This window comes from Mauremys mutica, chromosome 16 (assembly GCF_020497125.1).
Source record: "Mauremys mutica isolate MM-2020 ecotype Southern chromosome 16, ASM2049712v1, whole genome shotgun sequence".
Lineage (NCBI taxonomy): Eukaryota > Metazoa > Chordata > Testudines > Geoemydidae > Mauremys > Mauremys mutica.
Window position 1 is genome coordinate 7709421 of NC_059087.1, and position 105128 is coordinate 7814548.

Genomic DNA, 105128 nt, shown 5'->3' on the forward strand with positions numbered 1-105128 from the left:
TGTACCTCTGTTTTCCTTGGCAGTAATCTAATTCCCTCATATGTTACCCACTCAAGAATCTGATTATGACCTAGTCAAACAAAAGAGCAATGATATTATTGCTTAAATGACATGAGAACAATTTAATTGCCTTTTATTGTGTTTTGAAGAAAAAATCAGGTGCTCTATGAGTGTGTTTTTAAGGCTATTCAATCAGGCTAACCTTTCTTGAAATCACTTCCTACAAACCAAGATTCAAAATAATGTCTTACATCAATCTACTTTTAGAAGGGCTGTATTGCATCAGTATTGAAGTTTATACATAACATGTCTCTGTAATACCCATACATATTAAGATTTTATCTTTAAAATGTTACTTGCCTTTTAAGGTCTTGATGCTTTTGGAAGAACGCAGAGTGGTGCACAGTGCTTCTAGTGCTTATTTTCCATTAGTCTACCTATAAATGTAATGCACAACATCTGTCTTTAATATTTCATATCAACTTGTCTATTAAAGTAAAAGAAAATGTTTCTATTTTAGTAACTTATGCTTGAAATTAAAGTGATTTACACTGAAATTCTACTCTGATTTAGAATATCTGCCTAATTCACTCGACAGCGTTGATGACTTTTAGGACTGTTGAAATGAAAATCTTAGTGGCACAAAATAGGACATACTAATTTTCTTTAAATGGACACTTTCAAATAATATATTTATAGTATAACCTCAGAGTTACAAACACCTCGGAAATGGAAGTTGTAACTCTGAAATGTTCATAACTCTAAACAAAATGTTATGGTTGTTCTTTCAAAAGTTTACAACTGAACATTGACTTAAAAACATCTTTGAAACTTTACTATGCAGAAGAAAAAATCATATCTTAATTTAAATGAAACAAGCACAGAGTTTCCTTACCGTGTCACATCTTTTTTATTAACTTTCCCTTTATTTTTTTAGTAATTTACGCTTAACACGGTACTGTGCTGTATAGTATTTGCTTTTTTTTTTTTAGTCTCTGCTGACTGATTGCATACTTCTGGTTCTAAATAAGGTATATGGCTTACAGCTCAATTTGTAACTCTGGTGTTCATAACTCTGAGGTTCTACTATATTAATGTACCTCAGTAATGTATTGAGCCATGCAGGGTCCTTAAGAACCAAAGGCCCTTGTCCCAATTTTAGGCAACTCAAGAGGAGTTACTCTTCACCCACGAAAGCTCATGCTCCAATATGTCTGTTAGTCTATAAGGTGCCACAGGACTCTTTGCTGCTTTTACAGATCCAGACTAACACGGCTACCCCTCTGATACAGGTCATTACAGTTTCAGAACTCTTTTCCTATCAGGAATTGGTTGGGGCAACTCTGCCAATCCCAATACCCCAAAGTGACAGTTTTGAATAGCTCCAGATCTATGAGCAGAAGGAAAACAGCTTGCAGCAGATGGGTGAACAGGTTAAGATACAGGGAAAAAAAGTGTTATTTCATACTGCAACCAAATAACCTAAATGGGGAAAATGTCAAAGGAAAAATGCATCTTCCATCTGCTCAAGGCACAGACCTTATTTTTAGTTTGAGGCATTTTCTAGTGTAGTGAGGTTGCCTTGAAACCTTTCACATGTAAGACTTTAAACAATGTTGAGTTTATCATGTCACCAACTGCAGTAGCCAATAGTTACCGAATATAAACTTGGGTGTCTACTTTCTCCAAGTCAATTCCTCACTAATATCTTTAAACATAATAGTCCCTGCCTGTTGGCTTGATTTTTCATGGGGAGGGAGACAGAACATTTTGTGTTCGCTTATCTTTTACAGTGATGAAACAGGAGGAGCGCCACAATGCGAAACCAAATCTACTGCTATTAATAAAACATCGCTTCCCAACCACAGAGAAGTAACTTGTTTATTTACCTAAGCTAGAGAGATGCCTCTCTCTGACCTTTCCACAACCTCTGTGCCTCAACTAGAAGCAGATTTCTCAGACCTGGGTACCTTTTTGGATAAACTAAATTTCAAAGAAAAAATAACAGATCTAAGACTGTGTCTTGAGGAATGTGGATCAGGGCCGGCTCCAGGCACCAGCTTATCAAGCAGGTGCTTGGGGCAGCCACTCCGGAGCGGGGCGGCACTTTCAGGTATTCGGCGGCAATTCGGCGGAGGGTCCCTCACTCCCGCTTGGAGCGAAGGACCTCCCGCTGAATTACCGCAGATCACGATCGTTTGTTTTTTTTTGGCTGCGTGGGGTGGCAAAACCCCTGGAGCCAGCCCTGTGTGGAATGTCACACAGAACATCAATATTCAGAAGAAAACCAGCCACTAAGAGAGTCCATGATCAGCTTTCATCACGTGAAGTTGTTACTGTGCCCTGCACAGGGATTACTTAACCTCCCAGGGCCGATTTGCACTCCTTACTGCAGGACAGTGACGCATTCAACTGACCACAGCCATACGGGGGCTTACTAACTGTCAATATAGATTCTTCTTGCAGAATCAAACGGTGATGAAGGCTTTACTGTGTGTGGAATAAAGGGGAAGATTGGATAAGGAGGATTTCCTTGCCTCTGGTGGTATTCATTCCCATTTATGGATACTCCTAAAGCATTCCTGCTGGAGTAAGGAGAGAGAGACATGATTTTTATCCCTGGCTCATAAAGAGATTGTTTGATTTGGGACAACACTCCAAAACAAAATATGTTCAAATGATTTCTCCAAAGGAGGTGATCACCAAGCCCCATTAAAAGGTATCATTCTCATTAACACCTGCAGTTCATTGAGTCTGAACTCAGGCCAGTCTATACTAAAGAAAAGTTCCAGTTATTTAACTAGATCTTAAACCAGTGCAAACCATAATGTAGATGTAAATTAAAATTTGTTAAACCATCATTTAAATTGGTTTGGCTTAATTTTGTAATTTGCCAATGCCCATTAAATTGATTTAAGTAAAGATTAAACTATTTAAATTCAACAACATTAGAGATTTGCATGTGTTTAACTAGATAGATTTAGAATTTATTTAGTTAAACTTGTGCAACTTCTCTAGTATAGACAAAGCCTAAATCAATGGGAGTTGCACCCACCTAAGCCATGCCTGAATCTGACCCCATGGTTTTCTCAGATCCCTGGATCTTAACTTTCATGGATACAAATTCAGCTCTGTTGCAACAACAGTGACCTCAGTGGGAGTGGGAACAAGGATGGATTTTGTTCAGTATTTTCAGAAAATCAGATTTAATTCTCTCCTTTAGAATTAAACTAGGTAAATCCCAAATTCACCTTAATCAATATCAATCACTTATTTACAGTTAAACATGATTTTCATGCATTATCTGTAGGGCTCTACCAAATTCATGGTCCATTTTGGTCAATTTCACAGTCATCAGATTTGAAAAATAATAATTTTCATTCGTTCAGCTATTTCAATCTGAAATTTCATGGTGTTGTAATTGTAGGGGTCCTGATCCAAAAAGGAGTTGTAGGGGGGTGTCACAGGGTTATTGTGGGACGGGTTGTGGTACTGCTACCCTTACTTCTGCGCTGCTGCTGGCGGCACTACCTTCAGAACTGGGCAGCTGGCTGGGATACCTGCTCTGAAGGTAGAGCCACCGGCAGCAGCAGTGCAGAAGTAAGGATGGCATGGTATGGTATTGCCACCCTTACTTCTGCACTGCTGCTAGCAGGGTGCTGCCTTCAGAGTTGGGCGCCCGGCCAACAGCCACCACTCTCCAGCCTCCCAGCTCTGCAGGCAGCACAGAAGTAAGGGTGGCAATACTGCAACCATTCTAAAATAACCTTGCAGCCCCCCGGCAACTCCCTTTTGGGTCAGGACCCCCAATTTAAGAAATGCTGGTCTCCCCTGTGAAATCTGTATAGTATAGGGTAAAAGCACACAAAAGACCAGATGTCATGGGGGGAGACAAGATTTCATGGTCCGTGACATGTTTTTCATGGCCGTTAATTTGGTAGGGCCCTCATTATCTGTATCCTTGGCAGCACCCAATACTACTTGGAAGAAACTTTGCCCTTACTTGGCCCATGGAGTTCTACAGCCAACAAGCAGGATAGATGCAAAAAACTTTTCCCCATCTCCAATATCTCCAGACTTCTTCATGAAACAGCAGGACAGAAGATGCTTTCAAGCTGGAACTAAACATATAGATCCACTCATTCCACTAATAAGTCTAATGCAAAATTCTATTCCTCTTGAGGGGATATCAATGCTGGGACCTCTTAATTTTAAAACCACTGATTTAACTTTACAATGTTGAATCTCCAAACCTCCTCTTGCATTATTTGGCACCTGACTTTTCTTGTTTTAAAAAAGTTGATATAATTTTTTAAAAATACTTTGTACTTTTCACCTGAGAATCAAAAAATAATTTAGAAATATCAGAGTAGTCTCAGGGTCACTGTGAGGTGTTTTTATCCTTGTTGTACAGATGGGGAAACTGAGGCCCAGGGAAGGGAAGTAACTTGCCCAAAGGACACAATGTGAAACAACAGCTGAGCTAGCAATAACAGGCAGGGGTCCTGATTCTCAGTCCACTGCTCTAATCATTAGACACAATACTTACTCTCCAGAAATAAAATCCCCCAAATACTGCCCTTAACTACACAGTTGCTTGCAGGGATAAAAGAAAATGTCATCCATTATTCTAGAAACTACTTTATGCTTTTGTAGGCACAGGATTAGCAATGACACATCCCCAAATCCTATTTAACGGCTTTGGGCATGGGCACCTTGTCTGCATTTCCCTGATACTCAAGTCTGTTCCCATCTGACTGATGCTGTCAGTGACTTTACAATACTTTTTGTGTCACCAGAATTGTTGCTGATACTCAATCAAATTTACCATACTAGCCTCTAAAACTGCACTCGCTGCTCTGCATGCTCAGGTGTTTGCATCTACAACTACATGAGAAAACTGGGAAATTTGGGCTTGTTTGTTTGCACAAAACATATTGGTACAATTTTAGAAGTTGGGTGGAGGCTGACTGAAAATTTGGAACATGGAGCAAATCTTTCTTTCCATGGACAAATTCCAAAGGGCACTAAAAATCGCCACAGTGATTTGGGATGGAAAGGGGGTGGGGAGTGGATCTATAATGATATGGCTCCAACAACAAAATTCCTAAATGGCAGATGGGAGGCCCAGTGGCTGCGGAGTCTACTGTGGTCCAGAGGTTGTTATAATGGCCACAATGTGGCTACACTGCTGCTCCTTGAGATTTGTCAAAAGGAGTATCCCTGCTCTGAGTCTTTTCATTCAGGTTGTATGTCAGAACTAGGTTTTGGTCCACAATGATGAATGTGATCTCACACACTGGATTTTCCATTGTAAAACTGGTTCTTTAGAGGGAGATGCCCAAACTGGGAAGCATGTGGGAAGCTCCAGCATAAGGATGAGGGTGACAATTCCACTCCTTCATCACAATGGAACTTTCTACTATGAGGATAAAGCTCATCTGTGAAGGAGACAGAGCTTTCTCCGGGGCCAGGATCATGGAACAAACTCCCACAGAAACTAAGGACCATCACATATCTCACCACCTTTTGCTCCAACTGCAAGGCATACTTCTTCGACCTGCCTTCACTAACATAAACATATAGTAGCATGTACACACACACACACACACACACACACATCCCACGCCCCAATCCTACCAAAACAAAACATTACACTAAGTCTCACCCTCAGGAATGGATGAATAAAAGAATGAACCACACATGCCAGATGTTAGCCATATCACTTAATGCACTACTGGAAGGACTGAGGGTAGAATAGAATAGAATGTGGATTTTTCTGGTTAGGATTTTGTGATCTCAAAAAACCGCAGACTTGCTGCTCAGAGACTTTCTGGTGGTCTCTTGGTTGCCTCCAGTCCCAAGCATGTGTTCATCTGGTATTGTGCCCACTCACAAGTTGTTCAGAACATTGGACTAGCTGGCAAGCGCCAGACAGAGATGATGCTTTTAGACAGAATAAGAACACTTATGACGTAAACAGGCTCTAAATTGAGAGGGGGTGGATTAAGGATAAATAGGGCACAGATCCAGCAAAATGTCAACATTCCCCTATGTCTGCTACCTGCACAAAGTTCTCCAGTCAGCCCCTTCCCTTCCTCCTACTTCTGAGCTCGTGATCTTCCTTCCAGTGTACCCCAGCTCACAAAGGGTTATGACTGACTTTCTGATTGGGTTCTTTGGTTTAGCTGAAAATAATTACATGATTTTCTTTTTAAGAAGGTTGTAACTTTTTAACTCCACCTGGATTGAAACCTAAGCGTTTTATTTTTGGTCACAACAAAATGGGACAAACTCCTGGTACAACTCCAATGAAGTGAGTAGAGCTACTTCCTGGCAGAATTTGGCCCAACATGCCTAAAGCATCCTTGGGGATTGTTCAGCTCTAAATATTAGGCAACTGTAAGCATTTGCAGTTGCCAAGTGTTGTGATGTTTGGCACTGGCACGTGGAGCATCCCAATGGATTTTTGAAATGAGCCAGGTCTCTTCTTAATAGATATTATAGTTGTTTTCTTGGCTATTGCCAGGGCTATGAACTTCTGGATTAACTCTGAAAAGCCTGGGAACAAGCCATGTTTTCAGTGTTGTCAAAATGTCTTGCTCAAGTCAGAGGAAAATTAATCTAGTGTCCTCAGTTTAGAGTCTACAGATAGGAGGAGGAAAGCATACAGTTCTTAAAACAAATAATTTGTTAGCTAAGGATTTCCTGGATTTTTCTGCTTTATTTATACTATGTTCTGGCCTTTAAAAAACCCATTGTTTAAGTTCCAATATTATTTATGGAAGCCAGGCCGTTGCTGTTTCCAGATCTTACCATAAAAAATCAGGTCACAATTTCAATACCTGGTTTAAAGTTCTGTCTCAAATTAATCAGCTAAAAAGGAAAAACATGCTATGGGTATTTAACCCTCTCATACCAAATTCTGAGCTATGGACCAGATCCTTGACCCCAAGTCTGATAGCACAAAGGAGACAGAAATTTGTCCTAGCGGGAAAACTGAAGATTCCCCCAATACAGGGGAATCTTTGGCTGGTGTAGAGCTAATTATGTTTTCTTACCACCCACTACCCCAAACTGCATGGAGGACTAGAGGGGATGGGACACAATGGTTAGTGCTCCAGCTGATCCTCAGCTGCCATAGCAGGTCCATATGAGACCACTGCAGCCAGCATAATTTAGAATTGCCTTTAGGTGGCTCTAAGCTATCTGGAGGAAAACTTCAGCCTCCAGCCAGACCGTCATCAAGAGAGCAAAAAGCTGGGTTAGACTTTCCTTCCTTCCATTGTCCTAAGCTAATTCTTAGCTCTGGTGAGGATTGAACCTTTTATTTTAAGTATAGTGTAATATTATCACTGTGCAATTAAAGCAGAAAGGTCCTGATTCACCACTGCCTCACATCTTGGGCAGTCATTTACATCTGCACAATTGGGTGTAAAATGCTACTATTCAGATTTCATAGTGAGTTACATGAAGATGCAATCAGGATCCAGAGTCCAGAGAAAGGTCCAGAATCAGGTCCAGAGAAAGTAACTCACTGCTCCTATCTCTCTATACAGCTTCACTAGCATGAGACCCAAAACATGAAACGCTTCCTGCATGGCGATCCTCTATGAATCCCATCTAAGCTGTGCAGAATTTAAAGTGTGTTTTCTTAGGCTCTGTGAAAGGTCACTAAATAGCCAAAATGCATATTCCTCTTTGGACTATGTTGTAGTAATTGAGTCTTTGAATCTGGAGAGGCGGTCAGTTTATTAACTCATAATAGACTCCTGGGTCCTCAAAGGATCTCTGTTGTGATCACTTAGATATAACCAAATAAAGCGTAACCCTTGTAGACATACAGGTCCTGATTCTCCACAGCCCTGCACCTTGTGTTGCCTTTCACTACAGCACAGAGTGAGTGCAGAATGGTAACATTTTACACCCACTTTGCACAAGTCTGACCATGCAAAGTGCAAGGCAGTGCAGAATCAGGCTTACAATGTTTATGTAACTGCTTTCTCATCTACCACTATTTGTCAGTTATGATGTTAACAGCTGCACAGTATAAATATATAGATCCTTAACTGGGAGAGGGGGAAGGGAGCAGTAACAATAAATAGCATATTTAAAGCTGTGCTCAGTTGCTCCTTTCAATGCAGTCCCTCATCCTGCTGCATGTATAGCTCGCTGGAGGCAAATGTGGTCAATACACCCTTTCAGCGTGGCTTTTCAAGTTCTTTTATAGTTATTGCAGCAAACGGGATGCCTTCTGATGCTCCCCAGTCAATAAAAACTTGACACCCGCCTCAAGAGAAACCAAATGATTGACCCAGCCTCAGTACATATAGTGTGGACCTTTGAGAACTTCCACTCTCTGGGCTGGACCTACCAGAATCATGCTATCAGAACAGAATGGTAACAATTTACATCCACTTTGGACTGGAGTAAACTACTACACAAGGTGCAGTGCAATGGATACTCTGCCCCCTGGACTCTATTCCTGGCTCCCACTGACTCGATGTAGGACCATGGATAAGTCACTTAACTTCTGTGTCCTATCTGTAACAGAGAGATAATACTTACTAGAGATTAGTCGGAACTGGAACACTAGACCCCACGCCCTGGTGAACCAAACACAGAATTGGATTGGAATTGAACTGAGACACTAGATTTAACCACACCCACTAAACTCCAGGGTCATTTGAATTCTAAGCCAAATTTTGCTACTTGGATCCATCTCTATTCTTTATCTACCCCCATAAGCTTGTGAAGCTTAATTAATGTTTGTAGAGTCCCTTGATATTCACCGATGAGAGGTACTATAGATGTGCAAAGTGTTACTATTTTAACAAACCCATGTTTCCCCAGATTGAACCTTATACACTGATGATCTTTTATAAACACTTACTTCAATATGGAAAAGTAATATTATTAAGGTTGCAAAGTCAGGCACTCAGAAGTTAGAAAATGCCAGAACTGAGGCTGGGATCCTTTGGAAAAAAAACAGTATGTGATCATGTACATAAAGATTGTATCATAATACAGATGCACAGGGGAGCCAAATTAAGGTTGCATAGGCAACCTTAATTCTGGTGTTTCCTAACTTTTTACTGCGTGACTTTGCAACCTTCATAATGTACTTCCTGCATCTTTCTTTGTGTGTAATATAGATATAGTGCCACATTCATCCCTGATATAACTCCAGTGAAATCAATAGATTTATACCAGGTATAAATTTGGTCCATAATATCTAGTTTCTCCTCATGTCACTATAGCTGGTTCCTCTATCTTATTACCTATGACTAACATTTTCATAATCAGCCACTGATTTTGGGGTGCATCAATTTTGGATAATGACATTAAAACAATCTGGGCACCCAAAACTCCAGCCGATCTCACTGGGAGCTGTACGTTCTCAACACCTCTGAAATCAGGCCCAAGATGTCTGAAGTTGGGCACCCAAAAATTGAAGCATCCAAAATTAGAGGCCACTTTATAACATGCTAGCATCAACAGAGACAATTCCATTCTATGACCTTTTATACTTTATTAGGCCACATATTTCTGAAAAAAATGTTCCTCAACATTTTGATTGGGTTGTTCTTTTTCAGTGTATTTTTGCCCCATAAATGCAACTTTCTGGGTTTTTTATCTGTTTTAATGTTAGAACCTACAACACTAATATAGCTGTACTTTAGGTCTACTTGGTTTCTTGATCATCCAAAGGTTGGGAGAAGGAGTCGACCACAGCTAAATGGAGTCTGGATGCATCAAGAAACTTCAAACTTGCCCGACTCTATTTTTTCAAGCACCACCTCACAAGTCCCTGAGATGGACTTATCTGACTATCCTCAGATAACGGGAGACATGCACTCACTCCTAGCTGCACATGGGGCCTGTATCTAGATGCTCTAATGGTTCTTTCTTCATCTGCCACAAAACGGGGAGCTCTAGATTTACGGTTGATGGAAGAAACATATTTTATTATTACTTTTCTTTTTCATTACTCATAATGGGCATTTTTTCAGAGGGACTGTAATGCAGGACATTTTCAAAAGGACTGTAATGCAGAGCCAAGTCTTTTCTTGTAAACAAAGAGGTAGATCAAGCAGTGTTCTTTTAGCAGGAACACAGCCAGTTTGTTCCAGTACAACAGAACATAGACAGAGTCTACAGAGGAGAGAAAGAGGGTAATCCCATGAATTTAAAGATGGTCTTAACATAGAAAAAGAAGACGGGGAAGGCTGAGACCCACTAATTCACCTTCTCCTTGCGGATCACATGGGTATGAGATATATCCATCTGATCCTGAACAGATTATCTTGATTTAGTTCTCCACAGGAAGGAGGGAAAATCCAAATTCCCTGCCAATATATCCAGGGGCAAAATTCCTTCCTGTCAACAACCATCATACACTGAGGAAAGTACATGTGTGATTTCCATTGTATTCTTATTTTGAGTTACAAGTGTGGTTATAATCTGAACTTTCTGTTCCTGTTTCTTTAATATAAAAGTTCTGCATTAATAACGATACTTTTCCCTGCATGACATCCATGGATCAAAAAGAGCTTTGCAAACAAAGAATAAACATCACTATGCCCCTGTGAAGTAAATATTGTCCCAGTTTAGCTCCAGGAGAAACTGAGGCACAGAGCAACTGATTTGTCAAAGTCACAAATATCTGTGGCAAAGCTGAGAAGAAAACACAGATCTCTTGACTCTGTCTTGTGTATTAACCACTAAAGCCTGATCCCTCTTTCTAGTACGACATGAATGTATTCTCCTTTGAAAAATATATAAAAGAGCATACAGCACACTAAACATAACTTACATCCATTTTAGAGAACTAATCTAACATCACCACAGATCAATCAAGTCACAGAAAACACATTTTCAAGATGTCAAGAGAACGTTTAACCTTTTGGCACTAGATGCTGGGATTTCCCAATGCTTTAATTCTAGGACAAAACATATTAGTACTTAGTATCAGGAAATCCTGACTGCCAGTGTTGAGAGGTTAATGAGATAATTGTTTACATTAGCTGTTTATTACTCCAGTATCACTTCCTCACAATATTAATGGGTTATTTAATCCAGGAAGGTCAGTGAATGACTCTTTAATACTTTCCAATACTTTTGCAACAAGTCTTGTTATTTTTTAAAATGAGTTTTATCAGTAAAGAACTGGTTCTACACCTATAGGCTTCCACTGACCCTCATCCTGAAAACTTCATATGTCACTGTAAATTCCTGGAGATATCCCCCACTGGTTCCTGACCACAACAACTAAGTAGAGACTGTCCCAGAGAGCTAATTCACAATTTGCACTGAGCCTAATGTATGCTGGGCCAGGACTTTGGGAGTTTAGTTATTGCTGTGTGAATACCCATGCAGTATACATACGAGCAATAAATATCGTATTTATGTATGTCACTATTAAATCTCAGTACCTTAATGAAAGGAGTGCCCAGAAACCTGAGACATAACATCCACCAACTTGAGAGTGAGATTCAGTTACATCAGTTCACAGGGGTTTGCGTTAAGAGCCTATTCAATATTGATCCACTACATCACTTGCAACATAAGAACATAAGAACGGCCGTACTGTGTCAGACCAATGGTCCATCTATCCCAGCATCCTGTCTACCGACAGTGGCCAATGCCAGATGCCCCAGAGGGAGTGAACCTAACAGGTAATGATCAAGTGATCTCTCTCCTGCCATCCATCCCCACTCTCTGACAAACAGAGGCTAGGGACACCATTCCTTACCCATCCTGGCTAACAGCCATTAATGGACTTAATCTCCATGAATTTAACCAGTTCTCTTTTAAATGCTGTTATAGTCCTAGCCTTCACAACCTCCTCAGGCAAGGAGTTCCACAAGTTGACTGTGCACTGTGTGAAGAACTTCCTTTTATTTGTTTTAAACCTGCTGCCCATTAATTTCATTTCGTGGCCCCTAGTTCTTGTATTATGGGAATAAGTAAATACCTTTTCCGTATCTATTTTCTCCACATCACTCATGATTTTATATACCTCTATCATATCCCCCCTTAGTCTCCTCTTTTCCAAGATGAAAAGTCCTAGCCTCTTTAATCTCTCCTCATATTTGACCCGTTCCAAACCCCTAATAATTTGAGTTGCCTTTCTCTGAACCATTTCTAGTGCCAGTATATCTTTTTTGAGAGGAGGAGATCACATCTGTACGCAGTATTCAAGATGTGGGCATACCATCGATTTATATAAGGGCAATAATATATCCTCTGTCTTATTCTCTATCCCCTTTTTAATGATTCCTAACATCCTGTTTGCTTTTTTGACCGCCTCTGCACACTGCGTGGACGTCTTCAGAGAACTATCCATAATGACTCCAAGATTTTTTTCCTGATTTGTTGTAGCTAAATTAGCCCCCATCATATTGTATGTATAGTTGGGGTTATTTTTTCCAATGTACATTACTTTACATTTATCCACATTAAATTTCATTTGCCATTTTGTTGCCCAATCACTTAGTTTTGTGAGATCTTTTTAAGTTTTTCACAATCTGCTTTGGTCCTAACTATCTTGAGCAGTTTAGTATCATCTGCAAACTTTGCCATCTCGCTTTTTACCCCTTTCTCCAGATCATTTATGAATAAGTTGAATAGGATTGGTCTTAGGACAGACCCTTGGGGAACACCAATGGTATGATAGGAAGAATTAAACCTAAACTGCATGTAAAAGTTGGATAAAAACATGCAGGGTATAGTGTAAACTGACATAGCCCCCAATCCTGCAAGCTGCTCTCCCTTACAGCCATGCAGAGCTCCACTGAACTCAATGCGGCTTTGTATGCCTACAAGGATCCACTTGCACAAAAGCCACTTGCATGACTGGGGCCATAGGCAGAACAGGCATGTATAACTGGCACAGCACTGGAAATCCTGGTATAGGCCCAGGATTTAATTTAGTGGGTAGTGGAATGTACAAACATGGTGCAGAGATAAGACTGTGGAATTAGGTTTCTGGCAACTAGCAGCTGAGAGCTGATTGAATACAACAGATTGAGCTTTCACAACTGGACAGACGGGCAACAGATATTTAAATGGAATATTAACAGTTTTGCTCCTAATTATTTCCAAACCTTCTAGCTCATGCACACTCAGCATGAAGTGTATTTTGGCCCCAGTTAATTATTTTCTATTTTTATATGATCCCAGCTAAGAGAAAACTAAATGGTTTGTTGGGAGTTTCAGACTATTTTAAATTATCTTCATTGTTTTTTTAACACTCAGTTTTCTTCAAACTGCCACTATTTAAACAATAAATAAACTTCCCATACAAATGTTTACTTTTCCCCATCTCATGTAGAATTTAACCTCAAAAATTAAAGTGGACTGAGGTCCACAATGGGTAATATTCAGTCCTGGACCAGTGACAGCTGCAAAGCCCAATATCTCATGACATTGTAAAGCTAAAAATGGAAACTTTATGCCATCTGAAATGGGAGATTCCTATCTTCCCAATGAGACAGCATTTGTTTCTATCCCTGCAAGGTCCTAAGGTATCAGAGACTTTACATCTATTACACTTTTATTATAGAAAAGCTTTTTTAGAAGTTTATAAACATTTATTATTTATAGATTTTCTTTATCACTGAAACTCATGTAGCTGGACTCATAAGAAAAACACCTGGTCTGTAGCTGGAGGGATTAAAAAATTATCAATTAAAAATTTAAATCTCTCTAAAACATCTATTTTTTCTATAAAATGTGTAGTATGTACTTATTACATTATGTATGGTATAGATTGTATTGGTATATATATGTGATGACTTGCAAAAAACATTTGTAGATTCACCATGAATGAACAATGGAACCACCCCAGAATGATGCAGTTAAAATCTTTTTACCACACCTGTATTCCTTTATATAACAAGATTTGGCCCTGTGACATTTCCTCTGTATAAAGCACTGGAGTCGGATTCAGTAATTCTGGATTTTATTATAGTGTGTGCCACCAGTGGTCCCAATCCAACAAAACACAAGCAAAGTTAAGCACATGCTTAAGTACTTTGCTGGATCATGGCCAATTACATCAGTGTAATTTCAGTCAGAATCAATGGAAATTGCACTGGTGTGGCTGAGAGGATAATTTGGGCCTTAAATTCTCTGTGCCTTGTTTTCCCTGACTGTAAAATGGAGACAATATTACTTATTTGCTCTGAGTGTACCTGTGAAAATAATTGCTTTTAAAGAACTTTGAGACACTTGGATAAAACATGCCATATGACTGCAAAGTGTAATTATTGCTCACCATGAATTCAGTGAGGAAAAAAATCAGAGAAAATAAAAAATGTTTCAGATATGTAAAAATAATCCTGACTCATGATTTGCTGAAAATCGTCATGATAAGATGATAGATTTCTATAATTTATCTTCTCAGAAGTTAATAGTAGAGAGATCTACAGCAAGGCCAACTAATCCGATTGCATATGCAATGAGTATATCCTGACTGGCTGCAGTTATTAGTCATCTCCCAAAAGGTGAATAATAAGGTCTATTTTTTTCCCTTAATCTCTAAGTATATCTCCCCTTCAAAATGTTATCTTAAGCAGAATAAATGTTCTACTTTTGAAATTCATGACTATAATGGAAAAATTTGCAGATTTTTCTGATGAAAACATCCTGATCATTTACCAAAATGCAGCTACAGGTCCCCTATTTAATTTAGTATTTAACAAAGTAGTTATTGTCCTTCAAACAATTTTGACCTAGGTTGCGTAGCACCCTTGTACCAGAGCTCAGCATAGTTCATGCAGATGGACAACATCATGACAGTCAACCAATTATTCTGTTTGTAGATAGCATGATGTTTGTAAAGCATCTAGCACAATGGAGTCCTGATCCATGGCTAGGGCTCCTGGGTGCTATAACAACAACAATAATAGTAATGTTGAGATTCAAGTTGGAACTAGCCACACCGATGTGAGATATTAGTATATTCTTAACATACAGAGAAAGACCAGCCTCCTGCAGCAGAAGATCCGTGATTGAATCTGCTCCGGGTGTACAGTAATTCCCAGAAAGCCGAGTTCCCTGAAGATGCAGTGGTGATGCACAGGCCAAGATCCATAAAGTGTAACCTCCAAAAGATGTTGTGTGCCATGGCCCTCATTAAAAATGACATTTCCAGGAACTGTGAAGTTCTGGGTTCTAGAACCTAAAACCTGGGCCAAGTCACTTAAAGGTGACCTGGAAAGGAAAAAATAATTGGATTCATATCCTTTTTTGCTTCTTTATGATGTATAAAGAGGGTTGGGAAGTTGGTTTTGTTGCTGTATTTTAAAAGATCTATTTTTCTGCTTGTCTTTTATATTAGCAATTCCAGTTTTGTCCACTCTGGAAGAATCTATGGCAACTGGAGAACTAGTGAAATGATGATGTTGCAAGAGCAAAGAGTCAAAATAAAGCAATTTGGAGAGGAAGGAATTCTGAGTCAGACTTTTAAAAACTCTTTGTTTCTTGTTTGTTTTTGTTAATACCTACTTAACTTCAATGACAAGTGTACTGCAGAAAGAAGTCTTTACTATTTTTCACTCAACTTCTATTAATATGTGAGAGCACACAATAAACAAGCACCAAGACAACCAAGAGGTCCTCCAGCAAAACAGGTGGAAGATCAGACTTGACTTTCCTGATATTTCAAAGGAAAAAAACAAGCTTAATATTTTTAATATCCTTTGGAGGTTATATTTCAGTCTAAATTGTCTTCTCAGTTACTTTGGTGCAATTTCCACTTAAGTCAATAGAAGTGATACCAAGGTAATTGAGGGGTTTATCAGCCTTTTATGTCCTCTTCACAGGAGGCAGCAATAATATAACCTTCCTTTGAGATATCCCCAGGACCAAGGGATGCTAGAACCAAGAAACATAATCATCAAGATGGACCCTGCAGCAACCTAATTTTTATATTTATCACAACAGAACTCAATATCTGCTTGTTATTCCTTTGTTATCAAGAAAGGAAGAAAATCCTCTGAAGAGAGGATGGAATTTAAACGAGAATGTTAAATAATTATAATAATTGAACTGACTCTTTCTTCATTCAAAATAGCAGAAAATTAAACTACCAGCACTGCCTTTGCACAGCACTCGTATCCAAAGGAAGAGCTGCAGGCCAGTTATTTGGATGGCTCAGAAGGAATGAAAATAGACAGAAACAGTAACAAAACGTGATTTGAAATAAATCACTCAGAAGCAAACAAAGGAAAGACTAACTGAAGAAGGCCATGCTTTTGGGTGACAATCACAACTCCCTAGGAAAAGAATTATAGACATTTTGCAGCTAAGTGATCCCATCAAAGAGTCTGCATTTCTAGGAAGTATATTGCTACCTAGCATCTGTATAGTGAATAGTAAACACCTGTATGTGGTGTCTTTTAAGATACCAGTCACTCTCATAAAACCAAATTATTGGAAATGGAAATGGAGCACAACTTGAGTAAATGGGCTTTGCTCTGCATAAAAATGTAACAATGCTCAGGGATGGAAACTTCCCCCTCTCCCCTAACCAGGGTGTCTGTGCCAGGCAGAAGTTGTTACTATGTAAGTAGTACAGGATATGAGTGGACTGAGGAATGAATCTCACTGTAATCTTCATCTCCATGGTGAGTCATACAGAATAGCTGTGCAAGGGGCATTCAGGTTTTAAGCTACGTTGGGGGCCTATCGAACCAAGTAGCATATCTCAGGATTTGGCTCAGCATCTGATGGAGACCAGCAGTGAGTATGACATTGAGAAAACATTTCTGGTGGAAGATGAGTATTCCTCACAGTTTCTGAGAGAACTTCTTTAAGGAAACATAAATGATTGCTACACCTTGGGCTGTGCGTGGTTTGATGAGACTATTAACTGAACCTGCTTGTTTCTAGATGGATAAAGCTAAGCAATGGGTGTCATTCAACACAAAATAATGGGAGCGTTCTGTACTGTAAGTATGAAGTGGCTCGTACTCGCATCACATACTCCAGCTCTTGTGAACAGGTGCTGTATGACAAGTCTTTATCATCCATAATGAAGATAATTTCATTCTTTCTTTCGTTTTTTTCCCTATTAACATAATATGAAAACCCTGTAGTGTGTAAAATAGTCAATTTCACATTTGGGAATAGGATATGAACTCAACATACTGCCCTAAGGCTTGTGCCTGAAGGAAAGTCAGCTTTGCAGATAGATGACTGAACATGAAGAAGTGAAGTCAGAAATGTGAGGAACTTGTTGTCATGGCTAAATGTGAAAATAGATGGGAGTTATTAGGTTGATACAAATAGCATTAGGAGGTAGATGTAGAAGTAAAATGATACCAAATCAGAATGGTGATGATTTACACTCACTTTTCACAGGTGTAAATAACATGAGCACTGCGCTAGTCCAGTGCTGCCTCTAGACTCCCCAAGTGGAAAGCAGGATAAGCCCACAGCAACAGCCAGTGCAGCTGAGTCAGCCTGCTGCACCCATTCAATGGGTGGGACTTCCAAGATGCCCTTGAGAAATCCTGTCTGTTCTAGCTGACATGGCCAAAATTCCTCTTTGGATACAAATGCTCCTTCTTCACTCCCTGTGTGGCCAAATGAAGCTACAATCTGGCCCTAATTTTGCACCTCGTCTCAACAGGTGAAGAGTTAAGAGTCCTAAGCCTTCCTGGTGAGGTGGAACATACATGTAGCAAGAGCTGTCTTTTGGCAGTTGTTTTGCAAGAGAGACAGAATAGCTTTTCCTGGGAAGACAGGCTGTCTGAATATATCAGTAGCTTACACCCAGGTTCACTTTCCATTTCAGCCAGAAATGTGAAACAGATCTCTGAACTTCCAGTCAGGATAAACCAGGACAATATTTCCTAAGGCCTCTTGCTTTGTGTTTCCACATACAGGAAAACAAGACCTATTTTCTCTGCAATGAAGCAAATTCTACTCCTTCCTGCATTTTGCAATCCCATTGAAGTCAGTGATGTTGCACAGATGTAACCGGGAGCAGAATTGTGCATTGTCAGTTTACTCACATGCTTCTTCCACTACACATAATAGAATGAGATCGCTGAATATCTCCATCTGCTCCAGCTTTTAATTTAATCACTCTGTACTATCTCTCCATATTTATCTGTCTGGCTGCCTATCAACATAATGTCTGTGAAGGCTGTGGTGGATATACTCATATTTAATCAGTGCCTTTCATTAATAAAGACTGCTAACACTTGAAGAAGGAGCCATAATAATCTAGAAGGAGTCTGCATCTGCCATGCATTTGAACATGTTATTTTGCCCATTTTCAATGTAATTCATTATTTAGCTTGCTCACTTTTTCTAAAAGCTGTACAGTTACAGTACAAATGTGCTCTGAAAATTTCCCATCTGAATTTTGTACGGATATCAGAGATATACAAAGATACACATGATACATCCAGAACGAGTGTCTAGGGAAATCACAGAACACCTCATTTCCATTACACTGTTGTACATTAATTATTTAGAAAATCTTTAACTCTGTTGATTATGTTTTAAATGTATCTAGGGTCAGGATTAACCTGTGAAATATATGTTCTCTTGGCCTTGTCCGCATTTAGACTAAAAGCATTCTAACAACCACTTGGTAGATTGGTGGTTGCTAGAACATGTATTTTTAGCATAGTTTGCCTTACAATTGTGGACACGAATTTTTTTTTTAAACCATACAGTGAATGTATTATAAAACCATGCTTTAGAGTATTTAGGGTGAATGGAGCACAGGATGAAAAGGGTGAATGGTGAAAGCACAGGATGAAAAGCCAAGAGACCCAGTTTCTGTTTCCAGTTCTGCCATAGACTGTGTGACCTTGGAGATGTCACTTCAACTCTCTGTACCTCAGTTTCCCTTCTGTAAAATGGGGATGATAATAATACTAATCACCTTCACAGGGGTGTTGTGTACCTTAATTAATTAAGGTTTGTAAAGTGCTTTGAGATTCTTGAGTAATGCAAAGTATTTATTATTTATATTATCATATTATAGCAATCTTACTAGCATGGGTCTAATTAAAAAAAAAGATTGTCTATAGTAGGAAAACCATACTAGAATACTTCTAGTAACAAGAATGTTATTCGCATGGTTTCAACCCCAGTGTGGAGAAAGCCATAAAGTCCTCAGACTAAGTGATCGTTGGTGGTGAAAATGGATGTCTTTTCAATAATGTTTTCCGACCCAGGAGTTACAAGTGGCTCCAGGTAAAGATAAATTCAAGAGTTTTAAAAGTGCCTCCAAAGAGGGTTAGGTATGACCCAACAGTGTGTTTTCCTCAAAAGAACTGAAAAAAGCAGGAGTAAAATAGTCTTTTGCAAACATAGATTCCTGAAATAGAAAGGGTACCGAAGGTCAGAATTCCAGTTAGCACCTAACTTCCATTGACGTAGATGGGAACTATGCACAAGCAAAAGAAAAAAACATGTCCCATAGTCTGGAAGCTCTGACCTCTGATAGATTCATGTTAAGAATTTTGTACTTATGAGGACCAAAAACTTCTGCTGGTCACTTATAAGATGAAAGCCCCTGCAACCACCGCTTATTATGAAGCACCTATATAGATTATAGTGGAAGGTAGAAAAAAGGTCAGAAACTGGAAACACAGAAGATCAATGTAGCAGTTTTTCCACTGAAGAAAGATGCCCTTAGGCTTGGCCTGGGAAGTTATATTATTAGAGGTGCATAGCAGCCCAACAGTTCCGTATTATTTTCTGACCTGAATCAAAGTAGTTTGGAGACAGGTGCAATACCCCCAGGAAAGACAGAGGAGAGTGACAGAAATGAAGTAATTGTGTCCATTAATCTTACTACAGAAATGTTCCCTTTTGAGAGCAAAAATCATGTGTTTCATTACAGCGTCAATAATTCTAGCAAGGATCTTTGATGGATCCAACTGTTAGAATTTAATTATCAAACCAAAAAGAACATTTGTGCCGTGATCGCTGACTAATTTTATCTTATTTCAGGGGACGGTGGATGGAATAAAGCAGGATTTTTATCTTTTGCATAATTTTTTATTAAAATATTTTTAAAATAGTGTAGAAGGTTTAATTAATAAATTCTGTTGCTAATAAGAGAGACTGTTTGATGACACAGGAGGATTTTGTCTACATGTGAAAACCCAAGAGTGTCACTTTATTATGGATTTCATGATGCTAGTAAATAAATATGTATGAGTTTGGAGAAAATACTCCACAAAGTCCATATAAAATTATTCCAACTAGTGCCATAGTACAATATAAAATAATAACAAATAATAATAATAATAATTAATAATAAATAATATGCCATTAGTTCCCAATGAATGACTGAAAATTATGCAATCTCCAGTGCATAGAAAGGCTTTTAGATCCTGCATTTTGCTGTTTGCCTATACTAAGGGTACCTGCAAGTCCTTCTTTTGACCTGGAAAGCTCACAAGCAGTTTGTGTTTCCCATTTGATTTTCCCTATGAGGCCATTCTTTGTGGAGTGGGTTTGCTTGTTGTGTAGTGCCATAAGACTATGACTGGAACCTGTGACTGGGTAGAGAGTTGCTTGAAAAATCTTTTTAAGAGTAAGCTATTTTAGGTGGTTCCTTATACCCAATGATCTGCCCTTGAAAGACTCAAATCTCTCTTACTGCACAAAGTCTGTTTGCTGGAAGCTGGGAATGGGCAACAGGGGATGGATCACTTGGTGATTTCCTGTTATGTTCATTCCCTATGGGACAACTGGCATTGGCCACTGTTGGAAGACAGGATACTCGGCTTGATGGAGCTTTGGTCTGACTCAGTATGGCTGTTCTTACGTCTTTATGTCTGAGTAAACAGGCTGTATGCTCAACTGCTCCACATGGGGTGATGGGACAGAAACTTGCCATCCCAGAGCCACTCTCTAACTGCTACAGCCACACAGGGACTACTGTAATCACCCCTATGAAGAAGCAGTTTGGCTGATTGATCTGTGAAGTCTCTCTTGGCTTGTCGTAACTCCCTCTCCATGCTATCATTGATACAGCCACACAGAGCATAGCCCAGAGTACACAGCCCCTGTATGTTCTCTCCAACCTACTCTCCTTCACTTACAGTGGAATTGCACTGGTTTTGCTGCCTTTTAAGTCCTCCACACCATGTCCCAGTCTTGCAGTTGCTCATTTCTAGGATTTGCCCTTACACTTCTACGAATGGTACTAACTCATCTTAATGGAATGACTGTGCAAAGAACAAGATTTGCCCTATCTGTTTAAGAGATTCTGCTGTACTGGTAAGGAATTCTGTACCATGTAATATAATAGCATTTCTACTAATAACATTGGTACAAAGAACAACAAATCCTCCAGAATAATATACTCTAAAGTTTTAATAATATAACAACAAACTGAAGTGGTTTGTGTACCTGTCTCTGTCCCCACTGGAAATGAGAACTGTTCAGCTGAATATTACAGGCCCTACTGATAGCAGCTAAAATAGTGTATTTTAGCTTAAGTGGTAGTAGCCTGTGTTTCTGGAGTATGATGATCTAAGTTTTATTCCCCTTGTTTCCATGAAGTTCTATGGGGCTATGGTATGCAGCACGGTGACAAGTACGACATTCTAAGTGGCCATGAAGTTGTTACAAAAATAATACTTTGCAGTTCTATAATGTCTTCCATCCAAGATCTCAAATCACTTTATAAACATGAATGAAGCCTCATACATCCCTATCCGGTAGGTAAGTATCACTTTCCCCGTTTTACAGATTGTGAAACTAAGGCACAGAGGTGCTAAGGGGGAGCTTTTCAAAGGCACAAATAAGAGTTAGATGCCTATCTAACGAGAGTTACGCACTTAACTGCCATTTGTGCCCTTGATAATCTTCTCAGAAGTGATTTACCCCAATTCACATGGAAAGTCCTTGGCAGAGCCAAGAACAGAACTCAGATCTCCTAAGCCTTTCTTGGTCCTCCTAGGCTTTTATCAAAAGACCATCCTACCCCTCGTGGGCCAGTTTCTAGAACTATTGCACATTTTAAAGATAGCAATCAAGCTGATTTCCCTTTAAGAGAAATGACATGACCACAAAGTAGGGCAAAATTCTCCTCTCAGATGTGTGCAGATCTCCCTTTGACATCAGTGTTAGAATAGACAAGAAGATTTTTCCAAAGAGGAACGCTGAGGTGGCTGTGGCAGCTATTCCAATTGAGTCTTCAGTGACAAGCCACAAAAATAAATTAAGAAACCTATTGAGCCCGATTCTGATCTCTTACTCACAGTTTCACTGATATTGGAATCTGGCCAACTGTCTCTCTTCTACTTACACTGTCAAGGAGGGAGACAGCTGTTCAGTGCAGGAACAATGATCCAGTTCTAGAAATCTCCTGACTGCAACTCTATCCTTTGTATTCACAGTCTTTGGGCCTCTGTGGTAGTGAAATTCTACCAGCTGCTGATCCAAGAATACACACTGCCTACTAATAAAAATTATAAAGAAAGAAATCAACTAACTTAATTCAAATTCAAAATCACATTTAATCACTGATAATTTTTCTACTGGGTTTATATAACTGTTTCATCTTAATATTTTAAGCATTTTGCTCTTTAAGCTATAAGCTACTTAAAGGGGGAGAAAAAAAATCCTTGACATATTACCATGAAATCAAAGAGCAAGCTAACTGGAAAAAAATAGTTACTATATTTAAACTGCATTATCCTATCAGAGAACTGCAGTTCTCAAACCATTCCACTTTGGTATAGCATTTTTGTGGCATTTTAATATGTTTTGCAGAGACTGTAACTGTACAACATTTTTAATAACAGTAATTTAAGAGGAAAAAAGTAGTACAGTAGGGGTCAATGCCCTTGTTTTTCACTCACTTGACTTTGAATCTAACTCAATAAACGAGTGAGATGAGTTTGGTGGCCTCTACTGAGACTCTAGTGGGCAATTAGCCAGCCTGCAAAAATATCACATAACTGGCATCGTTTAACACAGTGGTAAAACATTGTCCATGTCTGCTTAGGAGAGGCCCAGCCTAAAATAGAAAGGGTATTGCAGGTCAGGTCAGGATTCAGGTGCATTGCTGAGCTCACTAGGGATTTGTGTAGTACCCTCCTGCTCTATGCTTAGCTCCAGCCAAAGCTATTAGTCTCTTTATTTGACATTTGAGCACCATAATGCACAGTGGTTTTATGTATGGAAAGGACAATCCTTAATATAACCAGCAACATCACTGCAACTCTGCCTTGCAGTAGTGTGGATGAATGTTACTGCATTTCGAGGGCCAGATCATGCAGTCCTCACTCAGGCCAAATTCCCATTTACTTCAATTAGTAAAGACTGCAGGAGTAGTTTTTGTGTTGCTGCCCTATCCCTAGGCTTCTTCTCCTAATATATTACAGTAAAAAAGATAGCGGGCAAAGTTCACGCATAGTGTACTTCTATTAAATCAATGGAGTTTCACCAAGGGTTAGGTTAGCCCATTTAGTTGTGTTTCTTTCTAAGTTATCACTCTGAATACACACTTTAACTTCACTTTTTGTACGTGGTGAAATAAATCAATTTCCCTGGAAAAATTTATCTGCTTGAAGTCTTCACGTCTGCACTGCTGAAGGAGCGCTTAGGTGCCTCTCCACCAACTTGGACTAAGATCACCTTCTACCATGTGAGGGGGGATACATTTCTTGGGAAGCTTCATGAGGTTCCAAAGTATGATCCTTTCAGAAGCTGCACCTCAAATGTGCAGCTATCCCAGGCTCTCCATGAATCTTGGGGAATCTGCACAGACATCCCCTCCATACTATTCTCTGGAGCCCCCGGTGCTATTTGTTCCCTTGCCACATGTGTACCTTGCCCATCCACCACACATGTGAAGGGGAAGGTAGAAGGTGACTAGATTGGAATTTGGTCATTAAAGCTGCAGTGAACCATATTCAGTTCAGTAGCTTTAGAGAAAGAGGATGACACACAGAGCCACCATCAACCCATTCATGCCCCCCAAAACTCACAGAGCCCCTACAGTCCACAGTTTGAACCATGGAACTTCCATTAGATCAAAGGAAGAAAGAATGAAGTGATGCCACTTGGGCTTTAGTCTCAGTTTTACATACATCTGTTTCCGAAAGGTGCAAAAGAAATTGGGGTGGGGGGAACAAGTCTTGCAGTCATGTTGAATGGGGGATATCAACAGGACAGGTTAGGGTGAGCAAATTATACTTTACATTAGTGAGTCCTATAGGACTCAGCATCACCTAGCAGGGCTAACACCTGTTAATAGGTATGGTCCTCAGGAGCCCACTGCTATCCTGTTACACTGCCCTTGCCATGTTTCAGGTTAATTAAAAGACGCTCACATGAGCTTTTTGGAGAAACAAACACACAAAAGGTAGTCTTATAACTACTTGTAGAGATATTTAACAGGGAGGAATCATTATGAAGTATGATCTGATTTTATTTTTAATATTTTTTTATTGGGGACATAGTTACTGATGTTACCTTTTATTGATCTTTGAAAGGGAGGTAAGAAAATTAAGTGCAATCTTTTCAGAGACTTTGAAGTGTTTCTGATGTGTGAAGGTGAGTGTGTATATCTAGTGTGTTGAGTGTACCTGTGATTCATATATATATGAATGATAGGTACACTCAAGACACCAGATATATAAAATACTATATATATATAGTACTTATGGTCTGCGCCATGTGTCAGATTGATATATGTTGACATGCTGTGTTGGTTTGAGGTGTATTGTATTGGCAAATCGGTCAGTGTGTTGTGTGTGTCCCAGTTTGGGATGTGTTTGGTGTATGTCAGTATGAGTTGTATATATCATTAATTGTTTGTATCATTCAGTATCGTGTACGCACATTTAATTGGGAGCATATGTTGTGGTGTGTTTGGGGTCTATGTTGAAATACAGGTGCATTGGCCTGTATCACGTATGTGCATGTGTGTGTCAATTGATATTGAATGGTGGAGTTTGTATCAGTTAGGTCTGTGTCATATGTGTGTGTGTGTGTGCGTGTGTGTGTACTGGCGTGGGGTGCTGGTGCTGTGTGCTTTTTTTGGGTGTGCTGATAAGTGTCAAGTGTATGTGTATATTGTGTGTTATGTATTTGTCTTGGCTGGTGTCATGTGTGCATAAAAAAATTGAGGGAAGTAAAAAAGAACTGAATACAAGACAAAAAGTAAATTGTCAAGTTGACACATTCTATATCTCCCTAACACCTAGTTTGTCCTCTGTCTGGACACTGTCTATTTACATTGAAAGCTTTTTAGGGGTCAACTACACTTCTGCAAACAATGTGGCACATTTCAGCATAGATGTAATGTCTAGAGGAAATAAGGGAGACATATCCCTTGCAACTTTTTATTCTCATGTTGACTTCCCCCTCAATGTGGCTGGAGGACTGAGGTATTTTCACTGCAGGTCCCACACAACCTTTCTTATGTGATTGCACCTCTGCACTTTGGGTACTTCAGAATTAATAAATAATAATGTATTAGTGATGGTGCACATATTGTCTATATTGGTGTTGAGTATGTGTGTACAATGTATGGTGTCAACTCGTGTGTGGAGCAGTTTTATGTATACATGTATGAGTCAATATATATATACATGTTATATTGTTTGGTGCTGAGTACTTGTAAGGTGTGTACATTGTGTGTGGTTGTGTGTTGTTCGGCATGTAAATTCACACTGTCAATATTGTGTGTCAGTCAGGGTATGTCTATACTGCAATCACAAGTTGTAATTGTAGCTTGTGTAGACATACCAGAGCCAGCTTTAACTAGCTAGCTTGGATACCAGAGCAATGAACATGTGGCAGTGCAGTTTAGCCACCTGAATAATTACCCAGGGTTCTGTGCAAGCTTGTCCAGATCGCGCTGAAGCCTGTGCGGCCGCAACTTCACTGCTCTGATACCTAAACTAGCTAGATTAAAGCTAGCTCATGTATGTCTACACAAGCTGCAATCACGCCCCGTGATTGCATTGTAGACATACCCCCAGCATCAGCTGGAGCTGGTGTGCGTCAGTCAATGTCATGTATTATATAGTACTTGAAGTTTGAGAATTATTATGTGGTCACTGTTGCCAGTCAGAGGTTGGTTGGTGGGTGTTTGTCATTGATACTGTGCATGATAGTTGGGGACATGTGTGTCAGTTTCTAGGTCAGTCGTTGTTATGTGTGTACATGTGAACCAAAGCTGTACGGGGGTATGCATTAGTGTTGGGATGGGAATCGAGGCTCTGTAAGGGGTGTTGAGTGGGTCTGTGGGGACCTATAATGGCCGGGGAGGATCAAGCTGGTGATGGGCTGGGGGCAGCGAGACACTTTTACATCACACCTCCCTCTTTGCTCCACTGGTCCCCTTTCTCTCACCTGTGTTGCCTTCCACGCAAGCTGGGGATCCTGTCAGGATGGGGGCAGCCCCCCCCAACGTGCTGGGGGGGGGGTCGGCAGCCAGAACAGGGGAAAGCCCCTCCACCGGGACGGGAGCCTGACAGAACAGGGGGCAGCTGCCTGCTCTGTGCTGGGGGGACCCTGTCAGGACGCAGGGGGCTGTCAACACAGGGGCCTGTCAAGACAAGGGGCCGCCCCGTGATGTGGGGCTGTCAGGACAAGCCCCCCCGCCGCGTCGGGCTCCGGGTCCTATCTGGGCATTAGGACAGGACAGCCTTCCACCCGCCCCGACCGTAATGAGGTTCACGCAAGGGCAGGGAGCTGCCTGAGGGTCACGCCGGGGCAGGCCGCCAGCCCACTGGCGGCTGCTCCCGCCTCCCAGGGCAGTGGCCAAATTACGTTTCTCCACCCAGGCCTCTCTCCTCCGCCCGCCCGCATACTTCTACCAGCGGCGTGGGATACGGCGCTCCGCAGAGTCGCGGTGCGGGCGGGCCCCTTTGCTTGTGGCGTTTCGGATCCGGGTTCGTGCGGGCGGGGCTGCTCCCTCCTCCCCGCTCCCTGCTCCCGGCCAATGAGCGGCGTCCACATGCTGCGGCCGCGAGAGGGGCAGCGGCGAGCTGGCTCCGATAAATTCTATTAGAGCAGCCGCCGCTGGCTCAGCTCGCGCTGGGGAGGGAACGGAGTAGGAGAAAAGCAGAGCACCGGCTAGCCGGAGACAGCGGCCTAGGCTACACCGCCCGCTGGAGAGCGCCGGGAGCGGATCCCACCCCGCCGGGCGATCCACACCCTCCCCTAGAGGGACGAGGGGGCAGTTAACGACCCCCAGGGCAGCTACGCCCCCTAGAGGAGACAGGGCATTTCAGACCCCTCAGAGGAGAGCGGGGGTGATAAATTACCTTATTACCCCTCGTAGCGGCGAAAGGGACAATTACTCTCCGTCTGAGGAGAAAAGGGGACAGCTCAAGTCCTTCCCCGCGCGCCCCACAGTGCCGGTGGGGGCGGTTGTTACCCTAGCACCCCCCGCAGTACCTCTCGGCATTTGGCCTGACGCCTGAGAGAAGGGGGGCGGCTTTGTCTCGTGGCCCCCAAACGGCTGCCGGAGAAGGGGGTGCAGCCTAGCGCAGGGCGAGGAAGGGGGCGGGTGTGTTCCCTCGGGGGCGTGCGGGGTGGGAGGGGGTGGGGGCGAGTCCCCCGCCGGTACGGAGCGAAGCGGGGTGCAGGCGCTGTGACCGGAGAGGCGCGCTCCTCGGATCCCTGTGGTTGTCTAGGTCTATGCTGATAATCACCCGGGGGCGGTTGGGGACCCATAGGGGGAGAGAGAGAGGCACCGAGCGGGCTGAGTGGAGGGTTTGCTGCGGCTGTTCCTGCTGCTGCTGAGAAGAAGGAAGCGGAGGAGAGACACCATTTGCCGGCCCGGCCATGGAGAACGCTCACACCAAGACGGTGGAGGAAGTTTTGGCTTATTTCGGCGTGAACGAGAGCACTGGGCTCAGCCTGGAGCAAGTCAAGAAGCTCAAGGAGAGATGGGGCGCCAACGGTAGGTGAAGCAACCCCCACGCCAGCCGCTGCCGGGGGGATGCTGCTGCTGCTGCGTGCTGGGATCCTCTCTCTCCCTCTCATCCTCCTTAGGGCCCTGGTGCAAGGCCTAACCTATGTGTGCAAAGCCGGCATCTGACTCAGGACCCGGAATAGGAGCGAGGGAGAGAGAAGATGGCTGACTTGAACTCCACCTCGTGGGTTTCTTTTATACCCTAAGCGCTCAGGGCTGCTTCAGCATGGAGGGTGCCACCTCCGTTTCCTTTCACCTTGGTGGGAAATAAGCTTCGATCATTAAATAAAGCACATGCTTTTTTTAATGTGCCCTTTTTATTATTTACTTGACCTTCATTTTCTTCGTTATTCCCAACCGTCCCACCCAAACGTCGTTCTTTGACTTTTGATAAAAGGTGGTTTTTTTTGTTTTGTTTTAAAAAATTGTTCAGAAACAGCGCGGCAGAGCTTTCTTTTTAGAGCTTTCTTTTGTGCCAATTGTATTGCAGAACAGGCTTACAGAGAGAAATAATAGCAGGTGGGGAGACAACAATTCCTAAATAGAAAGATGAGATTGTGAAGTATTTGGATATACGTCTTATATTTTGGTAAAGTGAATGTGGAGTGAAATCAGTGTTCTGCTGAAGCTTGAAAAACGTTTGAAGCCTGTGATCCTTTGTATGCAGCAGCACCAGAAGTAACATAGCAGGCATGAGTGATGACTTGGCTGAATTGTAACCTTACTAGATTGCTGCTAAAATGTATTTGACATAAATTGCGGAATTAGCGAGGCCCATTCCAGTTCTTCTTGATGGAGGGAGGCACTTGAATTACATTACTCAGCATTGCCTTAAAATCTGAATTTCATATATACATAAAATTGGGTAAAATTTAGTTTTGTAGCATTTTAGCTAGCTCTGAAATAATCTTTAATGATGGATGCTTTATAGTGGCTACTGTAGTTATCTAACAGTCTTTTCTCTTTGACATGCTCCTTGGGAAAACCTATGTTTCCTGCAGAATTACCAGCTGAAGAAGGTAAGCAAGCCTGTACAATCTTCTAATGTTTCTTATCCATATTTTGCATCTTTCTGTGTATATTTAAGATGCAATATGTCTGCCTTTTATATCTTGCAGGAAAATCCTTACTTGAGCTTGTGATTGAACAATTTGAAGACTTATTAGTTAGAATTTTGTTGTTGGCAGCTTGTATATCTTTTGTAAGTATAAAATGTTTGTTTTTTCAGACTTTTCACCCATTGAACAAATGAGGCGTGTGTGTGTATTGATTGAGGGACAGGGTTATTCCTTATGTTATTTTCTTGCGTACACTAGTTCTTTTTATGATGTGGAAAAATAAATTGCATGCTGAGTCTTAAATTGGTTATCTTGCTAAGGTTAACTTTTGCGTGTTTTATACATTAATTTTCCGTATTCACTTCATGTATATAATTCTCTTCTTTCTTGAATACAATTAAACTAGACATACACAGACCTGTGAAAAGCATACATATAATCCATCATATTTTTTGTATACCTACTTGAGATGGGATTTCCCAACCCTTCTTCTTTTTGTTGTTGGTTTTTAAAACCAACCTCAATTACGAGTTTAATGGGTCGTTCTTTTTGCTTTTGAGTAAATCCTTTATCAAGCTAAATGGATGATCATTGGAAGAGGTTTTTGGATAGAATGCAAACTGTAAATAGAATTTGCATGGGGAATATTTCAGTTGCCTTCCCTCCCTGATAATAGCAAGGTGACAGTTGTTGCTTTTGACAGTGACAAGAATGATGACGACAATGATGGCACCATTGTTGACCAAATTTGGTAACTGACCTTTGGATAGTCTTTTTGTAAAGTGGACCCCTCGTCTTGCATACAGGATTGAAAGGACAATAAACACTAAATGACCCCGGGTTTTGTTTTGTTTTTAATGTATGTTTAATTGGATAGTTTCTTTATGCAGTATGTATGGGGTATATGGTTGCTAAGGAACTGGAGAAATGAATTGAAGGCTAAGTACAGGAGGAAGGTGATGGGTCTGCATATGTTTTTTTTTTTTTGACAAGTTGGAGAACAGAAGGATTGGTTTCTATTTATTTAAAAAAAAAAAAGGCGCAAAACTTTAGAGATTGTTAGTGAAGTCTACTAAATAGACTTTTACTTCCATCTAAGGAATTGTAGTATAACTCTGTGACCAGAAAAACAGGTGTTAGTCTTTTATAAGCTAAAAGAATAAAAAAGTGGATTTTGTGCTGATTTCTAGTGTTCTATCCCTCTGCCAAAGTTCAGCTAATCATGAATATAGACTGAAGTAAATGATCAGTCTTAAAGACTATTTAAAATAAAAGAGGATGGTTATCCCCTGTTGTGCCTAATGCAGTGTACTGCGTTGTTGATTCTGGGCCAGTGACTGCTTCTGCTATCACAAAACTGACACACAGTTTCAAAGAAGAGGGCCTCAGTTTTGGTATGTGTGTATATAATTGCCAGCTGGCCAAGAATTGGCATTGAGCTTGCCTATGGAGACAGACACATTCTAGTCACTTTGATATTTCCATGGAGAAAACATGGCTGGCAGTAGCAATTTTGAGAAATTGGTTAACATCTAGTTTTTCAACGGGGGATAGAGTTTTGTAAAAGGTCTGAAAGTTGCATCCTTCATGAGGGTAGAGGAGGAAAGAATGATAGTAATAAAGGGTGGAATTTTGTAGTGCATGAGTTACTACTTCTAGAAATTTACATGCCACTTCATTTCCAACCAAATGGGTGAAGGTAAAGATCAAATTCAGCAAATAAGAAATTATCTAGTGAGCTCACTCCATGTTCAACAGTGTGCTAAACTGACACAGGTCAAATAATGTACATGGCCAAATGTACTTTGCTAGTATGCTTACTGAACTTATTAAACAATTAGACTAGCCTCCATTTTCCAGTTTGCTGAAATTATTCTGCTAAATTAGGCAGTCAGTGTAATACAGGGTAAAATACTGGGATATCTGGGTTCTCTCCTCAGTTCTACCACTGACCTGCTCGGACCTTGGGCAAGTCACTTCAGTTTTCTATGCCTCAAGTTTCCTCAGCCTTAAAAACGGGGATAATACTTATCCTCCTTATTGGAAAACATGTTAAGCCCCTGGCCTGAAAATCAATAGCTAAAATAGAAATGCTGCTAATAATTTTTTTTGGAGTTACTCTATGAGCAGTTCACTCTTGTTTTTGTTTGCTTTTGGGTTTTGTATTAGGATCAAAGATAACTTGTAATTTCTTCTGTTTTTTTTCACTTGTGGCTTGACATTTACTCTTTATAAAGGCTATATTAGACTTTCATTGAGTTCTGGTAGCTTTCACGCAACTGTGCTAAGCTCGTACAAATTTAGAAATACATTTGTTTCTATAAAATATTCAAGGTGATCGACATAATTTAAACTCCAGTATTAGTTCTGAAAGCACTCATTTTCAAGTATATAGCAACTGTGAAGCTTGTGGCCCATAACTGCCACCCAGGGAAATTTAAATGTTACGGGGAAAGCTAAATTGTGTATACAGTTGAGGTGAAATGAACCTTTAGCATTGGATTGCTGTATCATGAGGATGATTTAGCACAATTTATAATGTGTAATCATTGATAACTGGATGGGCGAAGTCTTGAAAAGTTAATGAGGCTTTGTAATAATACGACAACCACTCCACAATAATATGTGAAAATCACCAGATGTTTTTTAGGTTACAAGGAGTGCACACAGAGCATATTAACTGATTTTTAGTTTTTAAAATGAGGTGCATCAGGGTTGCTTTGGTCTTAAGTTAATGTGAAGGGCTTTGATTTTTGGGATGTAATATAATTTTGGGTGGGGGGTTCTTAGCAATTTTTGAGCTATACATATCTCCAAAAATTGGATTTTTGGGAGGCTTTCTCTTTGCATATACAGTACTGGGATGAGTAATCTGTTTGTGATTTTTTTCCATATTGCTCCTTAACATAATACTGTATCAAACACCACTACTTTAAAACGCACTTAGGAACTTCTAATGCGCACAAGGAAAGTCTACATGAACCAATTAATATGCAACACATTCATGTGCTTTAGAAATCACACCTTCGTAGTCTGCATTTCTGCTCCATGTAAGCAAGCCCTTAGATACAAGGAACCATTTCTGGTGTTTTTCCAATGTTTATTGGGTAAACACAAATTTGTTTCTTGTGTTGGGGATGCTTTAGCAGCGTCTTTCAGTTAAAACTGAAAATCCGAAGCGCTGGTTATGTATAGTTGAGTCTTGGCAGCACTATGGGGTTTCTTTTGAAGCTAATGGACTTCAGCAGGAGTAAGATCAGAACCAAATTGCACAAACTTTGATTGTGTGTTCTCAGTGACCCTAAAATATTTTCTGTAATCTTGTTGATCTGGGAGACTGTTACGACTATAATGCTTGGATAACATAAGGCCTTGTATAGCAGTAGCAATAAGTAAAGTGAAGGTTGCATAATATCTGCTGTTCTAATCCTTGTTTTCAGTTTGTAACTTTCTGAAACTTTCACCTCAGCTGAAATTTTATGGACCTGGTCTTTGTCCAAAAATTAAATGTTCAGAAAGTTTTTGTAACAAAATACTTCTAATGCCTTTGAGTAAATGTGTGGGAGAAGAGGAGAATATACTTTGCAAAGACAGTTGTTGTGTGTGTTTGTTGTTTAGTTTTAAATCTGAAGATTCTTGTTTGAATTGCATTAGTGCTGAATCACCTTAGAGATTGAGTGTTGGAATTGGGCATGGAAATAGTCCTGATTGTGAAGTGCGTTTGAGTGTTCTGGTGAAAATGGGTTTTGGGTTGGGAGTTGTCTTTGAAAATCACACTATGCCTTCAAGGAGGCCTGGCAGGACACGTGTGCATAGCTAAATTATTTGTGCAGTGTAAACCTTAATGATGGCAGCGCTCCAGAGAGGCCTTTGTTCATTCACTGCTCATCTTGTAAGGTTAAAAACTGCACAACTCCTAAAGTTACCTGGTGGACCTTGCCTGGTAGTTCTTTGGAGTGTGCATTATATATGTGCATGCATACATTTCATTTTAAAACTCTTTATGTTAAGGTTGCATGTGTAAGCACTCAAGTAAGGAATTGAAAGTTAAGCTTGCACATGACACCTTGCCTCTGCATCTTTAGGCAGGTGCATTACATACCTTTTCTTAAATACCATACAGTAACATTAGTGGTTCTCAAATTGTAGTTTGTACATTGACTGGTAGTATGTAGGCTACAGTCAGGTAGTACACAGGCTGCTGTATAGTACTGACATCATAACCCATTATATCTGAACTGATTTAAATTACTAAGATAGTATGCCAAGTACTTATTGAGTTGTATATGTGGTATGCTAGATCTCAAAGCCAGAGAATTGCTGTTCTGCAGCCTTAGATGCACATACTTTTGTAACATTTCATTCTTGTATTCGTAGATCATTTTCATTGTCCATATTCCTCCAGTATATCTCTAATGACTTAAAATACATGTCTTGTAGAGAAGAAAATTTTAATTTATACACCTGATCCTATAAAGGAATCTTTAGGCATGGACCCTTCCCAGAATGTTTTATCAGAATCTGTAGGACTTCACAGGGATCCACGTGGGTAGCACCAGTGCTTTAGTTAGTTCTGTCATGGTTGCAATTCAGAGGATGAGCTAGTTAGCAAGAATTTACAGCCAAGTTATTTTCTTGTGTATTTAATCTATAATATTTTGTACAAGACTGGTTTACTGTGTAATGTCATCTAAATGACTCTAATAGACTGACATACACAGATAAGTACGCAGTGCTTTTCAGTGTGCTAAATGTGTATCTAATATTGTAGAAAAATGTTTGATAAATAGTAGATCTCTTGGCGTGTTATAATGCATGTATACATACAAGAGAGCAGAGTTAATGTAATCTACACAACCCCAACTTTAGCACTTCCTGAGTTTTGTACTTCACCATTCAACCTTAATGTTTTCCTAATGAATTGTGATAGTTTTTCATATCAGACACAGTGTAGTCTAGGGAAAGTATTTATAACTGGTTGCCTAAATTAGAGGATCATGAAACCAGCCTTATTTACTAATACTACTACTAGCCCCTTTATACCAAATCAGAATTACAGGTGGGTGCTCTGGAAACTTGCTAGGTACAAGGTTAGATTAAAATTGTTTATTGTTGTGAATGTAGCCCAATAAAGATGTTCCTTATACATACCAATCAGGCCCATGTATAGACTGATCTTTCAGTCTTCAAGCATGCAAAACTGCACCATTGAAGTAAATAAGAATTTTCTGTGCAAGGACTTCAGGGTTGTCCTAAGACATCCTGAGAACAAGCTAACAGTTAGATCTGGAATAGTAATGAGTACATGTTGCATAAGATAGGGATAGTGTTGTTATATTACATTGGCATGCTGTCAGCAAAATTCAGATTACGCAGTGTCACCTAAGATATCATCTGATGGGGAAAGATCACAGAGATTTAAGTAATTTATGTAGCTTTTTAAAATGTTCCCTTGTAGCAGGGTGCTATAGCTAGGTAAGAACTTAAATTGCCAGATGCTTCTGTTTTTGTTTCTGCTACCATTAAGTATATAGCAAAGCAATTGTATATTCAGAAACATGAGGCAGCACATATTAGAGGTAGTTGCAGTCTGTTAACTCAGTAAAACTTTTCAATTTCCCTTTTATAATCATCACTGAGTTTTATTTTTCAGTAACAATTAGCAAGGAGAGTTTCCATCTCATGAGTGATGGAACTAAATTTGGGAGAAATGAAAGAATCTTAATCTCTGGTTGGTAATTCCTTTGTGCATAGAATAATTTCTTGTTGAGACTATTAAAAAGGGATATTTTATTTGTTTGATTTTAAATTAAACATGTCCTATCAGTAAAATACACATTTGAATCAAAATATGCATTTTTAAGAGTCTAAACTGTACTCTACCATTATCCTTTTTGTATTTCTCTAATCAGGCACTGTTGGTTTGTCCAAACTGTAGTAAATGTTAAAAATCTAAATGGCCTGAGAGAACAAGCTTTTTATTTCAGGAACATTGCACAGGTAAAAGGAACCCACTTAAAAGGTCAAATCAATTAATTGGTAGGATAACATTTGATTTTAATATTTTGCCTCTAAGCTGCCATTCTCAAGTAAAAAACTTGCCTCTTGGCCACTGATAACAGAATCCAGTTTGTCTAATGGATCAATAGGTATAATCTCCTGAGCAATGGATTTCATCCCAGAACTTCCACTCTTTGTATACTATATTCTATTTTTGTTGTCTTCAGAATACTGTTCCTTCCATCTTTCCTAATATGATTGTCTCAAATGACTAGTCTATGTGCTCTGGTATAAAAATTATTGAAACAGCGAGGCTTTTTTAGGAGTATAAATACTTGCACAGCATTATTAATTTAATTCTGGTTTTTCTGTTTTCATGACCATTCAGTTTAGTGCTGGCTGGCTTACTGGAGCATCCTCTGCTTCTCTTAGTCACCCTGAGCCACAAGCACTCTTTGCTCATCATGGCATGTGTAATTTTTAGTCTGTGTATATTTCTACTTTAAAAAGTCCCATGGCCCCATCCTTGTTAAACTTTGCTTAAGAGACTTCTGCAGTTCAAACCAATTAAATATGGCTTGAGCAATCAAATGAAACGTTGAATCAAAGTTGCCCTCTAGATTTGTTCTCACCTTTCAGGTGTCAGGGCAGTTTGTGTATTAGATATTTCCCTTAGGACTTCCTTTCCACTTAAACAAAAAAAATGCAAAAGCACGTTTTGCTTTTCTTTGCTTTTTAGCCTCTTAGGTATACAGAATTTTTTTAAATTTAATTTTATCAAAAGTATTGTCTCAAAACAATGCCATGGTGGTTGATCTTAATCATGTTTATTGTTATGCATGTTACAATGATTTGATTACCAGATTTTTAGCAGTAAGGGTCATTATATCACTGGACCCTTCTGTCATTTGTTTGTTTGCTTGCTTGTTTAGTATATTGTAAGATCCTGAGCTTTGCTGATGGAACTGTTTGCCACTATAGCAAGGCATTTGTACAGTGCCTAGCACAAAGATGTCCTGGTTCGTAACTAGGACCCTTAGGCAATAAAATAAAACAAGTAATAAATAATGATAGATTCTGTTATTTGCCAGACTTTGGTTTCTGTTGTTCCTCTCTTTTAGTAAAGCAAAAAAGATGTTGGTAATGTTTAAAAAACTAATACGTTATTAATCTTTTCATCCCTGATCACTTGCTAGTGCGTATTAAATCTAGGCTACTATACAGTTGTTTCATCACATGTACATAAAGTTACTTTGACACTCTCCCATAACCTATTGTGACAAAAGAAGATCAGACACTTGCAACTGAATGACTCCTGTTTTAACTTTTTATGGATACAGTCACTAGAGCATCTTGACATAGGAAAATTCTCTCATTTTTAGACCCCAGCAATTATTCCTTGCTAACAAAAGTCTTTTGCTAATTGTAGTTAGAATTAATAGGATCACTTAAATTTTACCCTTGTCAAATGTTCTTGAAAGGTCTGTGTTTTGGGAACTGCAGTTGTTTTGGGCTTCTAAAACATCCGAAGGATTTGATCTGGCTGTCGGCTTGATTTATAGTATCAGTACACCTGTGGTTAAGACTTGAAACAAGCTGTCACACTTGCTCTCTTATGATCTCTGTCTGAATTTCGGCTGGTCTCTTAGAGCAGAGGTTGGGGTAGGCCTTCCTCCAGACATATCAGGTTCTCTGAAGGTGTTGTGGATATGACTCTAGGTTGCCCTTTGCATTTTGATGGATTTCTGTTAAGCTTGCACAGCATTATACAAAGTCACTGCCATCTGTACGTTAATCTGTTTGCTACGACATGGTGTACACATTTAATTGTAAGCATCGGCCACAATTTCAGCTTTGCTTTTGCTCTTATTACAATGGATCGTTGACTTTGTTTGAATCAATGCCTTACTATTGTTAATAGTCAATGAGAGTTGCATGGTGTGTTTTTTGTTTGTTTTTTTAATCAATATATGTACTTGTGTGGTGGGGCTGTGTAAACTACTACAGACACAAAAGGGGGAGACCAATCAAATAAATTTGAGAACCACTGTCTTAGATATTTGATACTATTGAGCACAGGTGTACTGATACCATAATCATAAACCTAGACGTTTCCCTCACAACATTATTTTGGTTCTTCCTGAGACAGCCAGATCTCCATGTGGCTTATCTAAAATATGCTGATATGAATGTTGGAAAACGCTTGCATTGTCAGTGCTTTATATCTTCAAAGCAGGATTAACTATTCCTCATAGGACCTCTGAGATGTATTTTTCCATCGTGCATATGGTGGAGACTGACACAGATGCTAAGTGGCTTTACCAGGGCCATATACATGAGGATAATAAGATGTAACTAACCACTGTTGCAGTTCCACTAGTTGTAACAGTAGTGGAGGCTGTCTGTAGAAAGAGCTTGAACAACACTGTGGTTAAAAACACTAGAGTTCCATCCAAACTGCAGCCTACACCATTGCTACCACTGGTGGAGCTGCAGCAACAGTGAATTACAGGTTGTAGATGCAGCCAATGAGTCAGTGAAAGAGGCTGGGCTAGAACTGAAGACTAGAAGCTAGGAAGGCCTATGCTCTTTCCACTAGACTATACACTCTCTAATCTGAGCCTAACACAATGCTGCCTTGCCAGTCACAATATTGGACATTTCCTCTATCCTAATAAAATCTGCTCTCATATTGGTCTTGCTTGGTGGTTTAGATTATTTCTGTTCAAGGCTCTCGTGCTGTTGATCCTTCATCCGTTTTAACATCCTGGAGTGTTTCACAATTGAGCAGTAGTTCTAGTGCAACATGCTAGCGGAATGATGGTGTCTTTAGTAACTGCTTGCTTTTTGGCCTACTTGGTAAGGTGCTTCTGAGTTGGTCAGTGACTCATTGTGTTGCCTGACTACCGGCACTAATTATTTCTACATATTGTTCCCATTTATTGTCACTTAACAGGCTTCCTGTTGCTCAACATGTTGACTAAAGAATTAGATTCTGTCTCCTCAGTTATTGTAGAATTTTGCCTGAACTTATTCAATGAATAGACCTTTTCCATATGTACCTGAAGTGCTTGAGACTGGTAAATAACAAAAGTCTAAAGAATCCCCAAACTTAATTTGAAGCCTTACAAGTATAGAATCATTAGGTGCCTTGTCCTCCTGCTTGGGAATGTATTAAAGCTGAACTGAGGAAAAAGCCACATAGTTAGATCTTTACATAAACCTCCCAAGTTGATTTAGCTCCCACCCCCACCACGCTTTTTAATTAGGAGTTTTTTGCTTTCGTGATCTGCCATTTTAATGTGACTGTTGGGTACCCTGACTGGAAAGCTTAAGAGGCGCACTATAGGCAGGCATCTAAGTTCCCTCTAAGCTACACAGCTGTGCAGCAGGCTATCAAGGGCCTCCCCCCTGGTCCCAGCCCTGGAGCTGCTGTGGGTGGGGAGAAGACTGAGGGGGGGGGGAGCTAAATCAACTCCCTCCGCTGTAGCCCTGGGGCAGCCTGTACCCCAAAGCCCTCATCCCTAGCTCCACCCCAGAGCCCGCACCCACAGCCGGAGCCCTCGCCCCCACACACCCCAACTCTCTTCCCCATCCCCCTCCCACTCACCAAACCCCTCAGCCCCACCCCCGCCACACATCCCCTCCATATTGGTGCACGTAACAAATTCATTCTGCACATAGATGTAAAAAATTGGAACATTGGCAGGCATGTTGCTTTTTCCAACTCTCTCCCGTATTATAGTTTGAGTTTTTATTGAAATTCATCTTCACCTTTTGTGCAGTCCCTTTTTTTTAAATGGGGAAGAGAGGCATTTCCCTTTGTAGAATAAGTATTCGTAGAAAATCCCCACCACAAACTGATAGTCCCCCCGCTTTGTCAATATCATTTGTTGATATTGCCATTTGATGGCATGGTTCTGTGCCAGAATACAAACCAGTGACCAGTCAGGAAAAATGTCCAATCAGATTATAAATAGAAAGTTGCAGTAATTTTTTAAAATATGTGAATACCTTGAAATGCCTGCTACAAAAGTGCCACATGAATGCCTTTTCTCACTTTCAGGTGGCATCGTAAGTAAGAAGTGGGCAACATTATCTCCCGTAAATGTAAACAAACGTTTGTCTTAGCGATTGGCTGAACAAAATGTAGGACTGAGTGGACTTGTACGCTCTAAAGTTTTACATTTTGTTTTTGACTGCAGTTATGTAACCAGAAAAATCTGCATTTGTAAGTTGCACTTTCACGATAGAGATCGCACTACAGTACTTAGTATTTTTCAATTCACTTCATACATTTCTTTTATCACTTTTACAGAGTAAATATTTGGAATAAAAATAATATAAAATGTGCACTGTATACTTTGTATTCTGTGTTGTAATTTAAATCAATGTATTTGAAAATGTAGAAAAACATCTGAAAATATTTAATAAATTTCAATTGTTCATTGTTTAGCAATGCAATTAAAACAGCAATTGGAATTATTTTTTTTAAATTGAATTTAATTTTTTTGTGTTAATCACGAGTTAATCGACAGCCCTAGTGATAACCGTATAGATGTTTCTGTAAAAATTCTGTAACTCCGTGTTTTGTGTAATATTGGTGTATCTGTTGTATTACTTAGATTAACTGTGATTTCTCTTGCAGGTTTTGGCCTGGTTTGAAGAAGGTGAAGAAACAATCACAGCATTTGTAGAACCTTTTGTAATCTTACTTATATTAGTAGCTAATGCAATTGTGGGTGTGTGGCAGGTAAGCAAACATATTTTTATAATACCAAACCTCAGAAACTCTTTAGGCTCTTGATTCGTAGAAATAGATGATGTTTGTACAGTACAGATTTTATAAGTAGTATAGGCATATACCAAAAGTACTGTATACATTAACATTAAATTACTCAGAACCAAAATCAGCATGTGAATTCTGACATGAAGTGTTGATCCAAAGCTAAAATGGAAGCTACAGAAATGTTAAACACGTGGATAGACTAAAACACACAACACGGAATACCTTATGGATGTGTTTGGCCGTAGACTTGCTTTATGTATCTTTCAGCACTTTAGGAAAGAGGTTGTTCATAGTAGAAACCATTCATGAACATTGCTATTAAGTTTAAATAATTTATGGTGTTCTTGAACATTTATTAATTACTCTATTCCACTGTTATTAGCCAATGGGAGTTGCGGGAAGCAACATCCAGCACGTCCCTGCTGCCTGCGCTGCTTCCCGCAGCTCCCATTGGCCAGGAATGGTGAACCGTGGTCACTGGGATCTGCGGGCAGCCGTACCCGCGGACAGTCAATGTAAACACTGTCTCGCAACCTGACAGCGGATTACCCTGATGGCCTGCAGGTTGCCCACCACTGTTTTAGAACTTAACCTAACCTAACTTAACCTTAACCTAATTATGGAGTTACCACCAGGGTGCCTCTATAATATGGGGGAGGGATAGCTCAGTGGTTTGAGCATTGGCCTGCTAAACCCAGGGTTGTGAGTTCAATCCTTGAGGGGGCCACTTAGGGATCTGGGGCAAAAATTGGTCCTGCTAGTGAAGGCAGGGGGCTGGACTTGATGACCTTTCAAGGTCCCTTCCAGTTCTAGGAGATTGGTATATCTCCAATTATTACTAATATCGTAGCTTAAAGGCCAGGCAGTTGGATAGGTTTGGGAGTTGGACTAGGTAAACTACTATCTATGCGGTTTTTCATACAACCAATGAAATTGTTGCATGCAAATAAGATGTAGTGCAAAGTTGGGGATTGGTGGTTACCTCAGATATACAATGGTCTAGGACTCTTAGGCATATATCTATGCCATGCTTACTGGAGCTGCACATCACGCAGTTATAATTCATGAAGTCAAAATGGCTGAGAACTTAAAAGTTGGGCTCTAACAGACTGCAAAACTCAGTGATTCAGCCTGTTGATATTCTGAACAAAGGTCTTTCAGTCATGATTGTAACAGTTTCCATCACTTCACACTGACTCTTTTATATTCTAGACTGCCAATCCTGGAATCTTATTGTATGGATATTTGCTATCTGCATACTATTAATACTAAAATTTAAGCTTTTATGTTTCTCATTCAGTGAGCTTTCTAAATACACCTGTACCCCAAAATAACACGACCCAATATAACACGGGTTCGCATACAACACGGTAAAGCAGTGCTCTGGCGGATCAGCGCATCAGCTCCCAGCCGCAGCACTCCACTTCTCGCTGCCGGTGAGTTCAGGGAAGTTGGGGAAAGGACGTCCCCGGTACTCGCCTGTGGCGGGAAGCGGAGAGGCGCGGCTGGGAGCTGGTGGAATGGAGCGAACTGGGACTGGGGGCTGCTCCACTTCCACCGCTGCCGGTGAGTGTGGGACCTCCACCTCCTCTCCTCCCTCCCACCCCCCCAGCAACATGGCTGGGGCAAGGAAAGTGGAGCGGGCTGGGACTGCGGCGCTCAGCTTCCCGCCACAGGTGAGTACAGGGAGCGCCCTTCCCCAGCCTCCCTGCAGTCACTGGCAGCGGGAAGCAGAGCAGTTCCTTACACCTTTTCCTTTCACCCTCAAAGCTGAAGTGATGTTAAATAGTGACGTAGTACTTGTTCTTTTGGAAGCTTTCTTCAAGTTTGTCAAAATCTAGGATCTTTAACTTATTTATTAAAGTAGTATCCAGTTAAGTTTGTATAGGCACTGTACATAGAGGTAGACCAAAATTCTGCCACAAAGAAGTTACAGTCCTAAGAGTTCTTTTCCTAAAAAAATTACCAGGAATATAAAAGCTCTTCCTCTGGTGTTGAATTGGAATAAATTAATACTTCATGTTGGTTTAACACCCCCCACCCCACCCCCACCTCCACACACTAAATCTAGTGAAGATGGGGGAATAAAGTTTACTGCAGGTTAGCAAGGTAACCATATTTATGCTTTGGGTTTTACCCCACTCTAGAATGCATGCACAAGTCTAACTTAGAAAGAGAAAAAGCTAATGTGTAGAATACACTTGTTTATCGAAGAATCCCTAATAGACCAGCTTTTTCCTTTTAGTATACATTGCCGCAAGGACTCTGCTATTAACTACTCGCCTGAAAAGCAAGTATGACAAAATCAATTCAAAGAAAAAAATCCAAAGTGTATAATGGGCACTAAGCTGAAGGCTGTAGATCAGAAACCTACTGATTTCCATACTGAAAGAATCAAAGGCATTCTTTGAACCGTGTAGATATATTTAAATGGTTGCGCTTGTGTGATGATTTGTTTAAAGCTATTAAACCCCCAAGAGGCTTGCACTGAAGTCAGTGCACCTACATAATGCCTTTTGAATTAGATTTGTGAATAACTTGTACATTAGGAGAATTGTCCAAGAAAAATTAAATTCTTACATTCATATAATAGATTTAAAATAGCTCTCCATGATGGCATTTACTTGAAACAGCCAGTAAACTCTAAGTGTTTTGTCATTGCTGCTATATTCAAACTTTTCTGTGCTCTTTTTTTAAACAAACAAGACTCTTGTGAATATCCAGTATTTTTACATACATAGTTCAGTAGATATGTTCATTGAAATTAATGGAATGTGTGGGTAAATCCACTGCATGCTTTGAAAAACTAAGTCTTAAAAGTTAAGTTTGTAAGATCCTGCCCATTATCAGCCTGACTCTGTCACCACAACCTCCTAACCAAAAAAAACCAAAACCAACCCCACAAAAACCCTTCTGAGCTGTTTTCTCTATGAAATTACTTTCCTGTAATCCCTACCAAAAATAACCTCCCCCCCTGCCAAAAAAAAAAACAGTTAAGATTTTACAGGTGACTCTTTTTAATTCACTCAATGCAAAAAAAAACTTCTCTTGTTTTCTACAGGAGTCCTTAATGAGAACCAGTGCATAGGACTACTTTGTTACCAAGTTAGAGTATGTTTCTAGTCAGTTAGAGCAGAACTGTGAATGTATTAACTTCTGTGTGGCAGAGTAAATATTACAAATTCTGCATCTGCCTAATCTAAACTTTCTAAAATAAAATCAAACGCTCTTTCATGTGAAGAAATTGTCTTCAAAATATTTTTCGCACTAAAATATGATGTCTCATCAGAGCCTCTGAGTTCTTGTTCTTGGCAGTTGGTATCTTTACACTTACACACCTCCCACTTTAATAATAATAATAATAATAATAATTAATAATAATTAAAAAAAGTGTAGGGTACCTCATGATGACAGTCATTGTGGCACCTTCCTCCTCCCCTTCAATCCCTGCTCTTGACTTCAGTAGCTCCTTGCAGCAGCAGCATCACTGGAAGAAGGTGGCAGTCCCCCAACCTCCCATACCTGCTAAGGAAATAGTCCCTGTGAATAAGGCAGTGGTCAGGATGGAAAGAGCGGTGTCCTGCAGGTACTCTTGTATGCTGAGGAGTGAGAATCTAGGAAGGTCTTGCCTGGAGGGGAGGGCTATGGAAGTTGCTTCCTCCAGCCTGCTTCATCACAGCAGCTGCTTTTGTCTTGGGGTAAATCCCAGTGAGGCTAATGTTGTTCTCCAGTGCAGAATCTCCATATCTCTCCTCTCAGTGTGGTCATTAAATACTAGAATCTTCATCTCCATCCATGGAAAGGCAAGTAACAGAATAATCAACATACATGCTATTGTAAGAGGTGGGTAGGTAGTGGTATCTTCTGACCAGCCATGGTACTATCCAGTAAGCTCAAGAGAAGGCCACTTTAAACTGCCCCCTGTCCCTAGTAAACTAGAAAGGAGAGTTGAAGAGGAGAACTTTTTGAAAGTGAGCAGATTTTCAGAGTGATATCATTGAATTTTGATGTGAGGGGGCTGTTATGTTTTAGGGCTGAAACGTTCAAAGGTGCCTAATTGAAATTAGGCATCCAATTCTCCTAATTTTAATGGTAACTGAGTCTCCAGATCTCTTAGATAGTTTTGAAAATCTCAAACCTTGGCTTCCACTTTTTGTTGGCAATTTATAGGGAAGCTAAAAATCCTCACTTGTTCTTTAGGTGGGGTAAGGATTAGAGGGACATTTATTGCCTTGCCTTTTTTTGTCCTTAAGGTCACAAGTGGGGAGCAAGAGAAGACTGCTATCCTCCATAAAAGTAGTTGTTGCTTCTGCTAGATGCCATTTATAGGGGTAATTCTGTGGCCTTTCAGTAACTTAATTTAAAAAATAGAACAACTTTGTGTACATTATATCACTTGGAAATTTGATATTTTCCCCTTTGCAAAATCACTGCTGTGGGTAGGTGGATTTTGATGCTGTATTATTGATATGAATATTTACTCTAGAGGAATAAAATTTGCAGTTTAACTTCAGGATTTCTTTTTCCAGTGCGCGTCTGATTTCTAGGTGCTAAAAGTCCAAAACCAGAAATCATTGGATCTGTTTGAGACCACGATAAAATCAGTGTAGGAAGAAACTTCATATATGGGCGTGTCATCTGAAGTCTGGCTTCCTCCTTCTCCATGTCTGTCTCCCCCACAAGTATTCTCCTCAAATGCAGAGAAAACTTTAGTTGGTGGTGGATATCTTTTTCTCTGGAAGATGGAGGGATTATGCTATATAATATAATTAAAAAGATGAAAAATGTTTACACTTTTCAGTGCCTGTATCTGATTCTAGGTGATTATCTATTCAAAACCATCAATTTCATACAGTTTAAAAATCTACAATATACTCACTTATATGCACATATAATAAAAACTAGCCTATCCTAATGCAATAATTCCTACATCAAAACTTTGTTACTTGGTAATAGGGCGAAAAGTTCCAGAAGTAAATGAACTTGTGCAGTCAGAAAAACAATTGAGGTTTTTAAAAGAGCAGAATAAAAATAACTAAATAGCTTTAATTCATTATCCAATACTTGAACATTGTAATTCAACACAAAATAGAAATATAAGAGAATAAATTTGAGGCTATCCTGGGTGTACTGGGTAAGGATGTAGTCACTATGTTCTTTGTTGGAAGAAACTTTAACTTAAACATTTAATCTGTCTTTAATCGATTTTTTTTTTTAAACATTTTCTCTTTCAGCCCTTTAAAGTTTTTAGATAATACTAATGGAGAATCTGGGCAGGAGCTCTGTCTTAACTCTCATGAAACTTTTTTTTGTTTTGTGGGTGATGGAGATGCAATTGTTGACTGACTTTATTTAAAAAAAAAAGTATTCTGGTTATTTCAGAGAAAACCAGCTTGGAGAAATGGATTTAAACTTTTGAAGGGCTGACTTTAGACAGTGAAGTAAAATTTCTTTTTGGCAATTTCAAATATTAGATGGGGGTGGGGAGGCTTGTTTTCTGATGTGGCATTTATTTATGTCTGCTGACCCATGTATTTTGTTCTCTAAGATGGAATTTATTTATTGAGCTGCTAACTCTGAAGACTGACAGGTTTCAGAGTAGCAGCCCTGTTAGTCTGTATCCGCAAAAAGAACAGGAGTACTCATGGCACCTTAGAGACTAACAAATTTATTTGAGCATAAGCTTTCATGGGCTAAAACCCTCTTCATCGGATGCATGCAGTGGACAATACAGTAAGAACACACACACACACACACACACACACACACACACTCTGAAACAATGGGTGTTACTATACACACTATCATGAGAGTGATCAGTTAAGGTGAGCTACTACCAGCAGGAGGGGAGGTGGGAAACGTATAGTGGTAATCATGATCTCCTATCAGATAGCTTCTGTATTTGATTTGATGATTCTTGTTTCTTTGCCCCTCAAATTTAATAGTCACTGAAACTTAGTAGACCTCAGTCCTAACAAAAATGAAGATTCCTGTTACCTATCTGTATATGCAGAGTAACCTATGCTCGTAATCAAGAGCTTAAATTCTGCTCTTCATCCAGTAGAGAGGGGAAATGCCATGGGTTTAGGCCATACTCCCCAGCTTTCTTACAACTAAGGTAGCTTGTAGCTGCTAGTATCTATGGCATCCCTATCTCTCTCCCCGGCCAATTATTTCACAACATTCACCAGACCTGGCCATGAGCAATGACTTGTGTGTTACCTGCTGACAAATTAGGCTCTAATGGCTCATGGTTTAAATTTCCAAAGATAATTATCTGCCTTTATACAGTTCTGACATGTACTAGACGAGAGAACCTTTGGCAGCTGGTGTAAGTCTGGAAAAGTTGGTGTAAGTTTTGTATTCCCAAAAAGCATCCTCTTAGAATTTCTATACTCAACAGGGCAGACTTAAGATGTCTGTATTAATATTTTTCTTAACTTTTCATCATAGTACTTCCACTGGTGGTAACAGCAGTAGAGCTCGGGGAGATAGGCTGCTGGTGTTTTACTGGTTCTGTCATCTAAACCTTGACAGTACTATGTTTAAGATGTTACTCGTCAATCTGTGCTTGTGCTACTGCTACCTCACTGCTCTTTTTAGTACACTAGATTGGTCAAATCTAGGAGGTGTGTATCTATTGAAGCTGGGAATTGCACCTCCCAGCTGCATTGTAGACATACCCATAGATGCTTTAAGAAGAGAATAAAGTTTAAGGTCCTTATCATTTTTAAGGTCCAATCTTCTGTAACTCATTCATAGCTTAATTATGGAAAGAAGATTTAGGTTTGTTTGGTTTTTTTTGTGTATCAATGCTAAAAATAGTTACAATTTCTGTTCGTACTCTTAAGTGCATTGCCTTCTTTTCTGGAGCTCCAGCTTTGGCACTATATCTGGGAAGTTGTAGGTACTTTTGTTGGCAAGTAATGGGTGTGAAATGTCATGTAGTGTCCTTACTTTACAAGTGCAAGGAAAAGAGCTTTTAGACAATAGTTATTTCCAAGCTAGATAACAAAGGAGTTGTTATAAGTAGATATGTCCATGCCTCTTAATCGGACATGGTTCAAATGTGGCACAAAGACCTAAAAGAGGGATACAAGAACAGTACTGGAGGAAGTTTAATGATTGGATTTTTTTTCACTATCTTAATTTCTATCAATAACTAGTGAAAACACCAGACTGATGTGGGATGGATGTATATTTGAGTCTGAAAGGAGGTGTTCTATTTAACAAAGCACAGCTGAACTAGGGTAGAATCATTTAGTTTTAATAGATGTTTTTGCTGGAGTGTTGCTTTGCATGAAAACATAACCGTATGATCTCTTAATATATAGTTTGCATGATCTCCAGCTACCAAAACATAATGGATGTTCTGGAGATGTAACTGCAAATTTCAAGGCAATGGCTTCTAGATCTTTAAGGGCTCACTAATATCTGAATTCTATTGTTGTGCTTTCCAGACAGCAACTTCACTTTGAAGTTGCAACCACATAATGGGGTGGGTCTAATAAGTATCTTCTATGTGAATGAACACAATAACTGAGTAAATAGTATTCATGTAATGCTACATGTGGAAAACTAGGTAACTATTCTAGTTGTCAGAATTGGCAGTACCTCTAGCTTTTAAAACCTCACATCTTATTTTTCCTCTTTCAGGAAAGAAATGCTGAAAATGCTATTGAAGCTCTTAAAGAATATGAACCTGAAATGGGCAAAGTATATCGACAAGACAGAAAAAGTGTACAAAGGATTAAAGCAAGAGACATTGTCCCTGGTGATATTGTGGAAGTAGCTGGTGAGATACCTTTTATTAATAATACAGGTTACATATGTCTAAAGGACCTTGGTTAATTTTAAGAGTTTGAGGCCCTGGGCGGGATTTTTAAAGAAGTACTCATAATACAAGTTAGGCACCTTATTTATGCACTTTTGAAAATTCGACCTCCTCCATTCATCTGTAATTATCTTACATTAAATGAGTACTTCTATCTTTGAATTGTCTTAGGTTACTATTACTTTTTAATTAGTAGACATAGTAGCAAGGACATCTTTTGCTTTTTAACTAGATTACAGGTTTTTTAGTGTGTGTTTTTTGGGTGGTTTTTTTTCCCTTCTCCCCATTGCTCTGTGAAAAACATACAAACAAAAAGGAAAAATAACAGTGTGCAAAGTAAACTTAACAAAATCAAACTTTTCTCTAATCTTCCCAATGTCACCATTTTAAATGTTATTTGTAATAGTTGGCAATTTTCAATTTTTTTAAATTGAGCGTCCTTTTTAGTGATTAAAAAATACCTGTAATAAAGCAGGATGGCTTCTATTGAAACATTGGTATTCAACTTCTAATCTTGCATCACTTCCTAAAAAATACAAGTAACATTCTCTTATACTTTGGAGAGATTGCCATCTTGTAAGTGAAAATACATTGTATTGTCAACTCCTAACTGGACTATCAATGGTTTCTTTTTTCTTTTTTTCTCTTTGTTTTAAGGATTTTGCTACTTAATTTCTGTGCAAAGTCTATAGATGGATCTTGTTGAAAATACATCCCAAATAGTTGTATTCACATTTTTTGTAGGTGTTACTGGCAGTCAGATGGCTAGCCTTTTAAGATAATAAATTGATGTACAGCTTAAATTTCTTCTGATCTTTCTTCCCAGTTTGGATTTAGTTATTAGAGTAGCCATCCAGAGGAGAGATAACTATGTACCCTTAAAGTTGACACTCCTGCTATTTTTAATATGCAGGGAAAGTATGCTCTCAAAGTGAAGTTAGTATTGGCTCTTGGCCCATCTTTTTCTCATTCAGAAACTTTAAAATTCCCTAACCCTGTCCTGAGCTTATCTTGTACATGGTAACATGCAGTTACAGTGACCTTAGTTAACAGTAATTGATGTTTCTGGGGTATGCCAGAATCCCCAGTCTTTAAGTGCTGTCTTTCTTTCTGGGACCCTATCCTGGTTGATGATTGACATTCTCAGTGCCTCTATTTCGGAGACATCCATATACCAGCCAAGTGTAAGATCTTCTCCTTCAAGAGCAGATCTCATAAAAACAGTACCCCATCTACCTTCATGTCTTGGTCACTGAAATCTTGAGGGATACAGGCATTTCTTACGTTTTGTGGTAGGCAGAGACCATTACCAGTATTGCATCCTAACCTCAGCCTCTCCGCCATGCCAAGTGTCTTATCAAAATCCTCTCAGCTGTTACAGCCCATTTTTGCCAGATGAGAGTACAGTTTTTCCCTACCTTGACAATTGGGTCCTGAAAGGGTAGATTTTATCAGTCACTGAGGAGGACTCCACCACCACCAGAGCATACTTGTCCCAAGACACATTTGCCACTATGTCCAACCTCATCTCAACAATACAACAGAACCCACAAACCAGAAAAAGGGCACACCTGCAACTTCTGGGCCATATGACAGCCTCTGTTTGTGACACCCTTAGCAACACTACACTCTGGGTGTCCTCGGGCCTGGCTGAGAACCTTCTACCCCTCCAACAGACAAGGCCTATCCAAGGAGTTTTTGTACTTCCGGGGGTCATTGGTTCTCTAAACTGGTAGAAGGAGCCACAAAAGGTGTGCGTGGGAGTTCCGTTCTTGGAGTCTCCTCCCACAAGGGTACTTGCTACAGACACCTCCCTGATATGCCAGGACACACACTTCCAAAACCTTTCAAGTCAGGGCAAATAGATCCTTCAGGAGGTAATCTTCCATACTGGTGTATTGTAATGAACCACTTGTCAGCACTTCCAACCCATCATAAGGGACCACCCAATCAGAATACTGCTGGACAACAGAGCAGCAACATATCAGTCTTCATGGAGGAGCAAGATCCCGGTCCTTTTGCACTGAATCCATAAAACTATGGAAGTAGTCCATATCACACTGCATACAGATCTCAGCAGTTTATCTACCAGGACTATAGAACACAGTGGCGGACTTTCTTGGCAGGCTTTTCAGCATCAACCATGAGTGTGAGCTGAATAATGAGGTATTCCAAGAGATGACTTCCCTGGGGTCATATACAGATTGATCTCTTTGTGACATCATCCAATGTGGAGTACAGAGGCTTCTACTCAGGAGGAGGGCATGATCACAGCTTGATGGGAGATGCTCTGGTCATTCCTTGGCCTGCCTACTGCTGTACTCTTATTCCCACCCAACTCCCTTCCTGCTCAAGATTCTGAAGAAATTGAAACACCATCCTGGCCAGGTATGGTTCCCAGGGCAGGTTCGCATGTCTCTGTGACCCCACTCTCCATCTTCTCCTGACAGCAAATCTCCTCAGGAGTCAGGATCCATCACCATCCAAACTTCAGTGCTTCACCTCAAGTTGTAGCTGCTATATGGCTCCCTGGTATAGAGCAAGACTGCTCCGGAGAGGTACAGACAGTATTGCTTCATAGCAGAAAACCCTTGACAAAAGAAAACTTACCTGCATAAATGGAGACACTTCCAGACTTGGAACGGTCCCCCGATCTGTGCCTCCTCTAGTCTAATGCACATTCTCAATTACCTGTTCAATTTAAAAACCATGGGATTATTGCTGAGTTTTATCAAAGGCTTGTTCAACCTCTTCCCACATGTTAACTAACTAGTTCTGCCATGGGACCTAAACTTAGACCTCAGTGTGCTGAGGAAATCCCCCATTTGAACCAATGAGGCACTGTTCCCTCCTTCATATGTCCCTTAAGACCTCATTCCTCATAACCATCAACTCTGCCAGGAGGGTTGAGGAGCTTGGAGTCTTTAGGGCTTCACCCAGGCTTTTCATCTCATTTGCAGAATGTATGAAAGGACAGACAATCTCAACCAAAAGACTGTCCATATGCACCTTGTACAGTAACTGGAGTCCTTTGAGATGTGTGTCCCTATGGATGCCCCACTTCCTGCCTGCCTTTCTGCCTTGAAATCTTTCACTGAACTTTTGTGGTTGAAAAAGAATTGGACTGGTGGCAGGTCTGCCCATTCTCTATATACCCTCATATCCCAGACATCCTTGTTCTCAGGTGCAGGGACGGGCCCCCCAGACACTACTGAGGATATCTCCAATCTGGAATACACAGGCGCATACACTCCATGATGTGGAGTAACTATAGGGACACTTGGCCAAAAGCAGATACAAACATCAAGTGCTGATTATATTAACTGCTTTAATAGACCATGAAGCAGCATACTGTCTCTGGATTTCAGTTAGTGTCACGCTTCTTTTATTTCACTTTCCGTACTTCTGGTGTCAGACAGTCACACTCAGACTTAAACAGAGGCTTTTTTGCTGTTAACCTCTCTTACAAACTAATTGGGAATGAAAAGTTCGTGAAATTGAACATCTCAAAATTAATGGGTATGATGCACAAGTGGCAATATGATGCGCTACAAACTGATTTCCATTTCATTGACAGCATCAGAACATGAAGGGATATTGATTTGTTCTTTGACACTTCTTTCCTGATTTTTTTTTATTTTTTTTTTTTAAAACGTTCATGGGGAAAAGTGGTTCGTATAACTGATTGTTCGTAAGATGGGTATTTGTAAAATCAAGGTTCTGCTGTATTTACTTGTTTCAACAGCAAAAAGTCACCGATTTTTAATTTTTTTTTCTCGGGGGGACACACAAAAGTGATATTGACTTTGGGGCTAGAAGCTTACTGCAGCAATTTTGGACCTGACTTGAAGTGCCAGAAATAGAATAGTAATCTCTGAAAGCAATTTGCTTTGTCAGGGGGACACATTACTTTGGTATTATACTGTAAAGAATTATTAATAGAATTGCAAGTGGATAATGAGCCTGAGGGGATGTATTGTAGTTTGGAGCATCCAGTCCTAAGGAAATACTGACTGATTTTACTGTACTGCCAATTCACTGGAGTGCAGGTGAAACTGAATTGCTTGTTTTCAACTGAGCAACTTTTGTAAAATGGAAAAGCCAGAGGGATCATGTTACTTGACTCTCTTTTCCCCTTGTGAGGGGGGGGACTCTCTGAAACTACACATGGAACACCTGCGGAGCCAGCAGGCTTTCCACAACACTACAAGATCTCTTTTCTGTGCCTCATTGACTCTAGTGGGGGATTTCTCTTAATAGAAGGCAGTAGTTGCAAGATTTTTGCAGTTGGGACAAAATTAACTTTTCCAAATATGCCAACTGCTTGAGGATTCTTAAGGCAATACTGCTCAAGGCCATAAATATGTTCTAGTATGAAAGTATATATTGGTGGTTAAAATGACACACACAAGTGCAACTTGAATTAGAAACAAAATATCTTCCTGGCTCCTTAAATGTTAATTGTGCAATAATTAGTTTTATTGTAAATCTGGTCTAACTGATTCATCTGACATTTGCAGGAAGGTTCACATCAATTACAGGAAACCGAACCAGACATCATTACAGGACATCAGTGTTATGGGAATGTTTTGAATCATTAGACATAAAAAAAGCAAATAGTTTTGTACTTGTCCACTTTTCTCATGACATGTTGAGGTTTGTTGAAGATATATTTAAGCAAAGGCATGCATCATCCAACTCTGTCTTCCTTGAGCACTTCAGACTTGAAGTGAAAGTAGTCTTGCTAAACTTGATGTTGCTTGTTTCCTTGGCAATGATTGATGCACTCATACTCTGTTTATTACAAAATCTGTCTGGAGATCTGAGACTGGGCTGTAAGTGAAGCGCTCATTCAAGCCAAAATATCGGAAATAATGGGAGTATGACAACTAGACTTCCTTGAATCTTTTCTTTTGCGGAGGACAGACTAGGGCTTTAAAGACCTTGCTTTCAAAAGGCATGATGTGCAAACATGTATTTGCAAGCCTAATTCATGGACACAGTTGCCACAAATGTGCAAATTGGGTATTGTGGGCACAACCAGCTATGCATTTAGGGTCAGCTTTTCTAAAAGCGTGCCTACTCGGTGACTCTGATTGCTCTCGATAGGAGTTGCTGAGTGCTGGGCTCCCTTGAAAATCCAGCCCGAATTATGGAGGCTAAGCCTTCTCAAAATCTGTCCCTAATTGGCTAAACTTGTAATTGCAGGTGCAAACTAAGTGCTCAAGTACATACTCTTGCAATTGCAGTTGTGTACCTGAACTGTTAAACTTCTAGAGACCTATTTTTGCAGCAAACATGTTAATAAGAAAATATGGTCACTAAATTATTTGAAGCTGTTGCATGTGTTCATGATACAAGATTACTGTGATGAATGTTTGGGTAGGTGGTTGTCTTTTATATGGGAGGGTTTAATGGTGTGGTCTGGGTTTTGTTTTTGTTTTTGTGTATGCCCTACAGTAAAATTTATTCACTCTACCCGATCAAGAATAGCAGATTGGATACTGAGTAACTTCTTAAAGCACTGATTTAAAGTGCTAGCTAACTTAAGTCCTTTTTTGTTCCTTTTAATAGCTTTATTCCAACCTCCGATACCTAAATAAACATAATTTCACTCCAGAAGCACATTTTTTCTTTTTTCCCTCCTAACAATAAAAGCAAAGGGCATGATATAATTCGGAGTTTAGGAGTAGGATCATCTTTTTAAGAATTATAGTAGATATTCAATTCAATTGGTGTGTGTCATTTATGAGCATAATTGCACTAAATAGGCATAATTCGACAGCTATTTTGCATTGTTTGTAGTTGGACATAATTGATATTTGGCTTTTATATATTGAAGATCATTAAAAAGGAACTTAAAGAAGTGATCTGGGAGAGCCAAGTAGCTGCAAATGTCAACAAATGTGATGCCTTACTGCAATTACTGAATAGCATGCATGTACAGGTACCAGCTGGAATACTGTTTTGTGCCCCCTTACTGTAGGAAACTTATGTTAAGCTTCTTGGTAGTTGTTTACAGAACAGTATATTCAAACATTAGCAAATGTTTTAAAATTTAGTCACTTGTTGCATGATCATATTGTTTAAATCTGATTTGCAGAACAATCCTCTTATAGATTGTGACTTAAGTACTCTGACCTCTCAACGTGTCATATTTTAAACTACATGAACATTAGGCATTACATTTTACAAACCATCTTTTTCTTGAGTAATACTGCTTTAAGCTGCTTTTCTTGGTTATTAGCAAAAATTATTTAGTACATTTTGAATTCAGGTGACTACAGTAGTTATAATGAACATCCAAGATCTCTCCCCTTAGGGCAAAGGCTTTTTACAAAAAGCTGTAAGAATATTATAAATGCTTCAGCATAATATGAGTTCAGATATGGAAGCTATATATTCTGTACTTTTTTAAATGGAAGAAACAATGCATTAATTGTTTCAAACAAGGGAAAGCTCCTGGGTGGGTAGAGAAGAGCAATACTATGTTCCATAGTTAGTGTCAAGACTTGGAGGTGAGAGAAACTGTCTGCATGCCTCTGTCTCAAGTGTAAGAGTATTTGGATGGCCTTTGACATGGTGTTTGCAAAAAGATGACCATGTAGGGAAGTGACAGAGCACTTCATACTGGGATACATATCTGGGCATGGAATTCTAGGCAGAGTGCCAATGACATTTGTATGTCCAGGCAAGTGTGTCTCACCATTGAGTGGCGTAAATAACCAGGTGGTAGGTTTCTCCGATATGTCAGTGGCATCTAAATTAGAGATACTTTCTACAGGTCTTTAGTGTAGAATAATAATATAGTTGGCACTGCATGGTAGTGACTAGCCCTACAATATCTTTTTGTCAAGAGGAGTTCTGACTCTAAACAGTCACTTTATATTTGCGCCTGATTTAGACCGAAATCTTGTCAGGAAGCTGTAGATTAAAATAACATTTAAAAAAAAAAAAAGCTAAATACTTGCTTAATTTACTTTATAAGAATGATTTGAAAAGAATTTTGTAGTACTGAGGTGTTTAAATGAATGGTTCTCTAGTGAAGTTTGTTGTGGGCTAGAAGGTTACCCTAAAGACAATGAATGATAGATTACATTACCACTCTTGAATTAGACACACTTAGAAATAGATGGTTGAGGAGCCAATCACCAGGGAGGATGGAGAGGTCACTTACCTATTCTTGTAACTTTTTTTCCATATTAGTGGATTTCTGGAGTCACCCAGGTGTCAGTTTACAGTAGCTGAAATACATATTTGGTTTCTGATGAGAGGGAGGGGGCTGAGAGACTAGTTTAATATCCTCTCAGATTGAAATAAACTGAGTTGAAGAAAAGGAAGGTAGCTGATTAAGTAAACTTAGAGGCCAATTGAAGATGCTCTTGGCAGGTGAAACAGTGGAGACCATGACCCATATGTTTATATATTTGAAGCCTCTACAAACATTAATTTTTTTTTTTAAAGCAGTATCTGTTGCATGAAAACTACATCTTTCAGAAAGGGTTCAGCAGAGTTAGTGGAAAATAGGCGTAATTTTGTGAGACATGGACACATTTATGTGAGAGCCTTTTAAAAGCTCATTAAAAATAATAAAACTGTATCTTGCTCTATTATCTCAGATATCTGGAGGACTGAGTTAATGGGTTTTGGACATATGCCTTAAGGTTTATTCACTGACTTCTGATGGGCACAGTTTTCAGTACTCCAGTGTTGAAAACAAACTTGGTGTAGCTTAGTAACCTGAAGTTGACGAATAGAACAAATATCCAGATGTTATCCTCAAATGGCTTCTCAACTTTACTGCTCTGCTATAGAACTTGTCAGTTTTAAAACAGTCAAGCTTCCTGGAAATTGCATCCTTCTTGCTGGGTAATTGCTGTGCATTTAAATAGACTAAAGTTTTTTTTGTTTTTGGTTTTTTATTCAAAATATTAAACTTACTTTGGTTTCACTATGCCAAGTGATCATTCTAATGTTTAACAGGTGCATTTTGATACAACTACTTCAGTTATTAGAGTTTGGGGTCCATCTGAGTAGAATCCTCCCACAGGCTGCTCCATGGTTGCAAGAGCACAGTAGTCCATCCACCTCTTTTCAGTATGACCAGTGGACATTCCACAGTGTTGCAAATTCACTCCCCCCACCCTGTACCCCTGCATTCTCCCACCCATGGAGTCCCTGTGTGAGCTCCTGGGATTTCCTCTTCTTCCCTTACTTCTTGCTTAACAGACCCCTCTGTGTTTGCTGTTGGGGATGAACAGGTTTTAGCCCTCAAAACTTACAGCAGAATCAATGAAATGGTTGATGTTCTTATTCAGCTCTTTTAATCCTTTATCAAAATTAAGTGGACTATACAGAGAATACTACTGTGATGAGTTGCATTTCTGTGCAGCAAACATACCTTATCTATCCATTCCAGCGTATTAAACCAGTTTTAATATTTAAATGAATAAAATTAAGAGATGCCTGTAAACTTGAATTGTATAAAAGTCCATAAAGTGTGTTGTAAAAATGCCAGCTGTAACGAGTTCTCCTAAAAGCAGTCTCTAAACAGCTTTCCAGGTGCATTCAGCTGTAGTAATATGAAACAAATCCACCAATCGTTGTACAGTTGAGGGCATTTGGGAAAAGATTTGCAGTTCACCTTTTAACATTAGGAGTGCAAATCATCTAGGCTTTTGTGGCAGAGCAGTTTGTTACAGCACTGTTTTTTTTTAACCATTTATCTTATTTCTGTAGAGCACTGATCTTAAGTCAAATACTTATTCTCAGAAGCTAAATTTCTGTAAAATTGACAGATGTTCAGTGGATTATACCTATAGTTGTCTGCACACCCTTCCAACAGGGCATGTGTGTCAAAGCCAAAATGTTCTAATATTTATGGGGCTGTTTTGATACATGGGGCTTGAACTTAACCTCCTTGTACACTCCCACTGAAATCAGTCGAATTGTATGAGGTTGAAGCCAAGCAGAAAGATAAGTGTCACTTCCAGCACACATTATTTAAGAATTTATAAAGGGAATATTGAATTTAAATGCTTTTTCTAGGTCTCGCTGCATTTCCCTTGTGAGTTACTGAACTATTAAGCAGAGCTAGAGAGAATGAGGCTGACTGGTGAGATTCAGAACTTATCGGCTCTCGTATACCCTGAATAGAATTGATGCTTCAACAGGGCACAAACAATACTAAACAAAATTCATGAAAAATCAAGGTAACTGTTAATACCATAATACCCTGGCACATTTTATTAGGGTGAAGAAAACTTGCTGTTCAAAATTTGAGTACGCTGATAAAATATCAGTTTACCTTTCATTGTCTGAACACGTATAGTACTTTACTAATAGATGTGACTACTGTTTGATGTTGCTTCAGTGCTGAGTTGTGCCAGTGTCATCCATTTATCTGGTCTGGCATAAGGTGAATCTGAATTGTTCTCCCCTTCCTTATTCTGTACTTCCGAGAAAGTTAAGTGGTGATTTGATTAGCCTATAACTATCTACATGGGTAACAGAAATTTGATAATAGAAGGCTCTTCAGTTTAGCAGACAAAGGTATAACAAGATCCAATAGCTGGAAATTGAGTCTAGATCATTTGAACTGGAAATAAGAAGCAAATTTTTCACTGAAATAGTAAATAACTATTCGAACAATTTACCAGCGGTGAAGAAAGGAGGTTCTCTTTCACTGGAAAATTGAACTAGAGTATATCTTTTAGAAAAACATCCAGTCTCGATTTACAAACAGGAATTAATTCCGAGAGGTCCTCTGGGCGGTATACAGGAGGTCAGACTAGATGATCACAGTGGTCCCTTCTGGTCTGCTGCTCCTGAACAAACGAGCCGCTCTTCTGTCACTAGATTATATTGGTGATTGCTTTGGGGTTCCGGGTAATTTATATGTGGGTTCTACCTTCTCCCCTTTCCAAAAATCCCATCCCTTTTATATTAAAACACATACAGTACTCAAATAGGATAATCAAACTTCTGTATGCATTGTATAAGTGTAATTGTAGTATAATTTATAAATAACACAGGTACAAAGCCAGTACAGATGGTAGATGAGAATTTTTTATATATTATCCTGCCAGTATTATTCAACCTACATGTAATCAGCACCTACTGCTATATCTCTCAAACATACGATGTTTTATTTGTCTGCGTGGGTAGTAATTGCAAGCAATATTAGCATATTTAGAATTGAAGGGACTGTCATTGTTCATTATAATCTTTTTCCCTAAAAGAACAAATTTTTGGTGGCCTTATTACTTGATCATAAATAGTCCAGATTAAGTCTTGATATTCCCTTTGCTCACACCTTCCATATTCATACGTGACTTTTCTTTTTTAGGAATGAGGGGAAGAAATAAGTTCAGTCTCTTGTGAAAGGTTATTGTACAATAGTGGGCAAACTTAAGTTTTCTTGTTTTGACAGTTTCTGCAGTTTAACAGCATTCACTATTCTGTGTATAGGAAATATTTTGCAAACAGCTAGAATATGCAAACATGAGAAACTAAAGCTGTTCCCTGTAGCTTGTAGACATAGAATTGCTTTTTATACGGTAAAGACCACAAAGATTTTTTTTTTTTTTACTTCTAAAAGCTTAAAGATCTCTACATACATTCTGTGATTATTAGTTTTAGATGAAAACCCATAAGAGGGAACAAATCTTTTTTTTTTTTTTTTTTTTTTTAAATTGATACCATGGACACTTAAACAGTCAGAATTAATGTGGGCCTAGAATTGTTAACACTGAGTAGAAATAAAAAAAATATTTATGATGGTACTTGACATATTTGAGCTTCTCTGCAGAGACTGAAATTACTAAACTATTTACACTTAACATTGTAAATAAGATGTATTCTTTTCAAAAGGCTTCTTTTATTTCATAATGAAATCAGTGTTGCTGCAACTTCAGGGATTCAGTATGCTGTTTTGTCATTAGTGCACTCAGACTAACTGGCCACTCAACTTTGAGGATTTGTGGGATTTATTTATTTAATATTTTCTGAAATACCTAGGCATGCCAACCTTGACTCTCCTTGGCAAGCTTTCAATTCAGGGATAAGAGACATCTGGTTAACTGAACACATTAACAGCTCTGATTATGTATCTTAAAATTCCCTAATGTGTTTGAAGATTGTCTAAATACATAAAACAAAACTGCTTTCTTGGGGGCCATTATGTTTTGTAATGGTGAAATGGCTGTTCCTAAGGTATTTTGAACGTCCAATCCCTTTTCACTGTAAACCAACACTAAAAATAGAATGTCTGTCTGTTTAAAATATGCAGGATGTGGGAGATAATCGTGGCTCCCCTACAGTCTAGTGACAGTTTTTATTAGCTTGACTCCAACTCAGTGTGCACCCCAAAAGTGTAATGTGGATCTGGAATTCAAACTACCGTTCAAATAGTGTTAATATTCCCTTTTAAGCTCCATCTATATTGAACTTTAAACCTGTTCAGACTAACTGTTAAATACATAGTTTGCTAGGTGATATTCTAGCCTAGAATACTTGTAATCTCTGGTTTGAATAGACTAGAATTGGGAATTTTTTTATCCAAAGCATTGCATTAACAAAGATTTTTTTCTAGGTAGAACATGAAAATGTGGTGATAGTGGGAACCCTCGACTGATGATGGGATATATAGCTCTTTGGTGCTGGTTTTACTGTAATCCAAATTCATAGTGACCTACTGATGTTACAGTTGGTGATCTGGACTATGTCTAATTGATTGGTGGTTTTAGTCCAGTTCTCAGAGGAGCCTTCACATTGACTGTGAACAAATATGCCAGTTCTGAATGTTTGTGGAAATGGGAAGAAACCCTCTCTTCCCGCAGGGTGGCTCTCCAGGTTGAGGTACATTGGCAGGGAAGTCCATACACTCAATTGTGTTGTGCGTAAAGACATTCACTCTCTAAGATGGCCAACCTGGCATCTTTAAATTGTGTTAGTTGCGTACATAAGAACATAAGAAAGGCCGTACCGGGTCAGACCAAAGGTCCATCTAGCCCAGTATCTGTCTACCGACAGTGGCCAATGCCAGGTGCCCCAGAGGGAGTGAACCTAACAGGCAACGATCAAGTGATCTCTCTCCTGCCATCCATCTCCATCCTCTGACGAACAGAGGCTAGGGACACCATTCTTATCCATCCTGGCTAATAGCCATTTATGGACTTAGCCACCATGAATTTATCCAGTCCCCTTTTAAACATTGTTATAGTCCTAGCCTTCACAACCTCCTCAGGTAAGGAGTTCCACAAGTTGACTGTGCGCTGCGTGAAGAAGAACTTCCTTTTATTTGTTTTAAACCTGCTGCCTATTAATTTCATTTGGTGACCCCTAGTTCTTGTATTATGGGAATAAGTAAATAACTTTTCCTTATCCACTTTCTCAAAATCACTCATGATTTTATAGACCTCTATCATATCCCCCCTTAGTCTTCTCTTTTCCAAGCTGAAGAGTCCTAGCCTCTTTAATCTTTCCTCGTATGGGACCCTCTCTAAACCCCTAATCATTTTAGTTGCCCTTTTCTGAACCTTTTCTAGTGCTAGAATATCTTTTTTGAGGTGAGGAGACCACATCTGTACACAGTATTCGAGATGTGGGCGTACCATGGATTTATATAAGGGCAATAATATATTCTCAGTCTTATTCTCTATCCCCTTTTTAATGATTCCTAACATCCTGTTTGCTTTTTTGACCGCCTCTGCACACTGCGTGGACATCTTTAGAGAACTATCCACGATGACTCCAAGATCTTTTTCCTGACTCGTTGTAGCTAAATTAGCCCCCATCATGTTGTATGTATAGTTGGGGTTATTTTTTCCAACATGCATTGCTTTACATTTATCCACATTAAATTTCATTTGCCATTATGTTGCCCAATCACTTAGTTTTGTGAGATCTTTTTGAAGTTCTTCACAATCTGCTTTGGTCTTAACTATCTTGAGTAGTTTAGTATCATCTGCAAACTTAGCCACCTCACTGTTTACCCCTTTCTCCAGATCATTTATGAATAAATTGAATAGGATTGGTCCGAGGACTGACCCTTGGGGAACACCACTAGTTACCCCTCTCCGTTCTGAGAATTTACCATTAATTCCTACCCTTTGTTCCCTGTCCTTTAACCAGTTCTCAATCCATGAAAGGACCTTCCCTTTTATCCCATGACAGCTTAGTTTACGTAAGAGCCTTTGGTGAGGGACCTTGTCAAAGGCTTTCTGGAAATCTAAGTACACTATGTCCACTGGATCCCCCTTGTCCACATGTTTGATGACCCCTTCAAAGAACTCTAATAGATTAGTAAGACACGATTTCCCTTTACAGAAACCATGTTGACTATTGCTCAAGAGTTTGTTTTTCTATGTGTCTGACAATTTTATTCTTTACTATTGTTTCAACTAATTTGCCCGGTACCGATGTTAGACTTACTGGTCTGTAATTGCCGGGATCACCCCTAGAGCCCTTTTTAAATATTGGCGTTACATTAGCTAACTTCCAGTCATTGGGTACCGAAGCCGATTTAAAGGACAGGTTACAAACCTTAGTTAATAGTTCCGCAACTTCACATTTGAGTTCTTTCAGAACTCTTGGGTGAATGCCATCTGGTCCGGGTGATTTGTTAATGTTGAGTTTATCAATTAATTCCAAAACCTCCTCTAGTGACACTTCAATCTGTGACAGTTCCTCAGATTTGTCACCTACAAAAGCCAGCTCAGGTTTGGGAATCTCCCTAACATCCTCAGCCGTGAAGACTGAAGCAAAGAATCCATTTAGTTTCTCCGCAATTACTTTATCGTCTTTAAGCGATCCTTTTGTATTTTGATCATCAAGGGGCCCCACTGGTTGTTTAGCAGGCTTCCTGCTTCTGATGTACTTAAACATTTTGTTATTACCTTTAGAGTTTTTGGCTAGCCGTTCTTCAAACTCCTCTTTGGCTTTTCTTATTACACTCTTGCACTTAAGTTGGCTGTGTTTGTGCTCCTTTCTATTTGCCTCACTAGGATTTGACTTCCACTTTTTAAAGGAAGTCTTTTTATCTCTCACTGCTTCTTTTACATGGTTGTTAAGCCACGGTGGCTCTTTTTTAGTTTTTACTGTTTTTCTTAATTTGGGGTATACATTGAAGTTGGGCCTCTATTATGGTGTCTTTAAAAAGGGCCCATGCAACTTGCAGGGATTTCACTTTAGTCACTGTACCTTTTAACTTTTGTGTAACTAAACCCCTCATTTTTGTATAGTTCCCCCTTTTGAAATTAAATGCCACAGTGTTGGGCAGTTGAGGTGTTCTTCCCACCACAGGGATGTTGAATGCTATTGTATTATGGTCACTATTTCCAAGCGGTCCTGCTATAGTTACCTCTTGGACTAGCTCCTGCGCTCCACTCAGGATTAAATCTAGAGTTGCCTCTCCCCTTGTGGGTTCCCATACCAGCTGCTCCATGAAGTAGTCATTTAAAGTATCGAGAAATTTTATCTCTGCATTTCGTCCTGAAGTGAAATGTTCCCAGTCAATATGTGGATAATTGAAATCCCCCACTATTATTGGGTTCTTAATTTTGATAGCCTCTCTAATTTCCCTTAGCATTTCATCATCACTATTACTGTCCTGGTCAGGTGCTCGATAATAGATCCCTAATGTTATATTTTTACTAGAGCATGAAATTTCTATCCATAGAGACTCTATGGAACATGTGGATTCGCTTAAGATTTTTACTTCATTTGAATCTACACTTTCTTTCACATATAGTGCCACTCCTCCCCCTGCACGACCTGTTCTGTCCTTCCGATATATTTTGTATCCCAGAATGATTTTGTCCCATTGATTGGTCTCAGTCCACCAGGTTTCTGTGATGCCTATTATATCTATATCCTCCTTTATCACAAGGCACTCTAGTTCACCCATCTTATTATTTAGACTTCTGCATTTGTGTACAAGCACTTTAAAAACTTGTCCCTGTTTATTAGCCTGCCTTTTTCTGATGTGCCAGATTCTTTTTTATGTGACTGTTTATCATCTGATCCGGCCCTTACATTATACTTTTCAGTCCTCTGCTCCTGACTATAACCTGGAGATTCTCTATCATCAGACTCTCCCCTAAGAAAAGTCTGTGTCCGATCCACACGCTCCTCTGCAGCAATCGGCTTTCCCCCATCTCCTAGTTTAAAAACTGCTCTACAACCTTTTTAATGTTTAGTGCCAGCAGTCTGGTTCCACTTTGGTTTAGGTGGAGCCCATCTCTCCTGTATAGGCTCCTCCCATCCCAGAAGTTTCCCCAGTTCCTAATGAACGTGAACCCCTCCTCTCTACACCATCGTCTCATCCACGCATTGAGACTCTGAAGCTCTGCCTGCCTACCCGGCCCTGCGCGTGGAACTGGGAGCATTTCTGAGTACATCTTTTAATTTGTCTTTAAACAACACCCAAGACCTTTGGGGTTAAGGCTGAAAAACTTTGTCTGGGGGTGTATCACAGTAAAATTCTACATCCTGATTTGAAAATGTCTCTTAATGTAATAGTGCTGCAGTCTTCAACCAATATGGACCTGATTGAAATTAATGGAATGTCTCCCATTGACTTAAATGATATGGGATTGCAGCCTGTATCCTTGGTCATCCCCAAAGTACCTAGATATTGCAATTGATTATAGTTGTTACCGTTTATAGAGTCAACATTTTTACTTGTCTCATAGAAAGTCCTTTCTCTATGATCTCAAAATCAGAGCTCCCAAGCCTGCAAACGTTTGTTTAATTTGAAACATGAGAGTATTCCCATTGACTACAATGCTTAAAGTTGCATTTGTGTAAATCTTTGCAGTACTAGGCCCAAAGTTAATCAGACTGTACACAGACAAAGCAAAGGGAGGGATGAGGATGAGATGCAAAATAAACTAGGTAACCTGAAAACCAATTTTGAACTTGGGAATAAAATACAGCAAAAGCAAAATAGATGGCACTAGAAATAAGTCAACTGTTACCAATAATTTTCTCCCAATCTTACCTTAATGAGCTGAAATACTCAGTAATTTCAGGTACTTAAAAGTTAGAACTAGATTCTGATTAAAGCTCCAGGATCTGCATATCTGATGAATCAATATTTTTAGTTGCAATATGAATTTGAAATTAAAGCTAGCCCAAAAGTTTTGTATTTAAATCTGAATGTCCTGAATTGTCCACTTCAGTTCAACACACACACACACTTTAGAGCATTACTTAAGCCGCTTATTATTTTAGCTAATGATATGTTTTTAAAAACAGGTTTCTTTATTGCACATCAGGATTTAAATTAAAACTTTGCTGACAAAGTTCTGTTTTTGGTGGCACAAAGAGTAATAGACTTCTGAGCAAAATCCTGCTTTCTTTACTTATAGAACCCATTTTGAAGTCAATGGGACTGCTTGTATGCGCCAGGGAAGCAGGATTTGGGTCAATATCTGTAAAGAAATGATGTATAAATCAGGGCACTGTCTAAAACCACTATCTCTAGGTCTAGGTAATCGTTCAGTCCTCTGGAGTGAGGCATTGTAATCCTACAATCTACTTTTGGAACTAAAAACCACACACTTGTAATTCTGATTTTCTTTCTGAGGAAAAATAATCAAGTTAAATATTAATAGTAGCTTTAGATGTTTGGAGGAAATATAGTGGAATTCCTCTCTCAAACACAGCCTAGTTATTTCTATGTCATCTCACTTTGTGGCAGTTCTGTAGCAGCCAAAAACTGTTCCAAATACTTTAGTGTTCAGGTTCTTTTTGGCTTGCTTCAACCCTAGTTTGTGGCCTAGGGATATATCTTGGTCCTTCTGAAATACTTGCATTGTTTCTATGGATGATTTGAAACCAGCTGAAATATTAAACTTGGTTTCTTTCCAGTGTTGAATGATATAGAGGAAGGAAGCTACCAATGACTGAGACATTGTGTATACTAGACTTTTTTGCCAAAAAAATTCTTCTGAGTACTACCAGAGTTTCAGTTGCACTGGTGGTAGTGTAGTCAGTACTCCCAATGGCTACCAATGTCTTAACTATCATGTTGACTAGAACCGCTCAGAGGCAATGCCTAAAAAGCTTAATTTTATCATAAAAAGGTTTTGCATTAGTGTCCTTATGTAAACTGGTTTGAACCTTGATTGTGGCCTTCACTGAAAGAGAGTGAGAATGGGTGAGTCAGAAATGCAGTCTTGTAACTTGTTTGGGGCTGTCTATCGGACTAATTTTGTGTAAACTGCGTTACATATTTAGAGATGTGACTGTAATTGGGGGGGAGGGATAGCTCAGTGGTTTGAGCATTGGCCTGCTAAACCCAGGGTTGTGAGTTCAATCCTTGAGGAGGCCACTTAGGGATCCAGGGCAAAAATTGGTCCTGCTAGTGAAGGCAGGGGGCTGGACTCAATGACCTTTCAAGGTCAGTTCTAGGAGATTGGTATATCTCCAATTATTACCTACTTATTTTTTATTATAAAATGCAAGAAGCTTTGAATCAGTTCTGCTTGTAATCTAAGCTTCCTTTGTTACTAGCCATACAGGTGGATTTGAATAGATGGAGGAATAGACAATGGATTAGAAATTGAAGTCCTGAGTTTTAATGCTGGCTCTGCCATGACTGGGCTACACTGTAGAGCAAGTCCCTGTCTTTCTGCCTCCGTTTTCCTGTCTGTAAAACGACAATAATACTTACCTATCCCATGTGGATGTGTGCAGATTCCACGTTCTGCACCATCAATCAAAGAGCTATGTCAATTCTATGTAATTTTAAAAATAAATCTTTTAGCTTACTTGCAGAATAAAAAAGTTTGTGCTCTAATGGAAGACGAAGAATTGGAGGGTTGGGTTGTGACTATAGAGGAGGAAACAGAATTCTTCTAAATCTATGTACTGTATTGTGGCACTAGTACAACCTCAATGTTTGTGCACATGGTGTCTGTCTTAATTCATTTGGACAGGCTGGCAAACTATAGAACAATGAAATGTTAACTTGGTCACAATACCTTTTTGCCTAAAACAATTGTTAGTGACTAGAAGTAAATATTTATTTCATGGATTAGCAGGTCATTGGATATCATTAATCTAGCAGACTAAAGCTCCGTCCTGACCAGTTTGCTGAACAGTTTATAGAACTTCAAAAGCAGTAGATAAAGACACTTCTTTAAGTATATTTTCCTTAATGTTCTTTTCAATTAAAAGAAAATGTGCTGTCTTGAGTTTTTGTTTTTTGTTTTGTTTAAGTGCTGCTTTAGGTGGTCACAGAAAGTCACTGTAAACATGTAAAGTTCTGGGTAAAGAGATTCAGTCTTCTGATATAGCCTTGTCAAATGTATTGGTACATTTGAGATACTAGTAGATGCTCAGCTGTTGAAAGTACTGCAACAGTGTACGCATAGAGATTGACAAGACCCGTACCACTTTGTACTGAGGTATTAGCCTTCTGTTCCTGTGGAATTGTGATAGCTGAAAACCAGCTGTTATCATATGTCTACATATAAACCTCATCACAACATCCGGGGAGCATATTCAAATAGTTTTCCCATTTTTGGCCTTGGTCATTGTTTGTCTAATGCTATTTTCTCTCACTGCTCAAGGGCACTGTAGCTTAGATTAGTTTTCACATGCAATAATGGTACAAAATGGAAAATGAATTTAGCTATTTATTGGCCTTTTTTTTTTTTCATATACACAGATGTGATGGACCTTTTTGTAAATTAGTGTAGTTCTTCTATGTTTGTCACCTGAAGGGAGAATTTTCCAATTCGCATTATTTTTATCCTTGTGAGCAATCATGGAGAATATGGCACAGAATTCTTTTTTTTTTTTTTAAATTGGCTTTTTACAGTTAAAAATAGTGTTCATTTAATCCTCCTCAGATCCCACCTCTCTTTTCCCCCATGACCTTTCTGCTTATTAACTGGTATACACTGAGTAAGGTTGTAACATTCTTGCTGGCTTATTTACACTGTTACTCTCTTTATGTGCACTATTGCTTCTAGTTGCATAAGCAGTTCCTGCAGGAATTGCAGCTTGCTTTTTTTTACTGCAGGGACATATTAGAGAGGGACTGTTGTAATGATTCCATCCACTGACAAGATCAGTTCTAACTAGCTAGTGATCAGAGCATTCAGATCCTTTTGTTTCCTTCAGAACTTATATGCTTTATTTCACAATAAATGAAACTAGAGACTTTCCACGTTAAGAATAGAAATGGACTTTGTACAGGGATTATACTAACCAATTAGAAATGGTTAAATGCAGCATATAAAGAGATGTACAGGAATGTGAGTCAGACTAACAAGTTTCAGCGAGTTTATTTGCCTCCACAAACCAATTTATTGGGCTGATTCACAAAATGGTGGTGGTAACAGAGCAGCAGTTCATTTAGCTGTGACTTGAAAACCAGGCATAGCAGAATAAGAGGGAGTAGAAGGGGAATGAATTTGAGATTAAAAAACCCAATGAAGATGCTGGAGGGGAAAAAAAAAAACAAGATGCTGGAGAATAGCCAGCTACATAGCTCTGGGCTCATGGTTATTACTCTCTAGCATCTTCAGGATCATCTTCTCTACTTACTGTCCTATCTTCGGCTACATTTTTGGAAAACCGTTCCTGGCATTGGATGGAAAGGATTTTCTCAAATGTTTGCATTAATATCTAGTGGGTAGAATATATAAAGTCAATCCCAGGACAGAAAATATCTAATGTGAATGTCATCACAATTCACAAATGGGGATTCAGAACTTGGTATCTTAATGGTTAGCTGATCATATTGTTATGAGGCTATGGAAAAAATAAACCAATATACTAGTCAAATCTAAAATTGACCTCTGCGCTATATGGCACTGTTTAGATTATAGCATTAGAACTTTGCAATGGCTAGCATGTTTCTAGGAGTGCATTACATTCACGATTGGTCCCTAACAAGTGGGTACTGCAGCCATTGTATTAAAAGAAAATATTTTCTTTTAACTTTGAAAATTCTCTGTATTTTTCCCATCTTTGGATAGCTGAGGACTAACTTTAGCTATTTCTTTTGTGCCAGATATGATATTGTGTAAGCAAAGAATTTCTGGAGGGGAAATTCAAAGCCAGTAGCCAATATTGGTGCCTGAAAACCACAGTAGTTTGTGGGTTTTTTGATACATGGAAAAGTTTTGAAATGTATATTCTCCGATTGCTTCTGGAACTCATTCAGCTTCTAGTAGACCATGTTCTGTCCATACTATCTCAAGGTGTTCTGAGAAGTGACTTCATGGAAACATAGTTTTTCATTTCTGTTTTTCAGAGACTTGTAAACTTCTACCAAGCAGACTTATTTATTAGTGCTTATACAAGTCTGAATTATTTTAGCAGTTCACAGTGAATTTTATAACACATTTGTAAAGAATATTGCAACGTACAAAAGCTATAGGAAATGCTGATAGTATCATTGCTGAATAACTGCTCAGTAAGTGTTCCGTTAAACACGTAAAAAGTTGTTGATATAGAGTGATTGCTTATAAATCATTACTGAATAACTAAATTCTCTAACTTTGTTTTGAATCCATAGTTGGTGACAAGGTTCCTGCTGATATAAGACTTACTTCTATCAAATCTACAACTCTAAGGGTAGACCAATCAATTCTGACAGGTAGGCTCTGTCATTTTTGAGTTATGTACATATATGTTTGGAATTGGTTTTGATTCACAGTCAGGCCCAAGTTGCTTAAGTAATGTGGTTTGCTTGGTGACTGTATCACAACGGACAACGGCTGTTGAACAATATGATCTTGCAATCTCATATTGCAATGATGAACATATACTACTAAATACTTGGCTGTATAGGCTCAACTTGTGGGAGACTCAGTTTTCTTCTTTATGGGGTTTCTGAAGTTTTATTGGGATTGTTGGCAGATACATTTATGTAAAATGAAACTACATCAGAGAGAATACCATAATTGGGACTACTGATCTGTGGCCAATTATCTATAAAAATATGAAGTACTGGGTTGTACTAGCAATTGCTTTGTGCAGATGCAAAACCTGCAGATATACCTCTACTGCTACAATGATCAATACCCCCCCAACACATAACACACCTTTCAAGATCCATGGGTTCTACACATACTTATCACAACATGATGTACTATATCACGTGCACTAAATGCCCCAACAGCAGTTATGTGGGTGAAACCAGACAATCATTACACTCTCAAATGAACTCACACAGGAAAAGAATAAAAGACAAAAACACCCTATCACTTGTGGGTGAACATTTCTCACAAAACTGTCACTGTATCTGACCTATCCTCAAAGGAAACCTGCAAAACACTTTCAAAAGACAAGCTTCGGATCTTAAATTCATAACTTTTGCTAGACACTAAATCATGGACTGAACAGATGCACTGTTGTAATAAGCCATAAATCCAATCTGTAACTCCCTAACAACCCTCCACCCTCTTCCTTTCCTCTGGAGGAGTTTTCACTTCACCTTGAATGTTTCCTTGAGGTCTGTTAACTACTTATGCTAAACAATCTGTTCAAACCTTGTATTTAGCGGTAATACTTTATGCGAGGGTTTCCCAGACCTGAAGAAGAGCTCTCTGTGAAAGCTCGAAAGCTTTTGTCTCTGTCCAACAGAAGTTGGACCAATAAAAGATATTCCATCACCCACCTTGTCTCACTAGCAATTGTTTGCCATTTATGGAGTTTACTCAGTTTGAACAGACAAGCATTTTCTATGTATTACCCAGATATAAGTAACAATTTTTTTTTAAGTTAAGGAAGCTCCTATTAAATGAAGTACATTATGCAACATGTGATACTGTAGTACTCTTAAATACTGAGTCTGCCAAACATCAGTTTTCCTCGTTTATAAAAGCAAATCTGAATTTATTTTTTGTTTGACTTCAGGGGCCTGTCTTGTGCATGGTTTAACAAAATTGTCTTATTGAACTTATGATAGCAAACATACAAAAATTCAGAAAAATGTGGTCAAACACCCTGAGTTCTGAAGACCCTATCACTTGTTTACACCTCTCCTTTCATGGCTACACTGTGGTCAAAACCCTTTGTTTGAGGTATGGGGAGTTTTACATAATATATAAACTTTTTAAGACTTTGTTATCCAGATTGCCTAGGACGACAAGAAGCAGAAACTGGGGCTTAGTAGAAACTCTTGCTCAATTTCTCTTCAAGAGACCCTAGGTTTCAATAAAATGAATTTTTCCTGTCTGGGTGAATTTCTGACTACTAAGGTGTTTTTTCTTTTCTGGGTTTCTAATTTAGCAGAGCAGCCAGACTAAGAAATTTCACCCTGATCAGGGAGATGAATGGGAGTGTCTTAATTAAATGATACTGTAGTGTGTTTCTTCAGGATTCATACACCATGAGAAGCTCCTCTGAGCTACAGTTTCTACTTCTCATTGTCCTAGCTGTCAGTCTTGTAACTGAAAGAGAAAGTGGTAAGCTTGGAAGTGCTGAAAGCTACATGAACTAACTCTTTCAAAGCTTGCTTTGATACTCAGTCCAAACAGTGGCTTGTAAAGATGTTTTCATTTTGAAAATGTGTACTGAACAAACCTTATATAGTAGGCTATAATCTGATATTAGTATGGCCCTGGAATCCAGATATTACACTCTACCACCCGAGGCTTGTGATAAGTCAGATTTAACACTTTCAAATTACAGGTAACTCAATAAATGCAATAGCATCATGTGGCTTTTATGAGAGATTGACCTTGCAAAGAAGTGCATTCGGCCATGTGTAGATTTCAAGCACATACTGTCTGTCTAAGGACATTGTTCCCATCCAAACCTTCCCTCCCCCTCCCCAAGTACTGACTGCGTTCTGTGCTCTTATGCCCCCTTAAAACTGCTTTAAAGTACTTGAAAACATGTAAATTCTAATCTGTAGCTTTTGTGGATTCATTTAAAAGTAATAAATGGGAATAATAAGTAATAGGAAAAAGGAGGCTAGAGTGTTTCTGGCAGATGCCTAGACATCTGGACATGAGCTCCACTTGTCCACAGTCCATTCAAGGACATATAAAAATGATTGGGTTGTCTGATCATAAAAGCAATGGTGTATACTTCCAGTTTTAATATACACAGAACACCTATATTTTTGGAAGTCCTTTCAGCTTTTCTATGAATTGTAATTCTTCCCTTTGAAATCTAAGGCTTTATTAAAAAGGACTCTTTTTTTTAATCATAGAATATCAGGGTTGGACGGGACTTCAGGAGATCTAGTCCAACCCTCTGCTCAAAGCAGGACCAATCCCCAGGCAGATTTTTGCCCCAGATCCCTAAATGGCCCGCTTAAGGATTGAACTCGCAACCCTGGGTTTAGCAGGCCAACTCAATCTACTTTAAAAGAAACAGGAAGTGTGGCTATGGAAACCATTAAAACTTTATTGAAATGCTATAAGAAAAGTATATGCAAGTGCCATGACACAAGATAAATACAATTTTAAGGAGTTTAAGCTTATACCAGATTTTCTATTAGATCAGCTTACAAGTAAAGTTAAAATTACACATACAAACTCCCATTAACACTATAACCTTTATTTAGGTGAATCTGTATCTGTCATTAAGCATACTGATCCTGTGCCTGATCCACGTGCTGTGAACCAAGACAAGAAGAACATGCTTTTCTCTGTAAGTAATTTTTTTTAAAGTTATGAGAGTTAGTGAGTTACAGCAATATAGAATTTACCAAATGAACGCTTGTGGAGCTTTTTAAGTCTTAGAATTTCAAGAGTTATTCAGATTAAATAACACTATAAATAGTGTATACATGCTACCTTTGCTGTACTCTACCAAACATAAACTGCTGTCTGCAGCAAGCTCCTCAGATTGATTAGAAACCAAGAGGGAATCCTGTCTGCTTTATTTGGATTGAGAAACCCTTTCCTTAAGGATTCATTTTAATAAACTCAAGAAATTTAACTTTGGTGCAGAAACCAGCATACATCCTAGAAAAACATTTTTTTAAAAGATTTTTACCAGTGTGTGTGCACTTGGAAACTAATTCTAAAACCCATGTCATTTCACCTCTTAAGAACTAGCAATATTTCATAAAGAGGAATAATTTGAATTGAGCTTCCCTAATTTGTATATTGTGTCTGACTATTCAGTGAGAGCTAGAAGCTTAACTTTAGTCTATGCTCCATTTCATTGCTTCATACAGACTGGAAAAAAATGTGAGGTTATTGGTAAACTTTGCTTTTCAAAGTCTGATTCTGCCATTCTTACTCTCACTGAATATATTCATGAAGGCACCCATTTGAGCTCAGGAATATTCAGTGTGTGTACCAGGTGGCAGAATTGGGCTTGTAATTAGCAAAATATTAAATTCTTTCCTTGCGGTTTAAGAGTGACAGCTACCATGGCTGTAAGCCCATTGACGTGAATGGAGCTGTGCTTGCTTACCCAAAGACTGAATTTGGACATAGGTCTATTAGAAGAATTTTGTCATGCTGCATGTTATGAGTCAATATTAATAGATCTTCGTTTGCCCATCCTTTAAGGAAAGTCTGCCTATTTGGATTTATTGGGGAATATTAAACTTTAAGAGAAATGGAACTGAAACTTAAACTCCAAGCAGTCTGGACTTACTAAGGTGGTTCCTATGAAATATAGAAAAATTAGATATTGTAGGTACAAATGGCTAGTCTGGACATAACCATGTTAACCAAAATCTATTTCTAAGGGTGGCAACATTTTTTAGTCTTGCCTACTTAAGGTTTTAGGACTTACTGATGTTTGATATAACATGTCAAACTTTCTGTGCAAAGAATTTTTTCACTCACTTCCTACCTGCTGTTTTAACCCTCTTTCCTAACTTTCAAAACAGTAAGGAAGCTACTCTGGTGTTAAGAGCACATTTACTGATGATCTCTTGGTAAAGGTGACACTGCTAACATTAACTCTTCATAACATTATCACTCTGTATTTCCAGTACTATACTGCATGAACTAGATCTTACATTTACATGATGGTGATAGCAATTAATGTTTGTAGTAGGCTTTTTGTAGGTGGCTATCCTGTACTCAGAGCAGGTGGCAGAGAAAGCATTGAGGAATCTAGCTCAATTTACTAGCAGCTTGTCTGGAATTGAGCATTGAATAGTTTAAAAATTAGAAAAGTGGGTGTATTTCAAACTGATTGCATAATATATACAGGTCTCTCACTCATTCCTCTCCGCATTTTTCCTCTTCCCCATAGATGCTCTTTTGGCTTTGATGTTGTTTAGCTAGAAACAGACACAATTGTTGTTAATGGAAAGCTCCTTGACTACGCAGTACTTTGGGTTTACTTTTAGTTTCAAGCTTAAATGACTGTTACAAATTGTTACATGAAATGACTAAGATTTCTTCAGTTTATCCATTTTACTTCATATTGTGTTAACATCACTTTTTTATAGAGTTAGCTTCTCCTTTTGTTTTATGTGGACCTTCCACAGGTTAATAAGGAACATAAATTTTGGTAAGGGTACTCATGCCCTTTTAAGGACTAATGCATACCACCTTACTGACCTCACAAAGAATGGCTGTCAAAGTAGAATTCAAAATAACTTATCAAGAACTGATAACAGTGAAATATGTGAACCACATGTGCATTGCATCTTAAATTAGCCAAAATCAGAGAACAAACTTTCAGATAACTTTTTTTGCTAAGACATTAAGTTCTAGCTGTGAATCTGGTATGTAACAGGCCTACTTCAATACTGTCACAGAACGATTTACGAATCTTATTTCCCTTTTTTCTATTCCATTTTAGGGTACTAACATTGCTGCTGGTAAAGCTATGGGAGTGGTTGTAGCAACAGGAGTGAACACTGAAATTGGCAAAATTCGTGATGAGATGGTAGCTACTGAACAAGAGAGAACACCACTCCAACAGAAACTGGATGAGTTTGGAGAGCAGCTGTCCAAAGTCATCTCACTCATTTGCATTGCTGTCTGGATAATCAACATAGGTCACTTCAATGATCCAGTTCATGGTGGCTCCTGGATTCGAGGCGCTATCTACTACTTTAAAATTGCTGTTGCTCTTGCTGTTGCTGCTATACCTGAGGGTCTGCCTGCTGTTATTACCACATGCTTGGCCCTAGGAACCCGCAGAATGGCCAAGAAGAATGCTATTGTTAGAAGTCTGCCATCCGTTGAAACGCTGGGTTGCACGTCTGTTATTTGTTCTGATAAGACTGGTACTCTCACAACCAACCAGATGTCAGTTTGCAGGGTACGGTGAATTGATTAATTTAGTCTGCATTTCCTTTATTTTTCCCCCCTAGGTTCTCTTATTAAACATTGCCTAAATTCTGTTCCTATATGAAACAATGGGATCAGCTTTGCTTTTATGCCGTCAAAATCTTGCTTTATTTGCTACAGTACTATTCCACTTTCAGTTCAGCTTTCAACCACATAATGTTTAAGATTTTAATCTTTTCTTTATTTAGTTATGCCCAAAAATAGCTGTACCCACACGTGATGGGAACGTTTTTCATTTGCAAATACCTTTCTCTTAACTGTCTTATGCCACACAGTTTTAAAAACAGGGCCACTTTCCTTAGGATAATCTGTCCTCAGGTCCAGAAGTATAGAACAGGTTGTATATCAGAAGGAGAGTGAATAGACATTTTGCTTTAGGAAGGTGGGCACTTGGAGATCTTTATAGAGTGAGAGAATGCTCCAGACTATTAAGTGTTTAATATTATACAGTCTTTGACTGTACCCTGTTGTTCCTTTTGATTTACTTCATACTGGGCATGATTGCTCCCAACTCTGTACTGACTCTCACACGTCCACTCTAGCAGATAGAGATGTGAAAAAGGAAAGGGGCAGCGTGAATGGGAATATGACCAAATTACAGCAACTCTCATGTCCTATTAAACTGTCGCCTTTACCCCCTTTATAACTTTCATCTCAGTTCTGTAATTCATCACTGCTCTTCCTCACTGAGGTTGTCTGCACTAGCAAAAATGGGATCCATAATTCACCACCATTGCAACTCCAAAGGTGGAAGCTGTAATGTAATAGATGGGGGCTCAAGCGAGTGCAGGAGTTTTCACCACCATATAGCATCAGATCCTATGAAAGGATGTACCTCCCCCTGTTTATCCCATCTTATCTAGCTTTATACTTGAATATTTCAAATCTATGCCGTATTTCAAGTACACTGTATTGTAAGATTCATTTGGTAGATCAGAATTCAGATCTGAGATGCCTTCAGATATGAAAATCATGCACGGACTCAATTGCCAATGTCACTTTTGATACCAGATATAGTCAGTTGCTTTATTCTCCTGATTTGTTCTTCAAAAAATAGTTTCTAATGTTGATTAAAGTAGTATACCATAACTGCCTACTATTGTGCTGCATGTTCAGTTTCCAGTCTTTCATGCAACCCTGCCACTTGGAATTCTGAACAGGAATTTACTGGAAACAACAGTATTTTCCAAGTTGATACGTTTCTGATTCAGATGAAGATATTTCTATTCTTGAAGGGTAGTTAAGTGATTATCAGATATTAGAGCTACTGTGCTGGCTGCATTACATGACCTCAAATACTGTTCAAAATTACTGTGCCAGACCAGAATTTTAAATGTATAAATGTGCTGTAAAGATTTGGGGGACCTCCCTTCCCCCCCCCCTCCCCCAAAAAAAACCCCTCTTAAACATTATTCTATTTATTCTCACTTGATTAATGGCAGGTTTTTCTTCCTGTCTTTTTAAAAAAGATTGCTAGTCCTACACAGAGTTAAGTATTGTAGTGTATAGAGCTAAGAGAGACAAAGCAGCTGCTCATTAGTATTCTGGAGGAGGTTACTTGCAGTGGTATTGCATAACTGCCCTAGCCTTCATAGGGATCATTTCATCACTCAGGTGCCAAAAAGCAGAGCACTTCCGTGTTCTTAAGAACATCCAGATACTTTCAGATTCATTTATAAAGGTTTCTTTTGGAATGCAATTATGAGTCCTTTCTTATATTTAGAAAGCTGAGTATTTTGGAGCCTATGCACCATGATTCATTCATGTTTTCAGAAGAGTCAAAATATTAATTTTGCAACTGAAACTTATCTACATTAAAGTATGGCAAACAAGCGGTACTGCTACCTCTGGCTTCACTTAAGGAGGCACTATGCTTAGCTTTTCAAGAAGCCTTGCCATGGTAATTCCATGTGAGATTTATATCTTCTATATAGTGTGCTGTTGCTGAATTGTAGCCCATACGTGTTTGTAGGAATTTAAAGGTTTGTATGACAAAGATTTAGGACAAGAGTTACTGTCTTTTCAGTCTGATGCAGTTTCATATTCTCTGGAGTGACTTTTAAATTCACCCACCTTTGTGCCTTCTGAATTTTAAGTATTTTGTATAATTTTCAGCCATCATGAAGAGCAGTTATTGACTATCTCGTTGTTAAGACTTCGTTTTTTTCTACCAATGGGATTAGAGGCTTAACTGAAATGCAGCGTAGAGTAGATAAAGTAAAAACGAGACATTACTGAAACATGACTAACTTTTTAGATTAAAAACAGTTAAGCAGTCAATGTTCTGTTTCACTGACGTGTATATATAATGGCATGACTTTGTGGGAAGGTTTGTGACTGGTTCATATAATGGTGCCAATTATGTAATATATTATGTAACCAGTTACAATCACATTTTTCCACAATTCTATACTATTACTTCAGATCTACAAAGGAATGACTCTTGTTTCTCCACCATGACCACTCTATCAGCTGGGTAGTTTATCAAACGGCATTTGTCATTTTGGAATATCAGAACTTCAGGCACTAGATTTTTTGACCCCTTGTCTGATTTTTGGTTCTGCCTGTGGCTCCTCTGCTGTAGAAACAGGATTAAAGGATGCAGATGACTGAGTCCGGGGGGGTGTATCTGCATCCCTCAAACACTTGTTTATTCCTCTACTTTAGAAATTACGCTCCATTGTATGTTGCAGGGGTACTTGAGCTATTTGATTGCCCTCCAACACTGTAATACACTGGAAACAAATTTCTTTAGTAAAAAGCTGAAGATAGGAATGCTCTTACTCAAAGGCTCATAGGAAAGGGTCACTTCCCTGGAGTCAGACATTACCTGAATTCTCTTAGTCTCTGATATCTAGAAGCAGACCTTACTGCTCTGAAGTACTTTGTGATTCTGTCTTACCTGATATGGTCTGTACAGATAAATCCACTCCGGTCTTCAAAGTGGTTATTTTTTTTCTTGCCTTGGGACTATTGTGCTTTTTAACAAATTCATAGAAAATTGATATCTGTTCCTAGGCTTCAGATACATAAATTCATACCTCCAGAAAGATCTTCTGCTAGAATTAGAATTATCACCTGGGCACAGGACTAGGTCAGGCAGTTTGTGTTGGGCCAGTCACTTTTAGCCCTTTTGATCAACTTGCTCCACTGTTCCCACAGTTGATAGACTAACAATCCTGGCTTGCATAACAGACTAGTGTTGCTTGCACACATGGTTAAATATCTGGAGCAAATACAAATTATGTAGTCAAGGATAAATTTTACAATCGGTTTCTGTCCTTTCTGCCTGTCTCTTAGCTTTTCTGTGAACTGATTGCTCCTTCTTAAATTTTGACTTGTGTGTATATATAATGTGACAAATTCAAACTGATTTTAGTCCATTTAACTTTAGTGTCTGATTATATTAATGTAATATTTTAAAACACTTTTTTTTTTCTTACAGGTCTTCGTCCTGGACAGAGTAGAAGGAGATACCTGTTCCCTGAATGAATTTACAGTAACAGGGTCAACATATGCTCCCATGGGAGAAGTGTAAGTACTTCATTCATGTTAAATGTCTGCCAATTTATCCATTGGTTGTACATGTACATACTGATAGGCAGCTCAGTATACTAAAGTATCTGATAACGTTTGTTAATGTATCAAAGTTTCTCAACCATTGTGAATATAAATTTGAGGTTAGAGACAACCTGTTTTAGCCTAGAATATAACTTACTGAAAAGAAGTTAAATTCTGCAAAGCCTAAATCTAATGAAGCATCCTTAAAATATACGTTTTTTGACATCGTTCACTTGATAACTAATCTTCTGGAAATGATGAATTAGGGTTGTGGGATTTATCTTGCTGAAAGCTTTCTAGATTTAGGTTTTTTGAAAGATTTTAGTAGTTTAATAAATATCTTTCAATGATCCTGCATGGGACCTACATTTCCATTCCTTTATGGAAGTTATAGTCACCTGTTTAAACCTAGATCTTAAATTCTTGTAATCTCTCAAATAGTATTGCCCCCTATGAAGACAGTTGAGGAATTCATTGACTCTTTGGGTTGCATTCTGTTCTGGAATTCACCTTTTTCAAGCCAGATTAGAATAGATACTCAGGACCTGCAATACCCTTTGAACGCTGTAGATCAGTGCTTAAGGATTGGTCCCTTACTTTGTATCTACAGTAGCTTTGGTTTTTTTCTAAGGTTGTATGCTGTAAACCAGTGTTTCTCAACAACTGGTCCATGGACTGGCTCTGGTCCCTGAGATCTCCCTGACACAGTTTATGAAGGCAGCAAGCTGGTCCCTGATATCAAAAAGGTTAAACACTTCTCTAAACCACTGACTTTTTTGAAAAGGCTGATAGCTTTATCGTCTCCAGTGGAATGTTAATAAACATAAGGTTACACTAGTGGGATGGAGATTTTTTTTCTTTTTATCCTTAGAATTCTGAGAATCCTAGGATTGCACCCCAGAGAGAAAATATCTTTCATCAGAGAAAAATTGAGAAAAGGAGCTGTAATAAATAACTCCTTCTTCTGGGGGCGGGGAGAGGATCCTTTTTCGGATATATTTTAATTTCTGAGGATTTATTTAAAAAATTTCCCTGTGCAGTGAGTTGAAATATATACTTTAAACATCTCTTTACTGTTTGAGGTTTGGCATATGTTGCTCCAAAAAGTCAATAGGTTTTGAGCAATGTCCGTAATGATAATCCTCACAGCAGTGAATAGAGTTCTCAAATTTAGAATTCTTAATTCTTAAATTTTCTTTTTTGTTTAAAAGTTAATTTGCAAATAAGACTTGGAATTTCCATGTCAAGAAATAGGTTATTTTGGGCCATCCAAAAGACTTTGTAGCAATTTCCTTTTCATATAAGTACGTCTATTTACACTTACTCAATACCAGTCAGTAAATATGGAATGTTAACATAGGTCATCAATTTATGTCAGGCCTTTTTAATAAAATATAATCATAATTCCATATTTTGTTTACTGAGTCCTTGAGAAAGCTCAGGTAGGATACTGTTCTTGTGCATTTCATAGTGCTACAGTATGTCACCTTGTCATAAAAAATTCTGATAGCTGAATCCTCAGGTCCTTAAGCAAAATTGATAATCTTCATCTTTGCTTAGAGTGGATTTAGTCATTCAGTCCACTGGGTTTTTTGTTTGCTTGTTTGTGTGGGGTGTGTGGTGTATAACCATTTGGATCAATAACTGACCGACTTCACATTGGATTTAAAATATTTTTAAAGGAAATAATTCTCCAGTACATCAAAATAATAAAATCATTCCTATGTAAGTCAAGAATTAGTTTTTGGGGGTTTTTTGTTTTAAGGGCTAGGAAACCATTATTTTCCATTTAGGTGGATGGAAAGAGGCACTTATGAAAGTTAATGTACAAATGACCTAATTTATAGTAAGTAACAAACAAAAAACAAGTCTTGGTACTTCATGAAGTTTCTCTATCTCAGGAAACACATTAGCACTTTCTGAAAGCTCAAAAAATGTATAAAAATAAATGCATTGAGAGTATGAATTCAAAAGCAACATATAAATTTTCTATTGGAACAGTAGAATCAGTTAGAACCAGTTTTTCTAATGGAATTGACTATGCAGCCAAAATATTAATATGTAATACTCCTCTTGTCTCTGGTTGCCCCATACCATTTCTGATTAAACCTTATTCTGTACACTTCATTCTGCACCAGTGTAGATGGCCTATGCACACCTTCACTATCCTTGAGGGAGTGATCATGCCAAAAACTGTCACTTTGACGCTGAACTTTAAATTTCTCTCTTTTTTGAAATCTCCTTCACTAATCTAAGAGCCTAAAGTCAAAAGTGAGTAACTTAAAGTGCCCTAGACTCTGCACAGAGGCTACATGTGCATATCATGACTGAATCTCGGAAACACAGGGAAGAGTAAGGCAAGAAAAAACAGTACTGTTAAATGACAAGGTTCCAGAGGTTATCCAAACAGTTATCCTCAGAAAATAGAAATCCAATCCAAATGAAGACCATAGAAAAGAGCATAACCAATGACAGGTAAAATGTGAAATGAAAATTAGGAGGGCTGAGAGAATTTGAAGTAATTAATAACACAAATTCTTGTTACATCTATACTAAATTCCCAAAAAGGGAATTTAGTATATATTTGTATAACTGTAACTTAATATACAAAATATTTAACAAGGAATGACACATTACATTTAGATTTAGATTGTTTTTTAAATATGCACTTCTGGTTATTTATCTGGTATACAGCAACAGGTTCCAGTATTTGTCTAATTTATAGTACTACAAAATAACTGGAAGAAAACTTATGTAGCTGTATTTGCTGTGTGTTTACAGTATATGTTGTACTATGTAGCAGTAGTCTGTTTTTCCAAATGAAACACACAGGAGAAAAATGGACCCATGCTGGTGGACAGCCTCTGTTTGGGGGTAGTCAGTATTCACTGGCTTATCTCTCAAAAAAAAAAAAAAAAAAAAAAGTACCAGAAGTAATTGTCATAATGCCTCAGTGATTATTTCATGCTAACCTAGAGGTATGCTGATGTTGTTGTATAAAATAAGGCTCTGTAAGTAATACCATTCTAACATGAATATCTAAGCATGAAGAGTAAAGAGGGGATGTAGCTCTAATATATGAAGTTAACATTTGCAAAATTAATCTTCTTAATGTCATATACCACTATGAAACTGTTTGAGTGGGTGCTAATGTCCATAATCAGGAGTGGGTCACTCCTGGAAAACAAATAATAATTTTCTAGTTTCCAGTAGAGAGAAAGAGAAAAGTCTTGTGATTAAAGAACTGACAGGAGAGAATCCTAGTCCAGTCTGTGTTCTGTTCCCAGCACTGCTATAAATTTCCTACAAATCACTTAAACTCAGTTCCTCTGTTTTCTTACTGTAAAATGGAGATAATACTTGTAAAGGTAAATCATTAATGTATCTGAGGGGTGTGTGTGTGTGTGTGTGTGTGTGTGTGTGTGTACTCCAAAAGCCATAGTAAAACTTGTTATTAATAATCATCATCATCATCCTCTTTTTCCCACACTTGCTTATCTGCTTTTCAAGCTCTCACCTTTTTTACTTTACTCCTTTTTGCCTAAGCTTCAAATCTCCTCCTTCTGCTTATTTAACAAGCACCCTGTCTTCTCCTTCAAGTTCTTCCCTATAACAGTACTTCCAGGAATCTCATCAATACTCCCACACCTTCTTTTATCTGAACTTTTGATCCACAGCTGTTCCTGTCTTTGGTCTTGTCTGTCTTAAGCTGTGAACTCTTAGACCCATTCCTTGCTCCTATCTTATTTAGCACCATAAATGTAGATTGTATCTTAAAAACTGAGTGACACAGGGAAGAAACAACAACAAAAATCTGTTGCCATAATTCCTACAAGGGCTCACATCAAATGGTGAAATATGTCACTAAAACATAAGTCCTTGTTGAAAAGAGGAGCATAAAGTAAAATCCAGAAATTTTTATCCTTACTCCTTATTTAAAGCCCAGTTTAAAGGTACAGTGCTCTCATTTTTAACTCTGCCTTGCATTTTTCAGGATAAAATGTTTCTTTGGTACAAATTCTGTAATGCCATGTCTTATAGCTGAGAAAGAACCTTGCTTCAGAATCTTCACTAAACAGTGAATTTGCATTGTTTTCTATCATTCAGTATATAGAGGGATTAACTAAGGAAAAAATGGGTGAAATGTAAGAGCATAGTTAACTGTCTCAGTAACTTTTCACTCCAGTCCTTTTATGTATGTATGTATTTATTTTTTGACAGGCATAAAGATGACAAACTTGTTAAATGTCATCAATATGATGGCCTTGTAGAACTAGCAACGATCTGTGCACTTTGTAATGATTCTTCTTTGGATTACAATGAAGTAAGTCAGCCTTTTTTACAATACAAGAGGAAACCAGAATGAAGTTAAATGCTTGTTCTTGTCTAATTTACTTTGTATCTTTCCCCAAAGTTGGGAGGTGCCTCACATTTTTGAGCAAACTCTCAGGGTGTTAGTGACTTTCTATTCTATTTCTCATATAAACACCTATAAAGCACAATGTTATAACCACTATCCTTCTAGTTAAGGGAGACTACGTTGTTTCTTAAGAACCAGTTAATGCCACTCCTTATTTGGTTGGAGAGGACATTGTTGAGCAACTAGAGTTAAGAGAGTGATACTAATTTGGAACTCAGACCTGTCTCCTCCTTAACAATGTAGAAAGCACTGCTGCTAGGCTTTCCTGCTGGTCCTAAATCTCTATCTTGAAATGATAGATTGCAAATATAAATTAGGAAAATACAGTAAAAGCTTTGTTGTTCAGCATGTTGGGAGAATGGGAGGTGCTGGTAAGTTTAAAAAATAAGTGAGTGTGTGTGGGGTGGGGTGGAGAATCCAGTTAACTAAGAGGGGGAGGGAGTTTGGGTGCGGGAGGGGACAGGCGGTTGGGGCGTGGGACGGGGTGCTGGATCTGGGTGGCACTCACTTTTGGCAGCTCCCCGCAAGCAGGGACATGTCCCTGCTGCTCCTAGGTGGAGGCACGGTTAGACAGGCCACTGGGAGCTGCAGAGCCAGCGCTCAAGACTGGGTGGGACAGTGTGCAGATCCGCCTTACCGCACCTCTGCCTAGGAGCAGCAGGGATATGTTGCCACTTGCAGGGAGCCGCCCGAGGTGAGCGCCACCCGGATCTGGCACCCCACACCCCCTCCCGTGTCCCAACCCCCTGCCCCAAGCCCCCTTCCACACTCAAACTCGCTCCCAGAGCCTGCGTCCCACACCGCCTCCTGCATTCTGAACCCCACGTGGCCATTCCTCTGCCTAGGAGCATCAGGGACACATCACCCCTTCTAGAGAGCCATGTGGAGCCAGTTAGGGAGCCTGCCAGCCCTGTGCCAACCAGACTATAAACCGGACTTTCAGTGAAGGTCAGAAATGCTGGTTTATAGAGCTTTCTGGTTGGTAAAGTGCTGGATAACACAGCTTTTACTGTAGCAAAAACTGTTTTTTCCTTTTAAGATGAGGAAAAAAGATGGGGGAAATCTGACATTTTGGAGAAACTCATTTCTTTGTATGTTTTTCATTATGAACTGCAACAAGATTTGCAGTTTCCATTCATTGTATCGCTTGAAATTTCACTGTGGTGACTTGCGAAAGGCCAAGGTTTTTATAGCAGTAATAATTCTCCATATTTTTTTTTTATTTTTTTTTTAATGAATTGAAGGCTAAGGGAGTGTATGAAAAGGTTGGAGAAGCTACGGAGACTGCACTCAGCTGCCTGGTTGAGAAGATGAATGTATTTGACACAGAATTAAAGGGGCTCTCCAGAATTGAACGTGCAAATGCTTGCAACTCGGTCAGTACTTCCAAAATACTGTAAACAGTATGTGATTTCAGTTATGTTGTTTGTTGCAATCTGAATGAAATGTTATTAATAATGTCTCCTTCATAGGTCATAAAACAACTCATGAAGAAAGAGTTCACTCTGGAATTCTCAAGGGACAGAAAGTCCATGTCTGTCTACTGTACTCCAAACAAACCGAGCCGGACATCCATGAGCAAGATGTTTGTTAAGGCAAGTTCAGCATATGAGGAGTATAGTTTTGAAATGGCTACAAAGTAACATGACTCTTGAAGTTGTGCTTAGATTAATTGTAGCTGAACCATGAGCATAAATGTGTGCCTAGTGTTATCAGTTTTGGAGATGGACTGTTTCTTATCTTGTGTGAAATGATTCTGTGATGGAGAGCAAATTTGCTCATTTCTTGCTGCTCATTTCTTGCTTTGCTCCTGTAGGGTGCTCCTGAAGGTGTACTTGACAGGTGTACGCACATTCGTGTTGGAAGCACTAAAGTACTGTTAACTCCAGGAATTAAGCAGAAGATCATGACTGTCATTCGAGAGTGGGGTACTGGTAGAGACACATTGCGTTGCTTGGCTCTAGCAACACATGACAATCCACCAAGAAGAGAAGAAATGAACCTTGAGGACTCTGCAAACTTTATTAATTATGAGGTTAGTTTAGTAAAAGGCTTGCCTCTCCTTTGTTTCAACAGTTTTTCTGGAAGAGTGGTGACTTTTTTATTAAGATTGAGTTAATTTTTTTCAGAAGACAAAACAGTAAAGGGCAATGCTTTTAACAAGTTGGATTCTTTTCAAACATAAATATAACACTTCAGAAGCTTTTTCTGAATTAATAGATGTGGTCTGGCTCACTGGCTTAGCAACAGCAAGTTGTACGAGCTATACAGGGGACCAAAATTAGGAGCATCCTTTGGGTTCTTAAATGCCCCCACCCCCTGGCATCACTCCCCCAGCAGAGTCTGGACTAAAAGTTATTTGTTCTTGGTGCTTCTGGTGGCTGATCTATACATAGACACTTGATTATAAGTTTTTAGTAAGGTGCCATTCAGGCTGGTCTTTTGCAATTAATGCCAATGTTGTGGTGCAGAATACATATATTTCCCTAACTACCTATAGTTCTCATCAACATAGTATCTGAGACTCTCTTTAAATTTTGGTTCTGGAAAAAGTAATTTTATAAAAAATAGCACTGGGGAAATTGTGTATTCTGCTTCAATTACTTTAAGCCAGTGGTCCCCAAACTTTTTGTCACTCCCCCCTGGGAGCTGAGAGCGGGGGCCAGGGCTGTGGGCAGAGCAGGGCTGAGGGGCACTTCCTTCCTGCCCCCCATGGGGGCTGGCTTGGGCCCTGCCGCACCTGCTCCGAACATTCCTCTGTGCCCTGCTTTTCCCTCGCCCCCAGGGGGGAAATGCTCCACAGTTTGGGAACCACGGCTTTAAGCTCTTCTTTGGTCAGATTACAAGTGTTTCCTAATTGCCTGTCCTGCAAACTCACCTTGGAATCTGATGGTCAAGCTGGGTTCTTTCCCTTCTCTCGTATTTTCATTTGTAAAGATTCTGCCCTCAATTATCTGAACAACTCCGTTATATTTCAATACAATTACATGTATAACAAGGAATTCATTTTTGAAGACAGTGGAAGTTGCAGATTATTTGGCTTGGAGAATCTCTTGCTAGCAGTATGCCTGAGAAGGAAAGACTTGACTCTGAGTGCAGGTGGAATCTGCAAGGCTGGCAGTTAGATCACCTTTTAACTTGTGAACTGAGCACTTTTAAGCTGAAGGCAAAGAGACATAATACATTTGGAAATGCAGAATGCCATTTTTAGTCACTTCTCAGGGTAGAACCACACTTTAAGTTGCTCCATATGCTTAACTCATTGAGACTCTTCTCAGTGTTATGTTTCAGAACCAGAGGATGCTGCATAACATGCTGCACTAGAACAAAGTCAGGATTACAGAGACAAAACATTCCCAGTTGTGTTTCAGTTCCTCTTCTTTCTCAGTGTCTCTTGTAGTCTGCTTTTCAAAATGGTCTGGATTCAGACCGTAGTACAAGAAATGAACATTTTGAGGCAAGATACCATGAAGACTGAGTATGCTGAAATACAGAGATGAGTCAGGAAGAGCCCCATAAGTGGGGGAAAATCTGACTTGATGTGCATGGCATGCTTACTGAACCTTGTCACATACTAGTTTTGAACAAACAGCGAGGGAGGGTTGGTGGGGGGTGGCATGCAAGTTTATAAAGGCCTGAATTTAAAATTGTTGGATACTGTAGGATAAAAATGCTATTTTCCTCTTATAAACTAATGTTTGAACTACTTTGGCTTGTGAAAATGATTTGTGTACTGGCCTACTAAAGAAATAAAAGCGTCTCCTAATATTTTGTGCTAAAGCTCAATGTCCTCCTGTTTCAGACCAATTTGACCTTTGTTGGCTGTGTGGGTATGCTGGATCCCCCAAGAACTGAAGTAGCCTCATCCATAAAGTTGTGTAGGAAAGCTGGTATTCGTGTTATTATGATTACTGGTGACAATAAGGGCACAGCAGTAGCCATTTGTCGTCGTATTGGTATCTTTGGAGAAGATGAGGATGTTTCTTCAAAAGCCTTTACTGGACGTGAGTTTGATGAACTTTCCCCAGCTGTCCAGAGGGATGCTTGCCTACATGCTCGTTGCTTTGCCCGTGTAGAGCCTTCCCATAAGTCTAAGATTGTTGAGTTCCTCCAGTCTTTCGATGAGATCACGGCTATGGTAAGTAATTAGAAGCTTGCATGGCTTGTAAATGAGATTTTACTTTTAAAACAAATTATATCCCGTCAATCTGACAAATTTCAGTTATTTTCTTTTAAGATCGGCAATTACAGGCTGGTAAGTCTGACTTCAGTACCGGGCAAACTGGTTGAAACTGTAGTCAAGAATAAAATTGTCAGACACATAGGTGAACATAATTTGTTGGGGAATAGTCAGCGTAGTTTTTGTAAAGGGAAATCACGCCTCACCAATCTACTAGAATTCTTTGAGGGGGTCAACAAGCATGTGGACAAGGGGATCCAGTGGATATAGTGAATTTAGATTTTCAGAAAGCCTTTGACAAGGTCCCTCACCAAAAGCTCTTAAGCAAAGTAAGCAGTCATGGGATAAGAGGGAAGGTTTTCTCATGGATTGATCACCGTTTAAAAGATAGGAAACAAAGGGTAGGAATAAATGGTCAGTTTTCAGAATGGAGAGAGGTAAATAGTGGTGTCCCTCAGGGGTCTGTACAGGGCCCAGTCCTATTTAACATATTCATAAATAATCAGGAATAATCAGTGAGGTGGCAAAATTCGTAGATGATACAAAACTACTCAAGATGGTTAACTCCCAGCCAGACTGCGAAGAGCTACAAAAGGAACTCTAAGTGAACAAATGTTAGGAATCATTGAGAGAGAGAGATAATAAGACACAAAATATCGTATTGCCTCTATATAAATCCATGGTAAACACACATCTTGAATACTGCATGCAGATGTGGTCACCCCATCTCGAAAAAGATATATATTGGACTTGGAAAAGGTTCAGAAAAGGGCAACAAAAATTATTAGGGGTATGGAACGGCTGCTATATGAGGAGAGATTAATAAGACTGGGACTTTTTCAGCTTAGAAAAGAGATGACTGGGGATATGATAGAGGTCTATAAAATCATGACTGGTGTGAAGAAAGTAAATAAGGAAGTGTTGTTTACTCCTTCTCATAACACAAGAACTAGGGGCTACCAAATGAAATTAATAGGCAGCAAATTTAAAACAAAAGGAAGTATTTTTTTCACACAACGCACAGTCAACCTGTGGAACTCCTTGCCAGAGGATGTTGTGAAGGTCAAGACTATAACAGGGTTCAAAAAAGAACTAGATAAATTCATGGAAGATAGGTCCATCAATGGCTCTTAGCCAGGATGGGCAGAGATGGTGGATGCAAGAAGCTGGGAATGGCTGACAGGGATGGATCACTTGATGACTCCCTGTTCTGTTCATTCCCTCTGGAGCACCTGGCATTGGCCACTAACGGACAACAGGATACGGGGCTAGATGAACTTTTGGTCTGACCCAGTATGGCCGTTCTTATGCTCTTAACCTTTGAGGGACCACCCCTTGTATTTTTCCTAGGACAATTGATAAATGATTGTATGTATTGGAGCCTGAAAAATTAGAATCAGTTTTCACCCAACTAGTGATAGCTTTCATCAATTGCTCAATCCATTTTTTAGAAATGTTCAGCAGTGCACTGTTCAGAAAATACCTTATTTTTAAGTAATCATGTGGGCATAGTTCAGCATCAGAAATATCTTACTGGTTCACACCAAAACCTCGACAAAATATGGTACTTGTAATTTACCCAGTTGGTAGAATTGGCCTTTTTCCTTCCTTCCTTCCCCCCAAGCATCTGAGCACACCTCTGATCACTTGGGACTATAAATCAAAGGCACTGCCATCTCCCTAAGGCAGAAACTTCTTATCTTCAGCCTAATTAGAGTAAGAGGTGGAAAATCCGCAAACTCTCTTTTGGTTTGGGCACCTAAGTGTATAGCCTGAAGAACTAAGATAGTTGACCTCCGAGTCAATTTTGTTAGACAAGCAAGGAATATTGTGTAATGGTCCCCTTGATTGTGGATGTTTGGGTGGAGTAAATAGAGAGGTTTCTCTTGAACCCAGTCTCCTTGCACTTCAGCAATCAATGTCTCAACTAGTTACACTGTGTGTGTGTGCGTGCGCGCACAATCAACATGTGAACATTACAATAGGCATAATCAGAATAACAGCATTGGAAACACTGTTGCTACTCAGGCCATCTTCTGTGCCTGTCAGTTCAATCAAGTTTAAACTTCCTGTCCTTCACCTTAAAGCCCCATCTCAATTCTGCACCTCCTTACTCACCCACTTTAGATTTTTGCCCCCTGTGTAAAATCCTCTTCTAGTCCCCGCATATAAGTGCCCATGTTTTCTTTGTATTTTAGACTGGTGATGGTGTAAATGATGCCCCTGCACTGAAGAAAGCAGAAATTGGGATTGCTATGGGGTCAGGTACTGCAGTAGCTAAAACTGCTTCTGAAATGGTCTTGGCTGATGACAACTTCTCAACCATCGTAGCGGCTGTGGAAGAAGGGCGAGCCATCTACAACAACATGAAACAGTTTATCCGTTATCTCATCTCTTCCAATGTTGGAGAAGTTGTTTGGTAAGTTTTAAGAAGTTGTTCTGTTTTAATTTTGCACTTCTGTAATGGAAGCTGGTCAGTTTTAACTTATAATATTGCCAGATGCTATTTGGGGAACAGAGGTTTATTAGAAGTAATAACTATGTTTAAAAGAGATAAGTATTTATATGCATTGCAATCCTCAAGGGAATTCATTATATATTCATTATGTTTTGAGAAAATTCTATTCAGATGTTAAATATTTCAAAGAAATAATGAATGTTTCCCAAATTCTAGTTTTGAGACTGTCATGTCCACTAATATAGGTCCTTAATGCTTCGTTTGGGCAAGATGCCTTTGAAATAGACAAATCCACATTCTACTAGTTGGGAAATCGAACACACAAGTTGACTCTTTCCCAAGACCACGGAGTGAGTTGGTGGCAGAGCCAGGGATAGAGCCCAGATCTCCTGAGTCCCATTTTTGTATTTAAGCCATAAGACTCTCCTTTTTCCAAGGGCTCCACTAGGTGAAAACTGCTTTTTAATGCTCCATCAGGTCCATTTGTTTTACCATTCAACTCAAAGAGCATAGATCTGTAGAAGCAATATCCTCCAAGTACTCCGGAAAGCAGCCTAATGCTTTGTGAGGGTTACTCTGGTAGAGAGTAATAAAGCTCCTCAGTCTACCAAAACAAAATGCACCTACTTTAAACATTATTCAATTACTCTTGGCTATAAAATGCATGTACATTCCTAGCTATCTCAATGTGAATATTTAGCTTCCAATATTAAATAGATGTTGCAATGTCACACCGCATAATTTTTCCTTGCCAGTTAATAAGGAACAGAATTATTTAAAAACTAAACATAGATGAGTATTTATCATATGTTTGGTTTAACATGGCTAAGGACAATTTTGTACTTGTTCTTTTTTGTAGTATCTTCTTGACTGCTGCTCTGGGCTTCCCTGAAGCTTTAATTCCCGTCCAGCTGTTATGGGTAAATCTTGTAACGGATGGTCTCCCTGCCACTGCTCTGGGCTTCAATCCTCCCGATTTAGACATCATGGATAAGCCGCCCCGTAATCCTAAAGAGCCCCTGATCAGCGGATGGCTCTTCTTCCGTTACCTGGCAATTGGATGTAAGTAGCTCACTAGCTTTTCTTTAACTTTTTGTACATGTAGAATGACTTGTAGGAACTTGATCTGGAACTTGCATGGAATTTATATGGTCTTCAGTTATGTTTTAGGCCAGGGGTAGGCAACCTATGGCACATGTGCCGAAGGCGGCACGCAAGCCGATTTTCAGTGGCACTCACACTGCCCGGGTCCTGGCCACCGGCCCGGGAGGCTCTGCATTTTAATTTAATTTAAAATGAAGTTTCTTAAACATTTTAAAAACCTTATTTACTTTACATACAACAATGGTAAGTAATTAGAAGCTTGCATGGCTTGTAAAAGAGATTGGAGCAGAAGGCCACCCACCTGGTATCTAGAACCTTTTTTTTTTTTTTTTTTTAATCAGCAAATGACAATGGTTTGGCCAAATCCGTCATGAATCTCTAACCAAATTGTTCTGCAGCACATTCATATTTGTACTTTGTCTCTGTAGAACTGAGTTAATTACTCATGCATTTTTTTGTTTGTTTGTTTTTTGGAAAGTGAGAAGTTAGGATTTATTTTCTGCTAAATATATTAAATGTTTACTATCACTTTCCAGAGCCACGACCATGGTTGAATTCTCTGTATGCCCTAAATTACAATAAACACATAAAATCTTTACAGTTGGACAGATTCCAATTATGGTGACTTGGCAGTTTAAAAGCAGATTCCTTCTACGGGAAATGGGCAAAGGCTACATTGTGTATGTGTGTGCCCAAGTGATGGTGGAGGAGGAAGTTCAAGTGAGGTTAACAAGACTGTGTCATACGTACTATTCATAATATAGAAAAACAAACTGCGTCCCTTTTCTTTAAGGTTACGTTGGAGCTGCGACAGTGGGTGCTGCTGCATGGTGGTTCATTGCTGCTGATGGTGGCCCAAGAGTAACCTATTACCAGCTGGTATTGTTCAGTTTAATTTACTTTAGAAAACCTGCAAAAATATATAAATGCCTACTGAGCGTAACATAATATGTTGGTACTTACTGTATGCTGTACATTTTCATTTCAAAGAATAGCTGCAGAAGGACCGTCTTTAATTGTATTAAATAATCCTGCTTATTCAGAGTTAATAGCTATAAAAAGCGAAAGGTAGAATACAAAACACTTTCTTTAAACTGTTTTTGAAGGAAATAGATGTCTTTTTATGGGAAGATTTCTGTACATATCAAATTTATGTGAATTGTTTGAATCAGAGATGAAGTCAAAAGTAATTCTTCCTGATGTCGGCCTCTATAGGCACAGGCTTTTATAATCCTAGTGCTGGACTGCTGCACCATCCCACTTGAATTTTTTTGTAAATAGGTAATCATCATTGTTGAAATAATGAGTGCTTGCTTGTTTTATTCTGTTGTAGAGTCACTTCCTACAGTGCAATGAGGACAACCCAGAATTCACAGATGTAGACTGTGTGGTCTTTGAGTCGCCATACCCAATGACAATGGCACTTTCTGTTCTGGTCACCATAGAGATGTGTAATGCTCTCAACAGGTTAGTTATGTCTGAAGTAGAAAGCTGAGATTCACTTGGGGTTTTTTCCTGAAATTATAAAGTTTTTATATAGAGAACTGTCTAGGCATTAAGAAAGGATACGTAAGTAATAAATAAGTGAGGGAATGGTGAATTCCTGAGTTTGCATATTGAAGGCCAAAGGATCATTTTTCCTAGATCACATTTGAGATCTTACGCTATAAGCAGAGGTATCATTTTAAATCCTTCAGTTCACTCTTGGGACTTTGGTATTAGACTGCTAGGATATTTTCCACTGTTTTAATTTAAGCCTCATCAATCAGATTAACCCTCATACTTCTCCTATAAAGTGATATTAAGGAGACCTAAAATAAGACTGTTTAAATATATGGGAAATAGTTTTTCCTGCCCTAAGGGAGCGTGCCTCAGCTAATTAATACTAAATTATAAATGGAAACCTCTAAATAGCACAATATGCCAAGGGTATTTGAAGAAACAAATTGGAGGTCAGTTAAATTTAAAAAAACATTATTAGCTCTACATTTAAAATACACTGCATCTGAGATTCCTCTTCCTAAACTCTATATTGCAGCACAAAAACCTCCTCTGGTATAGCCAAAACTTAGATTGAACCGGCACAGAAAACGGATTTAAACAAAAGCATTGTTAGTGTTTTAGATATATTAAATAGGCCCATTTTAATATTCTTGTGCCAGCTGTAATCTTGTATAAACTCTCTGCTAATTAAGATGGACAGTAATTTTAGTTTAAAATGCAGTCTAATGCTCAAAGCAATGTAACCCTGTTAGCTCTTTGAAGTACATTAGTATATTGCTGTTATACACCATTAGTCTAATAAACTGTTAGAAGAGTTTAGTAGCATTTTGTAACATCTTTTTATTTAATACAGCAACTAGTTACTTTTAAAACAACCTTTAATGAGCTGAACATTGATTAATGACCGTGTGTCAGCAGCCCCCTAACTGTCTTGTTCTTAAATACTCTTACCTCATAGGCACAAATTATGGCCTGCTAAGATGCCTAATGTGCTTTGTTTAATGTCCTATTCTAATGTCTTATGTATGCAATGTTTCTGTTACAGTTTATCAGAAAACCAGTCCTTAATGAGAATGCCTCCATGGGAGAATATCTGGCTGCTGGGTTCTATTTGCTTGTCCATGTCACTCCATTTTCTTATTCTTTATGTAGAACCACTGCCGGTAAGTAAACTTGTTAATTGGGTGCAAGCTACGTGCAACAAGAGTGGCAAAACTACTTGCCTGTAATAATGTCTTAAGTTTCAAAGAAGAAAAAACACTGTTTTGTTTTTTTGTGTGTGTACAAGTAAAAGAATCTAACGATTGGCTTCTCTTCCACAGCTCATCTTTCAAATCACACCTCTGAATGTGACACAGTGGCTGATGGTGTTGAAAATCTCACTACCTGTAATTCTGCTAGATGAGACACTTAAGTTTGCGGCCCGTAACTACCTGGAACCTGGTAAAGATTGCGTGAAGCCTGCCACCAAACCATGTTCTTTATCAGCATGCACCGAAGGGATTTCCTGGCCATTTGTGCTCATTACTATGCCCTTGCTTATCTGGCTTTACAGTACAGACACTAACTTTAGTGATATGTTCTGGTCTTGACTGACATAGTGATGATTTTACATAAAGATGTTTAACTTAATCAATTTTTTTATTGTTTAAAGCAACTGTCGATTTCTGCTGAATTTTCACATGAACATATTTGCCGGTGATGGAGGTTTCATACTCTAGATTTTGTGTTTTTTGCTTTTTCTGACTCCAGTGGGGGCAATATTTTCCTCTTTTATACACAACTAAAGTGTCCATTGACATGTACAGAGAACTAACACTATTTTATGCAAATATTTTTTTGTAGATGAAAAGCATGTACAGTGTTCTGTTTAATCTATTCATCCTTGTAAAAAAAAAAACAAACCTTTTTTTTTTTTTTTGAGCCAGCGGACACTAGCAAACTAAATTGGTAGCAGATTTTAGGGAATGAATGTGTTTTCTAAAACTAAAAAGCATGCAACTGTCTGTCTTTTGCATGATCATCTGAACTTAAGTTGATCAGTTTATTTTTTATTCATAAGCCGATTTTTCTGCACTGGGCAGAGAGTGCTGCTACCTCAGTCAGTGGGTTTTTTTTGTCCCTCCGTATGCCCCCTCATCTTAGGTTCCTGACTGTCCTGTTTACACTAGTCTTTGTAAGAGGTAGAGTCTGCCTAGTCATGCTTGTGCAGAAAACATAATTCCAGGTGGAACCTGCCGGGTTCTTCTGCCATCCCTTCAACACACGTAGTATTTTAAGGTTATTTATTTAAATGTCTAATGTATTTTATTATAACAAACCTTGTTTTGCCAGTGTTGCCCACTTTACTGGGGGGGGGGGGGGCACTACTTCAGTCTATCCTAAACTTTTAAATGGACAAAGAAAATTCTATTTCTTTTTTTTAAACTCTAAAAGATGGCTTAAGTTCCGTTTTTAATACCTTATTTACGTGTGTCAGATGTTTTTCAGTCTCTTAGATCAGGGCTTTTGTAATGTGACCTGGAAAAAATAACTTGCTCTGCATAGTTAGAAATTGGATTTCTTACACTTTTAGTTAGGGCACTGATCAGTTACACATTTTATGAGTTACTCTGCTGGCCTTGTTCTAGCCTGACTTAGACAAATAACAAGCTCGTGTGTGTTTTTGTAAAATCTGTAAATAGCACATGACCAAATGAACATATTGTATAGAACTATTTTTATTTTAATGTGGCACTAACCACCTTCATTATATTATAAATGTTAGAGCATGTTTTCAAATTCAGTCCTGTATCAACAATGTGTAAGTCATTAACAGTCCTAACTGTGGTGTTTTTCTCCAATGCCTTCCAACATTCATCGACTAAAGTGAGTATTTCTCTTCCATTTCACCAGCCCAGTGGTGACTTGCTGTAAAATGGCATATGCTGTATACATGTCAAAGAATAAATAGTAATTTCCTTCATTCCATGCTGTCTTGTCAGACTCTGCTGTGCTACATTATTATCACCATTTTAGGCTATGCATCCTATAGTATGAGGCCCAAATTATTGAAGAAAATTGCTTTACATTCCGGATCACAGTTCTTTTTGGGCCCAACAGCTTCAGTGCAGCAGGAAATTAGAGCTCTTGCCCAATATTACCCCACACTTGGGTCAAGTCAACTGTAAGCTTTTTCAAACCCATTGACAGCTGCTGTCTGAATTTGATGCCCAAGCATTAATGCAAAATATATTGATGCTTATGATCAGACATTGCTTTATTCTGAAGATACACCCACCATAGAAAATGTGAAATGCTGCTTCCCAGCTGCCTGTATCCATTCCAATTATGTTCTCAGGTACCTGGAGTGCTCACTTTGTAACAACAATCCATTGATTGTTTCCATTCAATGGAAACACTTTCTTTGTACAATGTTCATGCGAAAAGACAAAAAGGAACATTCTTGTTAACCTCAGCCCGATCAGTGCAGAGCTTTTGAGAGCAGCCCTGGGGGCATAGTGGCTTTGTAAAATGGCAGATGGTGTGTTGGTTTAAATCTGTTTAATAGCAGTTAGGCCACTACTTTTCAACTTACTTTGTTGAATGTAACTGATCAATTAAATCAAGGCACCAAAGAACTCTGAGCTGCTCCTGAGGGGCATGGATAATGTAGGTTCCCTGCTTTCACCTGGTTTCAGATGCAGAAGCTTAAATGCCCCCAAAATACAATAAATATAAACCAAAACCACTCGGGACTCATGTGCTGTGATTTCAAACTATTTGTTGTCCCTCCTATATGCAGACCAAGGGCTTGTCTACACAGTGTGGCACTGTGCATCAGAGGGTGTAAATTGCAGAGCACTCTGTACTGTTACACTCTTAATGGCCAGTGTAGACCTTGCTGACACCCTCAAACTTTCCTAGTGTGCAATGATTGGGCCCTACCAAACTCCCAGCCTTGAAAAACATGTCATGGACTGTGAAATCGGATCTTTAGTGTGCTTTTACCCTATGCTGTACAGATTTCAGAGGGAAGACCCATGTCTCTCAAATTGGGGGGTCCTGACCTGAAAAGGAGTTGCGGGGGGGGGAGGGGTTGCAAGGTTATTTTAGGGGGGGGGGAGATCATGGTATTCCCACCCTTACTTCTGCACTGCTTCCTGCAGAGCTGGGCCCTCAAAGGTGGCCCATACCATACCATACCATCCTTACTTCTGCACTGCTACTGGCAAGGGCTCTGCTTTCAGAGCTGGGCTCCCAGCTACTACTCTCCAGCTGCCCATCTCTGAAGGCAGCACCGCTGCCTGCAGAAGGAAGGATAGGAATTCTACAAACCCCCTACAATAACCTTGCGCGCATGCACACACACCCACCCCACCCCTTTTGGGTCAGGATCTCTACAATTATAACACCATGACATTTCAGATTTAAATAGCTGATTTTTAAAATGAAATGGACCAAAATGAACCATGAATTTGGTAGGGCCTTAGCAATGATGTAGTCCTGTTTGAAATAGTCCTAGTTAACATTCACTAGGAACCTTTTAAGGTGTGTCAGAGTGTACACAGGGCAGTTAGACTGCAGCACTATAGAGCACTCTACACCCTTCTGGTTGCTCTGGTATGCCCTGTAGATGCATCTTCAGGGTGTTAGCAAAGCCTCTTCTATTTAGTGTCAGTGGCTCACTGTGGGGTGTTTCATAAGATCAGCCTCATCTGGTAGGAGAGTATAAGTCCCTGAACACTTAACTAATGTACTTTTTAGTATTGTGCTGAATGCCCTTAGTGGGGCTGATGGAAGGATCTCTCCTTGCAGTGGGATGCACATCCTTCCCAAGAACTCCATCCATGGGGCAGTGTAAACATAGAATACTTTATCAGCATTCACGATTCAGAAGGGAGTACCTGCTTCTTGGAAAACAGGGAAGTTTCCACAGCAACTTCCCTAATATAAACAGATGATATTCTCTGGATTGGGCCTTTAAGATGCACACTGTCACTAAAACCACTAATAAGGACTGCCTTCTTACAATTAAAACTACAATAAATTAACCCCATTTGCTAACATTGAACTTGATGTTATAAAAAGGTATTTAGTTATAAAGATAAGGCCTGTTTCCAGAAATGTTATCTGGAACATTTAGGGGGAGCTATAGGTGTTCAACCTTTGGAATGTCAGATCCACAAATCCTGGAACAAGGGGCACATACAATCCAAGCATTTTAAATTCAAGCCAGTGGCAGGGGGTTGTGGTTGTGTGTGTAACTTCAGGAATACTATTGATACAAAACTTATTTGCTTTTGGGACAATTTTTCCATCTATTTCACTAAACCATCCTCTGAGCACATGACTTGCTTTTACAGAAGTTAATAGGCCATTAAGTTGTTCTGGTCACTTAAACCTCAAATGGATTTAGTTTTAAGTGTGGGTTCTTGTGGGCTTTTTGGGGGGGGGGGGCGCAACATTAAGGTTTTCTGTAGTGTCAGCATCTTTAATACTTAGATGTTAATAGCAAAACTTGCCTTTCCTTTAAACATGGTGAATTTAAATAGTGCACCAACAGTGAACACTTTAAGGGCTTCAAAGATTGTCCATTTCAAAACAAGGACTTTAAAAGGTTGGTTGGGGTTTTTTTGGGGGGGTGGGGGGAGCTTCTGTCTCTGAAGCAGACTGCCCACCATCTTAAGGGAGTTTCATGCATTTCCTGTGACCTACTTGCATGGTTTTAGAAGCAGTGTGCAAACCTGCTCCTGCACAGAGAGCAGCATATAAACCGGACACTTAAGGGTGAAAGTAGGAAATCTGGATTGTGGGGTGGAGCAGGCTGAACAGAGGGAGAAAAACCTGGGTTGACTTTTTTCTTTAAACCTGAGGTTCTAAGCTCTAGCAATATACTTGTTAGGGGCATCATCTAAAGTTGGAGCATGAAAGCACTCTACCAATTCCATGAGTAAGCGTTAATTGTGAAAAACTGAACTTGAAGCCAGTGCAGATTCTACTCCACTCTACTATTTCAAAGGCAGCTGCTATTATGAAAGCCTAAGGAATCTTACCTTCTATCCTTCCAAGAGCTCTCACCAGACAGGGACTTAAGCTGCCTGAGGCCTAGATCTGCCAAGCTTCAAGGTGCATCAGACTGATCCTTCCTTCTGCTGGATGAATGTTCACCTTCATCCTCCTGAGCGAGCCAGCTCAAGCAGATGCCCAACATGGAGCTATTGTTTGTGCTCTACAGCCTCTGACCCTGGGCTTCAATTCTGAGGATGCTTCCTTAATCCACACTTGACAAGGCCCAACTTAATCTTTAGGATAGGATGGCGCAAAGCTGCTTGAATGCTGAATTAGAAAGGGAGACTTTAGGATACCATAGTGAACTATCCTGGCCTGCTGCCTGCCCAGTCAAGTGTTACATAGGGAGCAAAAGTAGCATGAGGAAGAAAGGAGGGACTTGTGTGACTACAGTGTTCCTCTCTAGCTAACTAAAGTAGGGCTGTCAAGTGATTTAAAAAAAAAATGATTAAGTGCACTGTCACAACAAAAGAATATCATTTACATATTTTTGGATGTTTCCTACATTTTCAAATATATTGATTTCAATTACCACACAGAATACAAAGTGTACAGTGCTCACTTATTACTTTTTACTGTGCAAATATTTGTATTTTTGAATTCTGCTAGTACAATCTCTTTATCATGAAAGTGCAACTTACAAAGGTAGAATTATGTACAAAAAATAACTGCATTCAAAAATAAAAATGTAAAACAGCACCTTACAAGTCCACTCAGTTCTACTTCTTGTTCAGCCAATTGCTCAAACAAGTTTGGTTACATTTGCAGGAGATAATGCTGACCGCTTCTTTTTCACAATGTCACCTGAAAGTGAGAACAGGCATTCTCATGACACTTTTGTAACTGGCATTGCAAGATTTTTGTGCCAGATACGCTAAAGATTCTTACGTCCCTTCTTGCTTCAACCATCATTCCAGGGGACGTACATCCATGCCGATGACCAGTTCTGCTCGATAAAAATCTTAAGCAGTGCAGACCAATGCATACTCATTTTCCGCATGAGTCAGATGCCACCAGCAGAAGGTTGAATGTCACCTGAAAGTGAGAACAGGCATTTCTATGGCACTTTTGTACCTGGCATTGCTTTTGGTGGTTTGATCCTGTAGTTTCCACATTGGAGTGTTGCTCTTTTAAGACTTCTGAAAGCATTCTCCACACCTTGTCCCTCTCAGATTTTGGAAGGCGCTTCAAAGTCTTAAATCTTGGGTCGAGTGCTGAAGCTGTCTTTAGAAATCACACATTGGTACCTTCTTTGCATTTTGTCAAATCTGCAGTGAAATTGTTCTTAAAATGAACATGTGCTGGGTCATCATCCGAGACTGCTATAATGTGAAATATGGTAGAATGCAGGTAAAACAGTAGAAGTACAATTATCCCCCAAGGAGTTCAGTCAAATTTAACACTTTTTTTTTTTTAAACGAGTGTCATCAGCATGGAAGCATGTCCTCTGGAATGGTAGCCAAAGCATGAAGGGCATATGAATGTTCAGCATATCTGACACACATACCTTGCAATGCCAGTTACAAAAGTGCCATGCAAATGCCTGTTCTCACTTTCAGGTGACATTGTAAATAAGAAGCCAGCAGTATTATGTCCCATAAATGTAAACAAACTTGTTGTCTTAGCAATTGGCTGAACAAGAAGTAGGCTCTAAAGTTTTACATTGTTTTGTTTGAGTGCAGTTATGTAACAAATCTACATTTGTAAATTGCACTTTCACGATAGAGACTGCACTACAATACTTGTATGAGGTGAATTGAAATACTATTTCATTTTTACAGTGCAAATATTTGTACTAAAAATATAAGGTAAGCACTGTACACTTTGTATTGTGTTGTAATTAAAATCAATATATTTGAAAATGTAGAAAAACATCCAAAATAATACATTTTAATTGGCATTCTATTGTTTAACAGTGCGATTAAGTGTGATTAATCAATTTTGTAATCGCAATAATTTGAGTTAATCGCGAGTTGACCGTGATTAATTGACAGCCCTACTAACAAGCAGCATTGATATGCTTGGATCTTGTCTTTAGCTAAAAGGATGAGAAGTGGAAAGGGTTCTGACAACCACAAAGGAATAGCTTGGGCAAGACAAAGTTGCATTACTTCTAAGAAAGTAGAATTTCTTGCCAAAATTTAAACTTTCATATTAGAAGAATTCCTTTTGAGTCCCAACTAGCTGGGTCATCTTGGGGGAGCAGTTCAACTGCATGTTTGTTTTTCTGGAAAAAAAAATTTCACATTCTTGCTAACTGAATTTGGTAGATTTTGTAGTGGGGAGAGGGAAGGAAATATGCAGAGGTCTGTGAAGTGTTCACTCACAGGGGATCCATTTAACCTACTTCATAATCCCGCAGACAAATATCTTGTTAGTAATTAGCTGCAAAGTGACTTGCATTTCTCCTTTTCAGACTCGGCACCAGTGTTTCTTTTCACACTTCTGTGCCTTTTGACTGCTTCCATTTTCCTTTTCACACTTCTGAGCTTTCTCCATGATCAGCTATTGCACCCTGGGTTACTTAATGCTCTCCTTTGGTAATCTTAATCTTTTGGATCCCTGATGCATAAGCAGCACAGGGGAACCTAGGTTTGTAGCAGGCCAGGTGAAAGACAGCTGGATGAAAGATATGCCTTTCTAAGGCTTATGCTAGAAAAAAGTTTGTCAAAATCCGAAAGCATCCCCTTTGGTTGGGACAAGAGCACCCTCTGTGGGATGCTGAAAATCTTACCTAATGCTGCTTCTAGCTGGAGGGAAGATGCTGTTCAGATGCATCTAGTCTAGGGCTACTCGGATGTCTTGATAGTGTGGACTCTTGTCGCTATTTCCTCCCAAGAATATTGGCTATCCAAAGAGCTATTCCGGAGCCCTATTTAAATGGCTGCTCCATTTTACCTACACAAATGGAAGATGATTGATTGGTATCTGATTACTTTTAGATAACACTTCAAGAGACCAAATGTGAAAGATACTGTATAAAACAATTCTATTCTATACAATTGCTATATGGCTAATGTTTGTGGGAAGGCTGTTTCATAAACACTTAAATGTAAGAAAATGAAGTTTTAATCAGTGGTGATAAAATGCAGTACAGCAGGACTCTAGCTGCTTCCAAGAACACAGCTGATAAGTGGAATATAATGGCAAACAGCTCAAACAGGAAGGATGATGGAGTTATCTGATATGGGAGGGGGAAAGAGGTAAATTGATACAAAATTGTGTTTCTCTTGCACTAGTCTCATTTGCCTTTTGCACTTCTAACCATTGTTTCCCTAATCTCTGCTAATCACAGCTTTAATTGCATTAATATTAAGCATACTCTGAAAAATCTTAGCAGCATAGCCTGCTAAGCACAGCATTTTACAGTGCAGTCCTAAGAACTCTGTAGGGAATTAGAGTATTTTTTATCCTTATACAGGGTAAAGTAGTCATTTTATTACAAACCCTCTTGTCTATATAGTTTAATGACTTCTTCCAGAATTAGTTGCATAATCTGGATAATTAAAGGGACACTTAGGTCAACTTTGAGCCAAAGCTTACTTCAGCAACTTTATATAAAAAAAAAAAACCAACAACACTTCCATGACAAACTTTTTTTTCCCCAAAGAAGTTGGGTTTTTTTTTTAATTCATACAGGGGTTAGCTCAAATATTAAAACCTTAAGTCAGTGCATAAGAACCTGAAAGTGAAAAGAGCCTTGTCTGTTTCCATTGGCTAGACAGAGAAATGCAAAACTACATGAAAGGAAATTAGGTTTCAACTCTTTCACCTTCAGTCTTTTGGTGACAAATGCTGGCCTTACTGCAGGCCATGGGAGCTTTGTCACTGATTTCACTCAAGATGTTTAAGCTCAGGTTTTTTAAACCTGACAGTGTCCTTTCAATTAAAATATCAGTTATTCAACTTAACATTCTCTCTTCTCTCACTATTGATCTTACAAGTCTTGCTTTTATAATGATACAGCATTATTCATCCTTTCACTAACTGATGCCTTTTTCTTTCCTTTTCAGCATTGCTGGAGTAATCACTTCCTAAACAATTTTGCAGAAATGTAAGGTTGTTTTGTTGCGTGCATGTGTCTTAGCAACACATCTGACAAAACCTCTGCATGTATCATGTAAAAAAACAAAAACCTGCTTTCCTAAAACAAAACTCATTGTGTGCTCTGTGGAGGAAATGTGTGGTACCATTAGGTCTTCAGTTATACAAATGTACAAATGTGCAATATAGCTTAACGAATCAGGAAAAAATCTCCAGAGAAGTTTGGTTTCTTTGCTGCATGGAGAAGACTGTTTATTCTTAAACATTAGGTCAAAATTAAGGAGCAGTCAGCCAAGTTTCCATATTTCTCTGTATAAAATGTATAATAGACTAATGCATGCCTTCAGTTGTAAGTAGCCAAATCTTTTGGTATTGTATCATCTAAACATACTACTTTATGAACAGCTATGTACAATATGCTATACTATTTATAAATTCAGTACAAAATTACAGATGTTGAATGTTTAAACTGTAAGCCTCCGGTTCATAACTTCAGATTTTTTATTTTTTGTGTGCAAAGATACCTCTCTTGCACTAATGTAACTTATTTAAATCTAAAGCAGTAGACAGATGTTGGTGCAATACAAGTGTTTGTGTGATGCATTTCTCTAAAAAACAAAAGTGTCAGTTATAACAACTGCATGTGACCTTTAGAAGTTAAGAAGATCAATTGTCTATTTCAATGCTGACAATAATAAGCATCACACCGAATTTCATTGTTTCAGGTAAATAAATTTATTCTACAATATCTACTTGGCGTGTTATTTTATGCACTTTGTTTTCTGCAGGTATAAGTGTACATACTTCAGCACTGTCTTATATTAATGCCAGGATGACAATTACTAGCAGCAGCAGCGCAATCTTTCCTACTAGAACTATGCAGATGCCAGCTGCTCTTCCTGCAGTATTGACCTCCTCGCTGGTGTGTTGTTTTTTCCCCCCTTCTGTGCAGGGGCTAGCGGGTAGTTAAGGAACACTGTCGAGTACTTTGATCACTTAATTTTTTTAAATGCTCTCCATTGTTTGTAAAAACCCTCTGAGAAACGTCAAAATAAACATTTTTCCCAAGTAATTTTTTACTTGTTGGTCCTTTTCTATCTTGCAAATAAGGATTATCCTTACCCCCAAATTATATAGGGCCACTAATATTCCCCATGATCCCCAGATTAAGGCCAAAAGGGTCCCTTGTGCTCAATTGTACTTGCCCTCTAGCCACCAGCTGACACTATGACCTATGAAACTCCTGCCTCAGCCTCAACTAGCTGGATTCCAAGCTTCAAGTTGTGTGCTCACATCAGCCATTATCTCAACTAATCTTGGCCTCCACAAAACTAGGATTCAAGACTCTTAAGGCTATTAAATAACCTACTGCTCCCAAATGTCCTATAATGCCCTGCTGCCAAGCCAACAAACCAGGGAAAGTTAGAAAGACCAAGGGGTAAAGGGAGTGTTTTTCTTTCTCTGAGGCAGTTTTCAAAATGAGCTTCGGTAACCTTTTAAATGTAATGCCCCCTAATCTCCGTCTTGTGACACTCCAGCTCATCACTAGCAAGCAAAGCTAAACAAATGTGATTTTTATCATTTGGGATTTCTCAGTTCAAACAGTGCAGTATTTAAAAGCTTTACTGCCCTGAGATCATGCTGTTCCAATAATACTTGTTATAAAATTCTGCAAAACTCTTGTGTACATTTTTAATACATAGGGAGATTTAGAAATAAATTGTTAGCAGTCCCTCTGCTTATGGAATTATTACCTACTATGGTAGTGTTGTTGTAAGTATATTAAGCACTGTAATTCCGATTCCTGGAGTTAGAAAACGACGACAGTTCATCCCTCAGCTCTAATCTACAAACTGTCTGGCTTCACTCTCCTCTCCTGTAAACTAATTTCAGATGCAATGTATCTACGTGCTCTAACAGATGCTTCCAAGTTGCTATATTTCTAATACATTGCATTTACACGGTGCCTTTCAATCAAGGATCCCCAAAGGCAAAACTAAAGCTAAATGGCTAGATTACTTGGTCAAGGCAAAGACCTGACTGCTGTCTTGGCTGGACTAACCCCCAGGCTGATGTTTTATCCTCTAGATTGTTACTTCCTTACCACTTACTTCCGAAGACAAGGATCACAGTTTGTTAAACTGAAACTGCTGTAAGTTACATACGTGTGGTACCCCCATGAGATGCATCTGTTCAGGACGACCGTCCCTGGATGGCTTGGAACAGGACTGATCAGTAGGGGAGACGTGATGCTCCCTTTTTACACCCTGGCCCTCTGACTAGTACGCCCATAGACAAGACATTTGAAAAGCTAATTGCCAGTATTACAGTGGGTGGCACATCTAAGAAGTCCTTATACTGAAGACAGCTGGTTCAAAATCTGCACTGCTATTGTTATGGCAAGTTACATTCCAAACATCACATCAACATTCTTACCGACAGACACTAATCTGCTGACCAGAACAAGATTGTCAAACTCTCAAAATTAAATGCTTTTAAAACAAGTTAAAAATAAACGTTAGTTGTAGCCATCACACTTTGAGTCCCATGTATACTTAATGAGCGCTAACTCGCTGAAAGTTATTCATACAATGAATAGATGCAGAGAATGCACTGACACGTGCTACCAAAAGGCTAGCGAGGCTGCTGGATGCCTAGCACTCAGAGCCGCAGTGAGCGTGGTAAAAGATGCTTACGTAACTCAGCCTGACTCATTCCAATAGTTGATCCTACCACATGCTGCCATGGGGCTGGGTCTTGGTCACATGAGAGACAATAAACGCTGAGCAGTAATTAACTATAAAACAGTCTGAGGGAGTGAAGTTCATTCCAGTGCAGAGATCACACCACACTGTATCTTAAAGGCTGAACAACATATCCTGGTGTGGCCTCTCCACAGGGGTGAGTTTCACTTTATAGCACTGGCTCTCAACCAGGGGTAAGTGTAGACAGGGTATATATACCAGGGTATGCAGAGGTCTTCCAGGGGGCACATCAACTCATCTTGATACTTGCCTAGTTTTTCAAGAGGTTACATAAAAAGCACTAGCAAAGTCACTACGAACTAAAATTTTAATACAAGGAGTTATTTATATGGCTCTATATACTATACACTGAAATGTAAGTACAACATTTATATTCCAATTTTATAATTACATAGTAAAAATTAGAAAGTCAGCAATTTTTCAGTAATGTGCTGTGACACTTTTGTGCTTCTCTGTCTGATTTTGTAAGCAAGTAGTTTTTAAGTGAGGTGAAACTTGGGGGTACACAAGACGGACAGCTGAAAGGGGTACAGTAGTCTGGAGAGGTTAAGAGCCACTGCTTTATAGAACTAAAAGTCACACATAAACCTTGGATTGGTTTAGCAAATGTCTCAGGCCTCAACCAACCAAAATGTCCCTGGAAATTTCAAGGGAGGAGAGGGGCAGGAGGAAGCAGTTCTCCCCTTTGGTGTGTTAAGCTTCGGCCAGGGTCTTACATTAGAAATCTTTAGCATTTTACCTATATTAACTGTTAATTGGGACACAAGAAAATCTAGCCCTGCTATAGCAGCCTGACCCAGTGCAGGGTCCCCCACACATTACAACAGACTGCCTTACAGAGCAAAGCTTCACCATCTCTGATCATCAAGTGCCTGCTCCCATAGCATCTAAATCCCAAATAAGGTCTTCTCCAAATTATTTGCTCCCTGTGATAGTTTCAGTCCAGGCTCTCTCCTCAGGCGATGCTCTCAGTAATGTGGAACTGCCACTTGACATTGGCATGTGGACTTTGAGAGAAATGATAACCAGCAGTTAAAACTAGAGCTGGGGGAAGTTTTTTTTTTTGACAAGTTGCGTAACTGCATTTTTTGGCAACTAGACAAGCTGGGTGAGGTAATAGCTTCTGCTGGTGAAAGAGACAAGCTTTATAGCTTAAGAGCACCTCTGGAGCTCAAACTCATCTCTTT

General features: G+C 39.1%; 1 protein-coding gene and 1 long non-coding RNA gene across 4 annotated transcripts; one reads left to right on the forward strand and one right to left on the reverse strand.

Moving 5' to 3' along the window:
* Positions 1 to 360: 360 nt before the first annotated feature.
* LOC123350809 lies at positions 361 to 26773 on the reverse strand. The gene is made up of 3 exons (XR_006573839.1): positions 26359 to 26773; positions 22298 to 22450; positions 361 to 437 (listed from the first exon to the last, which is right to left on the reverse strand). It is a non-coding gene; the product is annotated as an uncharacterized LOC123350809 (long non-coding RNA).
* A 776-nt stretch (positions 26774 to 27549) lies between these two features.
* ATP2A2 (ATPase sarcoplasmic/endoplasmic reticulum Ca2+ transporting 2) lies at positions 27550 to 101924 on the forward strand. Of its 3 annotated transcripts, XR_006573838.1 has the most exons (21): positions 27550 to 27916; positions 28930 to 28947; positions 29047 to 29129; positions 39635 to 39739; positions 47432 to 47570; positions 68149 to 68229; positions 71152 to 71237; positions 73362 to 73826; positions 77301 to 77389; positions 81638 to 81740; positions 83081 to 83212; positions 83309 to 83431; positions 83653 to 83871; positions 85639 to 85974; positions 88215 to 88435; positions 89334 to 89536; positions 90372 to 90457; positions 90912 to 91045; positions 92127 to 92244; positions 92404 to 93949; positions 101146 to 101924. XR_006573838.1 is itself a non-coding variant. In XM_044989545.1 (20 exons), the coding sequence occupies exons 1-20, from the start codon at positions 27799 to 27801 to the stop codon at positions 92671 to 92673; spliced, it is 3129 nt and encodes a 1042-aa protein (XP_044845480.1). In that variant the 5' UTR covers positions 27550 to 27798; the 3' UTR covers positions 92674 to 94051. The 3 variants fall into 3 exon arrangements, 2 of the variants coding, with proteins under 2 accessions (XP_044845480.1, XP_044845481.1); XM_044989545.1 differs by lacking the exon at positions 101146 to 101924 and having other exon boundaries at positions 92404 to 94051; XM_044989546.1 differs by lacking the exons at positions 27550 to 27916; positions 28930 to 28947; positions 29047 to 29129; ... (1 more) ...; positions 47432 to 47570; positions 101146 to 101924 and adding an exon at positions 49863 to 49997 and having other exon boundaries at positions 92404 to 94051.
* The last annotated feature ends 3204 nt before the right edge of the window (positions 101925 to 105128 follow it).

Bases quoted from the DNA above. Each gene is read 5' to 3' on its own strand.
- ATP2A2 (XM_044989545.1), top strand. From the start codon at position 27,799: ATGGAGAACGCTCACACCAAGACGGTGGAGGAAGTTTTGGCTTATTTC. The intron at 81,741-83,080 runs GTAAGTCAGCCT...AATGAATTGAAG, and splicing joins CTTCTTTGGATTACAATGAA to GCTAAGGGAGTGTATGAAAA. The intron at 83,872-85,638 runs GTTAGTTTAGTA...CTCCTGTTTCAG, and splicing joins CAAACTTTATTAATTATGAG to ACCAATTTGACCTTTGTTGG.